We start from the raw sequence: 144179 nt of genomic DNA, 5'->3' as shown, positions 1-144179 counted from the left end.
ATCCTAAGCCTATTACCGCAAAAGCTTCCATTGTTTCCTTCCAGATGGATGAAGAGTTTGATAATTTTTTGAGAGGATTTTGAATCCACTCATCAAGGGTGAGAGGGAAAATAGACTTCTTATTCACCATGATCGTCCACAGATTGTCCGCTGTAATGAGCCTCCAACTGGATTTTGCCACTGGAGACAAAGAAAAAGTAGAGAGGTCTTTAAGGCCGCATCCACAATTTTTCGTAAGGTTATCTTGTCCCATGCCACCCATGGAAGGGTGTTTTCTTCCTTGCTGTCTGACCACATAAACTTCCTACAAATTTTCTTGATTTCCTGAAGGATGCCCTTTGGAACCCAAGTGACAGCCACCCAATAAACCAGAATGGCTTCAACTACTAATTTTATCAACACAAGACACCTAGTTCATGATAACCATTTAAGGCTCCAATGTTTGACACCTTTTTCCACCTTTGAAATTAGCCATCGCTAGTCCTCCTTCTTATAGTTATTTTCTTTGAGGTGGATGCGCAAATATTTGAAATTGTCCTTGAAGGATCTTTCTTGAAAAGGCAAAACTTGGTGGGTGGCTCAGATTTCTCTTTCAGTGCAACTTTCACATGACAGGGAAGAATTCCTTTCATTAATCGACATCCCTATTGTTTTTTGTTAAAGAAATAGTGCATTCTTAAAGCATGCTAAATCTTGCCTAGAGTCGTTACTGAAAACAAGAATATCATCCACAAAGAGTAGGTGTGTCATGAACAAGTTAGGGGAAAATTCTATGCCTTGAAGATCCCCTCTCCTCTTTGTTGCTAATAGAAATATGCTCAGACTTTCAACTGCAAGTAAGAATAGGAGAGGAGACAAAGGACAACCTTGTCTCAGCCCTGTTTGAGAATGGAAAAAATGGGAGGTTGATCCATTTATGAGGACTACAAAGGAAACATTAGAAATACATCCCATAACCTAGTTGATGAAAGAGATATCAAAACCCAAGTGACTAAGCAATGCGCGCGAAAAAATCCAGCTAATTCTATCATATGCGTTAGATAAAACAATTTTAGCAATGATTACTTTTAGCTTCCTAGTCTTGATGTTGTGCATGCCATCTTGGGCCACTCATATGGCTTCGTGGATTTGGCGACCCTCTATAAAACCAAATAGTTCTTTAGAAATGTTTTTGGAAAGAATAGGATAGAGTCTGACAACAATGAGTTTGGAAATAATCTTGTATATACAATTACAAAGAGAGATTGGCCTGTACTCTTCAAAAAATTGGGGGTTATCTACCTTAGAGATAAGAGCCAAAAATGTAGAATTGAAAGGTTCGTAGATAGTGCCCCTTTGACGAGACTCCTTTTCCACTCTTAATAGACCGTCCCCAAGAAAATCAAAGAAGCCTTGGTATAATTCAACCGTCTAGGCATCAATACCTAGACTCTTATCCTTCTGCGTAGCTTTAAGAATAGCCTCCAGTTCCCCCTTGGAAATCGAGGCCATCAACAACCTGTTATCCTCCTCCTCTGCAAATTGGGGAAAGAATTGTGCAATTTTGATTACTTATGTAATTGAAGTTTCCTCTGGGGCCTTAAAAAGGTTCCTGAAGAAATCATTCCCTATGGCAACTATCTCTTCGAACTATTTTGCTATGCTTCCATCACCTTTATGCATCTCCCAAATAATATTTATATTTTTCCTTCCTTTTGCCAAACTATGGAAGAATTTGGAATTTTCACTTTTCAACCATACTACAATGCTTTTTTTCCTCCATTGTTCTTCCCGCTCTAACAAATTTTTGCGTTTCCTTCTTTCTAGGTCTATCATTTTTGTTTAATCTTCCTCCAATACATATCCTTCAAGTCCTGGGTTCTGCAGGTTTTACAGTTCGGCTTCAATATATTTTAGATCCTCTTCATCTTTAAGCTTCTTTTTTTGGCCCACTAGATGGAATTTTGTTTGGCTATTTTAAGATTCTCCATAAATTGATGAGAGTCGAGCGAGTGTCATCCATAATGTAGGGAACCCATATGTTTTTTTTATTAAATCCACATATCTCTTATCCTTGAGCCATGAAGGATTAAACTTGAAAGGGGTACCTAGTTTTATATTCCCACTTCTAAGATATAAAAAAACAGGGTTGTGATCGGAGTCCCCGCCTGTCCCAATCCACTGTCGGAAGGATTGAATTTTGTCTTCTAGCTCCTCCTTCAATAGGAACTTATCCAATCTATTTGCCACAAATGCATTTCCATCTCTTCTGTTCCACCGAGTAGGTTTGTTTCTCATGGGATTTATATCTATGAACTTGTTATCCATTATTTTTTTTACTAAAGAAATTGAACATGGGATCAATATGTGTCTAAGGTATCTCTAATGCCATGATCGAGAAGTTCCACTCGCCCCCAATCACAATATTTCCCACCTTCAAAATACAATTCTAAAAAAAGGAATTCCAGTATGCATCCCTGTCCAAACAGGGCCCATACACAATTATGATTGTAAGTTCCATGACGAAGTCAATGGAGTAAACTTCGCTCCGAAGGTCATAACAAAACTCCACAGATTGGAGATCCTAAATTTTGACAAATTAAAACTAGTGGCCAAGCCGCTTAATTGTCCTCGTGCGTCCAACGAAAAAAAGTACTAGCCTAGAAACATTCTCACGAGCATCTTAGAAATTTTGTCCCTTGGTCCCAATGTTTCTTGAAGTAGGAGAATATTAGGAGAAGAATCAGACTTGAGGCACTTCAACGCTATTTTTTTATGGGTACTTTCTAACCCTCTGCAATTGAGAGAGAGAGCTATCATTGGGAACCATCTATAGGGGTATGTGATGCTTTAAGTGCCCCTACTAAGGTTTTTTGTTTACCATCAAATATGTCCATACAAGCCTTCAATTGGGCCTTCGAAAAAAATGATTTCCTACCTCTGGTTTTGTGAGATACAAAGGTTCCAAGAATTTCCCCAAGCCTTGCCGACTCGGGGTCCGATGAGTCCTTGGTAAGCCGAGGGCAGAGGTTGTAGGGATTTATGGCTTGCTTTAGGGCTGAATGGGTAGGAGTCAAGTTCAGGGCATGTCCTAGAGTCGAGACAAGAGGGAGTACAGATGTAAAAATGTTGTCTAGAGGTTCATAAGGGTTCTCAAAGGCAACAACGATAGAAGGAAGTGTTGTGGAAGGACCAAGCCTCAAAGCAGAAGAAACAAAATCATCAAAATGGGAAAGAGCACATGAATTGAAAAGGGAAATATCAGTGTGCCAAGGAGGTGGAGCTAAATCCTCTTGGATCTCGTCCTGAATCTCTGGCTCAAATCGAGGTCACTGGGCCTCCGCCACATCAATATCCTTTCCTTCTTCTCCAATAACCTGCTCTATACGGGCCTCTACCTCTTCTATAAAAGGAGAACCTCGCCCATCTTCTATGATCTGATCACCACCTATTTTCGGTACATCCCCTTGCCCTCCAATATCCCCTAATTCCAACCTTATAGTTTTGTTTTCTATGGCTCTCATTGGACAGTCTCTTATCAAGTGTCCTAACTTATGGCACCATTTGCACCAAAATGATAACTACTTGTATTCTAATTGTTGAAGATGTGAATTGTTATCAAAATAGAATTTTGTATTTTCTAGTAGCTCCTCCCTTGGGTCGAGCTTAACCAAAATCCGAGCGATTCTTTTGGTTCTGGTGGTTAGAAAGGACATATATGCTTCTAGGAATTCGTTGAGCTTATTGCCAACCATTTTGAAAAACATCTTTTGTCTACATTTTTTGGGGGGGGGGGGGGTGTGCACGAGAAGTCTTACCCACACCGGCACAACTTCTAAATGCTCTTTGTGCGCGTCAAAGAGAGCAAACCACCTTTTGAATAAAACTGGAGAATTTGCGATGCTCCAATTTTTCCCAAGAACCCAAGAAAGATCTGCAATTGACTTAAAACAGGGTGTAAACCACCCCCTGATGAGAATTATTACCTCTACATCTCCCGTTGGAGAACCCGACCATTTCTGCTTAACCCAATTCGCTATATCCTCAGTTGAGAAGAATTTCCCCTGTAGCCTTCCTACCAAAATGTGTTCAGTTGCCTCCATTGCCTTATCAAAGCAAATTTCCTTCCCCAAAACTAAATTATTGTCTTCAACTTTCCTTCTTATACCATTAGTCTTCTTATGTTTTGTGCCTTCTCTACGAGGTGCCTCTCCTTCCAATATCGGAGCATTTATTATCCCATAATCTATCCTTACAAAAGAGGAGGGCACACTTACTCTATCTTGGAGAGGGCTTCCAAATTCTACTCAAAGAGTATCTCTCATCTCTCCCTCTGGGTTTGCCTCCTTACTGTGTTGGCCGTTAGATCCAATCCCCAACAATCCACCCTTAGGGTTTTCAACCCCATCATCTCCTAAAATGATTTCTCCATTTAATAGATGGAAATGTGGAGATTTTTGTCTCTCACCCACATCCTCGTGACAACATAATCTCGTTGATTATTTCTCACTGATGCTTGCAATATTTTCTTTCAACCCTCTTGATCCATCCTCCACTCTGCATCAACACTTAGATCCACCACTTTACCCAAAGAGACAAATGGTCCCTTCTCAAAATCAGCCGAGTTTTGTAGCTTTAAGTCTATGATAAGGCATGCTCCCTCCCTACTGCATTACCCTCATTGTTTACATCCTTCCCACTACTAGTCCACAATCCACAACTCTTGACCACATCCTTCAGGCCACCAGTGAAAACCACAACAAGATTGTAATAAAGAGAAGGGGACAATGGGAGGGATGTACTTACTAGGTCCTCCCTGCAGATATTTCGTTAATTGCACTGCAAATATGGAGATGAAATGCCTTTCCTTGAAGACTTTCCTTCTTGGGAAAATATTGGATGTTTGCCTGGACCTTTTCTGACTTTGGAAACAACGATTCCCCTCCCCATATTTAGGGATCCATTGACTTCCTCCATGTGAGCATAAATGGGCTTAGTTGGAGGGGCAACCTTTGCAATATTCTTTTGATTGGGCTTCAGACCCTAGATTGCTAAGATGTCCAGCGGATCTGGGTCTAACTCAACATTCCCAAACTCTTTTGCGATATTCTACCACAGTAAAAAACTAGATTTACCTTGAACCAAAAATCGCTAATGGACCACCATGTTTACCTCTTCATTGCTTGAAAGTCCCTGGACTCCGTTCTGAATGAGCTTTGGATAGGGTTTCCTTGTCAAAGTTAAGGATCTAGCTCAAAGTTTGATACATTACATGCTCGTCAACACGTCGAGCTGCCATTCTCACAGGATCTAACTCTCTCATGTCATATGTTGTCCAGCTAGATCAAACCCTAACTGCAGAGGATATTAGGCACGTTATATTACTGTGAAAGAGAGTTACATAATCCAAAAAATAATTGTTTTTGGTTTTCCCGATATACTAGAAACATGAGTTCAAATTTTGAGGTTGTTGAGGCCCCGTTTAACCAAGATATCATATTTAAAAAATACACAAAAATGGGTTGGATATTCTGAGCCTCAACATACATAAACATGATAACAATTAAAAAACTGCAGAAAACTAAAAAAAGAGAGGATAAAACATGCAGACTATTGGACCGAGTCTTTAGGATGTGGAGTTAGTTGAACTGTCTTCTGATCCATGGAGGAGTGGTTAGTTGAGCCTATGATGAGAGATGTAAGTTTATCATTGGTCCTATCAATTTTCTCTTCCATCTTAGCGAACCTGGTTGATTTTTTATTTTGGTGATTGACATTGTCCATATGAATGTGACCCAACAAGTACAACCCTGAGCTAATGGAACCTTAACGTTGATAGCTCTATTGCGTAACTAATATCGATAGTGCTGATGGAGATCAAAGGTAATCCATCATCTATTAGGGAAGCAATCCCAATGAATCTCTACATGCTCAGGTTTAAGGGTTGGGCATGCGTTGGGATGTGAATAATTTGCAAGGCTGAGGTGCAGGGTTGTTGCCGACCAACACATACACCACACAAACTAAGTAGTGTGTGATTTCCACTCTAACAAGGAATGACAAAATTGCAAGTTGCCTAGTAACTATAGAGTCTGCGACCCCATTACTTGCACTGGATGTGAGAAATGCACATAAAAATCAGGAGCCACAAACATAAACATCATAACATGTGTAGGGTGAAAGGTTGTTGTACTCTTTGAGTTTGCTTGCCTCCATTTAGTGACATGTCCTTTCACGTGAGGTAGTAGGCATAATACTCGATTTGACTGGGGTGCATGTAGGGCAACGAGTGCCCTGCATGATAAATCTTACATATCATGATGTCACAGTGGGGGGAGGTCCATTCTAGGGTACCCTCCATGGGGAAATCAAAGGCTAAAATTTATTTCCAACGTAGTTATGCTTTTTTCTTCCTTTTAATTAAATTGATTAATTAAAAAAATGTCATATTAACAATCGTCATATTAAATCAGTTATCGTTGGGCATGTGGTATTGATAAGCCATGGTAATGTAACAAAATTATTTACATCTTAAGAATCTCCTTGATAAAGTGGTGTGAATCTTCGTGATTAATATTCTTGTTACCTCTTTTTTTATTTTAATGATTAATATTCTTGTTACCTGTTTCTTTTAATGATTGATATTCTTGTTACCTATTTTTTTTAATATGTGTGTGTGTGTTAAATGGAAATCATCCTCTCTCTTAGCCTGAGGGTGAGCGTGAGGTCAATACAACAATATGCATAGGCTTGTACCCATTACAACAATATTTCTCGTCATCATGTTACTTGTAGGAAATTGAAATTGGGTGGGCAAGATAACAACCATTCTACCCAATCACTCGAGATAACCCTAATTGACATTAATAATACTAGCACAACCATATAGATTAAATGGTTGATAAATGTAAATAGGAACCAATCCACAATAAACATCAAAACAATTCATCATACATCTCAAGTTGCTAAAATTATAAAAATCATAAGAATTAACTAAATTATAACTTTGTTTAAAATTATTATTATTATTCCTCAATAGGGGTGTCAGATCCTGAAGAAACATGGGTACAAGCATTGATGTGTGGGCTATGACAGTGGCCATGCAATAGAGGGATGGGAAGGTAGAGGATATTCCCTCCTGCGTTGTGCATTTGGCTATGTTAATTGTGTTCGCGCGTGCATGCGATATGGCACCATGGGGAAGACAATGGAAAATTGGAAACTTAATGTGGAAGGTTGCGAGAGGCCCAGTTATATGAGAGCGTGGGAGTGACGATAGAATGTTCAGTGTCGAGTGTTATTTTCCCATGGGTGGGAACCATGCTTCCACAAGAGTCGAAGAGGTGGCATAGGCTGAAGCACTAGAAATTTTGAGGGGCGTGGTGTCTTTGGGCAAATAGTTCTCCGTTTGGGGAAGGTAAGTTGACCTGTGATTTGTATCCTTTTTCATTGGATTTGGGTTATTTTCCACACGGGTAGGATTTTCCCCCATCCTTATCGCTCTAGGGACAGTGGTTTGCAGTCTCTTCAGACCGAGCGAACATTTACGTAGTGTCTGCTATGTGTACCGTCGCATTGGTGTTCTGGGTTTTCCTCTGCCTGGGTTGACTTTTGTTTTTTTGGGGTGCATTCTGGTTTGGATACTGGTTCTTATTGTTTGGGGTTTAAACAGTGAATCCTGTTGCTCCAAGCTTATCTTAGCTCAGACTGTCTATGGATAGGTTTTGATATTAATGAAATGAAGTTTTATTTATGTTGCATCTCTATGTATATGTTTACTTCTATAGTTTGTTGCGTTCCTACATAAGTCCAGATCAATGGTATCAGAATAATCCTCTCTTTTTCTGTTTTTCTTTGCATGTCCCCAACGACGTCAGGGTACAATGAGTTAGGGCAAGAAATGGTTGAACCTTTACAAGACTAGCCTCACAAACTCCGAAGACCTCCCATGATGGGAGAAAAGAAAGATGAGGGGGCAGGAGATCCTTCCAAAATATTGCTCGAGGAAGCCCTCGAGTGACAAAAGAACGCGATGATGGATAACTTTGCCCAGATCCTTCGACGACTACCCACAGGTGACACATCTTCATCCAAAAACCACTCTGGAGATGCCACTCCTTTTAAGGTACAAGTTAAGTTTGATATTCCCATATTTGAGGGCCAGATAGATGGAGAAACTGTAGATAGATGGTTAAATATGTTGGAAGGATATTTTTCAGTTCATGACTTTTCCAATGGGGAAAAGATTAGTTTTTCACTTCTTAAAGTCACCCCACACGTCAAGGACTAATGAGAAACCTACTGTGAACAAAAGGACAAGAGTGAATCCTCACTATTTTCAACTACACCCACTTGGAATGATTTCTGAGATGCAATCAAGGAACAATATTACCCTGTCGGGAGCTATGAAGATAAATACATAAAATGGACCGTGTTGTAGCAGGGAAGGGAACAAGATGTGCCCGAGTTCACAATTTTTTTCCATACCCTTCGCACGAAGCTAGGTATCAAGGATTCTGAGCGGAATTCGATACTCAAGTACCGCCACTATCTACACAAGTACATCTAGGACGAGATGGAGTTCTAAGACATCTCCTCGCTTGGTGTCGCCTATCGATACACTGTCAATATTGAGCATAAATTTAAACAGAAGAAGCGACACTTTGCATCTGTGAATCCAAAGTAAGGGACATGTGCCCCCAAGTCACATAACAAAGGACAAAGCCATGACGGGGCGACCCAAGACATCCCATTGAAGCCGCAAGTGAAGAACAACACCACGAAGATAAAGAAGACATAGGGAAATGGTGTGATTTCCATAAGAGCCCCACTCACAACACACGTGAGTGACGAGTCAAGCAGTCACTCATGGTCGAGCTGAAGGCTTCCAAATCGAATGCATGTTCTGACTCTGAGTCAGAAACCGACAAGGGGAATGAAAAAGGGAAGCAAATTATCGATGCAGAGCCTAGTGCCACCATTGCCACAACCAAGATCCAGAAGGATGAGCCGAAGATCTAGAGGAAAGGGAGGGAATCTTCCACTCACAAATGTGGGTGAAGGATTCTCTATTGCACTTCATTGTCGACAACAGGAGCCAAAAGAACCTCATTTCAACAAAGGTCATGAAGCAATTGGGCCTACCGATCACACCACACTTGTAATCGTACACCATCAAATGGCTTCACCAGGGGCGAGATCTCTGCGTCAACCAACAGTGTCACCTCCCCTAGAACATCAAGCCCTTCACGGATGAGGCATTGTGTGAAGTTGCTCCTATTGAAGTTTGTGATGTATTATTAGGCTAACCATACTTGTGGAAGCGACATGTTGTGTATCAGTCTAGGCCTCACACTATTATTATTACTTTGGGTGATAAGTTGTACAGGATATTGGAGGTAGCTCTGCCTACTGCCATTTCTTTGATCATTGTGAAGCAATGTAGTAAGATCATTTCCCGGGCCGAGAAATTTGTTTTCCTTATGATTCACCCTCAATGCAAGAAGAATATTATGGTCACGACCTCTAGACATGACTCCTCTGCATGACAACAATAGATGGACAAGGTTATGGTCAGCTGAGGAAGTCAATATAGAGTCTCTAGGTCTTGTCCTTCTTCTGTACCAGCACGATTGGGCTCCCATAGGGTGATGAACTTGGCAAGATGTGCCCTTTCTGCAATAACTCATGAATCTGCCTAATATTCCTCAGCTGACCAACAATGTAGTAGACTTCCTCAGCTGACCACCGATCATGGCGTTGACCACTGTGCTTGACTCTTGTGGGCATGAGACTGCAGGGTGGCCGCATATTTACAAGAGTGATCCAGAATTTGGCAACACATACCAACTCTCCTGGAAGTTAAGCAGTTCCAAATTTTCACTTCCAGGATGCACTGTTATGCCACCTGGGACACCTCTGTGTTCCTTCAAGCGAGCGTGCCAAGATTATTTTGGGGGCACACTACAGTTAGGTCGTTGGACATTTCGAGGTAGACAAAATAGTGGTAGTGTTGCATAAGTATTTTTATTGGACGAACCTTCAACAGGATGTTGGGAAGTACATCAAATCCTACACTGCCTGTGCCATTTCCAAACTGAACTTCAAGAAGAAAGGTCTATATACTCCTTTGCCTACTCCTAGTCGACCTTGGGAATCTATTTCCATGGATTACATGTCGGGCCTTCCTTCTACTAAGCATGGAAATGACTGTGTTTTCATGGTCGTTGACAGATTCTCTAAGATGGCCATTCTAGCGGCTTGCAAGAAGAGTATTAGAGAAAAAGCCACTGCTAAGCTCTTCTTTGAATGGGTGTGGGTACACTTTTGGATCCCACAATATTTTATCTCAGATAGGGACAAGAAGTTCCTAAGTACATTTTGGTCATGTTTATGGTCGATGTTGGATACCAAGATAACTAAGTCCACGACTTTCCAACCCCAAAATGATGGCCAAACAAAGGTTGTCAACAGGAGTATTATACACATTCTACCCATGTACAACTTGAAGCATCCATGCACATGGGATGAAAGCCTCCCCTATGTTCAACACTGCTACAACGGTGGCCCCTCTCAAATAAGTAACTAAAAAAGAGTTCGGCAGGCTCACGTTGGCGGCCTAGCTCTCCATAGCTCAACTGGCCACAACCCTTTTTAGGTGGGATTGGGATTCGAACCACTATTTCCCATTGATGTGGCCACATCATTTGCACGACTTCGACAGATTTAGCTCATGTCCAGTATGAAGCTGACATGGCTAATAACTTCGTTGAACACATTAAGCACATCCACCAGCAGGTCCATGACATATTGGACATAACCAATGCTAAGTACAAGTAGTGTCATGATCAACATTGGGTGCCACACAAGTTCCAGGTGGGCGACAAAGTTTGGTTACATTTGCAGAAGGAGCGCCTCGCTGGGCCCCACCACAAGCTTCGCCCACTCTGATATGGGCCTTACACCATCACTAAGGATGTAGGGGACAATGATTTCAAGCTCAACATTCCACCATTCCTTGGCCTGCATCCAATGTTCAATGTGGACCGCCTTTGACCATACTTTCCACCATTCTTGGACATAAGACATTGCAGAACAACTCACACCAACAGAGTGAAACCCAGACTGCATGGAACATGCCACAATTGATTGGATCATGGAAATGCATATCAAGAATTATCGCCAACAAAATATCCAACTTTATCGGGTTGTCAAAGTCGGCCAACTCCCGCACCAAGGCAAGTGACTCACGAGGGACCAAGTTCAACAGAAGTTTCCCCATCTCATGGAGGCACTCAACGCAATGGGGACCATTGCTTCCTAAGAGGGGAGGGTTGATCTAGGTGGATATTGGTGGCCACCCGCCTATTCCACTTGGACCCCCTCCACTATTTCTTTCAGTTTTTCAGTTTCCTTATTATAGCATAATTTACTATTTTTGGCAGTTTTTCAGGTCCTGAACTTTTGGAGCCGTTTTGAGGCCCTAAAAGACGTTTTTTTGGAAAACAAACAAACATAAATTCTAAATTGGTGTTTGTAGTCGAAAGTTGTAGTCCTCAGATAAATCTTTTTAACAAGGTATTGTGTGTGTCAAACGAAGATCGTATGCCAAAGTTACGACCCCGGAAAGTTGATGTACCAATTTAACCAAATGGGGCCCTAAGTTTTGACGCTTCATTTCCTAGGGTTAGGTTTTTGGATGTTTAGGGTTTGCGATTGTTTTCTTCCAAGCTAGTTTATTTCCATTTCTGTATGTAAGAATATTTCAGTTCTTTGATATTAATCAAAATGAAGTTTTATTTTTGTTGCATCTCTATGTATATGTGTAATTCTATATTTTGTTCTGTTCCTGCATAAGTCTAGATCATGATTAATCACCCAAATAAGAATCTCTATGATTCAAAGGTCCTAGACATAACACATGTTAGTAATGTAAAGCAGATTAATTTAGAATGAATGAACGTACCTTTATCTTGAAGATAACACAACTTATGATCTAAAACACACCTTTGAGTTGTTTTTCTAGGCAAACCTTATAGGACATCAATTCCAATGCTTTGTCTTGTGGGATCTTCTCCATAGCCCTTGAGCATATCAACAAGCTTTTCCTAAATAAGGAAAATATAAAAATAAATGTTATTAGCATCTAGTATAAACACATCTAGATAAGAAAAAGAAAAACCAAATATAAAAGATAATACAAGGAGTAGGATACTTATCTTCGGAAAAATGGCGAGGGATCCCTCCTAATCCAATCTGTAGGGATACCTATAACTTTAACAAAACAATTCAATTTGTTTTTTCCAAAGTATGTTAAACCTACTAGTGTTAGAAATCAAAGCATAGAGGAAAATAATTCAAAAATTTTAGAGTAGAAGGACTTAATAGTATAAGTCCTTTATTTCCAATTCTTCGTTCTTGTTCTTCTTTGGAGATCCTTCTTCGGTAACATTTGCATGATCCCTATTTCTTTTTCTATTCCTTGGATTCTTAGGACAATCGCTTGTGTAGTGACCCATCTTGTGACAGTTGTAGCATTCGATTTTGGATAGGTCTATCTTCCTTCTAGGCCCTTTAGACTTCTTGAAGGTTCCTTTGTTCTTGTGATGAACGGAATAAGCATTTGAAACTTTCTCCTCTTCATTCTCTTTGTTGCTTACAAAAGAAATTATGACTTCTTCTTGACTGCATGCATTCCATAATTGTTTGAATTTAGGAGTTTCCTTCCATCTGTTGAGACCTCATGAAAAGACACTCCAAGATGTTAGTAATCCTAGAAGTTTAGTGATTACAAGTTCCTTTTCAGGTACTATCTCATCGATTGCCTGGAGTTCACCTCTGATTCTAGCTATTCTCACAAAGAAGGAAGCCACAATATCTTCCTTTGTCATATTTATAGATCTTATTTCATTCTTAAGACTTGTTATTTGACCAAGATTCTTGATTGTGAATGATTTAAATATGCCTCATACATCTCTTGAGCAGAATCTATGTTGGATATATATGGGTTGAGGTTATCTTTTATTCCATCCACCATTAGTGTCATGTCCAATATCTTTGTTTCTCTAAACTTTTCCTTTTCTGCATCACTTAACTAATTTGTAGGCTTCTTTACTTTCCCTTTGACTAGATCTAAGACTTTATTCTTCTCGAGGATGAGTTCTATCCTGTTTTTCCATGCCCTGTAGTTGGATGCTCCTTCTGATTTGTTTTCTTTTTGCATTGAGTTAGACATTGTCCTTGAAGATGGTAGGATTGACTTCTTACATGACCCTTTTAATGACCCTTATTCAAACTTCTTAAAACTCCTTATTCTCCTTTCAATAGATCTTCAAGCTGCCTTTTTCCTCCTTCTTCACCTTAGCTCTGATACCATGTTAGAAAATCAGAACAACAAAAATATTTTCTTTATGTTGATAATTAACATTCTAGAGTTATTCTTTTATCTTAGTTCATCAATCAATTACCAATAACAATAACACGAAGATCAAAGACACCAGATGTAGGAGGACAACTAGGTAAAAACCCCTATCAAGGGAAAACCCAATCAATAACTCTTCCTTAACAATTTCACGAGATGATCCAAGACTCCTTGACCTAGACACAAAGTTCCTCCAACTACCAAGTCAACCCTTCCCTTCTTCTGTAGATGATAACCTTCCAACAACAACTTTGACCTAAATACAACAACATGACCTCAACCCAAAAAAAACTTTGACCCAATAGTAGCCTAACAAAACTTTGACCCAGTAGTTAGCCCAACAAAACTTCGACCCAACGAAAACTTCTATCTAGCAAAATCTTTGACCTAGTAGAAACTTCTATCTAGCAGAATCTTCGACCTAGTAAAACTTCGACCCAATAGAAACTTCGATCCAACGGAATCTTCGACCCTGTAGAAACTTCGACCAAGTAGAAACTTCAAATTTTCTTCTCCAACGAATCTCCTCATTCTCTTGGAATTTCACACTTTTTATGGCTCCTTCTCTTGAAGATCAAACTTCTATGATATATGTCCTGCAAATGAATTGAATTGCTTGTATATATACATTTTTCTGGAGGTTGAATTACCCTCATGTAGGCCGACTTGATCAGGTAAGGGCTGACTTGGTGTAGGTGACAAATGCTTATTTTACTCAATTTTAATTTTGTTTACATGATTCAAAAGCCCATGAAGGGTCTCTTTAAATGGATAATGACTAAATACAAAACCTAGAAGTCGTCAATGAGAACTTTGACTTAAAACATAATGACACAAGCATGAAACCCATGCTTTAATAAGTCATATATATATATATATATATATATATATATATATTTCATTATGTCTCAAATACAATTATGAAGACCAAACCTAGTTACATTCTTCAACACAATGCATGCATGATCTAAATTGGAACGCTGACAGAAGAATGGAAGCACAAAAGACATTAATTAAAAAATATGTTTATGACATTATAGTGCAACGTGAAATCACAACCATCGATCTTTTTCTCAGATAAAGCATATTCCTTTGAAATCTAATCTTACCCATCGATTTAACAAAAAAATAAAAGAGAAGAAAAAGAAAAAGAAAAAGCCTAAATCTACCTTGAGTTGAAATATATATTCCTATCAACGTAATAAACATACATCAACCACATTTATTAATGTGGTTGTGTTAACATTAATTTTTTTTGTTTATCAACAATTTATTACTAAACCATTATACCATTATTCTATTATACTTATGTTAGAAGTTTTCTTTTATCAATAATTTATTACTTAATATATTAGATTTGTGTTTAAAGTTTTTGTTTTCAACATTTTATTATTAAATTAAATGTGAAATGATTTATTATTAAATTAAATATTTAATTTTACTTTTATTAAATTTAAATTTATTTTTATTATTCACTAATTTATAATATTTAAAATTTAATGTAACATTGTTTCCGAATGGTGAAATAGATTAGAAATTTAAAATAATGGATAAATTTATTAATTAATTTATATTAATTAAGATTTAACATCACAACGAAGTAGATTCAAAATTTAAAACAATAATAAAAATGCTTCTAAATAATTAAAGCATAAATTTAATTAAATATATTAAAATGGAACTATTTAATATGAAAGTTAATAATATTTTTTATTTAAGACGAAATTTGCACTGGTTTATTTGTTATATATTTTAGATGGTTTTTAAAATATTTTTCAATTGAGATTGTTTAAAATTGGGTAGAGATTTGTTGAAATGATAAGTTTGAGTTGTGGACTCTTCACAATCAGAGTGCCCCAAGGGTTTTTCAAAGTATTGAATTTAGACATATGATCAAAAATACTTTTTAAATAACAAAACAAAAGATCGTCCCTAGTTGGGGTGATAAGATGGAAACAAATTTCTTGTAGGATAATTAATGATGGCGATGTCAAATATGTTGACGAATCTCTGTCATAACTCCATTTTTTCGATTAGCGTTATAATTTTCATGTGTGTTTTTTGTATGGGCAAAGGATCAACAATCCTCAGTGTTAGAGCTAGGCTCTACACTTGGCCTCACATGGAATTCGCATGCCGTCTCCACGCTCCATGTACTTTTGGTCACCTTCCCAATTCCTCTCAAAGTAATTGTTTGTAATTGGGATTTGGTGGTTTTATTCACTACGAGATCATGAGTAAGGTCATTCCTTCCGTGTGCTTTGATATGGCGTGCTCCTTCCATGGCAAATTGGTTGCAGGAAGGGAACTATTTGACAGGCGGGTAAAGCTCATTCATGAGCTCATCATACGGCATTGCCTTGGGATGGTTGAGCTCTGGTTCAACCTATACACTCGACCATTTCCATGTAGGTTGTATGTTTCTCACCTCATTCATCGTACTTGTCTCATCACGTCTGCAATGTATTGTGTAGGCTTTACGTTGCTCTCAGGGTGGCAGAAAGGTGGTTGTTTTGTTGTGGCAGTGGTCGTTTGTCGCTTGGAGGCTCATGTGTCTCTATACAAATGGTGGCTACAAGATATGTGGATAATAGTGTTTGAAGGTCAGTTTCCACTTATACACCCTCAATTGGTCACACTAGAGTCATGTCGTTGTCATTCTCATCATTGGGTTTCACAATGTTTTGCAGTCATTTGCAGTCAGAACTTCAAGACTATTTAGGATCATTTTCTTTCTCTTCTAAAGAGTCAATGTTCTTTGTCCTTTTTTTACACAACTTGGGGACTGGTCTGTCTTTCGAATTGGTCACAGTCTTACCCTCAATGTCTATCCAGAAGATCTGTTGTTGAATGTTAGTTTTGTTGTGCTAATTTCAACTTTAGATTTATAAACAAATATTTTTCAATTGCTTCATGTGCATAGGTTTCCTTATGGTGTTTGTGAATGTAAACAGGTAAATTTTGTCAAGTGTTATGTTAGAATCATGAGCAAAACAAGTGTTGAACAACAACAAGTAAATGTATAGTAAACCATCAAGAAGAACACTTAACATGGTGTTTTGATAAAGGAGTTCACCCCTCTTGGGCTATATCTCCTTGGTCCAGCTTCCATGGCTTGGGCCTCTGTATTTGCTCAAAATGGAAAAAAATATAGTTTACAATGCTCTATTGCTCCTGAAACCTGCTTCAATGGAATCATAGCAACAAATCAGCTAGGAACACCTTTTTCTGAGCTCAATTTGGTTGAGTTTTGCCAAAATTATGACAGAAACAATTTTCTCCTAGAAAACCTCCACCAAAACTGGAGGAACTCCAGTTAACTTCACTAAACTTGGAGTTGACACCGAATTTGGAGGTCCACCAGAATTTCTGCCAAGTTAAACTGGAGTTTAATTAGTGTTAATCGTGCTTAATTAACTACTAAACGTGATTAGCGCAAACCATTAACTCCGTCGATGTTGGTGGAAGCAAACACATGCAATGGATAACGCTAACGGTTGTGGTCTTTAATCGCGCAATTTCCAAACGGTTGGATCGACGGTTACAGAGAGGCGAGCTCACATGCAACATCATTGGAGTTCGCGATTATGTTGCCACCGGTTATGGTGTGCGTTGTCTGTCATTTGGATAACGGTTTGATGTTACCACCGGGGTGTTCACATGGGAGGGTTGGCCCTCCTAACCCCCAACTCTAACCACATTAAAATTCAAATATATGCGGAGAGTATAACGGTTAAGTTGTAATGCAGTGGTGTAATGGAAATGTGTTGTGGTTGTTCGGTGCAGGTCCCGGGTTCGACCTCCCGGCTTGCCACAAAATTTTGTCACACTGAGCGCCAATCAACCTTTGGGGAGGGACATGTGGCGGCCTCTGAGCTTGCCACTTGTCCCCTCCTCATTGGTCCACCATTAACCAATCAAATAACTCCACATCACCAACCTGAAAACTAACCAAAACTTGACACTTGTCGAACCATGATTGAGCATTGACCACCATTGACCTTGCCCAGTCACCTACCATGTCAGCAGTATGGATCACTGACTATGTAGTGACTATACATTTTTATTTTATTTTAAATTTCTTCTGTTTGGCAAAGCGGTCAGCGGGCTCTATCTTCCTCATACAAACTCCGTTTTGAACGAAACAAGTTGCGTTGGGATCATTTTGCCAAGACAGACGCGGTCGTTTAGGTTTCGAACAATTCCGAGCACTTTGATTTTTGAGCTAATTTTTTCCCCTAATCAAGATTCCAATCCCGAGACCTCTAACTCCATCAAGATTTCGTTTAGTTGTCCATTGCTCATCTTTGGGGTTTGGTACCTCGACACCTTCTCCATTTGGTTTTGAAACTTGTTGTGGTCTTTCTCAATCTTTGATTTTGTAAATTGTGTTAATTTTGGTCGCTTTAGGTTCACAAATATTTAGGGGCTTTAGGCAACTTAGACAATTGTCAACTTAGGTTTGTGACGGGTATTAAATACTCCTCTTTGACTTCACTGCGTATTCCTCTTGTTTTAAAATTAAGTTTTCCTTTCGAATCCTTGTGGGATTTCACTCTTGGCGATTCAGTTGTTAGGTTGTTGTTTGCTTCTTTATGTTCGTTGCCGAGTAGTTTGTTTGCGAGTACTATATGCCTCCACGCCAAAGATTATCCACCCGATGGGGTAGTGCTCCTGGGGCGTCTTCATAAAGACACATGCATCTTTTCAGGTGGAAATCAGTTGCCTTTTATTTTGATGCTGCCCCTCTTGAGGCCAGAAAGGAAATTTTAAATCTTGAAGCTAAGGAATTTGGAGATCGCAAATATTTCTCTGATTTAGAGATAGGTGGAATCAGTTTCAAATGGGTGTCGAATCCAGGAAATTTTCGGAGAATTTTTTTTTTGTTTTCTTCACCCCATCACCCAATATTGTCAAATCAAGACGTTGCTCGGCATGGTCATACGTGACAAGCAAGTTGATAACTACAAACTCTTTGTTGGCCGGGAGGAGATTAAGAGAATATTGTGGGATATCAGATATAATCTTTGATGATATAGTGGTAAGACTAAGTCGTGTGGAATGTTTTGTGGTTTCAGAATCAGACACTGACTCAAATGATCATCACGAAGAGGCAACAGTCATTAACACCTCACCTCTCAACAATATTATCGTAAATGTTAATATGACTATGAACACCACCCATGCAAACTCTTCTTTGCATTTGCTAATCATTATTTTGGACTAAAAAGTCCACCAAGCAAGCGGTTTTAGTTTTTGATGTTGGAAGGAATTTAATCTAGTTTATCTTTGTAGTATACCTAGGGGGGATATTATGGAGTACAGAGGGAGGTACCCAAGGGAATAATGTAATAATGTGATGGGCCATAGTTAATAAATAAAGTGGTTAACCCGCATCATGTAAGGGACCACAAGTAGTTAGGAATAATGTGATAAGCCTGTGGTAATGTATGTATGGTGTTGAGAGACCCATGGTATTGTATGTATGAAGCCTATATAGAGGCTAGAGACTCCCCATTGAGGATGTCAAGGATTACTGTATTAGAAAGCATATTGCTTGTGGACTGTTCTCCCTCCTTAAGGAGTAGTTGTATGGTGTTATGCTACCTCAAGGGGTTTTGATTAATAAAGAGAAGCATTTCTATATTTCGATCTTGTTATTTCTGGGCATATTTTCTATTTTCATATATTTGCAAGTCAAATACATTACAATCTTGCTATTTTTGTAAGAGATTCCAGTTTGTCTCCTATGTTATCTTTACTATGGTTTTTTGTATGTCTACAAACCATAATCATCTAGTTTTTTGTATATCTACATACCACAATCATCTTGATACATTGTCAGATAGTTATCTTTTGTAAAAATTGTTAAATGAAATGATATTTTAACGTCCATGAGACTAAAAATAGTTTATGGGACCACCAATTCCTTGTTTTCCGCCTTTTGCAATTCAATCATTTTCTTATTCAAATTGAAGATACGTTGGACCAACCTTCTAACAGTCCCCTTGCTGAAAATACAATGCCAAGGAACCGATGCTAACATATTCCCATAACTTTCTCTGATGTTTATGAGTGTATCACATTCCAAATGAAATGTTTTTCCGATTCCACTACCCTATACATGCAAAATGTACACACTCGTTCTTCTCAAGCTTCTTTTGACCTTTTCCACCATACTGTTTCACATTGAAGTTGATGCGAGTTGGTTCTTAATTGAACAATAAGAACCTTTTCCCTCCACGGAATGCCAAATCCAATGTACTCTTTTTGTTGGAGATCACATGTAGGGTTGAATTCCTCAATATAGTAATTCTTCTTTCTACCCAACTCTTTTCCCCATACACGTTGACAAAACTTCTCCATAACAAAATTCTTTAGCTCCTTGCTATTTGTGGGACAAGCATTGAGGTAGATATTCCATTTTTGCATCCATGTGTAGTTTGTCTCATCCATGTTTTCTTTGTTTCACTCATGCCTTCATTGAAGATAACATTAGGCCATCTATCTACTCCCATTTGCTCAATTCTTTTTAGATATCTTATGAGCCGCACCATAACAATTGCTTCGATGGGAGTTGCTCCTGTTTCACTCAACATTATGTCATAAGGAACCAAACTTTTTATTTTGAACTTGCTCATGATCAAGCGTTTTTAGATTTTATCAATTTGTTTCCATTTTGAGACGGGGGTGCTACTAACCCACAATTCACACCCATATCGCATCACTGGACAAACTAGGAGTCCAAAAATCACTTTAATCGTTTTCCAATCCCATAACTCTGCCTCTCTACATCTATTTTGAAGAGCATATAATGATTTCCACCCTCCTAAAGTTCGCTTCTTTTTGCAGTCCTCCCAAATAAGCTTCTTGTTAAAATCAATCCCGAGGTATTTGTAATCATTTACTTCTTCAAGAATGTTGCCTTCAAAGAAGAACGTATACTGCCTCTACTTCCTTTTGTTAGAGAATATCATTATTTTGGTCTTGCTAGTATTAACTTGCATCCCCAAAGTTCTACAAAAATGCTCAAGGGCATATAGGTGCATTTGCAATCCATGGGTTGATTTAGCAATCAATACAAGATCATCGACGTATAAAATAAGCTTGATCACAAACTCCCCCAACCGAACACCATCTCCACTTTGTAGATTTAGCCACTCTTCTAGTTTATCAATATATAAACCAAAAAGCGCAGGAGATAAAGGGAAACCTTGCTTGACTCCAAAGTCACTTCTAAAGCTTTCTGAAATGTCCGTTGAAGCTCTAATTTTGACTTTCACCTCTCCATAAAGCCTATGGACAACAACTCTATAATGCAAAGGAATTTCAAGTTCTTCCATTCTATGCCACAACTTATCTTTAGGGACTGTGTCAAATGCCTTTTTGAAGTCAACAAAGCAAAAAAATACTTCTTCTTTGTCCCCCAAAACCTTTTCAATAATGTGTCTCAACGTGATAACATGATCCACTGTAGAATGCTTTGGCCTAAAACTTGCTTGTCCTTTTGCCCTATTTTCTTTTACTTCTACCCACTTACTTATTTTGTTTTCTACCATGTTGCAATCTTTGCAAACAAAGGATTGATTATAATGGTTTTATAATTGGAAGGATTATTAATGTCTCCACTTTTAAAGAGGGGCATTGCTAGGCTAGTTGCCCAATCCCTTGGGAATCTTTGTCGAATGATGTTATTGAATATTTCCCTGATGTGCGGTGCAAGAGTGTTCATTCCCTATTTTAGATACTCTGCTTTAAGTTCAACCAATTCCTTTGCCTTTCTTGTTTTTAGGTTCTTAATTCCAATCTCCACATCCTGTAACATGAAAATATTTATAGTTGTGTTGATCATGTGTGGAGGCTCAACCTCTGATTCTTTCTCATAATGTTATCTTGCATAGTCAAACCATTGATTGGCTGTAATATTGTTTTCGATTTGCTTCTTCCTTGGTTGAAGTTCCTACTAGAAAAGCTTTGGGTTATTCTTGCCTAGATATATTAACTCTTCTCGCCTTATTTGCATGAACTCATATTTTTTCCTTTTTAAGATCTGATTATATAACTTTACATCCATCTTCTCCTTGCCTGCCTTTTTCAAGGTTCTCCTTGATATTTTGCATTCCTCATCAAACCAAGCATTTACAGGAAAACAATTCGATTCCGATTTCCTATTTTTGCTCTTTTGCACTTCCCAAGTGCACTTTGAATTATATTTGTTAACTCATGACAATTGAAGCTTTGGAAACCAATTTTCTCCTTCTGGATTAATCTCTCTAGCATTGTCTTGAAGATAGTACAATTTTCTTGTGTCAAAATAATTTTGCCTCTTGATAGTGATTGTCGAGAACATTGGGCTTTCCTCTTATGCCGCCTTTCTTCTAACCATGATAACTTTATATAAATTGGGTTATGGCCTGATTTTAAGTCCCAAACACGCTCTCCAATCTTAACTTCTTCTATCTTTTCTATCAAGTTTTGTGAACACATCACATAGTCAATGACACTTTCCCCATTGTATGTGTTGCAAATGAAATTCCCAGCTCTTTTCCATCTATCTATACCATTGCAAATAATTAAGTTGAAAGCACCACACAACGTAAGCAACTCCTCTCCAAAATGATTACTAACTTTTCCCTCTTCTAAACATCTCAACCATTGAGGATTCTCCTCTTTAGTGAGACAAATAGGATCGTGATCCTCTTTCCAACAAAGAATACTAGCTTGTTGATTTGATGTTCTAGCATTGAAATCCCCTACTAAAATAACTTCTTCCTGCTGAGAATACGTGGCAATATCTTACTTTGAAGCTGCATACGAATCATTGCTGTCGAACCCGTTATTTTTGTAAGTTTTTGAGACTTGAGGGGCAAAATAGCATGCTGCAATTCTTATGTGATTCCCATTCTCTGATATTTTGATCCATAAATATTGTTTATTTGCATCTTCTTTCATTAATTGAATGTGACGACTTTCAATTTCTTCCACTAAAACTAGTATTCCCCCATACCCTTTGCCATTTTCTATTGCCTTGTTCCAAACTGCTAACTTCAAATAACCATTGAACACAAGAGTTTTGCAACCATCATGTTCATGAGTTTTCGTGAACAAATTATGTCTCTACCTTCTGTAATAGGCCTTAACCTAGGTCCCCTCCTCCCAGGGTGGTAACCTCTACAATTCCAACAAACTAGACTTAGGTAGACCTGGGTAGGATTTGAATGTGACGCGGTTTGGCACATAAGACTCAAATGTGAGTCTTCAACCCTTTTCATCCATGTTGATCTTATTATTTTCCTCCCTATTATCGAATTCTTTGTTTTTTCTTTATTGCCAGCTTGCTGCCTGTTTTGCCATGAGGCCCAAACACTAAAATAACTGATTTACCATTGTATAACCATGCCTTTTTCCCTTCATTTATTGCTGCTCTATTTTTCTCCACTTCTTCCCTTCTCTCCTCTTGTTGTTTTTTGGTTAAATCTCCATCTAGGAAGAAGTGTGAGCCTTTCAAGAGTTTCTTTTTGCTTAAGAGATGGTGTTTGTCTCGCACGCTTGCCATGATGACTTTTATGGGTCAAGGCCTCTCCCTTCACATATCTTTCCCACCCTATTTGTTTGGAAAATTTTCCCTTTCCAATGTAGTTTCTCTTTCAGAAACTCCCTTGCCAAATTGAGAGTGCTTTCATTCTTCCCATAATCTCTTATTCCCCTGATAATAAAGTTTGATTCCCTATCCTTTCTTTCTTTGTGTTCTCTTTCCCGTGCTTTACGAGCACTTACATATTCTTCTTCTTCTGTCCTTATGTAACCATTAACGTCCTCAGCTCTAGCTTTGATTTCTTTTGGACCCTCTTTCCTATTGTTCTTTTTTGCCTTCTCTTTTGAAAGGTCTGCTTGCTGAGATACTTGTATATCTACCTGAGTTGATTTAGACATTATCACATCCTTTTTCACTGCTATTGATTCTTTCATGGTTTGCCATGCTGTCTTCATGCTTTGCGATTCTTGTTTTCCTGTCTCTAGAGCCTCTTGTAACATTGTTACCCATTCTTTTAAAATTCTATTGCCTTCTATGAAACATCGATTTGAAAATGTGATCTCTGAAATTTTGTGGTCCCTTTCCTGTTCTTTGGCTTCCAAAATTCCTAGCCTTATCTTGGCCTTCATCAGTTATTGGACATAGAAATTCGATGACCAAGTAAGAGGTGTAGACGTGGGTCTGTAAATGGTTGACCCTTCTTTATTTTTGCTGCTCTTATTTATTTTCTTTCTTTGGAACTATTTTCTTCTCCTTTGTTCCCATTTAAAGCAAGCAAGCCTACGCCTTAAAATGCCCCAATATTGCTTTACATTTACCCAAATCTACTTCCCTATTTTGTCCGCTAAAGCAATTTTGACTTGACCCAAATGATTTGTTTCCTTGCCATTTTTAACATTTACTATTGATTTGCTTTCCATTTTAAAATGAGGCTACAGGTTAAATATCCTTAAGTTGAAGAAAACCCTTTTGGTCACTTTATTGGTTTTGAACCATAGATGTGTAACAAAAGCTGAAAGCCTAAATGTTCATAATATTAAGCTTGATTAACTTTTGATAAATGTAGAAGAATATGAAGCCGATTAACCCAAGATAGGGTTTCTCTTCCTGGATAGACAATGAGCACTCTCGATACTGTTTCTCTGCTGAAACAAACCAAAAACTAAAACCTGAGAAATTTCACCTCTCGGTCTCCTTGCGTATTTCTCTTCTCGACGGCTTTGCGTGGAGAACGTCTTTGTATTTAATGGTAGTTCACTCTATGGGTATAGTATTACTAATAAATTCATAATCCTTAAGACGAGATGATGAAATGAAAAGATCTTACTATAACATCTTATATAATACTTTTTGCTATCAATAAATATACATGGATGAAATTTACCAAAAAAAAAATAAAAATAAAAATAATAATAAAATATCATATTTTTAAACCAGAAAGGATTGTTTGTATTTCCACAAAATTCCAAAACATAAAATAACAACGCCCAAAAAAATGCAAATGAATTTCCCCGTATCAATTTCATCGAACACCTCAAAGTTACAAATTTTCAAATTTGTGTGAAAAACCCAGCAAACTCGTATTTCCTATAAAGATAAGACAATAGAAGACTAACTGTGATTTCGGCGACAGACCTTTCGACAGCCGAACACTGCAAAAGAACAAACCGGGGAACTGTGAACTTCATTTGATGGAAAACAGAGTAACAATCCTCATCACGCATAATGGTTAGCAAGCTCATCAGATAGACCAAATTCAACTCAATTTTACCGTTTGTTTACAAGAAAGAGCAGAAAGATTATTTTTCCTGTGTTTCAAGTTAAGATTTCTTACCATTCCAAACCATGAGATCCCTTAGATCAGACAAATTACTGGCATTCGAAATTCGATCTTATTAAAAAAATAAAAACACTGGTGTGCTCAAATGATCGATAATTCTCTACCCTGAGGTTGCAAGGCACGCCGAATGCTTCCTATCACTGCCATGCATTGTTTTTCCTGTAGCTACCCTGAGAGCATTCCACATTTGGGGTGTGGGCAAATTTCCCCCATTCTCTCTGCATCCAAAAGACCCACCATCTCCATTTCAAGGCAATCGTTACTGAAATGGGTTAGTCCCACCTACACCCACACACAGCCATTGACCATCACAGGTTCGTCTCGTGTTCAAATCTCATGGATCCCTTGTCTTCCTTCAAGAAAGGGCGGGATGGCAGTTGCTTTGGAGGCTATCAATGGTCTCCAGAGACAGGGAGAGCCAGAAGAATCTCTTGAGAAGGAGGAACTGCATTTCGTTGAAGGCAAACTGCTTAGTGAATTGAGCACGTGGGGCATTGGAGGGCCTGCTAAATACTTTGTAGAGCTGCACACCGAACCCCAACTGCTCGCTGCACTCAGGTATTTTCTAATTCGCTTTAAAACTTTAAATAATGTACTCTTGCTTACTGCACCCAGGTATTATCTAATCTTCTTTCAAACTTTAGATCATGAATTCTTATGTAATAGAAAAACTGTATTCCTTTCATTGCGTTTGCAACTTGCATGATTACAAGTATCAAGAAGGTCTTGCTGAGAGAGGACTGCATGCTTGCATTTATTGCATCGAGAGAAGCCAGATGCTCTACAGCCCAGGTCCCGGATGTTGGCGGAGATGTCTGTGTGTATGTATGTGGTTTATTTTTTGAATTACCGTGAGCTCATATTTAAATAACTATTAGTAATTGCATTGAGAGAAGCCATGCGCTTTACAACTAGGGTGAGAAGGCAGGGGAAATGCCTGTGAATATGTATTTAAGTGATTTTTGTCTTAAAATCAGTATAATTTTGTATTAAAATAACTATAAATAATTTCATCTAGAGAAGCCAGGTGCTCTACAGCTTGGGTTGGGAGGTTGGGGGAGATGTCCATGTATGTGTATGCGAGTGAACTTTTTTTATAATTTTTTATTTTTCAGGTAACATATCGTTGGTGAAACCTCCCAGGTGCTTTTCCTCATCCTCACTATAGTACCTAGGGTATTGATGGTTAGCATACAAGACTAGGTCAATAACTCATGAATCATTAAGAATTAGGTCACCAAGAGCGACATGTCACAAAGTGTGATTTGGATCTAATGGAAAAGTAACATTTTCCCTCACAACCACTCAAGCTACACCCAATTGATTTTTTTTTCATATTAATAATTATCATAGCGTCATAGTTAAATAACTAAAACAAAAATACCTTAGATCTGTCTAAAACTTGGGTCTATGACCATGTTTAGTATGACCGTGTTTAGAAAAATAAGGCAAGACGTAAATCTCAATGTTTAGTAAATAGTATGTGAGGGTGAAAAAGAGTGAGTTTTGCAACTTGTGCCTTTTGATGTCTGTAATTAAAATGGATATATGCTAGTTTAGCATGACCAAACCATAGTCACGACTTTCTAAGGATATGTTCAATACAGTGGAGCTCAAGTACAGGAAAGAAATAAAGTACCAATAAATCCAGCTGATTGTTGGATCTCTATGTGTCAAGAAGGATCGCTTGACAAGTAAGGTGCAATTCTCAATATTTATTAAATAGTATTTGAGGGTGAAAAAAGATTGAGGTTTGCAGATTGAGCTATTTTAGACATAAGTTAAATCTGTGTTCGTTTAACATCGACCAAAACACAGCCAAAATTTTCCAAAGATATGTTTAGTATAATGAACCTCGAGTATAAGACAAAAATGTTCAACCCAAGTATAAGTAATTTATATAATTTAAACTAGCATAGATTCATTTTAAATACGGATCTAATATGATCGAGAGGGATCCAATTTCATCGCTTGCAATTTTTTTATGAACCGATATGATTTAAATGTTATGTATAGTTATTTAATTCTTTTATTTTTTTTTGTCCGACATGAGTAAAATTTCAACTTTGATGACGGATGGACATCCTTACACATCACTCTGGGCTGTAGAATGAGCTTCTCGGCTCAATAATATAAAAATTTATAATATTTTCAACTGTAAAATTAAAAACTCTTCATAAGAAAGACATGCTTACAACAAAATTTGAATTCTCAAATTCCCAAAACCATATGGCATAAGGTTAAGAAGAAAATCAACGGTTTTTAACTGTAGTTTGTATTCCAGTCTAGTCAATGGAACCATTCACTGATTTGACCTTTTTCCTGTCATTTTGATTACCTCAACAAAAAGGGGAAAAATGTGAAACAATTTTCTTTTATTTATTAAGAAGCAAACCTTGATCTCTCCTCCAATACTCTACAAAATAAACTATTTTATTGCAGTATTAGACACAGATGTATTCCTTATATTTGGAAATATATCTGCATGAACGGAAGCTTGTGGTCTAATGGAAATATGGAGAATTCGTTGAATACGGGTTTCAAGTTCCATCCTCATTATTGACAATGGCACTCTAGTGATAGCCAATAAGGGAGGCAACTATAGTTTGTATCTCTTTCTACCTAAAGGGTATTTGTGACTATCCACCTACTATCATATACTTGGTTCCTATTCGTTGGATCTTGTGCTTGAAGGCTCTTAGTAAGAGGACTACGTGTTGCACGGAGAGAATCCTTGAAGGCTCTTAGTAAAAGGACTATCATATAGGTTCCTATTCGTTGGATCTTGTGCTTGAAGGCTGTTAGTAAGAGGACTACGTGTTGCATGGAGAGAATCCTTGAAGGCTCTTAGTAAGAGGACTACGTGTTGCACCGAGAGAATCAGGGTGCTCTACATTGTGGGTGGTGTAATATCCCTATTCACTATCCACCTACTATCATGTACTTAGTTCCTATTCGTTGGATCTGGTGCTTGAAGGCCCTTAGTAAGAGGACTACGTGTTGCGCGGAGAGAATCCTTAAAGGAGGACTACGTGTTGCACGGAGAGAATCCTTAAAGGCTCTTAGTAAGAGGACTATGTGTTGCATCGAGAGAAGCAGGGTGCTCTACATTGTGGGTGGTGTAATATCCCTCTCAGGGTGCTCTACATTGTGGGTGTTGTAATATCCCTCTGAGGGTGCTCTACATTGTGGGTGGTGTAATATCCCTCTTGGGGAGATTACCTTTGGGATGCAATTCTGAGCTAGGGTTTCCAATAAACACATGAAAGAATTGTATTTTATAACAGTATTATAGTACTCATCAAATTATGAAAAATGGTGCTCTTTATTGGATACACAAGTACTATAGCAAGAACCCAGGCAATCAGTTGATTCTACAAGCATCCATTTATAAAATAGGGCTGATTCAACAAGCAATTAACAGACTTACAAAATCCACAGTTTCCCAATAGCACAAATGTAGTTTCTAAGCTTACAAACTGTAGCTATCTCCTTTCTGCCACAAAATCACACTAGCAGTCCCTGCTGCTACCCTATTCTATTATTCTGCCCCTGCTGCTACCCTATTCTATTATTCTGCCCCTGCTGCATCAATCCTAGTCAACCGGCACCCTGATTTCACCCTTACTCATTGTCAGCCAGCCGCAACATCAGATCTCTGAGCGGGTCCCTCTAGGCCACTTGCTGCCTTGAATGACACGAAGCCAGCTTGCTATGGGTTAGAATTTAACTTCAGGCAGCCTGCTACCCTTTGTTGTCACAGACAACCAACCGTTGCTTTTTTTTTTTTTCCAGCCCTTGCTGCCACAGAAACTAAGATTCCAGCCCTCACTTGCATCAGAAAGATGGTTAGCTGCCTCAAAAGGATTAATTTCAGCCTCCCTGCCTCAGACACTAAGATTCCACCCCTCGCTTTGTTGGAAAAGTAACTAGGTTCAGTCTTCATAATTATCTTTGTACTTGTATCAAAAGCAAAAAGAAGAAAAATAATATTATTTTTTCAAGCATGGGTTTCATGCTCAAATTGTTTTGTCATCTAGGTCAAGCATGTTCTTCAGTCTCCTAGGGTTCAATGAGTCAAAAGAGTCTTTGTCATATGTAAAAAACCCATTTGGGCATTTTGTAACAAGATAGAAATTATTTTTTATACTAGAAAGACAATTTTGTCTCCCAACACCAAGTCAGCCTTGCCAGAGAAAGTCAGCCTAGGAGAGGCCTATTCGACCCTTTGAGAAGGGTATATATTGGAAGACACTTTGACCTATTTGGTACATCAATAAAGCATTCGATCTCTGCACCAAGAAAGGAAGAAAGAAGAGCGAAGGAGAAGGAAAAGGAAAAAACCCAAGGAAGAAGAAGAGGATCCGAATTTTTTGACTGTCTTGCTCACACATGCGAGTATGCTAGGGTTTCTGCGTGAGTTGCAGCGCTGAGGGTTGCAGGTATGAATTGCAGACCTGAAATAGAGGGCCGAGACTTTGAGTTGAAGCAGAATTTGTGGAGTTTGACCATCTTTGACTTGGTAAACTTTGATCTGTTAAGGAAGACTTTTGGAGGGCTGACTTGGTGCTTGGAGGAGGTCTTGTTCTTTGGGTCTTTGAGATTTCATTTTGATCTGATTCTATAAGAAGAAGATTGTTCGGGTTTTCCCTAGTTGTGGGGTTTTGCCTTGGCTTGGAGCCTATATCTTGTTTTCTTCGTGTCTTTGTGATCTTCATGTTTTGGTAATTGCTTGATGAAGAAGTAAAACTAAGTAATGAAAGGCCAACAAATATCACAAGTGTTAGTTTTTGTAGCATCGGATGTGTTCTAGCCTTGAAAATTTGTGGAGACGCTAGAATACATGAAATCTTCAAAACCCAGAAATTGTTTATGGAAATTCCGCATAGAAATGACCTAATTAGATCATTAGCCAGTTTTTAAATATTTCCATATGGTTAGTTAATCAACATTAGTTAAGTCAAGGCGTGAATGATCTAGAAACTCATGCGGATCGACTTCAAGTTAATCCTAGCCATCGATTAAGATTTAATCTTGGTTGTTGGAGTCCCAATAGAGGATTATAAGAAGTCGATGGGCACTTGGAGAAGACACTTGAGAGGTTCGATTTCACTGGCAGAATGATTTCCAGGGTAGCAACAGTCAGTTGCTGGAGAGAGAGTCAGGGAGATCGAAGCAGTGAGTGAGGGGCAAAGATAGTGATCCGGAGGAAAGATTTTACAGATCCGGAGAGGTAGCAGCAAGAGGGTTGAGTTGTCCCATAGAGGCAGCGTTGAGGGACAATGCAGTTGCTTCAGCCAGGCAGTTCGATTTAGAGGAAGGAAAAATCGTTCTCAGTTCCAGAGGCCGGGAAGAAGTCCTAGAGGACCGGAGAGATGATTTTCTCAGCATCCAAAGGCAGAATGACTTCATCAGAGCCCAGTCCGAGACAAGCTGTCCAACTCGCTACGTAGAGCAGCGCAGAGGCTGACGCAAAGCTCCAAGAGGCCGAGTTTTGATAAGTAGAGCTGTGCCAGAGATTGCTTGTGGGAGAAGGGTAATTCCCTTCAGTATTTTGCCCATATTTTCTTGTTGTTTGGATCGCCAATTAGGCATCCATAGATGTACTCAGATTTCACTGCTGCATAATAAAATTAAACCACCATTGCTGCACCGGTTTTCCCAAGTTGGTTTTTTCCGGGGACATTAGTCCAAAAATAACTGTGTTATTTTATGTGTGTGTGCTAGCATTTCTTCCAGCATTTATTCTTCCTCAATTTTATTTGTGTAGGTTGTAGTGTGAGTTATTCAGTATTTGTTGTAGGAAACAGTAAATAAATTGTTAAAATTTGATTAACAATAAGGAGAATAATTTTCAGTTGCTGCAATAGGATTCTGGTTTTTGAAATTATCACAAGAAGTAATTATCAAGTAAGGAGAATAAATTTTAATCTACAGTTACCCTGATTATCCAACATGGAATCAGAGCTAAGGTCAAGGGAGGCCAAAAGATCACAGGTTGTTGGCATCATGAAAAGAAAGAAAGCCTACTATAAAGGATCGAAAGTTTGATACAAGTTTGACTGTGGGTCGATTCAAGTTTCCTTTGAAGTCATATAAAAGTCTATGTTCTTAAGTTCAGGGCATAACAAGTAATCCGAGTTCCCTCTGAAATGAAGATGAGTTTATTTGAGATACAATCTGAATTATCCTTTATCTAGAGATCCAAGAATCCAAGTCTGATGGATGAGTTGCTTTGGATGACTACTATACATATTCTCTTCTAATGTGAAGTTCTGATTCAATGCAAGTTATGATTGATATCCCAAGATATGACTGAGATACAAAGTTTTGATTCAAGACAGTGATAGATATTTATATCCGAGCTATGACAAGATGTACCTTTACTCTTGAAACAATCCATACAAATTAAATACTAGTGATGCGAATTTCTCATTAACTATGAGTAGGCTGACAATAAAAATGATACAAGTTATGAAGTTGTTCTATGATTCAAGTTCTTCGTTCAATAATGTGAGTAATCCTTCAAGTATGATGCAAAGTTATAACATTGACATGTGTTGTCTCTTCTAAAGGCATATCATGATAGTAGTACGAGCTACACCAATGATGTGTGACATCTCCTTCAAAGCTTGGCAGTGATACAAATTCTTTCGAAGACTCTCAAGAAGATTGAGAAGATGTAAGAAGAAATTGAAACGTAGTCCATGTGAATGCTGAACTTGAAGGCCGAGATGAGCTGCTAAGGAGGCCATGATTTGATCCATTCTAATGCAACATTTCTAGAAGACTTTAACCAAGAAAGATGGAAGTTCCCAAGGAGTAAGCTGGGTTTTGTATTTTGAAATCTAGTCATGCTCATGGAAGACTTGTTCTTGCAATGAAACAACCAACTTTGAAAGAAGATCATCTCTGTGATTGAGCTACAAATACAGGAAGCCTAGCGAAGTTAAGGAGAGGGTTTATTTGACTTGTTTTCTTCTTGTGACTGTTAGGTCGAGTAGGTAAGAGCTGGCAGCGAAGGAAGGAGGTGCATTTTGGGCATGTTTTGTGCAAACTTTATGGTGCAAATTTCTTTGAAACTAGGTTGAAGTTTTCTGTGTTGATAAAGGAGGGACCGAGCCCTAGTGTAGGGCTAGTCTGAGGTCTGATCAAGCTAGAACAACAATGCAAAATACGACCTCGAGACAATGCAGAAGAGGAGGATCTGTTGAGGAGAATTTGCGAAGTTTTGAGGGCAAAATTAGGTCAAACGTAAGCCCTAACCAGTGCCATGTCTGTCTTCAGAATCTAACACAAGTCGAGACTTTAAGAGGCAGTACAAGGCATTGAATTAAGTTATGTTGAATGAGTCTTATGTTGATGTTTTCTAGTGGATAGAAGGTCCAAGATTGGATAGATTGTTGGAGCATCTTGTGGCTGTTGGAGAGCAACAAGTAGGTGTTCCTTGTGTACCCTAAGTGCAGATTTGAGAAGGACATTTGGCCAAAGTCTAGAGGGCTGGTTTTGAGCAAAAGAAGGAGGATTCTCACAGTCAAGAAGGAATGAGACTTTTGTGTAATTGCAAGTTGAAAGAAGGGCCTATTTTGGAGGCTGAGTTGTCTAGTAGGCCTTCCAAAACAAGGTCACATCTCTCTGTGGCAATTGCACAGGAAGAGGGTCCTTTGGTGAGGGTTTTTTGTTGTGTTTTGCAGGTACAAGGAAGCCCTAGACAAGGCTGAATGGTGTAGGCTCAGATCTGAGGATTGTTTAGAGGGCAGACTTGAAGAAGCTCTATGTACAGTGAGTGCAAGAGTTGGCTCACTATTGTGTGGGAAGATTTGTGAAAACCCTAAGGACAATGAAGCAGTGGACATTCACTATCAAGTGGGTTGTGCTTGGAAGACCTTATGATAGTAATCTTGGAGCAGCCAAGTCACTATTGAAAGGCAGTTTGATTGGTGCCCTAAGAACTGTCAATTTGAAGCAACAATAGGACAATTAAAGGGTTGTGTATAAAAGTTTGTGTTTAGAAACCATAAGGACAGTCATCTAAGAGGCAACTAGAGGACTGACAAAAAGGTTTATTTGAAGACCCTGAGAGTTGGCTATTTTGGAAAGATGAGAATAACAGCTAGAGGGCAGAATTATTTGAGTCTATGGAGTTGCGTTGACTGATAGAGACTGATTGGAAAGGTCAGCCAAGTTGTGTTCAAGGTTGAATGAACAATAGATTGGCTAACCTTGTATTGTAATCAATCAGTTGAAGGAACTGTGTGATGGACTATCTTCAAGGCAGGAAGTAGTGCTGGACACAATACAGGATGCAGTAAGTGAAGACCTCAAGTACAGGATCATGGACTGTTAGGAGGTAGATTTGGAGCCCTAGTTCAAGAAGTTGCAAGATGAGCAAACTCAGTGATAAGAGGGTTGGTTGAGGAAGCTACAACAATTGTAGGTAGTTGATGTAAGGGAAGTATGAGTACTTCCGACACAAGCTGAGGCTTGTTGATGCACTCTCCCTGTTTGAGAGGGAGTGAGCATGGATTTCTCCTCTCAAGTTGAGAGGGAGTAAGGTTGGACACTGGTTCTCCTTGTGTTAAGTACTATGATGGATTAGGATTGATATCCTAAGTCAAGTACATGGACATGGATAAGGAGAATGGTGGATTGGATAAGCATCTTGGACAAACATTCTTGAGTCATGTACTGTGATGGATTAGGATGGAAATCCTAAGTCAAGTACATGGACTTGGATAGAGAATGGTCCGGTGGACAGACGTTTCCTTGAGGGTAATGGTCCGTTGGAGGACATACTTCGAGTATCCTAGGTGGAGTATGTACCTCGATGAGGTGGCGTGGTGTCCCATGGAATGCCTCCCAGTATTTGTTGATTTCTGTAGCATCGGATGTGCTCTTGCCTCGAGATTTTGTAGAGAGGCTAAGACACATGCATTCTCCAATACCCAGAAATCGTTTGGGAAAATTCCACCTAGAGATGGTTTAATTAAAATAATTAACTTTTTTAAATGGTTCCCTAAGTCTAAACTTAGGAAATCTGGTTAATTAAAGGGTATTAATTAAATCAGGTGTGAATCTTCTAGAAGAAGACGAGGATCAACTCCCAGTTAATCTTAGCCGTTGGAGCTCCAACGAGAGATTATAAGGAGTTCGATGGGCACTTGGAGAACACATTGAATGAGAGATCAGAGATCGAATTTCTCAAGAGTAGCAACATTGAGTTGCTGGAGTGAGATCGAGTGATCTTCTTGCAGTGAGGGGCAGGGATAGTAGTTCAGAGGAGAGTTTTCCAGATCCGGAGAGTGCAAAGCAAAGAGGGCATAGAGCAGTTCAGTGAGGCAGCGCAGTGCCACGCAAAGGCAGCGCAGAGCTTCAGAGGGAGTTCGAAATCCAGCTGGGAGAGTCGAGATCTAGTGCCAGAAATCGGGGTGTGAGACGGAGGGCCAGAAGGTCGAATTTCTAGACAACAGGAGATCAATAGAGAAGGTGACACAAAGCCCAACCAGTGTGATGTAGATCTGCGTAGGATTGACGCAAAAGCTACGCAGAGGTAGCATGGGGCCAGCCAACCAACCCCTGATCAGTGTCGGATCTCTCGAATTAGTGTGAGATTTTCTCTCAGTTACTCTTTGCCAACATTTCTCTATATAGGATAGCCAGTTTGGGCATCCAACGATTTGTACTCAGAAACTACTGCATAATAATAAAACCCTCAGCTGCTGCATTGGTTTTCCTGAGTTGGGTTTTTCCAGGGACATTGTCCAAAAACAACTGTGTAGAGGTGTGTGTGTGTGTGTTTATTCTCTCCTGTGCCATATTTAGTTTCCGCAATATTTATTTTGTGTAGACTGTAGTGTATGTATTTTGATATTTGCTGTAGAAAACTGCAAGTAATTTGTTCACGTAATTAACAAATAGGATAAATATCATTAGTTTGTTGCAGTAGGAATCGGGTAACCGATTTTTCATAGTATTTTGCTTTGATATTGTGGAGAGATAGAGTGTACCTATCAAGGCCTTAGTAATATGATAATTTTGGCATGATGATGCTATCATCATTGATGCTTACCGATCCAAATCCCTTCTTATGTGAATATCTCAACTTGAGATATACTTGTTGAGTCATTATGAATACCTCCCTAGTTAAGAGGGAGTGTTGGAAAAGTAACTAGGTTCGGTCTTCATAATTATCTTTGTACTTATATCAAAAGCAAAAAGAAGAAAAATAATATTATTTTTTCAGGCATGGTTTCATGCTCAAATTGTTTTGTCATCTAGGTCAAACATGATCTTCATGCTCCTAGGGTTCAATGAGTCAAAAGAGTCTTTGTCATATGTAAAAGACCCATTTGGGCATTTTGTAACAAGAAAGAAAAAATATTTTTTATACTAGAAAGTCAATTTTGTCTCCCAAGACCAAGTTGGCCCTGCCAGAGAAAGTCGGCCTAGGAGAGGCCTATTCGACCCCTTGAGAAGGGTATATATTGGAGACACTTCGACCTATTTGGTACATCAATAAAGCATTCGATCTCTGCACCAAGAAAGGAAGAAAGAATAGCAAAGGAAAAGGAAAAGGAGAAAACCCAATGAAGAAGAAGATCCAAATTTTTGGACTGTCTTGCTCACACATGCGAGTATGCTGGGGCCAAGATTACAAGTGCTTCATAAATTCACATTAATTTTTAGGGCACAAGTAAAATCATGACATAACATTCCATATTGCGAGTCTGAAATCTTTAGAATGATATATCCCAAATCCAAGTGATGATGAATGAGAGAGAACACCTCTCTTATATTTATACAATCCTCTAAGGGGTTTGAATAGCCTAATTTAGCCTAATGATGCCCCTATAATAAAATAATGTGCCGAAATGATAGAAATATAGGTAGAAGGGTTGTTGGAAGGCCAAATGAAGTCCCTCATGTGCCAAATGTGTAGGAGGGCTCCAATAATAGTGATGAAGGGGGTGGCCCCTTGATCTCCAAGCAAATGACCTGTGGTGCTCTCAAGTGGCTGTGGAGGCACAAAGAACATCCTCATGGGTCTCCAACTGAATTGATCAAGCATGTGCTCCATCTGTAAGGGCTGGAATAATGATGCAAGCCCTCACTTGTCTCTTTATGAGAGATAAAATCCCATCTGGGCCCTGGATCAACGTCCAAGTGTGTGGTGCAAGTGTGTATCCGACTAGGTTAGGTGATCCAAGTGCATCATCATCATCGAACAAGTGATACGCAAGCAATCAATAAGTAGTGCTGAGGGATCCCATGGTGTGGCTATTTGCTTTTTGCTATAGCGAAGGCCCATGGTTGTTGACGCTCACCCTATAAATGCCATTAAGACCCTCTAGAGGGCTTGGATCTCGTATAGGGAGACCAAACCCCAAGATGAAGACCCATCTGCAATCCTATATAATATCCAATGCGTCTCCTCACCTTCCAGTACAACAATTCATTAGTGCAATTGAGCAAATGAGCTTACAAATCATGGAACCAAGTGGGCCTTTCATAGTGGCATGTCCTTCCATAATGGGCTTTAGAATGTACAGGTGTCCCTAGGTTCAAGAGGGAGGTTAATCAAGGACCCTATTAGGTGGTTTTAAGCTCTAAGGGAATGACAAGTCCATGGTACATCCGTTAGATGGCAAGTGTCACATGAAATAATGATGGAATGGAGTGAGGCAATAGGGAATGCTCCAAGCCACATGCCATGGTACAAGGGTAGCTTATTTCAAGGGAAGCCCACACATGGGTGTATAGATGTAGGAGGGAGCAATCGTGGTACATGAGTTATCCCAAATTTTTTTTTCCACCCTTCTTCATACGCCTTTTGCCTTTTATTAATTTTTCTTTTATCACTGCTTGGGACTCCATGGGATGAGAGCATGATGTGAATGATATAACAGTGAATACCCCCTTAAGGTTGGGTTGTTTATCGCCCACCAGGGGTTGGGACAATCATGGGTTCCTTAATGATGCAGGGGGCTCACATGGGGGCCTTAGGAACTAGGTTGATGGCCATATAAGGGTAGAGCTCATGTTCGGCCTTTTGCCCACGTGCTAAATTTTTATGTCCAGAACATATTTTGCATTTTATTGTACATTTCCTATTGTAAGTGGCCAAATTATGCTTTTCACTTTCTTTTTCACTGCATGAACCTTTGGGGCATCATTCCAAGCCTGTCCCAAAGTGTGGACAAGGGGAGGGGGAGGCTAATTAATTTACATGCGGAAACAAGAGACTGAGCAAGAAAGAAAATACAACACAATTGACATCGTTATTTTTGGACAAATGTCCCCGGAAAAATCCAATGCGGGAAAACTGGTGCAACAGCTCTGAGGGTTTATTATTATTTTTTTTTTCTCTGTAAAAACTATCTAAGTAATATATTATATGTACAAAAAGATTACAAACTGCATGACATGCCTTCCAGAGCCTGAAGAGTAGCCCTGGGACTCCTGACTGTAAACCTTATAGCTCCCTCGCAGGGGCAGCTTCTCCAAAACCAAACTGAATTATCCATGAAAACAAAAAACCCATACAGGGGCAGCAACGAACCAAACTCTTAAGACAATAAACTAGACACATGATTGCCCACACAGGGGCTAGCAGCAGAGATAGTCTGACCTTTATATCTGACAAATGTAAGCGTGACTGTGTTACTGATGTCAGCTATCCAATTCGACTTCCCAATGATGAGGCAAGACCATAGACATGACCAAAGACTCAGAATTAACCAGGACCAAGAAGTAAGAAGCGAATGCCAAAAGACTGAGACAGAGGAAGCAAAAGCCAGAGGACCAAAAGACAAAATCAAGACGTTACCCGCCACAGCTTCAATCTTGGGGACGAACTGAAGATGGCTGGATGGACGCGAAGTATGCATCTGCCGCCTCAGCCAGGCTCGGATCTTCCACGACATAAGCCCACCCGTCACCTTCCGCGCGCCCTTCCCACATTTTCCGCCATGTATCTTCTTCCACACTTGGAGGAGGTGGCCCCATCGGAGGGAAGTGGTCTTGCAGACTTGATTCCCCCTTGCTTCCAACAACAGACGCTGGAAGCACCTCAGCAGCGTTCTTTTCCACAGACGAGTGTTCTTTTCCAAGACTGATCTCTCTGCCCGAGTCTTCCAGTTGTTTTTCCTGCGGGTCCTGGAGATGTTCTTCATCTGGAATTTTTGTAAACATGATGGAGATGTGGGCGTTAACGCCTGCATTATCCTCGGTGCTTGGCAAGGTGAAAACCACGGAACCGAAAGCCGGGAGCTCCGTTTTCCTTTCACAGGAACCCCCAACCTCCACATATTGTCGAATGGGAAGCGGGGTTGCTCTAGCTCTCCTGTGACAGTAGCAGCAGCAGCAGTGGTGGTGCTCATCTGCTGCAGGTGATCTTGAGGAGGACCCTCTAGATGGGCCTCTTCTGCATGGCTGTCGTTCGCGAAGTTTAGCCATTGTAAGTCTAAAGCTACCTCTGTATACTCGATGGTGAACCTGGAATTGGTAGCAGCAGCAGTTTCCTTCCAATTCACTCTCAGATGCCCAGCTTTCCCCTTGGCTACCTTCGCTTGAGAGCCAACAATTTCTTTTCCAGACTTGATGCTGCAAAGCATCAAATTGCCATCTCCTCCCAACCCAGCAACCAGAATGGCCACCAAGACAATTCTCCAGGCTGCAGGGGAATGAAACGGTGCTTAGCCGGAGCTTGCTATGCTTCCACGACCGCCAACTTTCCTCAGGCCAATATGCCTTGAACGAGCCATCAAACCTGTGATATTTTCCCCCAAATTCTCGTTGCAGGTGCACATTAATGCCGCCCTGCTCCTCCATCTACCCCGCCTCTTCTTCATTGAATGCATTATCAACTTGGGTGGCTTAATTGCCATACGACGGCCTCCATCAGGGAGCTAAAGGATTTACACGAGGCAGCCCATGCGCTGCATGTGGCGTGCCTGTACTTCTCGACTCGACACCCGCATCCGGGGGAGGGTTTATTATTATTAAGTAGTAGCAAATTCTGAATACATCTCTGAATACCTCAAGGGTTATTCAGTTACAAAGAGAGAAATACTGGCAGAAATATTTGCGAGATTACCTCACACATTCACTGAGAAAAATCCCGGTTGATCCGGACATTGGATGAGGTGCCTCTGACAAGCCCTACACTGCCTCTACGCAGTCCCTGTGTCAACCTCTTACACTGCCTCTACGCAGTCCCTGTGTCAACCTCTTACACTGCCTTTACGCAGTCCCTGTGTCAACCTCTCTAGACATTGAGTCACCTAGCCCACTGATCGATTTGCTGCCCAGAGTCACTGCTTTCAGCCTCCTGGTCTCACACCCCGACTCCCAGCTTTTGAAACTGACTCTGCCTAGCAAAATTTCGGACTCTCTCTCACCCTTTGCGCTGCCTCTGCATGGCCCTTCGTGGCCTTGCATCAGCCTTTGTGTGAGAGCTACTGGATCACTCTCTGCCTCTCTCTGTTGATGATTCTCTGGATGAGAAAATCTCTCTCTCTCTCTCTCTCTCTCTCTCTCTCTCTCCAGATGCTATCCCTGCCCCTCAACTGCAAGAAATCTCCTCGATCAGAACTTCCTCCTGAGAACTTCTCACTTCAGAAATTCGATCGCTTGATCTCTCGGTGTGTTCTCCAAGTGCCCATCAAGCCTTCTCTTATAATCCTCTCGCTAATCAATCAACGACCCAGATTAGATTCTAATCAATGGCTACGATCATATTGACTTGATCTCCGCCTTCTTCTAGAAGTTTCACCCACAATTTATATTAATACCCTTTAATTATTTTAATTTCCTAAGTTTAGACTTAGGGTCTCATTAAAAATAATTAATTATTTTAATAAAACTATCTCTAGGTGGAATTTCCCAAAACGATTTCTGGGTATTGGAGAATGCATGTGTCTAGGCCTCCCTGCAAATTTTGAGGCCTAGAGCACATCCGATACTACCCCAAATCAACACTTCATTTTAGTGAGGAATGTGCTTTAGCAATATACGCTATTGCATACTGCTCTGACTCTGCAGCATTGTCCTCTGCGCTGCTGATGTCTGACATGCTGTCCACCAACTACTGCGCCACTGCTGACACTGCCACTATCAACACTACATCCGTACTACAACTCCCTCTCAGGTGCTAGCATTGCCACTGCCAACTGCCACTGCACTGCATACTATTGATGCTACTCTATCAACAACAGAAAAACATCCAAAATTACTGAACTAACTGTGTTCAGTATGATACCACGTGAATGTTGAAGCCTGACTGCTGCTAGTCTCTGCGCTGACCCTCTGAATATACTGCGCTACTGCTGACCTCTGCTCTGTGCCATCTGCACTGCTGTCAACTTTGCTCTGCGCTGCTCAGACTCTGGCGCTCCTAGCCACTGCAACTGTCTCTCCGACACTCCTTGGCACCATTCGACACTAGTCCATCCTACTACTGTTGATTTGGGCTCCCGTAGCAAGGTATTGATCCAAGAGGTGGACTCCTCAAGGATCTTGCCCATCTGTAGCTCTTTCGAACTACAGTTCTAAATCAGCCCACCTCCCTCCTGGAGGTATCTCGACTGTCATGGTGAACTCCTCTTCGATCTTCGCGGGCGCAGCCTTCAGATCGTGCTTCTCATCCTCGCATTCTTCTTGAGAGGACATTGAGTAGCGTAGTGACCTATCTCACCACACCTAAAACACTTGATCTTCGAGATGTCCTTCTTACGTCTCCGCTGCTCCTGCTGTCCCTTCGATGCAAGGGCTGCATTATCCTCCTCCTCCTTGGGCTTCGACCCACTGCTGCTGCTTCCGTCAAGTTTAACCTTGACTAAGTCTCTCCTCAGCTCCTCTTGTTTTAGAGCTGCCCACATCTCATCCCAATTCGGCAAGGCTGCTCTGCCCAAGATACTCTGGACAAAGACTTGCAACTCATATGAGATAGAATTGAGGGCTAGTCTAACCAACTTTGAATCTTGAGGTGTATGCCCTGCAGCAGAGAATTCATCACGGGTCTCCTTAAGCTTCGTGAGGAATGGATCCACACGCTCCCCCTTCTGCATTTGAGTAGATCTCAGCTTCTGCTCCAAGTACATCTTCCGCTGCTCGGAAGATCCTTGATATAGTGTTGCCAAGGCATCCCACATCTCCTTAGCAGTCCCTCTGCTAGCGACATGACACACCACATGATCCTTTACTCCATCAAGGATCATCCTCTTGGCCTTCGCCATTTCTGATGGTACTTCTTCAACAGATTTGCATCTGCAAGCACAGCCACCACGCTGTCAACATATGTCTTGAGGGCATGCTCATCTAGAAGGAATGACATTCTAGCCTTCTAGATGACATAGTTGGATGCTCCGTCCAACCTGTCTTGATCCCTCAAGCCACTGGTTGCCATTTTTGCCACAAATAGAAAGTCGAATGACCTCCTCTCTCCTCTGTGCTGCTGCTGGGCTAGCCTACACACTCCCTGCTGGAGCTAGTAAAACTGCTGCCCCTTGCTGCTGCTCAACTCTAGAGAATTCAAATTCCTTGGCTAGGAATTCTCTGAGGAAGAAATTCCCTCAGTCGTGCTTCTCCTCTTTCTTCTGACGATTTTCTGCCTAGCAAACTGCCTGCAGAAAAATCTGCGTCCCACCAACTCTCCTCACGCTGAGGCTTCTGCGCTGCTCCCTCTGCCCCAACAAAAACTCGATATGGAAGCCTTTCTCTCTGTCGACTCACTCAGAGAGACTCTGCCTCGAAATTTCAGCCCTTTGGCTAAGAACTACGCAAACCCTCTGTGGTTTCGAACTGCTGCTTCTTGTAGCTTTTCGATTTCCCTTTTTTGCTCAACGCTGGGTTCTCTGGCACTGCTCTTCTTGTTCCACATGGAGCTCGTGAAAATTCCTAAACCGGAATCCCTACTACAACAACTGATGATATTTCTCCTACTTGTTAGATTTACATGAACAAGTTATATTTGCAGTTTCCTACGACAAATATCGAAATACATACACTACAACCTTCACTTAATTAATTTATATGCGAAAACAAGAGACTAAGCAAGAAAGAAAATACAACACAATTGATACCGTTATTTTTGGACAAATGTCCCTGGAAAAACCCAATGCGGGAAAACCAATGCAACAACTCTGAGGGTTTATTATTATTAAGCAGTAGCAAATTCTGAATACATTTATGAATACCTCAAGGGTTATTTAGTTATAGAGAGAGAAATACTGGCAGAAAGATTTGTGAGATTACCGCACACAATCACTGAGAAAGATCTCAGCTAATCCGACACTGGATGAGGTGCCTCTGGTAGGCCCTACGCTGCCTCTGTGCAGTCCCTGCATCAACCTCTCTAGACACTGCATCACCCAGCCAGCTAATCGATTTGCTGCCTGGAGTCACTACTTTCAGCCTCTCGGTCTCACACCCCGGCTCCCAGCTTCTGAAACTGATTCTGCCTAGCAAACTTTCGGACTCTCTCTCACCCTTTACGCTGCCTCTGTGTGGCCCTTCGTGGCCTTGCTTCAGCCTCTGCATGAGAGCTGCTGGTTCACCCTCTGCCTCTCTCTGCTGATGATTCTCCGCCTAAGAAATTCTCTCTCTCTCTTCGGATGCTATCCCTGCCCCTCAACTGCAAGAAATCTCCTCGATCAAAACTTCCTGAGAACTTCTCACTTCAGAATTTCGATCTCTTGATCTCTCGGTGTGTTCTCCAAGTGCCCATCAAGCCTTCTCTTATAATTCTTTCGCTAATCAATCAATGACCCAGATTAGATTCTAATCAATGGCTACGATCATATTGACTTGATCTCCGTCTTTTTCTAGAAGTTTCACCCATAGTTTATATTAATACCCTTTATTTATTTTAATTTCCTAAGTTTAGACTTAGGGTCTCATTAAAAATAATTAATTATTTTAATAAAACTATCTCTGGGTGGAATTTCCCAAAACGGTTTTTGGGTATTGGAGAATGCACGTGTCTAAGCCTCCTTGCAACTTTTGAGGCCCAGAGCACATCCGATGCTACCCCAAATCAACAATAATGAGCGAAGGGGAGTGACGTATGTGACGTTGGGAAGCGGGACCACGCAACCAAAATCGGGGTTTCCCATGTAATGCCACTCCTAAAGCAAGTAGCCAATAGGGGAGATCTCACGGGAGTAGGATACAAGGTTAACCACCTAGTTGGACGACGAAACAAGAGTATAGACCAAGCCCATTCTTTTTGCCGAATCCCCCCACTACTCCATGCCCAAAAGTGTCCATGATAAGTAAGCAAAAATACCCAATTACATAATGAAAGCCATACCTTCGGGGTTGGAAGGCCCACCTTCCAACATATCATCATGACAGATGGGCAAGCAGGCATAATGGCTGGCTCAGGTGGAAGAGATGACGACACATCGAGCTATCTAGTGGTTGCAAGGGGCTGCTAGCTGAAGACAATATAGGAGAAAAATTTCTCCTATGGGTGTCACCCACAGGTGGTGGGTAACATCTGGCTCCAATTGGGAGATGATCTCTCAGTAGAGTGCACGAATGTACTCAAACGGGCAGGTCATGAGAACACCAACAATATCTTGGGATCACAGACCTGTTACCTGCACATCAAAGACTAAGCACACAAGGCAACATGTTTTTGCGGCGTCTTGTGATCGCCCATGCTTTTGTTAGGCCATAAAAATCAACAAGAAATAAAATTTAATTTTATATGCAATTATAATCTAAATGTACTTAATCTAGCATGAGAACATAATATGATGATGTTAGCTATGCAAAAATCAATATGTAATGCATCCTACTATAACATGCATGGCTACATTGTGCAAATGCTAAGTATAGTCATACAACCAATGCAACCAACATATGATTAAGTCGATGTAAAAGCACTTTCCCTTATGAACCATTATGAGGCAGGGGACCCAAACATTACATTTCCCATTGCAAAATTTGCTTGATGAATGGTGAGGGTGGGGGGCGTGAACATTTGAGGACCATGCATCAAGGGTCATGGATGACGAGGGAAAAGAGGAATCCAACTTGTGCAACCTTTCCTGCAACGAGAATATGGAGTATTCAACGACCAAACTCATAAATTTTCTATGAATAGCAAGCTCGAACATATCCTCCTCATGGCATAAAGAGATATATTGCTTAGGCACATCCATAATCACATTATCCTTATTATCGAGGAAGGAACAAGGTGGACTACGATCATCGTAACCTGGGAAGAACCATAACCCCCTTTCAGGGCATTGGGAAGGCTCCTCAATCTTATGGTTCCCAAGAGATCCATAAAGAGGGGTATCAAACTCCCCTTGGCTATCATGATCATTAGATTGAGGGTTATCATCTTGAAACATATAAAATAAGCCTCTCCAATGATCCATTAAACCTTCAAGCATTGTCTTTGAAGTTCAGTGAAGAACTAGGGCTTCGTTCTTCCAATGGGTTCTTCAAGAATGATATGTCAATATAGTCGTATGGGGAAAAAGACATACATCTCGTGTCCCTGACAACTATGCCAAAAATGTTACCTCTTAATCTAGCAGGGGTTCCAAAGGGACTACTACTAGACCAAGTGACAACAATGGGACAAGGACCCACTGTTACCCCAGTCGATGCCCCTTGCTCTTTACAATTTTCACCGATGGGAGGAGTCTCAGTATGGAGGAAATTACTTGAACGATAGGATCAATGACAAGGTATAACATGATTTCCTATTCCCATTCAAAGGAGAGGCTCAATTAATGGTTCAAATACTTAAAGAAAAGCTGAAAGGCTCCCTAATAAAGGCTTATGAAGGATGACCTCGGGCTTAGGAATATTCAAAAATGATGAATGCCTAAGATTAAAACTTCCAGAATCCCTCATTTGTGATTGATGTGTTTATACTAGGGTTCAAAGTGAGGCAAGGATGACTCATTCAATGGAAAGATTCAATTAAAGTGTGAGCTTTGGGAGAAGCTAGGGTGACTTTCCATGAAAAACCCCTTGAGAGAAATACTATAAGAGACCAAGGGTTGAGAGATATACCGTGGTAAAGGCTCATCCAATGATCACCTATAGTTAAGAGAAAAGGTTTTGAATGATGAACTACAAAGTGCAAACCTTCAAGAAATCCCCAAGTCAAAGCAGCTTCAAGGGTTCCCTCTTGGTGTGATAGCTAGGGCATCAATTTATTTGAAATTCCACCATCGAAATTCGTTCAAAACTGGAGGATGCCTAGAGGAGACATAAATGAAGAAACTTGTCTGGATGGAATCCTAAAATTCCTCCTCCCTAAAATTTTGCACCAAGCCCTAGAAAATCTTGTTACTGTTAGGGGACACAGAAAAAGAGGAATAAAAGAGGTGAAAGAATGATATTTCGTTACGTTAATGTTATCACCAATGATCTAGGACCAATTCCTGGCTATTGGGAAGATTGGAGTCAAAATGATCAAGATTTAGGAACTTTGCTCTTCAAGGATGCCTAAAGAAGCAACTACGCTCTATGTGTATTCAACTTCACAACAACTTTAGACTTTTATACCTCGATATGCAATATTTGATGGAGTTTCAAGATAAAAGGTGCACACCTTACCCCTAGGAAAATTCTTTCTTCTTGCCAAGATGAATAACATATGCAATGAGCCAAGATTACAAGTATTTCATAAATTCACATTAATTTTTAGGGCACAAGTAAAACCATGACATAGAATTCCATATATTAGACATGAAACATTATGAAATTCGCATGAATAGAGCACTTTTGTGAAAATTTGAAATACTGAAATGCTATTGCAGCAACTGGAAATTATTCTTCAAATTGTTAATTATTTAACAATTTATTTGCTACAACAAATACCGAATAAATCACACTGCAACCTTCACAATTAAAACTGTGGAAGAAAATAGCCCTGGAAACTGAGAAAATTGTTAATTATTTAACAATGTATTTGCTACAACAAATACCGAATAAATCACACTGCAACCTTCACAATGAAAACTGCGGAAGAAAATAGTGCTGGAAACTGAGAAAATCTAGCACACATATAAAAATATGACAATTATTTTTGGACAAATGTCCCTGTTGCACAGTTTTTGTCGAAGTTCCAAGGAAGTGGAAGTACAATTTTTTTCAACAGGATCAGATCATCTATCAGCTGTTCATATATCATTGTAAACCCATTTTGCAATTTATGTAATGTAAATGATGCTAGTAGGACCATGAATGTATGTAACAACCTAGGTAAACCTATTATTTTGGCGAGAGTTTCATCCTAGGAGGTTTTTCGTCTCACTGATTCATTTGTGTTTCTAAACATGGATGGTCGACAAAGTTTTTCCTCCAGCCTCACCCTAAAGCTAGGGTGGAATTCTTCGTCAAAGTCTTAGGTGAGTCCTAGTGTTTTAGTCGAGTCTTATGTAAAAATGATTTGGGAATAATTTAAGCTATTTGGCTAAATTATTTTATTACAAATCACTTGGTCTACTAGCTCATATTGTGTTGTAGATTGGGTATGTTTTTGAGGGTCTAAGCCGAATAGGGATTCCCCCTTTGAGGGTTGAAATTGTAAATGCTATGTAAAAATATTTTAATGCATGGTTCCTCATACTTAGACACCATGGTTAAAATATTAAAGGGTGGAAAAAATAATTAATCCCCTCATGTATCAATTAATTAAATTTTCTGGCAAAATTGAATTAAAATCATAAGCCAAAAATTTAATTAATTAGAGTCAAATTAAAATGTCTTAGGGAAATTAAATTCTCCAAGTAAAAAATTCGTGGGTCTTAAAAGAATTAAATTCTCCAAGTAAAAAATTCGTGGGTCTTAAAAGAATTAATTTTTGGAGGTCCTCCACTAAGGGAATATTGGATATTTAAAGAGAAATTGGACCCTTGGGCCTTGGTGGTTAAGTCAAAGTCAATTTTTTGAGGAAATTCGCTCAAAATAATTATTTTTGAGCTAATTAAAATAGAATTAAATGATAAATTCGAAAATTCTTCAAAAATAAAAATTCAACGGCTAAGATTAAAAAATGATCAAGGATTTATCAATGACCGAAATTATTTTGACAAGGATCAATGAAACTAGCTGTTATTTTTCACTTGGAGGATTTATCTGTAAATTAGAGAGTCATTTGAGTCTTTATCCATCTGATTTCTGGCTAAGAAATTGTTGTTGAAGCATTTATGTAACACTATTGTCCCACTGGGAACTTTTATTTCTATCATAATAAAGACTTTGGGGTGCAATTCAAGGTGTTCCATGTTCGTTGATTTGTGGTATGTTTTGACTACGAACTTCCTATGTTGTGTTGGTAAATGATAAGATCTGTTTTTCGTTAGATGGAGATAAAGTCATTCTATTGATAGTTTTGGGCTAATCTTAGATGATTTGATTCGTCGTATGATTAACGAATTTTCTTGAGATAAATACATAATGTTTACAGGTACTTCAGTCCTTGGTCTCCAAGTTCACAAACTGTGGGCATGGACCAACTTTGCTTGGATCCTGAATATTTATGTGGTGGATTTAATCTTTGCTAAGGCTATAGTGTGCATTAGGTTTCTAAAGTATATTTTAGCTATTTATCAAAGAAAATATCCACAAAAAATTTATTTCCCATTTTTTTTTTCAAAACCTTCGTATATTTGTATATTTTTAAATAGATTTGTAATTTAAACTTGTAAATTATTTTTGCTAATTGGGGTTTTGGGGTTTTGAGGTTTTGTATATATTGGGGATTTTGAGTATTTTGTTTTCATTTTTTGCAGGTGAAATCAAGAGAAGCTGGTATAGCGCTAGATCTAGGTTCTTGAGGGTAAGATCTAGTCTCTAAATTTATTTTTGCAGGGTCAGCCATTGAAAAATTTGCAGCAAAGTTCAAATCTGGAAGATAATATTTATATATATTTTTATTTTTATTTTTGGTGTTCTGAAGCAAGGGTTGCATTTTTTAGGCCTCCTGGGCTCGGATCCAACCCTCCTAGGGAGCATCTCCCTTCTCTTGGTTTACGTCAACTCTTTTTCCCTTTGCATCTGCTTTTTAGGGCTTTTTAGGGCAGGGCATACCCTCTAGGGGCCTCGGCCTCCCTTTCTAGGCCCTCTGCGTTAGGCTCTTTAGGTCTTAGAAGGCCTAGCCATGGCCTTAGGAGGCCTCGACTGCCCTCCTTTGCCCCAAATGGCTACCTCAAAGGCTAGCCATAACCTTTAGGGCTCTTTTTGGCCCTCTAACCCTAGCCATCCCAGGGTTGCAGGAATCGCGCCCCCCCCGGATCCTAACCCGGAACCGCGACCCGTGCGGAATCGTTTCGGAATCCCTTGGCGAAGCGCGATTCCAGATTGAAGGTGGCGCGGTTCCGTTTTTTAAAGCCGATTCCTGGTTTTTAGGTGGCGGTAGCCCGGATCCGCGCTTCGGAGGGCGGTTCTGGCATCCGGTTGCGCCACGCAACCCGCCCGGAAGCGCACGCAACCCGCACGCAACCCCGACGCAACCTTTGAGTTGAAGGGAAAATTGCTGAGTAAAAGATTATTATAAATGCAGGAACAATTGTTGGAAAAGAGGCTGAATTACTGGGGATGTTTCGGGGTCTAACCATTCCATCAGCTGATCCGAATTGATGATTCCAGGGCTGAGTTACTCTATTCCTGAAGGGGCCGAGTTATCTTTTTGTGGGCTGATTTCCTCTAATTCACCTAAGGTCAAGTTCTGAAGTGGAGGCCGAATTGTATGCTTTCCAGGGGGTCAATTTGTGGGGAGGACGACTTTCCGCAAGAGGCCAAATTCATTTCAGTGGTGGGCTGAGCACAATTTTCAGAATTAAATGAAGAGGTTGAATTACTGATTTACAGAAGGCCGAATTTCCCTTTCTTAGTGGCTGAACCTGTGTGTCTATTGCTAAGTGTACCAAGGCATTTGAAGGTGAAATTGTAAATGGTTTCTCTGCTAGAAGAATCACGAGTTATCTCAGCATTGTACATGAGTGGACTGGTGGTATTTTGGCACTTTGAGGGAAGAATACATGTTTTAACCTCTGCTGAAGCTTAATTTGTCTTTCTGTTGATTTTCTGGCCCTGTACATACATCTACAGCTGTCACATCTTCTATTATTCACTGGTATTTTGAATCTCAGTCCTCCTTTTATTGCTGAAGTGTATGTATTAGAGATGGGCATGCATTTAAATTTAATATGAAGTGGATATCAGCATTTCTCAAACACTCCTCTCTTGTATGTTTATCACTGTTCATGACCTTATGCTAAGTTGTAAAAGAGATACCTACAGTACACTGCCTACAAACTGTTTGTGAAACTCCTCGGTGAACTAAATCTTACAAACTCAGAGAGATGGACTGATATTTAATTTTGTATGCTGTCATGTGATGTTCATCTCTCCTAAGTTGCTTGTTACCACTCACTGCGGTTGGAACCATCATTAGAGTTGCACTAATTTATGGTGTCCCACTATTTGAAAATGAAATTATTCAAATCACACTTGCAGCAGAAGGTTCATGACATGTTTGACAAAAAACTCTCACTGAAAGGACTCATTGAAAACTCAGAAAATTCGTGGTCGTTTTGGGAAATTCTCGAGCGGGAATATTACAAATATTTTCTTCTCATTTTTAGAATAGCTATTGGAATTGCTTTTGCACTTCTTAATCTAGACAACCAATAAAAGAATACAAGCAACCTCTGAACTTGTGTGAACAAATAGTTTCCTTATTTAAAGTGGACAAAAGCATTGAACCAAGGACTTGAACAAGGACCACTTAGTAAAGTACATTAAATCATAATAAGCATACATTCATCAACCACGTGTTTAAATCATCAGACAAATAATGTACAAGACAAAAATAAAGAAGTGGCCCATTTGGGACTACATGCGTTCATGGCTTGACATTCTAACAAAGAAGAAGACACCACATAATTCGTTAAAATAGTCAACAAAATTTACTGAAATTTTAGTATTGAATTACTCAACAACTACAAGAGGTGACAGTTATGACAAGGATAATGACCTATTCTCCCCCGTTGCACAGATGCAAGTATAGGAGCAACGCCTACAACCGCCAAACATATACACATAGTGCAAGAACGTGCTTTCCAATTGATACTCCTTCATCCCAACTTTTGTTCTTCGCATGACCTAGCCATGCAAGTTTGAATAAGCAACAAATAAAATCTCTAAAGAAATACAAACTTTCTGCACCATAGTTATTAATTACTCCTTGGCATGATGCTAAATTTAGTACTAGTATGATACTAGTAACTACAATGGAATCATGGATGCCATATCTATCTTGATTTATGCAAAAATATGCATGTTTTCATGTCTTCTACAATTAATTTGGTATTTGGGATGTTTGTTTTGAGTATAAATGCAAAAAAATATAAAAAAATATATATATATAGCAGACGCTTCCGCGGATGCTTCGCTTCCTAGATTTTTGGAAAATGACGCTTCCGCGCTCCGCGCTTCCGCTTCGCTCCCGCTTCGTGCAACATTGAGCCATCCAACACTCTAGGGCTTTCTTTCTCCTGCATAAGCCTTTCTTGGCCTCCTTCGCCTTCCTTTGCCCTCTCTTTGGCCTCCTAGCTCCCTTAGCCCTCAATGCTAGCCCTACTGGGCTTAGCATTGGTCCTCTTCAGCCTTAGTTTGCTCTAAATCCATTTCTGAAATTTTCTGCATTGAATACTTGGTGGTTTTGCAGGTTTTTGGCCTCAAAAATTTTGATTTTCAGGTGGCAAACTCATCCTAAAGTTTCAACAAATTTGGACCAAGGATCTTCAAGGCCTTGGGCCTAGGGTTTGCTCTCTAAACCCTATTTTTTCACTGTTTTGCTACTGCTGTAAATTTTATCTTATAACAATGATATAAGAGCCCTAAAATCATACTAAGTTGGTCAAAATAACTCAAAAATTGCAAAATTTAATTTTCTCAAAATTTGGCCACTTGGGCATCAAGGATCTAGCCTAGATCTAAAGTTTTGCTTGCTGGAATTTTCTGCGTAAATCACTGAATCAGATTTGAAATTTTCTGAATAACATACTTAAGAAGGCTAAAAAAACTTAAGTTTTCATTTTTGGCATTTTTTCCTAGTTTTGGGCATATTAGGCACTTGTTGCAGTGTCTCTGGCTCATTGATTTTCTGATCCAATCATTGCCGTAATAAGTTAGTTCAGATCTGAAAATTTTATGAACACTACATCCTAAAGTGGACTAAATTCATAAATTTACATTGGCTAATCATTGGAAAATTTTATGTTTCATATGCTGGGTAAATTTCATGATCTAAAGTGATTTTCTTATTACTATCATAAGACTAATAAGTGTTGGAATTTCTGAAGTGTTACTGTTGATTGGGATATTTGAGATCTAACATTTGCTTGTTCTGTTTTAAGTTACAAGAATTTTTGAATTTTACACTTAAAGCACTCATACACCTAAGCTCTAAAATTCTGATCCTATTGATGGTATAAGTTGATTTGGTATTTGAAATCTAATTGGCATGGTGATAAGAACATTTTGAATAAATTTTATTGGCATCGTGTAATCATTGGCTAATTGACAATTGGATGATTTATTCTAATTATCATGTTGGTTGATTCATTGGCACTTGTCTCTTTAAGCACTTGTCTTCTAATTGTTGTTAAGTACTATTGTCATAAAGAGTAATCATAATTTAAATACTTAACACTTAAACAATCTTAACTCAAGTAACTTCACTCATAATCATTGCATAAACATTCTAGTCTTAGTTTTGCACTTAATAACTTACCTCCAAGCATAAGCTTGGTTGATAGACTCCTAGGACAACCCTCTCTCATCTAGCTTGAGGGATTCAACCCTTCTTAGTGGTTAACACAGTGACCTTGCAGTCGTCAGAGCCACAGTCTCTGCAGCGTCGGAGGCACTGGGTGGTTGGAACACAGGGGGAGGTATCATTAATCAGGCCACTGTCTGCTTCCCGTTGGCTTCCATCTCACAACCTACTCTAAACACTGTTTCTCAAAACAGTTAAGGGAAAGATTCAACTTAGATTAGGCATTTAATCTAAAAGTAACCCAGATCCTTGCATCACAACTAGCTCTTAGGAGTTGCATCTTCATAATACCAACTTCTACTTAACTTCCAACCATCGTCCTTGTTAAGATTAATAGCGCGCTTTTGAATTTCAATGACTTCTCGAATCTTCCTATGATGGAAGTGATCAACCCTGGCGATGACTCGAGAATCCTCGATGCAGACATGTTGATTGGATTTCACTGCATGTTCAGCTAACGTTGTGGAACGAGAGCAGTTGTGCTTAATATCTGCTGCATATTCTTGGATTCTCTGGTTAATGGTGTGACCCGTTTCTCCCATGTAGGGAATCCCACAAGAACTTGGGATGGAGTAGACCCCATTCACGTCTTTAGGGTTTACAGGGTCTTTGACGGATCTAAGAGAATTTCTAATGGTATTAAGGGGTTTGAAGGTAGCATAAACTTTGTTCTTTTTGAGAATATGAGAAATCTTATCGGTGGTCCCCTGTATAAAGGGAAGTTGAACACTGGAGATTGTATCGTCACGAGAAGGTTTAATCCTTGATTCTTTACTAGCCCTTAGAAAAGCTTTGAGGCCCTGTTGCCTGCTATAGCCATTATTTTCAAAAACTTTTAGAAGATGAGATTTTTCCTCTTCTAAGTGATTATCATCATAAATTCTTAGAGCATGGGTCGCAAGGGTGTTGAGAACCCCGAGTTGACATAGCCAAATTGGTTGTTCTATGTCTTATCTCTACCTTTTTCATGTTCATTTGGGGTAGCATTGGATGTGCTTTAGCCATGGAAATTGGTGGAGAGGCTAAAGCACATGAGATCTCCAAGACCCAGAAATGGTTTGGGGAAATTCCACCTGGTTAGAGAGATATTAAAATAATTAATAATTTCAATGGAGTTCCTAAGTTTAAACTTAGGAAAATTAAAATATTAATGGGTATTAATATAAAACTGGGTGAGAATGTTCTGAATGACATGGATCAAGCCAAATCTAATCTTAGCCGTTGATTAGAGATTTAAATCTCGGCTGTTGAAGACTCAACAGAAAAAGTATAAGAAGAGGCTTGAGGTTCAGTTGGAGAGACACCAAGATTGATCAGTCAGTTTGATTTTCTAGACCAGGGTTTGCTGAGAGAAATCGAACAAGTGATCTGATTTGTAGCGAGGGGCAGTGAGTGCATAACAGAGAGGCAGAGATAGTGTCGAAGGACCAACGCAGAGGCAGATGAGGCTACGTAGAGCCAGCGGGAGCCACGCAGAGGGCCAGAGTGACTACGTAGAGGCTAGTAGGTCTTGCGTGGGTGATGCAGAAGGTCAGAGAGCCAGCGCAGAGCAGCAAAAGGCTGACATAGGGGGCTTCTGAGTGATGTAGAGGCCAGGAGGGCTGACACAAAGCTTCAGAGAAGCGTCAAAGAGATTTTCGTGGAGCAGACTTGCCGAATATCTGCTTCCGAAGAGAGGTATTACTGCCAGATAGATATCTCTGTTGGGTGAGCCAGTTTGGCACCCTAGTTGTACTCAAGAAAGTTGCTTAATAATAAAACCCTCAAAACTGCTGCACCGGTTTTCCCAAGTTGGGTTTTTTCCGGGGACTATTGTCCAAAAATAGCAGTGTCCCTTGTGTGTTTGTCTGTTATTTTCAGTTGATGATTTGTAGATGGTTGAGACTACATTTGTGTTTATTTTCAGTTTTTATATGGTTAAATAACTTGTTAAAGGAATAACAAGTAGGTGAAATAAACCAGATAGTGCAGGAAGAATTTCTAACGAGTTAAACATAGATATTTCAACATGGTATTAGAGCATTGCAGATCACAGCAGAGCTGAAGGCACCAGTTAAATCAGAAAATTTGCAGTAGAAACAGTTGTCCCGAGAGACAGAAGCTGTTCTTAAGTGGAAAGCAGCAGAGGAGTAACGCAGAGGGCCTGCGTCATCAGTTCGAGCCAGAGAGAGGGCCAACACAAAAGCAGTAAGAGGCAGAAGAGGCTCATGAAGAGCCACGTCATCCTACTCAGCCAGGTAGGAGTGACACAGTTGGCTAGAGGAGCGATTCAGCCTTGTCGGGATTGCGCAGAGCTAATAGGGTCAGTGTCTTCAGCTGTTGGAGCCTAGGGAACTGTGGGCAGATTGTGGATTGTGAAGCTGGTGGGATGTTGTTGCTGTCGAAGCAGAACAGTACCTAACGAGACAGAACCAAGGTAGAGGGAGTTGCTACCTAGGCGGATTTCTAGCCAAGAAATCCATATCAGTGTTGCAGGAGCAAAGGGGATCAGAGAGGAGCGGTTCGACAGTTGGCAAAAGGATTTCTAGGAGGGAAATCGAGACTCAGAGGGAGTTGAGAAGAAGAGCGAAGATGGCAATGAACGGACTGAGGGATCAGGACAGGTTGGACGGGGCCTCCAACTTTGTCATCTGGAAGGCTAGGATCCTGTCTGTTTTGGATAGACATCGCATCAAGGGCTTCACCTTGAGAACCATGGCTATCCTAGTCGACTCAACTGATAATGAAAGGTATGAGGATGCAATGGCCAAGGCAAATTGCATAATCCTTGAAGGGGTCAAGGATCTTGTAGTTCAGCATATTGCCAATAAGAACATGACAAAGGAGATGTTGGATACCTTGACGACATTGTATCAAGGCACTTTCATGCAGAGGAAGATGCTATTGGATAATCAGGTGCGGTCGTATCAGATGCAGAAAGGGGAGCAGATAGATCTATACCTCAGCAGGTTGCAGGAGATTCGAGACAAACTGACTTCCATAGGGGCAACACCGGATCAGGAGTTCATGGTGAGGATTGCCCTGAATGTTGTCTCCGAGGAGTGGGAGACATTCGTCCAAAGCATTTTGGCAGAGCGACTCTTCCAGGATGGGAAGAGATGTGGGCAGCTCTTCGCCAAGAAGAGATTAGATGGCTGACCAAGGCGGGAAGTAGCAGCAAAGGAGGTCGAATCAAGAAAGAGGAGGAAGAGGATGAAACTTTGGCATCGGCGGGACAGGAAGGGAAGAGAAAGAAGAAGGACATCTCCAAGATAAAGTGCTTCCATTGTGGGGAGCAGGGTCATTATGCAACCCAGTGTCCTAGGAAGAAGAATAAGGGAGAGGCTTCTGACTCCAAGGCAGCTCCGGCTAAGGCAGAGAAAGAAGTCGAGACAGATGACGACTGTGCCATGAGTGCTCATGCACCTCTAGAGAAGAGGTGGGGTGACATTGAGTTGTAGTCAGGAGGACTACAGAAGATGAGGGGCAGGATCCTTGAGGTACCCAAACTCTTGGATCATATCCGGCTACGGGAGCCCCGAGAGACAGTAGCAAGATGACGGATGTCGGTAGAAGCAAGATGCGGATGGAGCGACAAGGCAGTGCTAGAGTGCAGTGGTCTCTGGCAGTGCAGTGAGGGTTGCAGCAGTGCGAGAGGCACAGAGGTGGTTGCAACAGTGCAAAAAGGCACAAAGGTGGTTGCAGCAGTGCGAGAGGCACAAAGGTGTTGCAGCAACGCAGAGGCAACAGAGGGAGCACATGATAGTAGCAGAGGTACCTTCATCATTGGGTGGGGCTTCTAGCTTGACAAGGATGTCAGTGGTTGGGTAGATCAGTTACTTCTTAATAACTGAGTTGTAGTGCAACAATTAGCAGTGGTAGTGCTATGGACAACACGATGCAACATGATGAGAGAGAACTGCAGTGCAGATGCAGTGTTGGGAGGAAGGACCAGCAACAACACAGATGCAGAGGGAGCTGCAGTACATATGTAGCAATGGCAGTGGCAGAGCTATGGGCAACAGTACAGGAGGCAACAGTGCAGAGGATGTTGGGCAGCAAGCCAAGCATGAGCACAGGTACCGGTGCCAGATGATCACGGTGATGTTTAGTTGTGGAGCATTACTAGAGCACATTCCTCGCTAAGAGGGACTGTTGATTTGGGGTAGCATCGGATGTGCTCTAGCCATGAAAATTGGTGGAGAGGCTAAAGCACATGAGATCTCCAAGACCTAGAAATGGTTTGGGGAAATTCCACCCGGTTAGAGAGATATTAAAATAATTAATAATGTTAATGGAGTTCCTAAGTCTAAACTTAGGAAAATTAAAATATTAATGGGTATTAATATAAAATTGGGCGAGAATGTTCTAAGTGACATGGATCAAGCCAAATCTAATCTTAGCCGTTGATTAGAGATTTAATCTCGGCCGTTGAATACTGAACAGAAAAAGTATAAGAGGAGGCTTGAGGGTCGGTTGGAGAGACACCAAGATTGATTAGTCAGTTCGATTTTCTGGAGCGGGGTTTGTTGAGAGAAATCGAACAAGTGATCTGAGTTGTAGCGAGGGGTAGTGAGTGCATAACAAAGAGGCAGAGATAGTGTCGAAGGATCAATGCAGAGGCAGAGGAGGCTACACAGAGCCAACAGGAGCCACGCAGAGGGCCAGAGTGACTGTGCAGAGGCTAGCAGGGCCTACTTGGGTGACGTAGAAGGCCAGAGAGCCATCACAGAGCAGTAGAAGGTTGACATAGGGGGCTTTGAGTGACGCAGAGGCCAGTAGGGATGACGCAGAGCTTCAGAGAAGCATAGGAGATATTTTCGTAGAGCAGACTTGCCGAATATCTGCTTCCGAAGAGAGGCATTACTGCCAGATAGATATCTTTGTTGGGTGAGCTAGTTTGGCACCCTACTGTTGATTTGGGGTAGCATCGGATGTGCTCTAGCCATGAAAATTGGCGGCGAGACTAAAGAGAATGAGATCTCCAAGTCCTAGAAATTGTTTTGGAAAATTCGATCCGGATGAAAAGTTATTAAAATAATTAATATTTTTAATGAGGACCTAAGTCTAAACTTAGGAAAATAAAAATCTTAATGGGTATTAATAAAGATAAGGATGAGAAGGTTCTAAGAGACGAAGATCAAGTCTATTTTGATCTTAGTCGTTGATTAGGGACTTAATCTCAGCCGTTGATTCATCAATAGGAAAAGTATAAGAGAAGGCTTGAGGGCCAGTTGGAAATATATTGAGGGAGACTAGTCAGTTTCAATTTTTGGAGCGGTGTTTGCTGAGAAATTTGAACTAGATGTTTGGATTGCAGCAAGAGGTAGCGAGTACAGAGCTGAGAGGCAGGGATAGTACCAGAGGATCAATGCAGAGGTCAAAAAAGCAGAAGCAAAGCCACTCAGGGAAATGCAGAGGCAGCAGGACTGTGCAGTAACTGAAGGGCCTGCGTGGGTGATGCAGAGAGGCCTAGTGCTGACGCAAAAAGGCAAAATGCTGACACAGAGGGTCTGGGAGTTGCCAAGAGGCTAGCTGGTCTGACGCTGAGCCTAGGAGAGGTGCCGGAGAATTTATCTTAGTCGGGTGAGCCAATTTGGCACCCAGTGTACTCAGAAAAGTTGTTTAATAATAAAATCCTCCTCTGCTGCACCAGTTTTCCCGCATTGGGTTTTTTCGGGGCTAATTGTCCAAAAATATCTGTGTTAATGTGTTTAATTCTTGTGCATGTATATGTTTTTGTATTATGGTGTGATATCTGCAACATAATTTATTTTAATTTTTATTGAAGGGTTTTCGTAAATAACTTATTGGAAAATAAGTAGGTAAAATAAATCAGTTGTTGTAGTGATGGAATTTTCACACCTAGTTGTACTCAAGAAAACCGCTTAATAATAAAACCCTCAGAACTTCTGCACCGGTTTTCCCAAGTTGGGTTTTTCCAGGGATGATTGTCCAAAGATAATGGGGTCCCTTGTGTGTTTGTCTGTTATTTTCAGTTGATGATCTGTAGATGGTTGAGACTGCATTTGTGTTTATTTTCAGTATTTATATGGTTAAATAACTTGTTAAAGGAATAAACAAGTAGGTGAAATAAACCAGATAATGTAGGGAGAATTTCTAACAAGTTAAACTTAGAAATTTCGACATTTCAGCTTCCAGGGTGAGTTCTATGAATAGACTTATGGGGTTGCGATGGGTTCTCCTCTTTCCCCTAAAGCTGCCAACTTATTAATGGAAGATTTTGAGACCAAAGCTTTGGCCTCTGCTCAACTCCACCCCAAGCAATGGAAGAGGTTTGTTGACGATACTTGTGTCGTTTGGCCCCATGGTTGTGAAAATTTAAATTTATTTCTCAACCATCTTAATTCCCAATCTGAATCCATCAAATTCATGATGGAAATCGAGGTAGATGGATGCCTCCCTTTTCTTGATATTCTCCTCTCTAGAATGGATGATGGTTCTGTCTCTCACCAAGCTTTTCGCAAAAAAAACGCATACGGAACAATATCTTCATGTTAGTTCTCATCATTTTCAGGCACAAAAGCTCGGGGTTCTCAACACCCTTGCGACCCGTGCTCTAAGAATTTCTAATGAGAATCAATTAGAAGAGGAAAAATCTCATCTTCTAAAAGTTTTTGAAAATAACGGCTATAACAGGCAACAATGCCTCAAAGCTTTTCTAAGGGCTAGTTAATAATCAAGGATTAAACCTTCTCGTGACGATACAATCTCAAGTGTTCAACTTCCCTTTATACAGGGGACTACCGATAAGATTTCTCATATTCTAAAAAAGAACAAAGTTTCTGATACCTTCAAACCCCTTAATACCATTAGACTCTTAGATTCGTCAAAGACCTTGTAAACCCTAAAGACGTGAAAGGTGTCTACTCCATCCCATGTTCTTGTAGATTCCCTACATTGGGGAAACTGGTCGCCCCATTAACTAGAGAATCCTAGAACATGCAGCGGATATTAAGTACAACCGCTCTCGTTCCTCAACTTTAGCTGAACTTGCAGTGAAATCCAATAACCATGTTTGCATCGAGGATTCTCGGGTCATCGCCAGGGTTGATCACTTCCATTATAGGAAGCTTCGAGAAGCCATTGAAATTGAAAAGCGCGCTATTAATCTTAACAAGGATGATGGTTGGAAGCTAAGTAGAAGTTGGATCCCCGCCCTCTCTTCTTAAATTGTTTTTTTTAATTACTATATATATATTATAACTAATTAATTTATTATTTTTACTTTTATATTGCAATATATATCCTCTTTGACCTCCCTATTAAAATATAATCAAATATTTTAATGTAATAATATTTAAATCTAATTGTTGAATATTATTTATTTTTTAATAATAACCATTTGATAAATATACTAATCTTATTTTTAATTATATATTTACAAATATTGAATTCTTATTATATTATTATTAAATTAATCTAATTAATTTGAATTCAATATTATTTGAATTAAAAATATTAATAAACTAAAATAAAACATAACAAAATAATAATAAATTTATTCAACCAATTTTTAACGGCTAATTCGTAACAGTTATTTCCTAACGACTAACTTTGGAACCGAATGCATCCTTGCTATTTAAACATTCTGACTGACTGATTTTTTCACCTTTGTCCTGAGGATGAACCACATTACATGGTTCAAAACGTCAACCAACAACTCATGATGTGATTAATCTGAAAGAATTTATCAAAATCAGTATGGATCACAAAAGTCTAAAATCAAGGAACATCCAAAATACTGAATCAACTATGTTCAATATGATGCATTTGTCTCCCGAGTCTCTAACTGCTACTAGCATCTGCACTGTCACTGAAGAATCTGCGCTGCTACTGACTCAGCTACTGAGGCACTTGCTCTGTTGTCAACGCTGTACTGCACTCCTAAGCATCTGACTGCTACTAGTTTGCAACTGTCACTCTTATATTGACTGCATCAATTGCCACTGATCCATCATGCTACTGAACACTGTGGGCCCTCATGGCAAGGTAAGGATCCATGAGGTTGACTCCTCAAGGACGCTGCCCATCTCTGTAGCTCTCTGGGGCTACAACTCCATGTCACCCCACCTCACTCCTGGAGGTATGGTTGCCATCATCACGCAGTCTTCTTCCAACTTGGAGGACAACCTATCTATCTCAGCATGTGCTGTTGTTTGGTCTTGCTTCTCCTGCTTGTCCTTCTTTTTGAGAGGACGCTGTGTATTGTAGTGGCCAAACTCACCATACCTGAAGCACTTGACCTTAGATAGGTCCTTTTTCTTCTTCTTCTGCTACCCTTGCCCCTGACTGGGATGTTGATTTTTGTGTAGCTTGGGAGGTACTCCAAGCCCTCGTGTTTGAGGGATGGAGGTCAAAGCGCCACAAATGAGCTTGTAGGCTTGAGGTCCAAGCTTGGGGGTTTTGCATCCATCTTGATTTGGGCCAAAACCATGATGAAGATATGACATGTGATGGATGCGGATTATATTGCTTGGCGATACGAGTCCAACACATCGAGAATCGTCCGAATCCGAGTTGTCGTTAGAGAGAAATGAATTTTTGAAGTTGGCTAATTAATTATTGTTTACCAAGTCCTGTAGGCTTGGTGTAAACAGAGTCCGATAGGAGGGTCTCTTCATCAATTCGTTGAGCCCTTGTATGTGTATAAATACAAGGTGTAATGGAGTATTTTAGAGCATCCATTGTGTGGGCAATACATCTACAAAAGAACTCTGGACTTTCATGAGGCCTAGACACAACTACAAGGCTTGGAACAACGTGAGGAGTCTACCCTAGACAACGTGGAAGGGGCCGTAGGAGACAACGTATTGTTGAGGAATGTTTGTGGGCTAGACAAATCCGTTTGGGCTTGTTTCAAGTGCGATTTAGTGTAGGGAAGGCAAGCAGTCAAGGCCGCAACAAGAAAGCCAAAAGGACAACGTGAGGAGGCCGAGGTACAACTGTGGGGAGACCGAGTTTGCTGTAGGTGACAACGAGGTGGTTTTGGGGCTGTCTAAGGACATGTTTAAGGGCTGTCTTGGGTGCATTTGCAGGGCAGAGAAGGCCACAATTGAAAGGGGCAAGGGACTGATGTTTTGAGGGTTGTTGGTAAACGTTTGGAGGGAGACCGAAGGTTACAACAACTGCTGTGCTAGGCCGCAAGTCATAGCTAGCAGCGAGGTCATCCTTTGGTGTTGCTTTTGGGTGAAAGAAAGCGCAAAGGGGTAGCGTAGGAGTGGAGGACCTCTTTCTTGGATAACCGCAGTGTTTAGAGGGCTATTTTGTTGACTGCGTGGAGGAGAAGGGCTGTAGGATGATGCCCTAACCAGTGATGTAGTGACAGCAGTGCAACAAGAGGACACCAACATTTGAGGAGGTGTATTGGGTCAAGTCTTTGACCAAAATTTGGATCAGTTAAAGGCAACCTGTGGAAGTCAAGGAGAAGGGGCAGATTTAGTGATTAAATACCCTACTCTAGTGACAAATTCCACTGTGATTGAGCATTAGACTTGCAGCAGAAGATTGTTGTGCATTGGGTTAAAGTGTTGACCATTGCTTGGGTCAGTTTGTGGGCTACTTGTAGGAGGCCTTAGGATTTGGTTGGAGGAGCCCACATGGATTATTGGGAGGCCTACTAAGCAGCCAAGGTGACAACAAAGACATTATATCGAGAGGCAAGAGGACAACAACATGTATGTTGTAGATAGACAAATGTATGATGAATTGATGATGTCATAGGTGAGGACATATTGATGTGCCCAAATTTGTGCAATAGCTCCTCTATTGCAGAGCAAAGGGCAGTTGATGAAAAGTTTGTGGGCAGCTGTGTGTAAGGGTCTCCTAGATGTGGGGATGCCCTAGCTAGGTGCAGATGCTACAATGTCGACTTGGTCTCGTGGACTGTTGGAGGGCAACGTGAGAGAAGACCAAGTGTGGACAAGATTGGGCACTTATGGTTTGCTGGAGGACAACGTGATAGTGTCCAAGTTGGAGCTCAGCGAGCAACACCTTGATGGACAAAAGTGGTTGTGAGAGCGGCAGTTGATGAGCTCAGGGGTCTGATCAACTAGGAGCAATTTGTGGAGCCCGAGACTTGTGTGTGGAGAAGGACTTCTACAACAGATGGTGGGCAATCCTCCTAGTCTATGTTCATTGTGGGAGATGGACATCTTGCAGTGATGGGTGGCAGCTCTCCGTGCCCTATGTTGGTCTTCATCGGTGTAGTGCAGGACCACCATAGTGGGCTGAAGTCCTTGAGTAGCTGAGGAGCAACAATGGGTAGTTGAGAGTTGTTCACAAGTGGAGCTGTGAACAACTCGAAAGGAGTCTCGACATGTTGTGGCCTTGATGGACTAAGGCACAACTAGTGAGCAGATTGACAGCCGAGGTTCAATGGCTAGATGGACTTGGAGCATTGATAGAGGCAGGAGCTGCAGATCAGGAGCCGAAGGACCGGGCAGGTATAGGGTACGACCGAGAGGAGTTGAGAGAGCATGCGACAACTAGATGGTCAGAGTATCTTATTGAGGGCAGATTGGTTGTCGATGGATTGACACCAAGCCCCAATTTTGTATCTTGTACTAAGGGCCATTATCCCTGGTACGAGAGCCCTAGATTGTTGTATTATATGTTGTTATTGTAACGAAGTTTGGTTGAAAAATTAAAAAGTTGTCTATGTTCTATGCATGTGTGATTTACTGCTTTATATTTTCGCAGTGCAAAGTAGTTTATGGTTGAGATTCTTTGTTTGGTAGCGTCAGTGATTTTAAGACTCTAACCTAGACCCAAGGTCGTGGAAATTCAACATGGGACCCTTTGATGCAAGGGCCACATTCTCCTCCTCTTTCACACCCTTCGATCTGTTGCCACTGATGGAGCTCTTTAGCAGAGCTCGCCTCAACTCCTCCTGCTGCAAGTCAACCCACATTCTGCCCCACCATGGTAGCGTGTCTTTGCCCAATATACTTTGGACAAAGACTTGCCAATCCTTTGAGACACTGTTTAGTGCCAACCATACTAGCTCTGAAGGTTGAGGTGTTGCCCCAACAACTGTAAGCTGGTCTCAGACCTCTTGAATCCTGGTGAGAAAGGGATCTATGCCTTCCCCCTTCTACATCTTGATGCATCTCAACTTTTCTTCTAGGAACATCTTTCGTTGCGTAGAAGTACCTCGGTATAGTGTGGAGAGAGCATCCCACATTTCTTTGGCCCAGTGTTACTTGGGAGCGGGAGCAAAAAGGGATGCGGGAGCGACATTTTCAAAAGCTACCGGTTTGGGAGTGAATCATGGAGCGATTTTTATATTATATATATATATATATTATTTTGATACATATATGTCAACAAAAACATGTAGAATGATGAATTAGATATAAAAAACATAAAAAACATGGATTGATCATTGAACCATATAACAACAATCATCTAGAAGTTATAATCATCATCAACCACGTCCACAAGTTAGTAACATAAAACATATTGAGTCTCGTGAATCATGATTCATCAATCTTAAAGTTTCAACTTCAAGCTTTCAAAGTTGAAAATTCAATATATAACATTTATCATCATTGATCACCAAAGTTGTACTTGTAAGCTAAGTTTAACCATTACAAGAAATAATATCTAACATGAAATAAAATGTTATAAAATGAAATAACTTTCACGAAGCATCATATTCATAATTTAGAATCATTACCAATGAGTTATAATTGCCAACTTCAAACTTCAAACTTAAATTGTCATATATTGTTTACAAAAAATATCATAATAAATATGAAAGAGTCAAGACTCAACAGTTATGAAAACTAATAGAAACTAGAAAAGACAAGTAAATTGTAAATCTATTATCTACGACTTAATGTGGCCCTTGCCACGAGAAGTGTCTGATGTATGAGTAAGTCGTGGTGGTCTTCTAGGAGTCTCCTCCCACATAGACGAATGACCAGAACCAGAAGGCACATGCCCTCCACGTGAGGGTGTAGATTGAGGCGGCCATAGCAAAGGAACAAGACTCGGAACTCGAGCACTGCTACTGGATGGTGGAGGTGGTATGGTTATTGCTTCATCTTCCTCTCTCATAAGTTCCGCTTCCAGTTCTTCAAGATGTATAGTGCCATCCTCCAAATTATCATCCTTTGGGTTGTTGTCCCAAATTTTATATGTTGGATCATCATAAGCCTGATCACAGTAATGACTAAACAACCTCAAGTTGTAGTGCACATAAACCAAGCTTTTTGCCCGGTTTTCATTGAGTCTGTTTCTTTTCACATTATGTATGAAGCTGTAGGTGCTCCAACACCTCTCTGCAGAAGAAGTATTTACAACCTGTGAGAGAACTGTTTTTGCCAATTTTGGCGCAAGTCCCTAGCCGCCACATGCTTTCCACCATGTGAGAGCATCAAATCCGTCTCTATCTTCCATTGCATGAAAGGTACCAAACAAACCAGTGCAACTGAAGTATCTGCCTAATTCAAGACACACACTAGCACATTCCTCCATGTCAGGTATCAACTTGTCTAATGCTTGCAAATATCCTGTAGATACCTCTTCATCTATATGGGGTTTGACCCTAACCCCACCCCCTAGTGCAGGTTGGCCCAACCAAGATGCAGAGTAGTATTTTGGCGTAAGGATATACGCCAAGCAATGTAGTGGAAAATTAAGTTTATCCCACCGTATACACACACAATCATGAATCAATTTATACAAGTTGGGATCATTTTAATGAACAATATCTTTTATTTGCCCCATCATGGTATCCATCTGGTCATACACCTCGCCAATCACTGGTTTATCTGTATCTGCAAATTGAATCATGTGATAAACGGGCTTGGTGAAATCCAATACTTGCCTCACACGTGCCCAAAACATACCATCAAGAGCGGTCTCCTCCACCTATTCAAAACCTTCCCTGTCAGTTGCATTTGTAGCCCTTTCCTTTAATACCTGCTAGTGTGGACTTGATACCATGCTAGCCAATGACTCTCTTACCTTCAAAAGGCGCCTGAAGGTGAGGTAATAGCTATCAAATCTAGTCTTCGCAATCTTCAACAACTCCAATCTTGAGTGACTGCGGAAAAGGCCATGGGTATTGCTATGATTTGTAATAAATTTTATCATTTCTTTGCCTCTCTTGTACAAATCACCAATCCATTTGTATTGTTTGTTTTTGTTCTTAACAATATCATGCTTCAAAAGGTTCATTGTGTGAACCAAACACCCAGACCAAAATATGTTGGGGTATTTATCATCAATAATTGCTCCGCTGCCTTACAATTAGGAGGATTATCAGTGATGACTTGGATGACATTGTATGGCCCAATACGGTCAATTGTTTCAAGTAATGGTTCTGCAATGTTGATGCCGGTCTTGAACTTGTCTGAGTAATCATATGTTGAAAGAAAGATGGCACCACTAACAGACACAGCAAGAACACTTATCAATGGCTCGCCTTTTACATTTGTCCATCCATCAGATACAATGGACACCCCATGGTCAGTCCAAGAACTTGTCATTCTATTCAAAGAATGTGATATTTTTGCTTTTTCATGATCAAGTCCAATAGTTCTAGCCTTGTCATACCCAAGTCTCTTGTATCCTTTAGGAGCATCATTTATGGCAAAAACCATTTCGTGCCAATAAGGTGAGGGAAGAACATTGAATGGTATCCCACATGCATAGAGAAACCTGTAAACTTTTGAATCCACATCATTCCTACACCCTTTATCAAGGAAATCTGATATGCTTCTACACCTTAAACTTGGTGAACCTGTGCCTCCATATCCACTGCCTTGGGAGGATGCTGAAGGAGTTCTTTGTGCATGTGATTGTGAGCTTGGTTCAAAGAAACCCTTTGATTTTTTAGATTTGTATTGGGCTTCCTCCTCTTCCCTTATGTATTTGGCTCTATCTGCTGCTGACACACCTGTACAAGTTTTGATTCCTATTTGTTTATCTCCATCCCATGGCCTTTTCTCGCAGAGGTGCTTTCTCGCACGGCTATATGAACCTGTGTAATTATTGTTGCAATGGGGGCAATGAAATTTAGTGGTTCCACCCCCTTTCCCTGCTTCAGGCCTATTAACATATTTCCACAATGGAGTTTGGTCTTGTTTATTTTTTTGAGACTCATGTTCACTCTCCTCCAGCTCCTCCTCTTCGGGGTTTTCATCAAATCCACTATGACCCACTTCTTCATTTTCAATCTTCCTTTTTCTACTCGCCAACACCATAATAACCAAAAAAGGAACTAAGAAAAAGAAAATGCCAAGAAATATAACCATGATGTTTGAAATTTGAAGTTTTGAATCTGCAAAAAAATGGAATGGGAATGGGTCCATGGGAGAAAAAAATTTATTTATTTATTTAGTAATGAACATTAAAAAAAATTTCCTAGAATAGAGCCTACCTCTTTGGCCTCCAATCTCTGCTTGCTCCTTGAGTCCTTACTCCTTGGAACTTACTCTCTCCTTGCTCTCACTCTCACTCTCACTCACAAATTCTAAAATAATGAATTGATTGGAGGGAGGGTTTATTTATATTTCCTCCCTCCCTCCCTTTCCTCCCTTCCCTCCCTTTTTTTTCCTAACCGCGCTTTTTTTTGTTTGCTTGTTTATGGCAGAACCCTTTTTTTCCGCGTGAAATTTCCGCTCGTTTTTTCTGCCGCCGGGGCGTTTTTTATAGCTTGGGAGCGATCGCTCCCCGACTGCTCCCGGGCTATAAAAATCGCTCTGGGAGCGACACTCCCGAGTTCGATCTGGCGAAATTTTTATTATATATATATATATATATATTTTTTTTCTTCTTTGGGAGCGCGCTCTTGACCCGCTCCCGAGTCGCTCTTGTTAGGAGCATGGATTAGGAGTGGGATCGAGGGGGGGCACTCCCCCGCAACACTGCTTTGGCCGTTCCCTTGGCCGCTATAAGTGAGACTATATAATCTCGGAATCCATCTAAGATCAATCACTTCGCCTTCACCATTTCGTTCTTGTATTCCTTGAGCTGATCTACATCTTGGGGAACTGCCACCACATTATCTATGTAGGCTTTTAGAACATATTCATCTGGAAGGAAGGACATTCTAGCCTTTCAAATGACTTAGTTGGAAGCTCCATCCAACCTATCCAAATCTCTAAGCCCTGCTGTGGCCATCTTTGATTTGTCGAAAACTCACTCTTTCCCTCTACTTGGTTGCTGCCCTGCTATACGCACTCCCTCCTGGAGTGAGAAAATCTGCACTCAGCCACTGCCAATCTGCCTGGAAAAAATTTGAACTTCTAAGACTTGAAGCTCCACGAGAGAAATTTTTCCTCTGCTATGTGTGCTTTTCTCTTCCACTCGACATGGATTCTGCTACTGCAAACTGCAGCAAAATCCTCTGCGTCCAATCATATATTTTCTCAGCGAAAATCGAAGCTGCAGTTGCTCCCTTTGCTTGCTGGAATCACAATCCCGGGAAATTCAACTTTTCTGCAACCCTGCAACTGGAAATCGAATTTTCTTCCCTAACAATTCGGCATGCATGTCTGAGCACTGCGCTGCCTCTAAGAATTTCTGCCTGCTGCTCCCTCTAAGCAACAAAATTCTTCCTTTTGCTTCTGAGCTTCCCGACTGATCACTCACGCTCTGATACCATGTGAAAATTTCAAAACCGAAATCCTCTTGCAGCAACTAGAAATTATTCTTCTAATTGTTAATTAATTCTAACAATTTATTTGTTACGGCAAACACTGAATAAATCACACTGCAACCTTCACAAATAAAAATACTACGGAAATAATAGCGCTAGAAACTGAGAAAATATTAGCAGAGACACAATAAAAATGACACCATTATTTTTGGACAATTGTCCCCGGAAAAACCCAACTTGGTAAAATCAGTGCAACATATGAGGGTTTTATTATTAAGTAGCAGTGAATTTTGAGTACAATCTATGGATGCACAACTAGCAATCCAAACAGCAAGAAAATCTGGCCAAAATTATTTAAGGGAATTTCCCTTCTTCCACAAGCAACCTCGACAGAACTTCCCTTCAAAAAGTCCGTCCCCCTGGACCCTCTGCGTCAAGCCTCTGCGCAGATCCTTGTATGTCAACTCGAAACTGCCTTTGATGAATTCGTTCTGCCTGTCTTTGACTCTCTGTTGAGGAAATTGATTCTCTGGCCCTCTAGAAGACTTTCCCAACCTCTGGAAGCTGAATCAATTTTTCCTCTAGGTAAATCGAATTGCTTTTCTGAAGCAATTGCGTAGTCCTCTGCATTACCTCATTGGGAATAACTCGACCTTTTTGTTGCTGCCTGTTCAAATTTGGAAAACTTCCTCCGGATCATTGTCTCTGACCCTCACTATCTCTGCTTCCTCACTGAAGCTCGAACTCTTCGACAACTCACTGCTGCTACTCTGGAAAATTGATTTCTCCAAGTGACTCTGGTGTCTTTTCCATCACCACATCGATCCCTTCTTATATCTTCCTGTTGAGACTCCAACGACCAAGATTAAATCTTAATCGATGGCTAAGATCATTTCTGGATCGATCCGTGTGAGTTTTTAGATAATTCTCACTTTGAATTTATTAATTGTAATTAATTAACCAATTTTCCTAAGTTTAGACTTAGAAAACATTAAAAAATTAATTAATAATCTAATTAAGTCATCTCTAGTTGGAATTTCTAGAAATGACTTCTGGGTTTTGGAGATCTCGTGTATTTTAGCCTCTCCACCAAATTTCATGGCTAAAACACATCCGATGCTACAAACATTGACACTTAGATGCTAGGGCCACATTCTTCTCCTCTCTCTTCAGGCCCTTGCTGCTGTTGCCGCTGATAGTACTCTTTAACATAGGCCGCCTCAACTCCTCCTATTGTAGATTGGACCACATCCTGTCCCACTTTGCAAGGTATCTTTGCCCAAGATACTCTGGAAAAATAATTGCCAATCCTTTGAGACACTATTCAGTGCTAATCTTACAAGCTCTGTGGGTTGGGGCACCTCCCCAACGATTGCTAGCTGATCTCAGACTCCCTGAATCCGAGTGAGAAAGGCATTTATGCTCTCGCTCTTCTGCATCTTGGTACTCGTCAGCTTCTCCTGGAGAAACATCTTCTGTTACTCGGAAGAAATCTGAAATAGCTCAGACAGAGCATCCCACATCTCCTTGGCTGTCCCTTTGTCTGCCACATGTGAGACTAGATGATCTCAGACTCCATCCAAAATCATCTCTTTGCCTTCGCCATTTCCTTTTTGTACTCCTTTAATTGATCAAGGTCCTGGGGCATTTTTAAGAATGTAACTAGGTTCGGCCTTCATAAATGTATTTGAGTCATTATGTAATGTACTTGTGAAAAAAGAATGAAAATAAAATTTTATTATTATTATGACTTATTAAAACATAGGTTTCATGCTTGGGTCATCATGTTTTAGGTCAAAGTCCCCATTGAGGACTTCTAGGATTATGCTGAGTCATAAGAGTCATTGTACATTTAATAAGACCCTTCTTGGGCTTTTGAATCATGTAAAAATAATTATTTTTGAGTCAAAAATGAATTTTGTCACCTCCACACCAAGTCGACTTCAAGAAGATCAAGTCGGCCTCAAGAAGGGTAATTCGACCTCACTAGAAGCCTATATATTGAATCAATTCGATTAATTTGGAGCATAATCACTCACACAAGTTCGATCTCCTGGAAGAAGCCGTGAAAAGGTGCAAAGTTGCAGTTGAAGAAGGAGAATTGCAGGATCAAAGGTTTTGGATTATCTCTCTCTCTCAAACATGCGATTTTTTGGGTTACGATATCAAGGTCGAAGTTTTGTTACAACATCAAGAAGTTCTGTTACGGTATCGAGAAGTTCTATTACGACATCAAGAAGTTCTGTTATGACATCAAGGTTGAAGTACGACATCAAGGTCAAAGTGTTGCTTCAAGGTAGAAGTGCTGCTTCAAGTTCGAAGAGCTAAGTGTTTCTAGGTCGAAGCTGTTGCATTAAGATCAAAGTAGCTAGGTTGAAAATACTACTGCACCGAGTGTTGCTACTGTTGCTGCTGCATCTAGGTCGAAAACAATACTGGAATGTGATCATTTGCTGAAAAAGGAAAGGGCTGACTTGGTGTGGAGGAATTATGTGTTTAAGTCAAGGGTCTTGGATTATCTCAGGAAAACTATTGAAGGAAGAGTTGTTGACTGGGTTTTCCCCAAGATTGGGGTTCTTCTCTGGTTGTCCGCCTACATCTGTTTTGCTTGTGTTATTGTTTTGGTAATTGCTTGATGAACTAAAAGATAAAAGAATCACAAGTAATTATCTATATAAGAAAATCTTTTTGCCTTTCTGATTTTCTCACATGGTATCAGAGCTAAGTGAAGAAGAAAGAAAAAAGCAGGTTGAAGATCTATTGAAAGAAGACTAAGGAATCCCAAGAAGTTGAGCAAGGGATCATATAAGGAAACCTTACAAGGAAATAAGTTTACTACCTTCAAGGAAAATGTCTAACTCCATAAAGGGAGAAAACAAATTAGAAGGAGCATCAAATTAAGGGTCATGGAAACAAAGGATAGATCTAATCCTCGAAAAGAACAAAGTTTTGGATCTAGTCAAAGGAAAATTAAAGAAGCCTACAAATGAATCAAGTGAAGCAAAGAAAGCAAAGTTCAGAGAAACAAAGATTTTGGCCATGAGCCTAATAGTGGATGGAAATGCAGTCAAGGAGTTAGAATTTCTTTAGCAATCAACAAGGAGAGTGGAGAAGAGAAAATCTCGAGTCACTGTTCCGCTCATCACAAGAAGAAAGGAGTCAAGAAGTCCAAAGGGCCAATGCTACAGTTGTCACAAGATGGGTCACTATAAAAGGGATTGTCCTGAGAATCCAGGGAATAAAAGGAGGAATAGGGATCAAGCAAACTTTGCCGAAGAAGTTTTACCAAAGAAGAACTAGATGGAAGGATCCGAAGTCAAAGACCTATTTGTTAGGGACTCTATCCCTTATGTATCCCTCAAGTTTGGATTAAGAGGGAGCCCTCACCACTTTGCAAAGATAAGTATCTTACTCCTTGTATTATCTTTTATATTTGGTTTCCCTTACTTATTTAAGTTTGTTTATATTTAATAATAATCACATTTCTATTCATATTTTCCTTGTTTAGGAAAGACTTATTGTATACTCAAGAATTATGAAAGAAGGCCTCACAAGACAAAGCATTGGGATTACATGGTCTGTTAAGAAAAAGGTATGCCTTAGACCATAAGCTTTGTTCATTCTTTTTGGTAATCTATCCTACATTACTACCATTATTGTGTCTAGCACTCTTGAATCATAAAGATTCTTTATTGGGTGATTCATCATTAGATAAATCTACCCTCCTGACATCTTTGTTTATTCTTGTGGAACCCTAAGAAGGTTATGTGTAAAACCCTAACTTAAGGATGTGTCGATGATAATGTATGAAACCCTAGCCTACTTAGGGTTATTGATAAAGTCTAAAGAAAATGTTTGATGCTTTGATAATGTCATGTTTGGGATTTTGGTATGACTATGAAAACCCTAACTTTTTAGGGTTGAATGGTGATGTTTGAAATCCCAAACCTTTGAAGTTTTGGTAAATTAGGGTGTGTTGTGTTGTGTTGAAACCCTAGGGCTTGGTAGGGTTTATGAGCAAGACCCTTATTTTAGATAATGTCCTAGGAATGAAACCCTAGGTATATGTTTGTCCATCTAATCAAATATGTTAGATGTCTGATTGTGTTTGTGTCATTGGGTTTGACTAACTTATGTTATTGTGATATGCTTGTGCATGATGATGGAATCCTAGATATATGTGTTGACCTAATTGTTGATGGTCATAAGTCCTAGGGTTTGGAACTAAGCCCTAGTCGAAGTTTGATACTCTAGGATGTTAGTATCTGTGAATTCTAGGGTTTTGTAACTAAACCTTAGTAGAAGCTCAATTATCTAATATATGATGACACTGTTTCAAATGTGACAATCTGAGATTTATGAAAGATTGTTGAAATCTGAAATTGAGCCGTGATTGGTTTTGATTGTTGAAACTTAATGGCTCATGTTTGAAATCTAGGGTTTGCACAAAATCCTAGTAGGAAGTCTAACATATGAATTCTGAAAGTTGTAAGATGCTTTGTTGAAATTATACTTGTTTGAATTGATTCAAGGGTTTGCTATATAAGAGTTTGTCATATCTCTTAAAGAAATATTGAAGCCCTTGATATAATGGGATTGATAACTTGATTGAGCTGTTGATGTGATTTAAGGGTTTGTAACAAAACCTAGGCAAGAAGATGAAGTATAGAAGTAAAGTCTCTTGCTGCTTATGTTTATAAAGTCCAATGCTTCCATTATTGTATGATTTTGATATGGTTAACTTCATGCTTCTATAGATTTGGTTGTACTTGTTATTTAAGTCGTACAGGTACATAATCTTCAAGAGGGATGATGATAAGCATGATGAAGGAAATGATTTGAATGATGATGATCAATATGACTTTGATAAGAAGGATGGAAGCCATGAAAGATTCTCCAATATCATGAGAAGAAGTTGATCTCCCTAAGTTAAGAGGGAGTCTGGATAGAAGAAATCTCCCTAGTTAAGTGGGAGGGCATATCATAATCTTGATGGATACCTTGAAAGAAGAAATTGGAGAATGCATTTTGAGATGCTGCTGAAAGAAGGAAAGCAGGATCCGGTTGTCGAATATGTTGTTGCATGTGAAGTAAGGAAGAAAGTCATATGGTTGAGGAATTTTGCGTCAAGATTTGTTTGATAGTCCTATTGTGAGAAGCAACATCAAGTTGTTTGAAAAACCTCAGAGTTTTGTGTTTACTTATGTACATGTGAAAGTTTGTTACTGATTGGGGTTGTGTTTGTACAGGTAAATCTCTCGGAGGTTTAATAGCATGATGGTTACCGATCAGTTTGATCAAGAGAGATTTGTCACTGATTTGTTTAATCAGGGAGGATTTGCTACCAATTGAAATAATTGGGAGTGCGGAGGCTTTGTGGGTAAGACACATTGCTTGGGAGGACATCTGGCCGACACTTTATGTTGATGTCTAGATCCCGAAGTAGGGAGGTTGGTGTTGGTCATAGAGCTCTGACCTCAGATACGCACCTGGATCCCTGGGTTCATGGTTAGCAAGTAAGCCTGATGGTACCTATAGAGGCTGAAAGCTTTAGTCCATCTTAGTCCCACTCGGATAGATTGCCCTGGTCAGGAATCTAGTCTATGGCAATGCGAGTGCCTAAACTGTTGGAGGACCTTAGATAGATTGCCTTGGTCAAGAATCTAGTCCATGACATTGTGGTGCTTAAACTCTTCATAGTTCATATAGTTTGAGATCTTCCTTGTACTTGTTATGAATACCTCCCTAGTTAAGAGGGAGTGTTGAAAAATGTAACTAGGTTCGGTCTTCATAAATGTATTTGAGTCATTATGTAATGTACTTATGAAAAAGAATGAAAATAAAATTTTATTATTATTATTATGACTTATTAAAGCATGGGTTTCATGCTTGGGTCATCATGTTTTAGGTCAAAGTCCCCATTGAGGACTTCTAGGATTTATGTTGAGTCATTAGAGTCATTGTACATTTAATAAGACCCTTCTTGGGCTTTTGAATCATGTAAAAAGAATTATTTTTGAGTCAAAAATGAATTTTGTCACCTCCACACCAAGTCGACCTCAAGAAGGGTAATTTGACCTCACCAGAAGCCTATATATTGAAGCAGTTTGATTCATTTGGAGCATAATCACTCACACAAGTTCGATCTCCTAGAAGAAGCCGTGAAAAGGTGCAAAGTTGCAGTGGAAGAAAGAGAATTGTAGGATCAAAGGTTTTGGGTTATTTCTCTCTCTCAAACACGTGATTTTCTGGGTCACAACATCAAGGTCGAAGTTCTGTTATGGCATCAACAAGTTCTGTTACGACATCGAGAAGTCCTGTTACGACATCAAGAAGTTTTGTTGCGACATCAAGGTTGAAGTACGATATCAAGGTCGAAGTGCTGCTTCAAGGTAGAAGTGCGGCTTCAAGGTCGAAGAGCTAAGTGCTTCTAGGTCAAAGCTGTTGCATTAAGATCGAAGTTGCTAGGTCAAAGATACTACTGCATCGAAGTGTTGTTGCTGCTACTATTGCATCTAGGTTGAAGACAGTGCTGGAAAGTGATCATCTGCTGAAAAAGGAAAGGGATGACTTGGTGTAGAGGAAGTCTGTGTCTAAGTCAAGAGCCTTGGATCATCTTAGGAAAACTATTGAAGGAAGAGTTGTTTACTGGGTTTTTCCAAAGATTGGGGTTTTGCCCTTGCTGTCCGCCTACATTTGTTGTCCTTGTGTTATTGTTTTTGTAATTGCTTGATGAACTAAAAGATAAAAGAAGAACATAAAGATAAAAGACTCACAAGTAATTATTTATATAAGAAAACCTTTCCGCCTTTCTGATTTTCTAACAGTGAACTGCTACCACATTCTTTGCATAGGTCTTCTTGCCATATTCATCTAGAAGGAAGGACATCCTAGCCTTTCAGATGACATAGTTGGAGGCTCCCTCCAACTTGTCCTGATCTTTGAGCCCAATTGTGTGTTGATTTCTGGTAGCATCGGATGTGCTCTAAGCCTCAAAATTTGCAGGGAGGCTAGGACACATGTATTCTAGAATATACAGAAATCGTTTTGGGAAATTCCACCCGGAGAAGGTTTTACTAAAATAATTAATTATTTTTAATGGATGCCCAAGTCTAAAGTTAGGAAATTAAAATAATTAAAGGGTATTAATTAAACTAGGGGTGAAATTCTAGAAGAAGACAAGGATCAAACCAAAATGATCTGAGCCATTGATTAGAATCTAATATGGGCTGTTGGTTTTCAACGAGAAGATTATAAGAAGAGGCTTGATGGGAATTTGGAAGACACATCGAGTAAGAGATCAAGAGATCGATTTTTGAATAGAGTAGCCAAGCAGTTGTCGGAGGAGTGATCGAGGTGATTTCTTGCAGTGAGGGGTAGAGATAGTTTCTGATTGGGGAGTTCCCTGATCCGGGGATACATCGCAGAGAAGGTAGAGAGAGATCTAGAAGAGGAAATGTAGATCCATGCTGGGCAGCGTAGGGCCACGCAGAGGTAGTGCAGAGCCTAAGAGGAGAATCGAGTTCTAGAGCCAGCAGTCGGGGTGTGAGACCAGGAGGGCATAAAGTCAAAGTTCCAGAGGCAAATCGACCGGCCAAAGGAGTGACGCAGAGCAGCGCAGTGATTCACAGAAACTGCGCAAAGGCAGTGAGGGGCTAGCCATTAAGTGGCTGGATCAACGCTGGATCACCAGTGATAGTGTGAGGTATATCTCACTCATCTCTCTGTCAGTCAGATTCTCTGTATTGGATAGCCAACAAGGCATCCAAAAATTGTATTAAGAATTACTACTTAATAATACAAACCCTTAGTTGCTGCATCGGTTTTCCCACATTGGGTTTTTCCGGGGACATTGGTCCAAAAATAACAGTGTCACTGGTGTGTTATTTCTTTCTTGTTCAAATTCTTGTTTCTGCATATTATTTAAAATTGTGAAGGTTACAGTTTTATTTACTTCAATATTTACTGTAGAACACAATAAACAACTTGCATGGATTAACAAGTAGGAGATGTAATATCAGTTTGTTGCAGTAGTGATTCGGGGATTCTTGAATTTTCACATGGTATCATAGCGCAGGTGAAGCAAGGGAGTAGACTGGAAGATCCAGCGCTGAAGAGAAGAAGGGATATCAAAGTGCTGCGTAGGCAACAGATCGAATCCCTAGAGGGAATGCGCAATCCAAGTCAGGAGGGCAAGATTTTTGTGGAAGATCTCTCTGTGAGTGAGTCGACAGAGAGGTAAGATTTCTAGATCGAGATTTGTTAGCGACAGAGGGAGCAGCGCAGCAAAAGCTTCAACACACAGAGAAGTTTTTGGTGAGACGCAGTTTTTTGCAGCGGTTGTTGGGGCAGAAAAAACATCAGAAGAGAGAAGGACGCACTATTTTGAGGGAATTCTTCCTTAGAAGACTTCCAGCCAAGAAGTCCGAATTCTCATTTACTGAGCAACAGTAGAGAGGCGCAGATCTACTAACTCCAACAGGGAGTGCGTAGGCCAACCTAGCAGCAGCGCAGAGGAGAGAGGAGGCAGTTCGACATTTTGTTGGCAAAGATGGCAGCTAACGGGCTGAGAGATCAAGATCGGTTGGATGGAGCATCCAACTATGTGATCTGGAAGGCTAGGATCTCATGCCTTCTGGATGAGCATGATCTCAAAATGTATGTTGATAGTGTGGTAGCTATACCCGGTGATGCAGATCCACTCAAGAAGTACAAGGCTGAGATGGCGAAGGCCAAGCGGTTGATCCTCGATGGAGTGAGGGATCACATTGTATGTCACATTGCTGGCAAAGGGACAACCAAAGAGATGTGGGATGCCTTGGCTACGCTATATCAAGGATCTTCCGAGCAGTGGAAGATGTAGTTGGAGGAAACGCTAAGATCAACTAGGATGGAGAAAGGGGAACACATTGATCTGTTCCTATCAAAGCTTTAGGAAGTCCAAGATTAGTTCGCAGCTGTAGGATCAACACCTTAGCCTACGGAGATGGTGAGGTTGGCCATGAATTTAGTTTTAGAAGAATGGCAAGTGCTTGTCCAGAGTATCCTGGGCAGAGAGAAATTGTCAGATTGGGAAGGAATGTGGGCCGCTCTTCAACAGGAAGAGATGAGGCGAGATTTAGTCAAGTGCAAATTCGATGGCAGCAGCAATAGTGGGATGAAGCCCAAGGAGGAGGAAGAGAATGCAACCCTTGCATCAAAGGGGCAGTAGGAGCAGTGGAGGCAGAAGAAGGACGTTTCAAAGGTCAAATGTTTCCGGTGTGGTGAATTTGGTCACTACGCTACGCAGTATCCTCTTAAGAAGGACAAGGACGAGAAACATGATCCACAAGCTGTAGCTGCAAAGATCGAGGAAGAGGAGTTTGCCATGATTGCCCAGATACCTCCAGGGGAGAGGTGGGGTGATCTAGTACTGTAGTTTGAAAGAACTGCAGATGGGCAGGATCCATTGAGGAGTCCACCTCATGGATCAATACCTTGCTACGGGAGCCCATATCAGAAGTAGTAGGATGGACCGGGTCAGTTGATGCAGAGGAATGTCAGAGTGACAGTTGCAGTGGCTAGGAGCGCCAGAGTCTGAACAACGCAGAGCTAGTGTTGGCAGCAGTGCAGTTGGCATAGAGTAGAGTCAACAACAACGCAGTAGCTTTAGTGACAGCGTAGAGACTAGCAACATTCAGAACTCCAACGACATATGTATCACGTTGAACACCTTTGGTTTAGTATTTTGGATGCTTTTTCGTTGTTGCAACAACAACAAGTTACAACAGTTGGAGAGGGTTGCAGTGCAGATGCAGAGTTGGCAGTGGTAGGGTCAGCAACAACACAGATGCATCATTTGAACAGTAGTTGGTGGGCAGTGATGTCAGACATCGGTAGCGCAGAGGAAGATATTCCAAAATCTGGGTGATGCTTCAACATGTTGCATTACTAGAGCACATTCCTCGCTAAGAGGGAGTGTTGATTTCTGGTAGCATTAGATGTGCTCTAAGCCTCAAAATTTGCAGGGAGGCCAAGACACATGTATTCCAGAATACCCATAAATCGTTTTGGGAAATTCCACCCAGAAAAGGTTTTATTAGAATAATTAATTATTTTTAATGGATGCCTAAGTCTAAACTTAGGAAATTAAAATAATTAAAGGGTATTAATTAAATTGGGGGTGAAACTTTTAGAAGAAGATGAGGATCAAGCCAAAATGATCTGAGCCATCGATTAGAATCTAGTATGGGCCGTTGGTTCTCAACAAGAAGATTATAAGAAGAGGCATGATGGGCATTTGGAAGACACATCGAGTAAGAGATCAAGAGATCGATTTATGAAGAGAGCAGCGTAGCAGTTGCCAAAGAAGTGATCGAGGTGATTTTTTGCAATGAGGGGCAGAGATAGTTTTCGGTTGGAGACTTTCCTGATCCGGGGATACATTGCAGAGAAGGCAGAGAGAGATCCAGAAGAGGTAGCGCAGAGCCACGCTGGGCAACATAGGGCCACGCAGAGGCAGCACAGAGCCTGAGAGGAGATCCAAAATTTGTTGGAGAATCGAGTTCTAGAGCTAGAAGCCAGGGCGTGAGACTGGGAGGGCAGAAAGTCGAAGTTCCAGAGGCAAATCGAACAGCCAAAGGAGTGACGCAGAGCAGCGCAATGATTGCGCAAAAATTGTGCAGAGGCAACTAGGGGCTAACCATTCAGTGGCTGGATCACCAGTGATAGTGTGAGGTATATCTCATTCATCTCTCTGTTAGTCAGTTTCTTTGTATTGGATAGCCAGCAAGGCATCCAAAGATTGTATTTAGAAGTTACTGTGTAATAATACAAACCTTTAGCTTCTACACCTTTTTTCCCACATTGGGTTTTTCGGGGACATTGGTCCAAAAATAACGGTGTCACTTGTGTGTTATTTCTTTCTTGCTCATATTCTTATTTCCGCATATTATTTAAAATTGTGAAGGTTGCAGTGGTATTTACTTCGATTTTTACCGTAGAACATAGTAAATAACTTGCATGGATTAAAAAGTAGCAAAAGTAATATTAGTTTGCTGCTAAGTCACCTGACACGAGGATTCGGGATTTGTAGTGTCAGATTCAGACATGTTGATCCCCTAGAACAGGACACATAGGATTCGTTATATATTATTTTATTAAAAAAATATATACATATTTAATATATATATATATATATATATATATATATATATATATATATAAAAGTTAGATATTTCTTACACAAATTTTAATTAATGATACAAATTTATTGATTTCAAACATAGATCTTCATCTATAGCATGCATAGTACATACAAAATTCAAATACATGTCAGTGGTCACATAAATCATGATTCATAATTCATAAATGAAAGACAACTTACAACTACAAGATAGTAAGATAAACACACTGACAACTGTAGTTTTCTCATTAAGTCATCAAATCAAAATGTGTTACATAGGTAGTGCTGGTGCAATGCCAATGGAAAATAGAAATAGAAAATATAAAACAACTACAGGTATACAAGCCTCAAGGCATCAATCCTCATCATCAGCATCAATGTCCTCATCATCATGGTCCCCACTGCTCTCCTCTGCATCCTCCTCCTCCCCTGTATCCATAGTCGCCTCTGCATCTGCTGGTGTGGAGGATGACCCTTCTAAGTCATCAAATCTAACAGGCTCTAGCACTGGATCATTGAGATCCATGTTGGCCAATGCCAACTCAACACTGGTGTCTAGACCCATATCATTAGGAAAGACATCCCACATCTTTGTCTTTCCCCTCAACCACTCTTCCCTTTGCTTGTAAATAAGACGAAGGTTGGTGCGCACATACACCATTGTTTCTGCCCTGGATTGCTCAAGCCTGTTCTTCTTCACACTATACAATTTCCATATGTGCCCCAATTCCTCTCGCAATAAGAGGATGAAGTCGCCTGAGAGAGGAGCCTCATGACTAACTGCTGAAGAGGAGGGCTTGTTGCCCCATGATTTGCCCACCAAGAAGAGGGCTTCTTAGCCCCCCTGTCTCTAATCACATCATAACCTCCAAATCGACCACTGCCAGTGGAAAACTCTGCAAAGGCATCCTCCACCTCATCAAGCAATGCACTATCCTGAAAAAGCCGCCTGAATGCCTCTTTCCTCCCCTGTGAGATTTCACCATCCATGTGAGGAGGGAATATGCGGGAAGGTCCACCATTCAACCACTCATGGCTGTAGTATTTGGGGTTCAATGAGTGAGCCAAACAATGTAAAGGTGTACAATTCTTGTCCCATCTGCTGACAAGAATATTCTGTATAGTATCACAAAAGGCCTCTGGTGATGTCTCATACTCGGGGCACTCACTCTGTAGAATAATGCTCCTCACAGACTCAATCATGGAATCCCATCCCTCATAAACCTCTCCTAGGATGGGTTTGTCTGTATCTGCAAATCGAAGCAAAGAAATGATAGGGTCCATGATCCGAATAATTAGATCTACCCTCTCCCACCAAGCATCATCTAGCACTGTGTCCTTCACTCTTTTAGTGGCTCCCTGATCTGTCTTTCTCCAAAAAGACCAAAACTCAGAAATAACCATGGACCCAAGAGCGGTCTTGACCTCCTTCAACCTCTTCAACATCATGAATGAAGAGGAAAACCGTGTATCAGCAATCTTCAACAATGATAGATTGGTGTACTCCTTGTAGATAGTGAGGGCATTTGTATGACTTTGCACAAAGTTACGGATATGTCGTGCATCCTCAATAATGTTACCAATCCAAAGCACATCAGAAGCAATGGATTTCACTGTTAAGTTCAATGAATGGACAATGCAAGGTGTCTGAAACACTTGTGGATATTTAGATTCCACAATCATGCTAGCAGCCTTGCAAACAGGTGCATTATCTGTAATGATTTGCACACAAGAATCAACACCTACATCTTCAATAACTTTACTCACCAATAAATTGTGCATCCTTGTATTCTCCAAGTGTATCCACTGCTTTCATGAAAATTGGACCAGTCAAGGAAGACACCATGAAGTTGATGATTAGGTGTCGTGCTGGATCTGTCCATCCATCAGAAACAATGCTAAACCCAGATGTTGGCCATGATGCTACAATAGGCTCAAGCATTTTTTGCACCTCTTTTTTTGCCTACATCAACAATGTGGTTCTCAGCTTCTCTGACCCAGGAGGCACATACCTTGATGGAGCCCCTTGAGTTAGAGCTCGGCACATTTCAATAAATAGAGGTGAGTGTGCAACATTAAATGATATGAAGTTTTGATAGAAGAAGAAGGCAATGGTGAGATCAAGCTCTTCCCGTCTCTCTTTTTGGAAAATCTTGTCCATTGGACCAAGTGCAATTGCTCTTCTTTTTGCTGCTTGTCCCCCAATAGAACTCTCAAATGGAAATTTGGTGGTGGCTTTCCTAAAAAATGGAAGGGGGTCTTCATTCTTGGGTTTTCTTGATTTTGAAGCCACATTTTCCATACCAACAGTGGACTCCTTTTCCAATTCTTTTCTCTTTTGTAAAGGAACAGCTTTACAAGCTCCAATCCCACAACCCGGTAAAGCCAACAAATGTGCTTTCACACGGAAATATGTGCTTTTGAAAGCAATGTGACAAAAGTTGCATCTCCATTGCACATTGCCTCCTCCCTTCCCCTTGGTGCTTGTCCCATCCTCTCTTGTGACATATTTCCACAATGGATATTTATCAATGTTGTCTCTAGGTCCTCCTCTTCCCTCAACATTACTTGCAGCAGACTCTGATGATATTGGGGGAGGAGGGGCATCTCCAATGGAGACATTCTTGCCCTTCCTTTGCCCCCTAACTGCTGCCTTTGATTGAGCCATGAATACTGTAAAAGAAATGAACAAAACATGCACAAATTTGTAAACAAAAAATCATATACAAACTGCTGTAATAGAATAAGAAATGCAAAAAATGGAGCTGAAATGCACTTATCTGGTGCTTGAATCTCCTTGCCGAACGCTCTACTCCCTTAGCTCCTTGCTCCAAACCCTTATCTCCTTGCAAACAGCTCAAACAATGCAGATACAAATGACAAACAGCGTGAAAGAATAGAAGAAATGCGTGCTTTTTAACCCGCGGCAGGCACTTTTCTGGGATATGAATCCTAAAATCGGGATTCGCTGGTCATGCACGGGATTCATACAGGCTTCGTACGAATCCTAATAGGACACGTCGAATCCGATTTTAGGATACGATTTTCAAGAGAATCGTATCAGACATGCGGGATTCGGGTTCGCCAGGCTATATGAACGAATCTGGTTACTTAGCTCGTGACTATGCTTCAGAATCTAGTGATTACCTAGTGAGTTATCTTTTAACAAAAAATGGGATTGTAACATTTGATTAACAAAGGCAAGTTTTTCCGCAACTTGATTCACATTTGAAAATGCTAAAGGCTTATAGTTTGTTTTGGCTTAATTTCTATGGTCCCTTTTAAGATCATGCATGAATTTTAAACTTCAACAATGCTGGCAGGTTCAAAACACTCAGTTTACTTATTAGTGAGGCATTCAATATAGAAACCATGCAAGTGCCCTTTTCTGCTTGAATCTTACCTCACTCCATTGCTTTTGATGAGAACTGTTTTTCAACAAAATATGCTTGGACTCTAATGATACTAATTTATTCATGCACTATCATGACAGATGTTGTCACAAACACAATTTACACTTTTTAATCCTTGGGAGAGGTTCCAATTGTCTTTTCGATGATCGTGGCTTTGATGGTTGTGTTATGCTTAACCGGATTAATTTTATTGAAAAAATTAATCCAGCTACATACCGAGTTGGGAGTGGCTATGCATTCAACCTGTTGGGTTTGCAATGTTCAAAGGATGGTTTTACAGGGCTCGAGTTTGCCTCTGGAATACCTGGGACTGTTGGAGGAGCTGTATTTATGAATGCTGGAGCAGATGGGCAGGTGCTTGTTAGGAAAAACTTGTCCTGTAATTTTTTTTTTCTCTGCTTAATCATTGGAATCATTTCCTTTTGTTTTACTTTCATGGTTTGCTGTACATACTGTTCAATGCATATCTAAAAATATCAAGACATAAGCAATAGAAGGTTACAGTTGCTGATGCTTTATGTCTTGTAATGCTTCCAAACAGGAAACTGCAGATGTTCTCAAATCTGTGGAGGTCATTATGGTTGATGGAAGCCGAAGGGTATTTCAGAGACCTGAACTCACATTTAGCTACCGCAAATCACCCTTTCAGGGTATGCAGCACTTTGCAGTTATTGTAGCTGCAACGTTTGAGTTAAAGCCTCTTCCATCATCAAGAGAACACCAGAAAGATTACTTGCAGAGGTGTCATAACTACCTTAACGTTTTTATGTTTCTGTTCATTTTCTTTTTCAAAGTTCTCTGGAACTCCTGCCATGTTAGAAATTAGAACATAAAACGTGAAATGGGAATTTCTCTCTAATAAAAATTATATCACCCACATCATCCATTGTGGGCACACATGAGATTTCAAAATATTTTAAAGAGGTTTGAACACAAGATTATATGCTTATCCTCTGGAATGAAACTACTTATGTAATCCATATTCTCATTAAGATGTTGTCTTGGTGCTCTTACAAGCAGAAGATATAAAACTCAACCAATCAGCGATCGCAGTGCTGGGTGTGTCTTTCGCAACCCTACAACTACTACTCACTCTGCTGGAGCTATCATCGAGCAAGCAGGACTGAAAGGTGTGATGCTGGGTGGTGCAAAAGTTTCAGAAGTGCATGCAAACTTTTTAATCAATGTGGAGAAATCGACTTCTACAGATATGCGTTCATTGATAAAGTTTGTCAAGGATCAAGTGAGAGAGAAAGTTGGTGTTGAGCTTCACGAGGAAATATTATATGTACCATACAATTAGAAAAAGATTAGGTTAATTTTCTGGGAGCATACCCATCTCGTACTTACCCTTAAATGTTTGCTGTTTCTGCAACAAGGTTAGTATGCTGTTTTTGTCCTCACCTATTTCTGTAATAAGGTTTGTATGCTTGTTTTGTTTTCAACTGGAAAAGACGTGATATGCAAGAATCCATAGCTATGGACAAGTGTATATTGTCTACATGAGGGTAAGTTTACATAATACAAAGCATTGTTCTGTCTTTATCAAGGTTTCTAAGAATGCATGGCAATAATAATACGATGTGCTAACTATTCTGTTATGCTAACTATTCTGTTAGTACTCTGATAGGATGGGTGTGGCATGATTATTTATGTACTTATGAAGAAGCTTCTAGGGGAGTTTTAACTAGATCTATACAGAAGCTTCTAGAAAAGTATTGATAGGTAATTGAGTTATATACATTCAGCCTTCCCCTCGTTTGCATTGTATATTTAAATGGCTTGTGTCATTCGGGCTTTTGAGGCTGGAAGTCTGTTCTACATTAATTGCCAAAATGATAATTTAGAGTTAGCCCATCATCAGAGCGAAAAATTATGTAAGCAAAATTTTAGAATTATTCTTGTCCTTTTTACATATTTCACTAAAAATTGGTGTCAGTTCTAGTATTCATGTGGTATACTTATGCGGTTGCTTAACCTTTGTGCCTTAGGTAGGATTCTTGCCCTCACAATCTGGAAAGTGCACATCCTTAAAGTATGGGGGCCACGGCAAACCCACCAATAAACCCTTTCACACTATGTGATCGAGCACACCTTCTCCATAGAGCATGCCTTCATGTGCATCACACAAGTCTGACAGCGGGAACATAATTTAAAACGACAGCTCTATGTTGAATGTCGTGATGTCAATAATGGTAAAGGATCCGTTGATCCACTAAAATGACACGCTATTACATCAATTCATCCCAATGATTGGTTGAGAGGCCAAAAAAATGCATGGCCTAAGCAAGAGCAAGTAAGAACTACAAGCCGCAATGATGTGGAAAGCGACACAACCAGGAAATCTTCATCGACTTCCTCCATTTCTCTCAAAGTAATTATGGCAAGATAGACTGTTGTTACATGGCTCTTCCCATATAAACTTGTATTCTTATAGCCACATCATTCTTCTGCATTATGTAGCTACGAAGTCCAGGACTTATGAGTGCATGCATCAGGACATGTACCGTGAACTGCAATGAAACAGGAACTGCCCGGTGTGCATAAAATAGAAAATGTAAACCTTAGGAAGGTTTAAGAAAAAATATATGGAAGAACTTGCTTTCACGGATATGCACGTGAGATGCTAGGCCCATATATGAAGTTATTGCATGCTTGGTGGGCACCTATCTGGAACTTGGATAATTTTGTTCCGAGCATATTTTGTAAATATGGTAACTAACCATTGTCTCAAAAGGTATAAAGAAGGTCGATAAGATTATTAAATTGGAATTGTTGAATTTCTCTAGAAGAGATGTTGGTTCAAGCATAACGGATGATCAATTTGAGCTGGTTAAGGTCTATCTAATTGTTTTTTATTTTGTATAAGTATATTGATAATTCATTGGTTTTACTTTCAAAAGCTTGAAGGAATTTGAAGAACATGTATAGAATTACTTTGTGGGATTTGATCCCAAAATCACTGATTTATAAATACATACTCAATGAAATGTTAATTGGTTGAAAGTTTGCACAAATGTTTGATATAAGCAAACAAGCCAAAAAGGTTGAAAGGCTTAATTGGTTTGTGGAAAACCTTGTTTTCTTGGACTAGATCATTGTGCAATTACTTTTCTTTAGATGTTTTGTTTATATCTATATTACACGGAACACATTGAATGTCTTATTTTATTGTAGAGTAAGTTAATTACCCAAAATCAAGAAACCTCTATAGATGGCCAAGCATTTACGAAGCTTGCTAGTGACCAAGGCAATAACCACCATGACTATCCCCTACCATTTGACAATGCTTCTCTACCCAACCCCATTCAATACTTAGGAAGGGAGAAGCAAGCCAATTGCACGAACAAATTGCCTTTGGAAAGAATTATGCACATAAATAAAACAAAATCCAAATACTCTACTTAGAAGAAAGAAAGTTGTTCACACAAATTTGTTAAATGGATCCACTTTGTACATTGGTTCAAAGTGAAAATAATGAAGAGTAGTTTATATGTAAAGACAAAGAATCTGAAATGTATTTCAATAATGAAGAAATAAATCTCACACGTTTCTTGTCTCATGCAATGAAAGATGGCTTTATTTAAAGAAATAAACATTAAAAATTAAGAAATCTTGATGAAAAATTAATAAAAATATAAATACTAAGAAATCCCAAATTTATTTTTCATTAGAAAACTCAAACCCTATATCTTTTAGAGGTAAACATGGCTTTAATACTTAGTAAATGTACAATAAATGTAACATAAGCAAATAGTTATACACAGTTACATCTGAATGGTTGTAGCGTACACACATAGGGCCATTATCATAGACTAAACAAAGGAACCTTAAGCATTATACAAAATAGTTATACAAAGTTATATCTGAATGGTTGTAGCGTATACACTTAAGTCCATTAGAAATCTGAAGCTCCCAGTTACTTTACAAAGAAAAGAATGGTGCAGCTCAGGTGTCTCATACAACTACTTCAAATCAAACTTTAAATAATTAACCTGTTTTTTGTTATACAACTACTTCAAATCAAGAAGTGCTATGTGTAAGACGTTGAGTTGTCCAAAAAATGGAAGCCTGTCATAACCATAACTTTTCACTTGTTGGGACAACAGGTGCAAGGGGGTTTCCTTTACCAAAAGGAAAACAAGAAACATCATATGCCTCGTTAATTGGAGATACTTCAAATAATCATGCCCATATTTGGTTCTCTGGATGAGTCTAGATTTTGATTAACCAAGGCATAAAAAATATGACAATGGTTGTTTCTTCATGCCCTGAGAGGACTCAAATTTCAATCAACCAATAGATGTGATAGCCAATAAGGTCTGCTCCTTTCCTTTTGGTCAAATTTGGAAAGGTGGGTGGGACAATGCCCAAAGATTTTAACCCACTCTTCTTGTTGAATATTCACAATAACAACGCTGACAAGTGGAAATTCAAGTACAAGAAGGATTTGATTTGCATAGGACATAAGGGTGGTCGAGACACTCTTTATTATCCCTGGTAAAATGTCCAGATGGGATGGCGCAAAGCGTGTAGGATTTTTCTTCACCTTTTGATGGACATCTAGAAGTTTCAATTTTGGTTTAGTAGGAGAGATTAAAAACTTACAATTCTGCTCTTTTCTTTTCCAGTTGCAAGGCCTGGTTCTAGTTGGAAGGTTGGATTTGGAACATTTTTAGTGGGGATTTGCTGTGAGAACATGAAAGCTTGACTTTAGGAGTAGGGAATACAGGACTTGGTTGCAATTTGGATGCCGACCTCAAGCCTTCTTGTTCACAAGATTCAAGAAATTCCTAGGGAACTTTAGGCATATTCCCTTGTGGAGTTTTTAATAGGGATGTTTTCTTAGACAATACAATCTAGCCTAGGACTACTCTCCCTTGGGCTGGTCCTTCAGGTGTTTACAAAGTCTGAATAGCTGCTTCCATGAGATCTTTTATGGGTATACTTGTTTTTCACATTCTGATACAATAGAAGAATTCTGGGGCTAATACTCAAATTATTTACTTTGGATCAAGCGAAAAGGAAAATCACCAAGGCCACATTTTTTATTCAATTAGATGTTGTGAGTTCCTTTGTGACAACAATCAACAAATTCTAGCACAAGCGATGGGGAGAATGGAGACATTTTGAAGGGATTGAAAAGAACTAAAACCAACAAGAAAACAAATCTTAGGATGATAACCAGCTGGATGAGCATAAAAAGAAAATAATCATTGTGGAAGTAGGGGAAGAGTGCACTAGGTAGAAATTGCAAGATCAAGAAGACTTAATACAAGAATTCCAGGAGAGAGTTTGACATTTGGAGCTGGAGCAACATCCTGGGTTTGCAGATCTGAGGTCCCTTGTGCCTCACCATCAATCTTCTTTGGTTCCTTTGGACAAGAGGAAGCAGTAGCAAAGGACGAAGACTCTGTGGAACAACATTCTGTGCATTTCAGGAGAACAAACCCATCCATGGTGTTGTCAGTTGTAGGAAGAAAAAGCACTGCCCACTTTGGGCATGATAACAAAAATGGCTAATATTATGATGTATTTCAAGTTTGTGATTTTGCTAGACCAGTTTGTAAGGCTTATACTAGCCAGACAGTAAATAATAGCAAATTAGCAATAGAGTAGTGATAATAGGACAACTAGGGAACAATTACCAACATCAAGAGATGTTGTTTCATGGAATACAATGATAGCAGGATATGGTATGCATGGGAAAAGTGAAGATGCTCTTGGTCTTTTTCCCAAAATGCAACAAACACGTATCAAGGTCAAGATATAGTTGCTCACCAAATTTCAACAAATTACGAATACTTTCATTTTGGCAAAAAAACCCAATGCAACAATTTCGAGCCGTACAACACTAGAATCTCAGAGTACTCTAGAAGGGAAAATGTTTAGGATGATAAGGTCTATCAGCGCAACAAATCTATGCAAATTCTGGGCAATTTAGCTTTTTCACTTGTTTAAGGATTCCTTGTAGCTCGGTGCTTCTCATGTCAATCCAAAAGGATTGGAAATGCCTCTGGGTATTTAGAAATGATACTTTTGGTTGTAGCTGATCATTTCTGTGTGATGCACTCATTCATATCTATTTTATTGATATGCAAACACAAAGAGCTCCGAAAAGCATTGTGTCATACGGATGGGGTCAGCGACAATTCTCTTGCTTGAAATTTGTTAGCATTATTTGCTTGAGTCTAGGATTTTGAATCCGGTCGTATTATCTGTTATATTTCTGATATGGTTTATCGAGTCCAGGATTTTGATTCTAGTCGTATTATCTGTTATATTTCTGATATGGTTTATCTCATGGATAAACATATCTCTTTTAATCGAATGACAAAGCTTGTTTTAAACGATAATGAGGGGCATATGAAACCTTGATTGGATTCTCATTGCATAATACAAATAAGAGGGCATCTCATTACTCCTATTTGGCATAGAATTTGTATTTCCGTCCATTTAAAGGGAACAAAAGAATTTATAGAAAAGTTAAAACTATAGCGCATTTATTTGCTTTCTCTTATTTGAGGATGAGATTTGCTTCCTTGTTTCATATGGTAGCCAAAGTACTGTCTTTTACCCTCCTATTGTTAGATTGCTTGTCATTGTTCAAGAATGTTATTATTGTTTTTTAATAAAGAGTTGTTTGCATGTGAAAATATCAAAGAATGAAATAGGAATGAGGGAATGAGAATGATAAAAAGAGTTGTGCATATGCAAAGATATCAAAAGGAGTTGAATGAAATGGGAATGAAGTAATGATAATGATGAAAATATAAGAGATTGAGAACCCATCCTTCATCAAAGAAAGAATGAGCCATCATCAAACCATTACATGATTTGATTCCAATGGAGAATGGAATGAGGTGCGACTATAAATTCTAGCCAAGTCAAAGTGCAAGTAAGAATGAGCCATCATCAAACCATTACATGATTTGATTCCAATGGAGAATGGAATGAGGTGTGACTGTAACTTCCAGCAATGTCAAAATGCAAGTGCAAGGATTGCCCAACAAAGTGCAAAGGGAACGAAAAACTCGCATTTCATTTGTCAAACAAGCGCTCAAATATGAAAGCAAGAGTCAAGAATGAAGACGAAGTTGTAATTGAATTTTCAATTGGATAAGTTTCACTCGCATGAGTGAGTTATTATAAAAATTAATTAAACACTTATTATTCACAAGTCTCAAGTTTGCTTGAAACGTCAAACTCTTTTGTGAGTCCATAGCTTTGAAAAGATGAAGAGGCTTATTGGGTAGAGGAAAGGATAGGAAATAAGAAGGCCAAGAGAAATGAATTCTTGTTACAATTAAAACCTTTCTCTTCAAGCAAAAGGGTGTTCTTTTGGTCATTGTAAGCTATCCTGGTGATTAATGCAAACTACTGTTAGCTAGTTGTTGTTATACTCTTGCAAAATGTAACTGTGTGAACTATCCTCTCTTTCTTAGCTTTATTGGTGCCTGTGGATATGAGCATAGATTTATTGGTGCCTGTGGATTCTTAGCTTTATTGGTGCATGTGGATATGAGCATAGATTTATTGGTGCCTGTGGATATAAGCATAGAAACTGTGGACTATTTTCTTATTCTTATGCTTATTCTCACTCATATTTTGGCCTGCAAACTCAGGTTCCAGAATAGGGAGTTTCATTATAGTGGTGAACTTTCCTAATGCCTTCTAACTATGTGTAGAATGTAGTTGTAATCTATTTTCTCTATTGTTTTATGTTTAACACGTTTCATTCCAGCCTGGTTGTGTGACAATGCAGTGTGCTTCGACATTGAACTACAACAAGGTCTCCTCCCAACTTTAAGTATGACAACAACTATGTACTATGAATCATTAGTATCTATCTCAAAACACTGTTGCAAATAAGGAAGGGCAAGCACAAAGGCTGAACAAAGGGCATCCTTAAGCTTCTGAAAAGATTAGTCAACATCCAAGCTCCATGAGAGCCTTTTTTATTTGTCAGACAAATTTAGCGAGCAAGCTATATGTGAGTAGTGGGATATGAGTTTCCAATAAATAGAAATTTGTGCCACTCATAACACTTTTGAGATATGAAATTTTGTTTGGGACAAGCCAATCCTTCAGAACTTTGACCTCATTTGGATTTGCATGCACAACAAATTCATCAATAAGGAAGGCCAAATATAGAACTACTTGGGTCATGCAATCTCTATGGAAAATAGCTCATTGTCAATATGAAAACTCTGGTAAAACTGATGATGGGGGCAAACAACCTTTTAAAGAAAGGTGGTGGCAAAGAAATCACTGTGACAACCTTAATTGAGGTTTCGTCTTGGAGACCTTGGTGGTTGGATTTTGTTCTCCTCATCCTGCAACAAACCCAAATAAAAAAACCCAAATAAGGTGAGTATCCAAATAAGCAAAACAAGAAAGAAGCTCAAAATCCCATCTACAATAGGTAAATTTACTTGCAAACCCGAATGAGAACTTGAAATAGTTCCTGTACTAGATGTCAAAACCTTAGAGAGATGGAAGAGGTACTCCTCACACATGGAAGACCTGGAAGTAATAAACACACAACGAAACCCTAGCTTAATGGAAAATTGCAGACCAGGGTTTAAGTCACGGGAAATCCAAGCTCCACCAGAGGTACGGAGGGTGCGAATGCGGAGAGGGTGGGGGTGGTTACACCCCATAACTAATGCTAACCCTTCTGAACCATTAGATCATGAGCTCTGAAGATATATGGTCAATAACAATGCCACTTTACATGGAAAAGTACAAGCCATATACCTTGTTAAATAGTCTAGAATGAGTGTTGAACAATCTAGAATGAGTGTATGTGAAAGGTAAGAACTCCTACCATTGTCGATTTGTCTTATTGCACCGCGACAGAGAGAGACAAGTGTCAAATAACAATTGAAAAGGTAGATTAAATTGGAGAAATCGTTAGGAACTGGAGATAGCATAATTCTGCAACATAAATATGGTAGCTAGCCAGATGTCAAACCACAGAAGCCAGATGTCAAACAATAGAAGATATGTAGCCAGATGTCAAAGAGAAAACCATATGCCAGATGTCAATCAGAAAATGAAAGTGTAGACTACTAAACTGATTCAAAAGAAGGGCTATTGGCCTAAATATTGAGTATTTAATTTTGATTTAATCTTGTAAAGGTATTTTGATTGCACCAAGAGGTGCTCTATAACTTAGTATAGGGTAATGTGTAGATGTAATGTAAAAAAGTTTGTAAACATATCTAGTATAGGATAATGTGTAAATATAATGTAAGAAAGTTTGTAAATATTTTTATATGTTGAATTTATGATACATAAATTGGTAAACATTTACATGTTGGTTAAAATTAATATAGAGCTCAAGGGAGATATTGTAGTGTCCTTAAAATGTGAAAAGTAATCAAAATAATAAAATTCAAATTTATTACATTGTAATTTTGTTTTTATTAATAAAATTGGGACTAACTTTTAGATTAAAAAAACCATAATATATATATATATTACATTGAAATATATAAGTAAGAACAATAAGTTAAGATCCATTTTACTTTATAAAATATAATAATGATTATGTAATTATATTTAAATTTAATTAATAAGCACATAAGCTTACAATATGGTTCATCAATACATTATGCCAAAAAGCCTTCTCTCATTTCACACTCAAAATGTTTTATTTGAATTTAATTTTATAACTTTTTTTTATTAAATTTAAAAGAAAAAATATTATAATTTTTTTGAGATATATCTACACCTCTATCACATGAAAATATATAAGATATAAATAGTAGCTATAAATTAATATCCATTTCATCATATAAATTAAAACGATAATGTTGTAACCATATTTAAATTTAATTAATAAGCACAAATTTTTTTAATATTTACAATATAACAATATTTTTAACCATGGATATTCACCACCACTTTACAATGGATATTATTAACTATACCATACCATGGGCCAATACGATGGCTCATCAATACCACATGCCCAAAAACCATTCCTCATTTCACAATCAAAATAATACTTATAATTAACAAGACTTTTAACCATGGATACTCAGCCCACTTTACCATGGATATTATTAATTATACTATTCCATGGGCCAATACCATGACTCACCCAAAATTAATTCTCATTTCACAATCAAAATAATTTATAAATAAATTTTTTAATTAAATTTTATTACATTTGTTGGGCCAAAGACACACTCTCCATCTGAGTATGGAATAATAGTTGTAACGTCTAATTATATTATGTTATCTAAACATTTTGACGAGATCAAATTACATAAAAAATAAAATAAAATTATTAATTAAAACATTTGACTCAGTAAAATTATATAAAAATAAAAATTAAACTTCAAAAAAATTAATAATGAAATCATTTTAGATCCATCTAAACTTCCAACCTCTCAAACTCCAATTTTTTTTTTATTTTTTTAAACTCCCCACCTCTCAAACTCAAAAAAAAAAAAAAAAAAAACACAAATATAAATACCACTTCCAACTAAAATAATCATTATTTTAATATTTTCAAACACAAACATAAATACGACTACTTCTAACTAAAATAGTATAAAAAATATTTCATTATTTTAAATACTTTTCTTACCAAATTTGTTTTAAATTTAAATATAAAAAGACTAAATCTAACGAACTGTAACCGAGTAACTGACTTCTAAAAATAGGAGTTAAGAATTCCGGTATTGAGCTATAAATAGCTGTTAAAGAAGTGCAACACATCGCACTTCATTTTAGCTGTTACCCTTTAGAGCTCGTGAGTTGCAATGGCCGTAGCTGCACTCGTCTCCTCTGCAGGCTGCATGGCCAATGTAGGCATCCTTTTCTTTCTGTTGGCCCTTCCGATGATGATCAGCGGAGATCCAGAGGCGTTGCAGGATTTCTGCGTCGCAGACACCAAGTCTTCCATTTCTGTGAACGGAGTGGCATGCCTTAATCCCACTCAAGCTTCCCCACAACACTTCATGACATCGGCCCTGCGCACGCCACCCAACACCTCGTTCGATCCTTCGGGAGTGAACTTCATTGTGACAAACATAAAGAGAATGCCGGGCCTCAACACGCTGGGAATAGTGATGGCCCGCGTAGACATGGCTGTGGGAGGGGTGGCAGCTCCACATATCCATCCCAGAGCCACTGAAATTGTGTACGTCTTGCAAGGAAAAGTGGTTGCCGGCTTCGTGGAGTCAAGTTCGAACAGACTGCTCTCTCAAACGCTGGAAGCTGGCGATGTGTTCGTGGTTCCAAAGGGAACGTTGCACTTCGCTCAGAACATCGGAGACAAGGTGGCAACTACCATCAACGCACTCAACAGCCAAAATCCGGGTTTCTTGCTCCTTCCCTCCGCCACTTTCGGTTCCCGGCCGGGCATTCCCGGGGAAGTTCTGGCGAAGTCATTTGCCATGACTCCACAGGAAGTAGAGCGAATCAGGAAGGTCCTCGAAGGTTCCTGAACCAGTGATATACTCCTACTATTATAATAATAATAATCGCACCGCACTGAGTGTATGTGTGGAGGAGTGAGTTGTTTGCATGATGCACCTCCACATTTTTGAGTGTGTGGATGGATGGCTGGCTCACAAGTATTTCGTTAAGTATTTCGAGAAAGGTTAGCTTTTAAGATTTCTTCTCGGCCATAACTGTCATTGTTTTGTCTTTTATTTACCATAATATTAATAATAATAATTTGGCTTTTAAGATTTCTGATGGGCCATAATTGTAATTGTTTTGTATTTTATTTATAATAATATTAATAATAATAATAGGGCTTTTAAGATTTTTAATTGGCCATAACCATAATTGTTTTGGTTGGTTTTTATTTACAATAATATTAGTAATAACAATTTTCTTAAAATTGGCCATAACCATAATTGTTTTGGTTTTTATTTACAATAATATTAGTAATAACAATTTGTGCTTGGCCATAATTATAATTGTTTTGTATTTTATTTATAATAATATTAATAATAACAATAATTTGGATTTTATGATTTCTGCTGGGCCATAACTATAATTGTTTTGTTTTTATTTACAATAATATTAGTAATAACAATTTCAAATGTATGTGTGGAATATAATATTAATAATAACAACAATTTCAAATGTATGTGTAGAATAGCAAGGTTTTTGAAGGGAGGTATTTCAACATTTTTGGAGAAATGTGTATACAATGTACAAGTTTATGCAAAGTGTAATGAATTTTATGGAGTATTTGGTTGAACATTGGCTTTTTAAAATCTCTAATTTAGTCATAAGTTTAATAGTTCTTTCTTATTTCATTTTAGAGTGGTTAATAATTTAGTCATAAGAAATGATGGTTGTATTGGTGTAATTGTTTGTAAAGGTTAAAACTACTATAAAGTTAAGGAAAATATCGTAAAATTAAAAACAATAAAATTCAATTTTTTTATATTGTAATTTATTTATTTATTAATAAATTAAAAATAATTTTTTAGATAAAAAAAATCATAATATATATATCACATTAAAATATATAATATACAAATATACCATAAAAATAGTGGTTCAAAATTAATGTTATATAGTATTTTGTGGCACTCTTAGTATCTTGAAGTGTCAATGTAGCAAGTTTTATAAAGTGAGAAAACTATTGCAAACAATGTATTCACCATGAAACATGTTAATATGTTACATGGTATTTTGTCGCACTCTTAGGCTCGTATCTTGAAGTGTTGCACTTTGTGTCGTCAATGTAGCAAGTTTTGTAAAATGATGAAAACTATCGCAAACAATGTATTCACCATGAAACATGTTAATATGTTACATAGTATTTTGTCGCACTCTTAGTCTTGTATCTTGAAGTGTCGCACTTTGTGTCGTCAATGTAGCAAGTTTTGTAAAGTGTTGAAAGTTGTCGCAAACAATGTATTCACCATGAAATCTGTAGCAAGTTTTGTAAAATGATGAAAACTATCGCAAACAATGTATTCACCATGAAACATGTTCATATGTTACATAGTATTTTGTCGCACTCTTAGTCTCGTATCTTGAAGTGTCGCACTTTGTGTCGTCAATGTAGCAAGTTTTGTAAAGTGGTGAAAGTTGTTGCAAACAATGTATTCACCATGAAACCTGTTTAGAACTTCCTTGAAGAAAATGAAGAAAACTTGCCTTAAAGGCATTCTGAAGAGCTTGTAAAAAATATTGATTTGAAAGCCCAACGCTACTTTCATTAGGAAAATCCGTGCTTGTGCTGGTAACCTCTGGCATTACACATGTCTAGCGCTGTGAGCACTATTTTTATCAGGAAAATCTGCACTGGTCCTCTTTAGGCAATTTTTCTCAAAATGGAGAAGAATCTTTTCCTACTAGAAAACTTCAGAATGACGATGTGGTTTCAGGTGCGTGAAGACCCCCCAGTCCTGGCCCTAGATCCTACTTCCATGGACCTCTCCCTTGAGATGTGGAAATCCCTCTTTTCAATGATCCTCAACTCCCTCTCCTTCCTTATAAATGAATTGCCCACCATCTACTTAATGGTTGGTTGTTGGCTATTGGCTGGTTGGTTGCCATCCTAATGCTGAATTGTGCCTGATTCCCATTTGCAAAAAAGAAAAGATGTTTGAAGGAATTTCCCACCATCTACTCTGATTCCCATTTGCAAAGGAGAAAAGATGTTTGAAGGAATTTCCCACCATCTACTAATGGTTGGTTGTTGGCTATTGGTTGATTGGTTGCCATCCTAATGCTGAATTGTGCCCTAATGATTCCCATTTGCAAAGGAGAAAAGATGTTTGAAGGCTAAGGCTTGGACTTAGACTCTCACTTGAAGGAGGCTTCCAACAGGCTTCATTGATTTTAATGCTTCATTTTTCATCTATTAATAATATAGTATATGTTTTATTTCCATACATATGTCAATTATTGTCCATTTATTATAATGCTCCTTGATCTGTTACATAATTTATATTAGAAAATGTTATGCTTTGCATAGGTTTTGTTGTCTCCACTTGATCTTTCTTGCAAGCACTCATCCACACCAGTGAAGAGGAGATCGTGAGCTTGGAAGCCAAAGAGTCAAGGCCCACAACAAGGGTATTAACATCATAGAGAGGTAGGAGATCTATCCTCCTTTGTATTTTCTAGTATGAATCAGGAAAGATTGCATGTAGTTGTCTTCTGTAGTTGCTAGATCCTCCCATAGGACTAGAGGGACCATTTCTATTTGTAGAAAGGATTTCCTACACAACAAAATGGTGACTCTGTTGGGGAGTACATAACTCTTCAAACTTGTTTTTGTTTTTGGTCTCGTTTGATAAGTTTGGCCAACCTATTAGTGACCCATAACTTTGATTGATTGTGGATCCACATTCTGAGTGGTGTGTGGTTTAGAGTGTCAAATCTAGGTCTCTGTTCAACTTTGTTTGTTTTTTCCTAAGTTTTATCTTCCAACGCCAATCTCTTAGGGTTTTTGAAAAAAGATATGAAATGTCTTAACCTCTAAAGTTTTTATCCTGCTTTGTTTCATAGAATTTTGACTTATTGTTGTTAGATTCTTTGTGGTTTGCAAAAGTTTGTTCCATGTTTAAGTAGTGAAAACAAACTTTGGTTGAATCTTTAGTTCTTTGGGTAATCGAGTTTACTATTTTGCTGCTTGTGTGTGTTACTGATTTGTTGCTTGATAAGCATTTTTAGTTCTTTTGAAAACCAGAAAGAAATTGCATTTACAATTGTCAAGCCTTCATCTCAAAATTGATCAGTACTTCTGGAAATTGCACTTGATTACATTGCACTGGAGATTTGTTTTTGAGATTGTCATTGAGAATACATTACATTGCTTGGTGTTGAAAGTTGATAAGTGCATCTTCATTCATTTAGAAAAGAAAAAATTCATGTAGGTGAACTTTAGTGAATTATAATTCATTTACTTTTTGATTGTTGCATTGGAATTATGGAATTGAATGATCTACTTAGGAAGCTATTGTTGGTTGCATATTTGATTGTTGGATCAGTGTTTTCACTTCTTCCCTACACTAGATACCTTTCATAAATGAAAAGAATCATTTTTTCATATCAGTTGCATCATAGGTGTGCTCAGGTGACATCGATTTTTGAGCCTTGAGACCGAAACATAATTCAAGATCAACTTTAAAATTTATCTCAATTAACTTAAGGAGCATTTGGAACCTTAATGAAAACATCTAGAGGTCTAGGCTAGAGACGTGTTCCCGTGTCATTAAACGTAGGAGCTGTCATTGTTTTCCAGCTTTTCATCCCGGGGTGAAATCCCATTCCATGTACGGAAGTGTATAGGATCGTTCTCCACGTACCTTCGGGTATATCAAGCGACACTCCACGCAAGAAAAGTATATGGGAACTCTCTCATCGAATGGTTACGCATTAGACAACACTACTACGGACTGCACTCCCACGCACCGTCGAGTATATTTTGGGAGTCCCTTATAGGTTGCTATCCATCCATAGGTAATCAAGTCTGCTGCCTTGTATACATTGATAGACCGAACACAACACTAAGGGATATTGGCTGCCGTAAGTTAAGTCCATGGTTTTCCAAGGTGTATATTACAGTTTGCGGTTTCTTGGTAAACCCTTTTGCCTAGTGACCCCTTTCTTTTGTTTGTGTCTTTATTTTCTAAAATCGATTAATTGTTTGAGGAAAAGCATCCTTCCTGTGGAAATAGTCCTTAGTAGATATTAGGTTGAGACTAATGGCAACAGTTCCTGAGTCCACCAATCAAGGAAACCCCTTTGATGGGAATCCTGGTCCTTTAACTTCTTTTGGAAATATTGGTGCTCCTTAGATAGAAACGTTGTCCCTTCCTGGATTTACCATTGATTTTCCAATTTGGTTATTTTCGACCTCTATGGTTCCAAATGTCCAAACTTCTTCTCAACTGAGTTCTCTTTCACTTGAACAATAACAACCTCCAGTTGATCCTAAAGTTGACTCTTTTCCTTCTTCACTTGTTCAACCTTCTTCCTCTTCTTCCTCTTCGTTTGGTGAAAGCCTGTAAGTTAGTAACCAGGTGGATAAGAAGAAGAAGAAAAATAAGTAGGGGACAACCAAACAACCATTGCTACAAATGCAACTAATGCAGAGAAAACTTCCAATCAGCCCCGCAACATTAAATTCCCTTGCAAGTTATGTAAGGGTGATCCACTTCTTAGAGATTGTCCTGGTATTCCCAAGGTATTAGAAGTTTGGTTCACATGCTTACATCAGCCTTTGACATCAGCCTATGGAGATCATGTTGGTGATAAACCCTCAAATAGTGATAATAAGGTCCACGGGAAAAATGGTAAAATCAAATTTCCCTGTAGTTTATGTGAAGGGAATCATCCTATTCACCTTTTTCCTTATATGGATGAAGCCTCAAAAGTGTTGGACAACTTTACAACTTCTCAACCTCGTCTTCCGACTGGTTATTGAAAGCTTTCCCTTGATCCTCCACTAGTTAATGAAGTGATTGATCATAATTCATCTCTAGTCAATCCCACTCTCTCTGAATGTGAATTCCATGAACTCGCTCCTCACCAACCAATTGTTGAGAAAATGGTTGACTTAATTCCACATTGAGTTGATCGTACCTTTCCCATAGAGAGTGAATTTCATACCACTCAAGTTCTTCTTGTTTCTTTAGATTCCAATGAATTGGGGGGAAATCCTCTTGTTCCAACGGTAGAGGGGGGCAATCCTCCTGTTCCCATAATGCAAGGGGGTAGTTTTCCCATTCCCATGGAACCCCTCCAAGTAGTATGGTCACTTCCTTTGATTAGAGTTGACTGACAGGATATCGTCTTCCTTATTATGTGCCCTTCTAGATCATAGTACATGCTTATAATATATTCGTACCCAACACAATTATAGATGAAGGCGCATCAGATAGTATTATGTCCTCAACTACTTGGAAATCTTTATGTTCTTCGTAGCATGTGCTCGTTACCCAGAATATGTTAGCTTTTAACAGAGGAACTAGTCAATCATTAGGGATCCTTCCTAATTTCCTATTACTTTGGGAGGAAAAATCGTCTATATCAATGTGATGGTTTTCAAAGGCCCTTTGGATTTTAATTTACTCCTTGGCTGTGACTATGTTTATGTCATGGGAGCTCTTGCCTCTTCTCTCTTTCGTGTGATATGTTTCCCGCATGAAGGAATAATTGTGACTATTGATCAACTTTCATTCATTGGTCCTAATTTGACTCCCAATCAACCATCTTCCCTAAATGGTCCTTGTATGCAAATGGTATCAACCCCGCCATAGGTTAATTATGTGGCCACCTGTTCCATGTCCGCATCTACTGATGATCTACTCAATGATATAGTGCATCATGTATTGGGGGCATTGGAGCTTGATCTTTCCATTAGATGCCTTGACATGTATCCCTTCCTGAGCGTTTTTCTCCCATTTGGTCAGAACTTGTTGGAAGCCATGGCCTCTTATCGTCCATAATCAAGGTGATTGTCCATAATCAAGGTGTCGAAGCAAAGTTCCTTGTATTTTGTCAAGCTCCTTAAAAAATGAAACAAGGTGTCGGAGCAGAATTTATTTACTTGTGTCAAGCTCCTTAAAAAATGAATTAAGGTTCTCGAAGCAAAGTTCTTTGTCTTGTGTCAAGCTCCTTAAAAAAATGAATCAAGGTTCTCGGAGCAGAGTTCCTTTAATTGTTTCAAGCTCGTTAAAAAATGAAGCAAGGTGTCATGAGCATGGTTCTTTTCATGTCTCGAGCTCGTTAAAAAATGAAACATATTCCCTTCCAATTCGAGTCTTTGATTATACCTCGTAAATCCTGAGTCGAGTCTTTCACTTGATATCATAAATGAACCTTCATTCCATTCATCTGTTAGTGACCAATAGTATACTTAGGTGAATGAAATGAAGCTTGGGGGGCATGTACCTCAGGTTGGGTCATTATGCTGGGGGCATGCAAACTTATCTCAAGCATAGTTTTTCTTTGTTTCAAGCTTGTGTAAATATGAAACCAATCTCAAGCATATTTTTTGTTTGTTTTGAACTTGGGTAAAAATGAAACTAATCTCAAGCATAGTTTGTCTCCATTTCATGCTTGTGTAAAAATGAAATCAAATTTAAGCTTAGTTTTTTCTCATGTTTCAAGCTTGTGAAAAAATGAAACCATCTTCAAGTATCCTCAAGCATATTTTCCCATGTTTCAAGTTTGTGTAAAAATGAAACATTCCCACTTTACCTCTTGTGATTGCCATTTTTATCAACCTATTTTTGCGAGAAGAGCCTTGGTTTTTTCATTCCAGTGTCACCATCTCTTTGGCCGACCATATACTTTCACTTGGTTGTTTTACCCTTTCCCGAGGAGCCGTTACGATGAGTGGTATTATTAGCCAACCTTTTGACCTTACATGTTTTGAGTAGTTTTATCATTACGAGAACCAGTTGCTATCCTTTTGACTTGAATTATTTTCCTATTAAAATAGCCTCAAATAATTTTTGATGAATTAACCACTTGGAGGGTAATTAATTTTCCCTTTATTTTATTTCTTGGATAATTTCTCGCTAATATTAATTTATTTTTGCCAGAAATTAAAATTAAAAGGACTTAAGGGGGGATTAATTATTTTTCCACCCTCTAAGTGTATCTAAAAAATATTTTGGTAATGGTGTTTTAATTATGAGGAAATATTCACCAAAAATATTTATAAACACATTTTTACATCAAAATATTACAATTAATTCAACCATTGGAAGGGAAAATACACAGACACAAACCACTTGAGAGTCAACCAAATTGTGCGACAAGACACATGATCTAGCATGAGAAAAATACATAGAGTCAATAAACACTAGGACTCACCTAAGACCTCGTAAATGAGATTCACCCTAGCTTGGTGGTATATACGGGAGAAACACTCTACCAATTATCTGTGTTTACAAACACAAATAATTTGGCGAGGTTAAAAAAAATACCTAGAGTGAAACCCTTTGAGAAGAATCATAGGCTTAACTAGGTGTTATTACATGGTTTAATACTCATACTAGAATCATTTTTACAATATAAAAGCAGGATTTAAGATTACAATGACGACATTGACTATCTTTTTTTATATCCTGCGTTATACCCCCCTTCTTGGATTGTTGACATGTACATGGTCAACAAGAGAAAAAATAAAGCATGAAGAACATGGTTGGTAATAAAATAATAATAATAATTCATTCTTTGTTTTTACATGAAATACATAAGTACAATAATAATGAAGACGGAACCTAGTTACAATTTCAACAGATACCACTCCCAAACATCTTGAAACAATTAATGGTAATGTTAAAAATTGAAGTAAAAGGAAAAAAGGGGAAGATAAGGAAATAAAGGAAATGCCAACTTTTAAGGAAAGATCAAGTAAATTTCAACTCTTAATTTAAGAATCTAAAATTACCATTAATTGTCAGCTTTTCGGTCAAACCTACTAAAAAAACGTTAATCGTGGTTCAATGTCTCTAAGGACTCTTGGAGATCGTTGAGGGGTTATCTAGGGAGTGCCTAAGGAGCACCCAAGGGGCGTCTAGGGAGTGTCCAATGAGTGCGCTCTTTGCTTCGAGAGCGCCTCGATGAGTGCCACGCCCATTGTGGCAAGGGATGTCCTAGGGGGCCTCACATTATGCTCCCAACAATACTCCCTAGATGCTCCCAATTAGAGCATGGTTCTCAGGGGAAGTAGCCGCTGGGAAGGGTGCTCACGGTAATATTATCATTGTCCAATTTGGCTTTGTCCACAACATAAAACTATGCTGACTGTTATTTCATGGTATGAGCCTTTATTTCTGCAATGGAACTGTTACCCACCAAAAAATGGGTAACCCATAGGATAATGTTTTCTCCTCCTTGGACAACCAAGTACCCTTTTCTGCTTGAATATTACCTCACTCCATTGCTTTTGATGATGGATGAGAAACATAGAAGAATGAGAACTGTTTTTCAACAAAATATGCTTGGACTCTAAAGATACTAATTTATTCATGCACTATCATGACAGATGTTGTCACAAACATAATTTACACTTTTTAATCCTTGGGAGAGGTTCCAATTGTATTTCCGATGATCGTGGCTTTGATGGTTGTGTTATGCTTAACCAGATTAATTTTATTGAAAAAATTAAACCAGCTACATATCGAGTTGGGAGTGGCTATGCATTCAACCTGTTGGGTTTGCAATGTTCAAAGGATGGTTTTACAGGGCACGAGTTTGCCTCTGGTATACTTGGAACTGTTGGAGGAGTTGTATCTATGAATGCAAGAGCAGATGGGCAGGTGCTTGTTAAAAACTTGACTTATATATATATTTTTTTCATTTGAAGCATTTCCTTTTGTTTTACTTTCATAGTTTGTTGTACATACTGTTCAATGCATAGCTAAAAATATCAAGACATAAGCAATAAAAGGTTGCACTGGTTGATGCTTTATGTCTTGTAATGCTTCCAAACAGGAAACTGCAGATGTTCTCAAATCTGTGGAGGTCGTTATGGTTGATGGAAGCCAAAGGGCATTTCAGAGACCTAAACTCACATTCAACTACCACGAATCACTCTTTCAGGGTATGCAACACTTTGCAGCTATTGTAGCTGCAACGTTTGAGTTAAAGCCTCTTCCATCATCAAGACAATACCAGAAAGCTTACTTGGAGAGGTGTCATAGCTACCTTAATGTTTTTATGTTTATGTTCATTTTCTTTTTCAAAGTTCTCTGGAACTCCTGCCATGTTAGAAATTGGAACTCCTGCCATGTTAGAAATTAGAACATAAAACGTGAAATGGGAATTTCTTTCTAATAAAAATTATATCATCCACATTATCCATTGTGGGCACACACGAAATTTCAAAATATTTAAAGAGGTTTGAACACAGGATTATATGCTTATCCTTTAGATTGAAACTACTTATGTAATCCATATTCACATTAAGAAGTTGTCTTGGTGATCTTAACAAGCAGAAGATATAAAACTCAACCAATCAGCGAACGCAGTGCTGGGTGTCTTTCGTAACGGTGCAACTACTACTCACTCTACCGGAGCTATCATCGAGCAAGCAGGACTGAAAGGTGTGATGCTGGGTGGCGCAAAAGTTTCAAAAGTGCGTGCAAAATTTTTAATCAATGTGGAGAAATCGACTTCTACAAATATGCATTCATTGATAAAGTTGGTCAAGTATCAAGTGAGAGAGAAAGTTGGTGTTGAGCTTCACGAGGAAATATTATATTCATTGATAAAGTTTGTCTAGTATCAAGTGAGAGAGAAAGTTGGTGTTGAGCTTCACGGGGAAATATTATATGTACCATACAATTAGAAAAAGATTAGGTTAATTTGCTGAGAGCATGCCCATCTCGTACTTACCCTGCAACAAGGTTAGTATGCTTGTTTTGTCCTCACCTATTTTGTAATAAGGTTAGTATGCTTGTTTTGTCCTCAACTGGAAAAGACGTGATGTGTAAGAATCCATAACTATGGACAAGTGTATATTGTCTACATGAGGGTAAGTTTACATAATACAAAGCATCGCTCTCTTTATTAAGGTTTCTAAGAATGCATGACAATAATAATACAATGTGCTAACTATTATGTTAGTACTGTGATAAGATGGGTGTGGCATGATTATTTATGGATTTATGAAGAAGCTTCTAGGGGAGTTTTAACTAGATCTATACAAAAGTCTCGAAAAATATTGACAGGTAATTGAGTTATATACATTCAACTTTCCCTCTGTTGCATTCTATATATTTAATTGGCTTGTGTCATTTAGTGTTTTGAGGCTGGAAGTCTGTTCTACATCAATTGCCGAAATGATAATTTAGAGTTAGCCCGCCATCAGAGCGAAAAACATGTAAACAAAATTTTAAAATTATTCTGGTCCTTTTTACATATTTCACTAAAAATTGCTGTAAGTTCTACTATTCATGTGGTATGCTGATGCGATTACTTCACCTTTGTTCTTGAGGTAAGATTCTTGCACTCACAATCTGGAAAGTGCACATCCTTAAAATATGGGGCCACGGCAAACCCACCAATAAAATTTTTCACACTATGTGATCAAGCACACCTTCTCCATAAAGCATGCCTTCATGTGCATCACACAAGTGTGACACCGAGAACATAATTTAAAACAAAAGCTCTATGTTGAATGTCGTCCATTGATCCACTAAAATGACATGCTATTACATCAATTCATCCCTATGATTGGTTGAGAGGCCAAAAAATGCATGGCCTAAGCAAGGGCAAGACATCCAAGAGCACTTAAGAATTACAAGCCGCAATGATGTGAAAAGTGATACAATTAGGAAATTTTTATCGATTTATAAGGTTATTTGTAGATGTAATGTAACAAAGTTTATAAACATAATTAGTATAGAGTAATGTGTAGATGTAATGTAAGAAAGTTTGTAAATATTTTTACATGTGAGTTTAATATGTTGAATTTATGATACCTAAATTGATAAACATCTACATGTTGGTTAATATTAATGTAGAGCTCAAGGGGGATGTTGCAGTGTTCTTAAAATGTTAAAAATAATCAAAATAATAAAATTCAAATTTATTACATTGTAATTTTGTTTTTATTAATAAAATTGTGAATAACTTTTAGATTAAAAAAAATCATAAGATACATATTACATTAAAATATATAAGTAAGAACAATAAGTTAAAATCCATTTTACCTTATAAAATAGAATAATGATTAGTAACTATATTTAAATTTAATTAATAAACACATAAACTTACAATATAGTTCATCAATAGAACATGCCAAAAAACCATCTCTCATTTCAAACTCAAAATATTTGATTTGAATTTAATTTTATAACATTTTTAAATAAATTTAAAAGAAAAAATATTATAATTATTTTTTAGATATATCTACATCTCTACACCACTATCACATGAAAATATATAAGATATAAATAATAGCTATAAATTAAATCCATTTCACCAAATAAATTAAAATGAGAATTTTGTAACAATATTTAAATTTCATTAATCAGTACAAAAAAGTTTAATACTTACAATATAACAATATTGTTAAACATGGATATTCACCACCACTTTACAATGGATATTATTAACTATACCATACCATTGGCCAATACAATGGTTCATCAATACCACATGCCCAAAAACCATCCCTCATTTTACAAACAAAATAATACTTATAATTAACAAGACTTTTAACCATGGATACTCACCCCACTTTACAATGGATATTATTAACCATACCATACCATGGGCCAATACCATGACTCATCAATACCACATGCCAAAATCCATTCTCATTTCACAATCAAAATATTTTATATATAAAATTTTTAATTTAACTTTATTACTTTTTTTGGGCAAAGACATCCTCTCCATCTAAATATAGAATAGTTGTTGTAATGTCCAATTATATTATGTTATCTAAACATTTTGACCGGATCAAATTACATAAAAATAGAAAATAAAATTATTAATTAAAATATTTGATTCACTAAAATTATATAAAAATAAAAATTAAACTTAAAAAATTAATAATTAAACCCATTTAGATAAAATATAAATACCGCTTCCGGCCCAAATAACTATTATTTTAATATTTTCAAACACGAACATAAATACGACTGCTTCTAACTGAAATAGTATAAAGAATATTTCATTATTTTTAAATTTTTTCTTACCAAATTTGTTTTAAATTTAAATATAAAAAGACCAAATCTAACGAACTGTAACCGAGTAACTGACTTCTAAAAATAGGAGTTAAGAATTCGGGCATTGAGCTATAAATAGATGTTAAAGAAGTGCAACACATCGAGCTCGTGAGTTGCAATGGCCGTAGCTGGATGGCCAATGTAGGCATCCTTTTCTTTCTGTTGGCTCTTGCGATGATGATCAGCGGAGATCCAGAGGCGTTGCAGGATTTCTGCGTCGCAGACACCAAGTCTTCCATTTCTGTGAACGGAGTGGCATGCCTTAATCCCACTCAAGCTTCCCCACAACACTTCATGACATCGGCCCTGTGCACGCCACCCAACACCTCGTTCGATCCTTCGGGAGTGAACTTCATTGTGACAAACATAAAGAGCATGCCGGGCCTCAACACGCTGGGAATAGTGATGGCCCGCGTAGACATGGCTGTGGGAGGGGTGGCAGCTCCACATATCCATCCCAGAGCCAAGAAATTGTGTACGTCTTGCAAGGAAAAGTAGTTGCCGGCTTCGTGGAGTCAAGTTCGAAGCTGGCGATGTGTTCGTGGTTCCAAAGGGAACGTTGCACTTCGCTCAAAACATCGGAGACAAGGTGGCAACTACCATCAACGCACTCAACAGCCAAAATCCGGGTTTCTTGCTCCTTCCCTCCGCCACTTTCGGTTCCCGGCCGGGCATTCCCGGGGAAGTTCTGGCGAAGTCATTTGCCATGACTCCACAGGAAGTAGAGCGAATCAGGAAGGTCCTCGGAGGTTCCTGAACCAGTGATATACTCCTACTATTATAATAATAATAATCGCACCGCACTGAGTGTATGTGTGGAGGAGTAAGTTGTTTGCATGATGCACCTCCACATTTTTGAGTGTGTGGATGGATGGCTGGCTCACAAGTATTTCGTGAAGTATTTCGGGAAAGGTTAGCTTTTAAGATTTCTTCTCGGCCATAACTGTCATTGTTTTGTCTTTTATTTACCATAATATTAATAATAATAATTTGGCTTTTAAGATTTCTGCTGGGCCATAATTGTAATTGTTTTATTATTTTATTTATAATAATATTAATAATAACAATAATTTGGCTTTTAAGATTTCTACTTGGCCATAACTATAATTGTTTTGGTTTTTATTTACAATAATATTAGTAATAACAATTTCTGCTTGGCCATAATTATAATTGTTTTGTATTTTATTTATAATAATATTAATAATAACAATAATTTGGATTTTATGATTTTTGTTGCACCATAACTATAATTGTTTTGTTTTTTATTTACAATAATATTAGTAATAACAACTTCAAATGTATGTGTGGAATATAATATTAATAATAACAACAACTTCAAATGTATGTGTAGAATAGCAAGGTTTGTGAAGGGAGGTATTTCAACATTTTTAGAGAAATGTGTATATAATTTACAAGTTTATTCAAAGTGTAATGAATTTTATGGAGTATTTGGTTGAACATTGGCTTTTTAAAATTTCTAATTTAGTCATAAGTTTAATAGTTCTTTCTTATTTCATTTTAAAGTGGTTAATAATTTAGTCATAAGAAATGATGGTTGTATTGGTGTAATTGTTTGTAAAGGTTAAAACTACTATAAAGTTAAGGAAAATATCCTAAAATTAAAAACAATAAAATTCAATTTTTTTATATTGTAATTTTTTTATTTATTAATAAATTACAAAGAATTTTTTAGATAAAAAAAATCATAATATATATATCACATTAAAATATTAATATACAAATATACCATAAAAATAGTGGTTCAAAATTAATGTTATATAGTATTTTGTGGCACTCTAAATTCAATATAATTTTTTATATTGTAATTTATTTATTTATTAATAAATTACAAAGAATTTTTTAGATAAAAAAAATCATAATATATATATCACATTAAAATATATAATATACAAATAAACCATAAAAATAGTGGTTCAAAATTAATGTTATATAGTATTTTGTGGCACTCTTAGTCTCGTATCTTGAAGTGTCGCACTTTGTGTCGTCAATGTAGCAAGTTTTGTAAAGTGAGAAAACTATTGCAAACAATGTATTCACCATGAAACATGTTAATATGTTACATGGTATTTTGTCGCACTTTTAGTCTCGTATATTGAAGTGTCGCACTTTGTGTCGTCAATGTAGCAAGTTTTGTAAAATGATGAAAACTATCGCAAACAATATATTCACCATGAAACATGTTAATATGTTACATAGTATTTTGTCGCACTCTTAGTCTCATATCTTGAAGTGTCGCACTTTGTGTCGTCAATGTAGCAAGTTTTGTAAAGTGGCGAAAGTTGTCACAAACAATGTATTCACCATGAAACCTGTTTAGAACTTCCTTGAAGAAAATGAAGAAAACTTGCCTTGAAGGAATTCTGAAGAGCTTGTAAAAAATATTGATTTGAAAGCCCAACCCTACTTTTATTAGGAAAATCCGTGCTGGCAACCTTTGGAATTACACATGTCTAGCATTGTCAGCACTATTTTTATCAGGAAAATCTACACTGGTCCTCTTTAGGCAATCTTTCTCAAAATGGAGAAGAATCTTTTCCTACTAGAAAACTTCAGAATGACGATGTGGTTTTAGGTGCGTGAAGACCTCCCAGTCCTAGCCCTAGATCCTACTTCCATGGACCTCTCCCTTGAGATGTGGAAATCCGTCTTTTCAAAGATCGTCAACTTCCTCTCCTTCCTTATAAATGAATTGCCCACCATTTACTTAATGGTTGGTTGTTGGCTATTGGCTGGTTGGTTGCCATCCTAATGCTGAATTGTGCCCTACTGATTCCCACTTGCAAAGGAGAAAAGATGTTTGAAGGAATTTCCCACCATCTACTAGTGGTTGGTTGTTGGCTATTGGTTGATTGGTTGCCATCCTAATGCTGAATTGTGCCCTAATGATTCCCATTTGCAAAGGAGAAAAGATGTTTGAAGGCTAAGGCTTGGACTTAGACTCTCACTTGAAGGAGGCTTCCAACAGGCTTCATTGGTTTTAATGCTTCATTTTTCATCTATTAATAATATAATATATGTTTTATTTCCATAAATATGTCAATTATTGTCCATTTATTGTAATGCTGCTTCATCTGTTACATAATTTATATTAGAAAATGTTATGCTATTTATATTAGAAAATGTTATGCTTTGCACAGGTTTTGTTGTCTCCACTTGATCTTTCTTGCAAGCACTCATCTACACCAGTGAAGAGGAGATCGTGAGCTTGGAAGCCAAAGAGTCAAGGCCGACAACAAGGGTATTAGCATCATAGAGAGGTAGGAGATCTATCCTCCTTTGTATTTTCTAATATGAATCAGGAAAGATTGCATGTAGTTGTCTTCTGTAGTTGCTAGATCCTCCCATAGGACTAGAGGGACCGTTTCTATTCGCAAAAAGGATTTCCTACACAACAAAATGGTGATTCCGTTGGGGAGTACATAACTCTTCAAACTTCTTTTTGTTTTTGGTCGTGATTGATAAGTTTGGCCAACCTATTAGTGACCCATAACTTTGATTGATTGTGGATCCACATTCTGAGTGGTGTGTGGTTTAGAGTGTCAAATCTAGGTCTCTGTTCAACTTTGTTTGTTTTTTCCTAAGTTTTATCTTCCAACGCCGATCTCTTAGGGTTTTTGACAGAAGATATGAAATGTCTTAACCTCTAAAGTTTTTCTCCTGCTCTGTTTCATAGAATTTTGACTTATTGTTGTTAGAATCTTTGTGGTTTGCAAAAGTCTGTTCCATGTTTAAGTAGTGAAAACAAACTTTGGTTGAATCTTTAGTTCTTTGGGTAATCGAGTTTACTGTTTTGCTGCTTGTGTGTGTTACTGATTTGTTGCTTGATAAACATTTTTAGTTCTTTTGAAAACCAGAAAGAAATTGCATTTACAATTGTCAAGCCTTCATCTCAAAATTGATCAGTACTTCTGGAAATTGCATTTGATTACATTGCACTGGAAAATTGTTTTTGAGATTGTCATTGAGCATAGATTACATTGCTTGGTGTTGAAGGTTGATAAGTGCATCTTCATTCATTTAGAAAAGAAAAAATTCATGTAGGTGAACTTTAGTGAATTATAATTCATTTACTTTTTGATTGTTGCATTGGAATTATGGAATTGAATTATCTAGTTAGGAAGCTATTGTTGGTTGCATATTTGATTGTTGGATCAATGTTTTCACTTCTTCCCTACACTAGATACCTTTCATAAATGAAAAGAATAATTTTTTCATATCAGTTGCATCATAGGTGTGCTCAGGTGACATCGATTTTTGAGCCTTGAGACCGAAACATAATTCAAGATCAACTTTAAAATTTATCTCAATTAACTTAAGTAGCATTTGGAACCTTAATGAAAACATCTAGAGGTCTAGGCTAGAGACGTGTTCCCGTGTCGTTAAATGTAGGAGCTGTCATTGTTTTCCAGCTTTTCATCCCGTGGTGAAATCCCGTTCCATGTACGGAAGTGTATAGGATCGTTCTCCACGTACCTTCGGATATATCAAGCGACACTCCACGCAAAAAAAGTATATGGGAACTCTCTCATCGAATGGTTACGCATTAGACAACACTATTACGGACTACACTCCCACGTACCGTCGAGTATATTTTGAGAGTCCCTTATAGGTTGCTATCCATCCATAGGTAATCAAGTCTGTTGCCTTGTATATATTGATAGACCGAACACAAAATTAAGGGATATTGGCTGCCGTAAGTTAAGTCCATGGTTTTCCAAGGTGTATATTGCAGTTCACGGTTTCTTGGTAAACCCTTTTGCCTAGTCACCCCTTTCTTTTGTTTGTGTCTTTAATTTCTAAAATCGATTAATTGTCTGAGGAAAAACATCCTTCCTGTGGAAATAGTCCTTAGTAGATATTAGGTTGAGACTAATGGCAACAGTTCCTGAGTCCACCAATCAAGGAAACCCCTTTGATGGGAATCCTGGTCCTTTAACTTCTTTTGGAAATATTGGTGCTCCTTAGATGGAAACGTTGTCCCTTCCCGGATTTACCATTGATTTTCCAATTTGGTTATTTTCGACCCCTATGGTTCCGAATGTCCAAACTTCTTCTCAATTGAGTTCTCTTTCACTTGAACAATAACAACCTCCAGTTGATCCTAAAGTTGACTCTTTTCCTTCTTCACTTGTTCAACCTTCTTCCTCTTCTTCCTCTTCGTCTGGTGAAAGCCTGCAAGTTAGTAACCAGGTGGATAAGAAGAAGAAGAAAAATAAGTAGGGGACAACCAAACAACCATTGCTACAAATGCAACTAATGCAGAGAAAACTTCCAATCAGCCTCACAACATTAAATTCCCTTGCAAGTTATGTAAGGGTGATCCACTTCTTAGAGATTGTCCTGGTATTCCCAAGGTATTAGAAGTGTGGTTCACATGCTTACATCAACCTATGGAGATCATGTTGGTGATAAACCCTCAACTAGTGATAATAAGGTCCATGGGAAAAATGGTAAAATCAAATTTCCCTGTAGTTTATGTGAAGGGAATCATCCTATTCACCTTTTGCCTTATATGGATGAAGCCTCAAAAGTGTTGGACAACTTTACAACTTCTCAACCTTGTCTTCCGACTGGTTATTGAAAGCTTTCCCCTGATCCTCCACTAGTTGATGAAGTGATTGATCATAATTCATCTCTAGTCAATCCCACTCTCTCTGAATGTGAATTCCATGAACTCGTTCCTCACCAACCAATTGTTGAGAAAATGGTTGACTTAATTCTACTTTGAGTTGATCGTACCTTTCCCATAGAGAGTGAACTTCATACCACTCAAGTTCTTCTTGTTTCTTTAGATTCCAATGAATTGGGTGGAAATCCTCTTGTTCCAACGGTAGAGGGGGGAAATCCTCCTGTTCCCATAATGCAAGGGGGTAGTTTTCCCATTCCCATGGAACCCCTCCAAGTAGTATGGTAACTTCCTTTGATTAGAGTTGACTGACATGATATCGTCTTCCTTCTTATGTGCCCTTCTAGATCATAGTACATGCTTATAATATATTCGTACCTAGCACAATTATAGATGAAGGCACATCAGCTAGTATTATGTCCTCAACTACTTGGAAAGCTTTATGGTCTTCGTAGCATGTGCCCGTTACCCAGAATATGTTAGCTTTTAACAGAGGAACCAGTCAATCATTAGGGATCCTTCCTAATTTCCTATTACTTTGGGAGGAAAAATTGTCTATATAAATGTGATGGTTTTCCAAGGCCCTTTGGATTTTAATTTACTCCTTCGCTGTGACTATGTTTATGTCATGGGAGCTCTTGTCTCTTCTCTCTTTCGTGTGATATGTTTCCTGCATGAAGGAATACTTGTGACTATTGATCAACTTTCATTCATTGGTCCTAATTTGACTCCCAATCAACCATCTTACCTAAATGGTCCTTGTATGCAAATGGTATCAACCCCGCCATAGGTTAATTATGTGGCCACCTATTCCATGTCCGCATCTACTGATGATCTACTCAATGATATAGTGCATCATGTATTGGGGGCATTGGAGCTTGATCTTTCCATTAGATGCCTTGACATGTATCCCTTCCTGAGCGTTTTTCTCCCGTTTGGTCAGAACTTGTTGGAAGCCATGGCCTCTTATCATCCATAATCAAGGTGTCGAAGCAAAGTTCCTTGTATTTTGTCAAGCTCCTTAAAAAATGAAACAAGGTGTCGGAGCAGAGTTTCTTTACTTGTGTCAAGCTCCTTAAAAAATGAATCAAGGTTCTCGAAGCAAAGTTATTTGTCTTGTGTCAAGCTCCTTAAAAAAATGAATCAAGGTTCTCAGAGCAGAGTTCCTTTAATTGTTTCAAGCTCGTTAAAAAATGAAGCAAGGTGTCATGAGCATGGTTCTTTTCATGTCTCGAGCTTGTTAAAAAATGAAACATATTCCCTTCCAATTCGAGTCTTTGATTATATCTCGTAAATCCCCAGTCGAGTCTTTCACTTGATATCGTAAATGAACCTTCATTCCATTCATCTGTTAGTAACCAGTAGTATACTTAGGTGAATGAAATGAAGCTTGGGGGGCATGTACCTCAGGTTGGGTCATTATGCTGGGGGCATGCAAACTTATCTCAAGCATAGTTTTTCTTTGTTTTAAGCTTGTGTAAATATGAAACCAATCTCAAGCATATTTTTTGTTTGTTTCGAACTTGGGTAAAAATGAAACTAATCTCAAGCATAGTTTGTCTCCATTTCATGCTTGTGTAAAATTGAAATAAAATTTAAGCTTAGTTTTTTCTCATGTTTCAAGCTTGTGAAAAAATGAAACCATCTTCAAGTATCCTCAAGCATATTTTCCCATGTTTCAAGCTTGTGTAAAAAATGAAACATTCCCACTTTACCTCTTGTGATTGCCATTTTTATCAACCTATTTTTGCGAGAAGAGCCTTGGTTTTTTCATTCCAATGTCACCATCTCTTTGGCCGACCATATACTTTCACTTGGTTGTTTTACCCTTCCCGAGGAACCGTTGCGATGAGTGGTATTATTAGCCAACCTTTTGACCTTTACATGTTTTGAGTAGTTCCATCATTACTAGAACCAGTTGCTATCCTTTTGACTTGAATTACTTTCCTATTAAAATAGCCTTAAATAATTTTTGATGAATTAACCACTTGGAGGGTAATTAATTTTCCCTTTATTTTATTTCTTGGATAATTTCTCGCTAATATTAATTTTATTTTTGCCCGAAATTAAAATTAAAAGGACTCAAGAGGGGATTAATTATTTTTCCACCCTCTAAGTGTATCTAAAAAATATTTTGGTAATGGTGTTTTAATTATGAGGAAATATTCACCAAAAATATTTCTAAACACATTTTTACATCAAAATATTACAATTAATTCAACCCTTGGAAGGGAAAATACATAGACACAGACCACTTGAGACTCAACCAAATTCTGGGACAAGACACATGATCTAGTATGAGAAAAATACATAGACTCAATAAACACTAGGAATCACCTAAGACCTTGTCAATGAGATTCACCCTAGCTTGGTGGTATATACGGGAGAAACACTCTACCAATTATCTGTGTTTACAAACACAAATAATTTGGCGAGGTTAAAAAAACTCCCTAGAGTGAAACCCTTTGAGAAGAATCATAGGCTTACCTAGGTGTTATTACATGGTTTAATATTCACACTAGAATCATTTTTACAATATAAAAGCAGGATTTAAGATTACAATGACGACATTGACTATTTTTTTTTTATATGCTGTGTTATACCCTGCTTCTTGGATTGTTGACATGTACATGGTCAACATGACAAAAAATAAAGCATGAAGAACATGGTTGGTAATAAAATAATAATAATAATTCATTCTTTGTTTTTACATGAAATACATAAGTACAATAATAATGAAGACCGAACCTAGTTACAATTTCAACAGAAACCACTACCAAACATCTTGAAACAATTAATGGTAATGTTAAAAATTTAAGTAAAAGGAAAAAAGGGGAAAGATAAGGAAATAAAGGAAATGCCAACTTTTAAGGAAAGATAAAGTAAATTTCAACTCTTAATTTAAGAATCTAAAATTACCATTAATTGTTAGCTTTTTGGTCAAACCTACTAAAAAATGATAATCGTGGTTCAATGTCTCTAGGGACTCTTGGAGATCGTTGAGGGGTTATGTTATGAAACCAACTCAAGGAAAGATAGAAAAGATAGATCAACGCCTTAGAATTCAGCCTCTTCGAGGGGGCAACCTCCTTTACATTACATCAATGAACAATTCTTGGATGATTCAAATGACAAAACCTCCTTTCTGTATATAGGAGTCTAAGGAGTCACAATATAATCCAGCCGTCCTAACAATAATAATATAAAGCCACAAAAATAACAATAGAGGGATTCTATGGGGCACATAAATAACAATATGGGGGTAATAGGGGCACAACAATATAAATAAGGGGTATAACTACAATAGTAATGGGGTAATCACTAGTATTATAGGGACCCAACATGCCCCTCTCCTTCAAAAAAGTGTTGTCCTCAACGCTTGAGTAGTTCTGGATACTTCTGCATAAAATTCTCATCCTCCCATGTGGAATCTTCAGCGGATAAGTTCTTCCACTTGATAAGATACTCTGAAATTGATCGATTTCGTAGCTGTCGAGTTCTTGTTTCTGTGACTACTTCCGGTTCCAATATAATTTTTCCTTCCTCGTCAAGTTCTGGCAATATTGTTTGAACTGGGAGCTTGTCGCCTATAACCTTCTTTAAACATGAAACATGGAAAACTGGGTGCAATCGAGAAGCTGCAGGAAGCTCCAATTTGTATGCCATAGTACTAATCTTTTGCAACACCTTGTACGGACCATAATACTTTGGTGATAATTTATTATCCTTCTTAGCTTCCTTTAGGGACATTTGCTTATATGGTTGTAGCCGTAGGAATACCCAATCACCTACAACAAAACTTCTTTCACTGCGATGTTGATCTGCCCGTTGTTTCATTCTATTTTGTGCCAACACGAGGTTATCCTTTAAGAGTTGGAGGACTTGTTGTTGATGTTCGATGTGATGTTCCACTGCCTGAACCTTAGAATTTTCTCTTAAATATGATGTGATGGATGGTGGTTGATACCCATAAAGTGCCATAAATGGGGTCATTTTTGTTGCTGTATGGAAGGAAGTGTTATACCACCATTCAGCCAGAGGCAACCATTTGACCCATTGTGTCTGTTTATCAGATACAAAGCAATGAAGATATCCTTCCAAACATTTGTTTACTATCTCAGTTTGCCCATCAGATTGAGGATGATAAGACGAACTATGAGCTAACTGAGTACCAAGACAAGAAAATAATTCTGTCCAAAAATTTCCAGTGAAAATGGGATCTCTGTCACTTACAATAATCTTTGGGTTTCCATGTAGCTTTTGAATTGTTTCCATAAATGTAGTAGAAACTGTACTGGCTTTAAATGGATGTGATAATGCACAAAAGTGTGCATACTTGGTAAGTCTATCAACTACCACCATGATGACACTTTTTCCCTCAGACTTGGGTAAACCTGTGATAAAATCCATTGAAACCTCCTCCCAACGTTGGCTTGGAATGGATAAAGGTTGTAGTAGACCCGGTGTCTTATTGTTTCAACTTTATTTTGTTGGCAAACCAAACATTCCGCCACAAACTTTTGAATATCTGATTTAAGGCCATCCCAAAAAAATTCCTTCTTAACCCTGTGGTAAGTTTTTAAAAATCCTGAGTGCCCTCCTAAGGGAGAAGTGTGCAATTCCATAAGAATCTTTTGTTTTAGCTGGGAATTCTTACAGAGGTATAAGCGATCTTTGTACCATAACGAATCATTTTGCCAGCTAAATGTATCAGACGTACTGGAATCTTGTTGTAGCTTTTGAATAAGTGCCCAAACTTCTTCGTCATTCTTCCATTCCTCCCTTGCTTCATTTATCCAATCTGGTTGGATAATAGAAATGGCGCACAACAATGCTTCCACATCCTCATCCTTTCTTGAGAGTGCATCTGCCACCACATTTTGCTTCCCTTTTTTGTAGATGATTTCAAAGTCATAACCCAACATCTTTGTGACCCACTTTTGTTGCTCTTCAGAGGATAATCTTTGTTCTAAAAAGTATTTAAGGCTATCATGATCCGTTTTTACCTTGAAGTGTCTTCCCATTAGGTAGGGTCGCCATTTCTTAAGTGCATGGAGTATTGCCAACATTTCCTTCTCATAAATAGCTTTGCTTAAAAACTTTCCCTTGATTGGACGACTTTCAAAAGCAATGGGTCTTTCATCTTGCATTAGAAAAGCACCAATTCCATTTCCTGAAGCATCACATTCCACAATAAAGGTTTTTGTGAAGTCCGGTGTAGCTAAGACCGGTGCTTGGCACATTGCCTCTTTAAGATGTTCAAAGGCCTTTGTTGCTTCCGGAGTCCATGAAAATTCATCTTTCTTCAATAATGTTGTTAGAGGTGCTGCTATTCTCCCATAATTCTTAACAAACTTGCGATAATACCCTGTCAACCCAAGAAATCCTCGCAGATGCTTTATGGATGTGGGGATTTTCCATTCCTTAATGGCTTTAATTTTGCTAGGGTCTACCTTAACTCCTTCATGAGATACAATATGACCCAAATATTCCACCTCCTGGACTCCAAAGAAACATTTGGATCTTTTTGCATATAATTGTTTCTCCTCCAATAGTTGTAGCACCCTGTCAACATGTTCAACATGATCCTTCCAAGACTTGCTGTAGATTAGTATATCATCAAAAAATACTAACACAAATTTTCTAAGGAATGGTTTGAAAATTGAATTCATCAAACCTTGAAATGTTGAAGGTGCATTGGTAAGGCCAAAAGGCATGACCAAAAATTCATAATGACCCTCATGAGTTCTAAATGCTGTTTTCAGAATGTCTTCAATCTTCATTCTGATTTGATGATATCCCAAACGAAGATCCAACTTGGTGAAGTAAATTGATCCATGCAATTCATCCAGTAATTCATCAATGACAGAAATGGGGAACTTATCTTTAATAGTGAGCTTGTTGAGCTCCCTATAATCCGGACACATGCGCCATGATCCATCCTTCTTGTGCACCAATACTACTGGAGCAGAGAAAGAACTTTGACTCGGTTGAATTATACCAGCCTCTAGCATTTCTGCAACCATACGTTCAATTTCACTTTTTTGGACATAGGGATATCTGTACGGCCTGATGTTTGGAGGAACACTTCCTGGAATCAGATGAATAGCATGATCATGATCACGCATAGGTGGGAGACCTTTGGGAGTCTCAAATACCTTGGAATGATTGTCCAGGACTTTTTGGAGATCTGGAGAAATAGATGATTCCGATGTGGAAACATCTAGCGAACATAATTGTGCAATTACACCTCTTTGCTCCTTTTTTAGAAGCTTTGTCATACCATTAGAGCTGATTATCTTTCCTGGTTTCCCTGCAATACCCCTTAATTCAACTTCCTTTGGACTCCTAGTACAACATCAACACCTCCCATTGGAATGGAAAGCATTGGGCTAGTCAATACATATTCTCCCATGGATAGCTTGATATTATGGCACCTTCCAGAGCAATTTATTGTTCCTCCATTTGCAATCATCACTTGACACTCTGGTGCTGGATATAGGAAGCAATTCAATTCTTTTGCTACCCTACAATGAATAAAATTGTGGGTGCTTCCTGAATCAATCAACACTATTACCTTTTTCTTCTTGATTTGTCCTTCTATCTTGATGGTTTGAGGAGTGGTAATTCCCGCCAATGCATTACAAGATATGGTCGGATTTATTTGTTCTTCATCTAGGCTTTGTTCCTGGAGTATATCCTCTTCTTTTGACCTTTCTTGCTCCTTTTCTTCTTCCTCTTCACAATCTATGTAGAATAATTTCTTCTCAGCACACTTATGACCTTTAGTGTATTTGCTATCACAACTGTAACAAAGCCCTTTTGCTCTTTTTTCTTCCAATTGTTGTGGTGTCAACCTTATAGGTTGTGGAAGACTAGGGGCAACAACACTTCCGTCTTTATAGTTGTGAGTGGTATGCTTCCTGGTTGCCATAATTTTGCTTTCCATTTTTCTTGCTAACCTGAATGCCTTCTCTAATGAATCAGGTTCCCAAAGGCGAACATCATGTTGGATATTATCCTTTAAAGACCCTATGAACACATCAATCCTATGCTCCTCTGGAATATCTTTTACCCTTATGTTCAATTTTTGGAACTCCTCAATGTGCTCCATTACTGAACCCTTTTGTTTGAGACTTATCAATTGGCTAAAAAAAGTGTTGCTTTTTGTATCCTCATAATGTGCTATCAATTCTTCCGTAAAAATTGCCCAAGTGATAAATTGTTTACGAGAGCAAAGCCATTGATACCATACAAACTGATTTGGTTCCAAATATACAGTTGCCATACGTACCTTTTGTGTGTTTTGCACATTATTGAGATCGAAGAATTGCTCCATCTGTAATATCCATGTGGCGGGATCCTTGCCATCAAACTTCCTCATATCGATTTTTGGAATATGGTGAGTCTTCGATCCAACATTAGATCTATGGAATCATGATTAACATTTCTTTTGTTCTCATCATGAGTTTCCTTTAGTACCCTTTCACCATAGTGCCATTTCTTGTAGCAACTTATTCATATTTATCTTCAATTCGTCCATGTCTGTCTTCAAATCTGTCTTCAAATCTGCCATGTATCTCTTCAAATCTGTGTTCGAATCATCCATCTTAGCTTCCATGCCCTTTATCTTAGATTCCACGCCATTTATCTTAGCTTTTGTTAGCTTTTGTGAGCGTGACATTTGTTGCACTTGTTCTTGTAATTTTGATATATCATGTAGCATTTCTTCCTCTTCTTCATGAGTCATGCTAGAGCTTTCAGGTTCCTTACTAGGTGTTTGCATTTTCTTTCCTCGGGGCATCAGTTACCGATAATAATGCTTTACTATGCCCTTTGAATTCCTTCAAACCAAGCTTATGCAAAAATAAAAATAAAAACTACACACCTTTTTTCACTTTGTAGAAGCCTGATATTGAATCTGATGTATCTCTGTAATTTCAGATCATTCAGTTCTGAAATTTTGACCTGTAGTAGCCTTCTGAGTCCTCTTTCCAATGCCACAAGTCTGACCCAAATTGGTTTCTCCAAGGAAGAGTTATGCGAAATCTCCCACAGTGACTTGCTTATAGACTAGTTCAGTAGAGCAAACTTGTACGACGTGCCACGAGTCATTGTTTCGACCTATGGATCTAAAAAATGCATACAAGAAACTACAGTCCATCCTCTTTCTGTACCTTCTTACGAAATTTTAATCCGATCCTCAGAGAGAAAGTTATGACGATTTTCCCCAGGTCACCTGTTTTGAATGTAATTCAGGAGTCTGCAAAAAGACCAACTTCCTCAGATCATATCTCCGAAAATATCGCGCAAAAAGCTCTGAAATTGGACCCAAGGTTCAGCGCGATTTCTTCTCAAATGGGTTTTTTTTGCGACTTCTGAAACGTCACAGAAAAAAAATTATAGCGAAAATGCCACGATGACCTGTTTGGAGCAGTGAAACCCTAGAATCCAAAGCTCTGATACCAAATGTTATGCAACTAGCTCAAGGAAAGATAGAAAAGATAGATCAACACTTTAGAATTCAGCCTCTTCGAGGGGGAAACCTCCTTTACATTACATAAATGAACAATTCTTGGATGATTCAAATGACAAAACCTCCTTTCTATATATAGGAGTCTAAGGAGTCACAATATAATCCAGCCGACCTAACAATAATAATATAAAGCCACAAAAATAACAATAGAGGGATTCTATGGGGCACAAAAATAACAATATGGGGGTAATAGGGGCACAACAATATAAATAAGGGGTATAACTACAATAGTAATGGGGTAATCACTAGTATTATAGGGACCCAACAGGTTATCTAGGGAGTGCCCAAGGAGCACCCAGGGGGTGTCTAGGGAGTGTCCAATGAGTGTGCTCTTTGCTTCGAGAGCGCCTCGATGAGTGCCACGCCCATTGTGGCAAGGGATGTCCTAGAGGGCCTCACATTATGGTCCCAATAATACTCCCTAGATGCTCCCAATTAGAGCATGGTTCTCAGGGGAAGTAGCCCCTAGGAGGGTGCTCACGGTAATATTATCATTGTCCAATTTGGCTTTGTCCACAACATAAAACTATGCTGACTGTTCTTTCATATTATGAGCCTTTATTTCTGCAATGGAACTGTTACCAACTAAAAAATGGGTAACCCATAGGATAATGTTTTCTCCTCCTTGGACAACCAAGTACCCTTTTCTGCTTGAATATTACCTCACTCCATTGCTTTTGATGATGGATGAGAAACATAGAAGAATGAGAACTGTTTTTCAACAAAATATGCTTGGACTCTAAAGATACTAATTTATTCATGCACTATCATGACAGATGTTGTCACAAACATAATTTACACTTTTTAATCCTTGGGAGAGGTTCCAATTGTATTTTCGATGATCGTGGCTTTGATGGTCGTGTTATGCTTAACCAGATTAATTTTATTGAAAAAATTAAACCAGCTACATATCGAGTTGGGAGTGGCTTTGCATTCAACCTGTTGGGTTTGCAATGTTCAAAGGATGGTTTTACAGGGCACGAGTTTGCCTCTGGTATACTTGGAACTGTTGGAGGAGTTGTATCTATGAATGCAAGAGCAGATGGGCAGGTGCTTGTTAAAAATTTGACTTATATATATATTTTTTCATTGGAAGCATTTCCTTTTGTTTTACTATCATAGTTTGTTGTACATATTATTCAATGCATAGCTAAAAATATCACGACATAAGCAATAAAAGGTTGCACTTGTTGATGCTTTATGTCTTGTAATGCTTCCAAACAGGAAACTGCAGATGTTCTCAAATCTATGGAGGTCATTATGGTTGATGGAAGCCAAAGGGTATTTCAGAGACCTAAACTCACATTCAACTACCGCAAATCACTCTTTCAGGGTATGCAACACTTTGCAACTATTGTAGCTGCAACGTTTGAGTTAAAGCCTCTCCCATCATCAAGACAATACCAGAAAGCTTACTTGGAGAGGTGTCATAGCTACCTTAATGTTTTTATGTTTATGTTCATTTTCTTTTTCAAAGTTCTCTAGAACTCCTGCCATGTTAGAAATTAGAACATAAAACGTGAAATGGGAATTTCTTTCTAATAAAAATTATATCATCCACATTATCCATTGTGGGCACACATGAAATTTCAAAATATTTTAAAGAGGTTTGAACACAGGATTATATGCTTATCCTTTGGATTGAAACTACTTATGTAATCCATATTCACATTAAGATGTTGTCTTGGTGATCTTAACAAGCAGAAGATATAAAACTCAACCAATCAGTGAACACAGTGCTGGGTGTCTTTCGTAACGGTGTAACTACTACTCACTCTATCGGAGCTATCATCGAGCAAGCAGGATTGAAAGGTGTGATGCTGGGTGGCGCAAAAGTTTCAGAAGTGCGTGCAAAATTTTTAATCAATGTGGAGAAATCGACTTCGACAAATATGCATTCATTGATAAAGTTGGTCAAGTATCAAGTGAGAGAGGAAGTTGGTGTTGAGCTTCACGAGGAAATATTATATGTACCATACAATTAGAAAAAGATTAGGTTAATTTGCTTAGAGCATGCCCATCTTGTACTTTCCTTGCAACAAGGTTAGTATGATTGTTTTGTCCTCACCTATTTTTGTAATAAGGTTAGTATGCTTGTTTTGTCCTCAACTGGAAAAGACGTGATGTGTAAGAATCCATAACTATTGACAAGTGTATATTGTCTACATGAGGGTAAGTTTACATAATACAAAGCATTGCTCTGTCTTTATTAAGGTTTCTAAGAATGCATGACAATAATAATACAATGTGCTAACTATTATGTTAGTACTCTGATAAGATGGGTGTGGCATGATTATTTATGGACTTATGAAGAAGCTTCTAGGGGAGTTTTAACTAGATCTATACAAAAGCCTCTAGAAAAATATTGACAGGTAATTGAGTTATATACATTCAACCTTCCCTCCGTTGCATTCTATATTTAAATGGCTTGTGTCATTTAGGGTTTTGAGGCTGGAATTCTGTTCTACATCAATTGCCAAAATGATAATTTAGACTTAGCCCGCCATCAGAGCGAAAAACATGTAAACAAAATTTTAAAATTATTCTGGTCCTTTTTACATATTTCACTAAAAATTGTTGTAAGTTCTACTATTCATGTGGTATGCTGATGCAGTTGCTTCACCTTTGTTCTTGAGGTAAGATTCTTGCACTCACAATCTGGAAAGTGCACATCCTTAAAATATGGGGCCACGGCAAACCCACTAATAAAATTTTTCATAGTATGTGATCGAGCACACCTTCTCCATAAAGCATGCCTTCATGTGCATCACACAAGTGTGACACCGAGAACATAATTTAAAACAAAAGCTCTATGTTGAATGTCGTCCATTGATCCACTAAAATGACATGCTATTACATCAATTCATCCCTATGATTGGTTGAGAGGCCAAAAAATGCATGGCCTAAGCAAGAGCAAGACATCCGAGAGCAAGTAAGAATTACAAGCCGCAATGATGTGAAAAGTGATACAATTAGGAAATTTTTATAGACTTATAGGGTTATGTGTAGATGTAATGTAACAAAGTTTATATACATGATTAGTATAGAGCAATGTGTAGATGTAATGTAAGAAAGTTTGTAAATATTTTTACATGTCGGCTTAATACGTTGAATTTATGATACCTAAATTGATAAACATTTACATGTTGGTTAATATTAATGTAGAGGTCAAGGGGGATGTTGCAGTGTTCTTAAAATGTTAAAAGTAATCAAAATAATAAAATTCAAATTTATTACATTGTAATTGTGTTTTTATTAATAAAATTGTGAATAACTTTTAGATTTAAAAAAATCATAAGATACTTATTACATTAAAATATATAAGTAGGAACAATAAGTTAAGATCCATTTTACCTTATAAATAGAATAATGATTAGTAACTATATTTAAATTTAATTAATAAACACATAAACTTACAATATGGTTCATCAATAGAACATGCCAAAAAATCATCTCTCATTTCAAACTCAAAATATTTGATTTGAATTTAATTTTATAACATTTTTTTATTAAATTTAAAAGAAAAAATATTATAATTATTTTTTAGATATATCTACATCTCTACACCTCTGTCACATGAAAATATATAAGATATAAATAATAGCTATAAATTCAATCCATTTCACCAAATAAATTAAAATGAGAATTTTGTAACAATATTTAAATTTCATTAATAAGTACAAAAAACGTTTAATACTTATAATATAACAATATTGTTAAACATGGATATTCACCACCACTTTACAATGGATATTATTAACTATACCATACCATTGGCCAATAAGATAGCTCATCAATACCACATGCCCAAAAACCAACCCTCATTTTACAATCAAAATAATACTTATAATTAACAAAACTTTTAACCATGGATACTCACCCCACTTTACAATGGATATTATTAACCATACCATACCATGGGCCAATACCATGACTCATCAATACCACATGTCAAAATCCATTCTCATTTCACAATCAAAATATTTTATATATAAAATTTTTAATTTAACTTTATTATTTTTTTGGGCAAAGACACCCTCCATCTCAGTATGGAATAGTTGTTGTAATGTCCAATTATATTATGTTATCTAAACATTTTGACCGGATCAAATTACATAAAAATAGAAAATAAAATTATTAATTAAAATATTTGATTCAGTAAAATTATATAAAAATAAAAATTAAAAAAATTAATAATTAAACCAATTTAGATCCAATAAATACCACTTCCAGCTAAAATAACTACTATTTTAATATTTTCACACACGAACATAAATACGACTACTTCTAACTGAAATAGTATAAAGAATATTATCATTATTTGAAACGTTGGCATAAAATACTCATACTGTTCTCCGGTTATTAATTCAAAAGATACAAAACAGATCTCTTAAATAGTATAAAGAATATTTCATTATTTTTAAAATTTTTCTTACCAAATTTGTTTTAAATTTAAATATAAAAAGGCTAAACGAAGTGTAACCGAGTAACTGACTTCTAAAAATAGGAGTTAAGAATTCGGGCATTGAGATAAATAGATGTTAAAGAAGTGCAACACATCGCACTTCATTTTAGCTGTTACCCTTTAGAGCTCGTGAGTTGCAATGGCCGTAGCTGCACTCGTCGTCTCCTCCGCAGGCTGTATGGCCAATGTAGGCATCCTTTTCTTTCTGTTGGCTCTTCCGATGATGATCAGCGGAGATCCAGAGGCGTTGCAGGATTTCTGCGTCGCAGACACCAAGTCTTCCATTTCTGTGAACGGAGTGGCATGCCTTAATCCCACTCAAGCTTCCCCACAACACTTCATGACATCGGCCTTGCGCACGCCACCCAACACCTCGTTCGATCCTTCGGGGGTGAACTTCATTGTGACAAACATAAAGAGCATGCCGGGCCTCAACACGCTGGGAATAGTGATGGCCCGCGTAGACATGGCTGTGGGAGGGTTGGCAGCTCCACATATCCATCCCAGAGCCACTGAAATTGTGTACGTCTTGCGAGGAAAAGTGGTTGCCGGCTTCGTGGAGTCAAGTTCGAACAGACTCTTCTCTCAAACGCTGGAAGCTGGCGATGTGTTGGTGGTTCCAAAGGGAACGTTGCACTTCGCTCAAAACATCGGAGACAAGGTGGCAACTACCATCAACGCACTCAACAGCCAAAATCCGGGTTTCTTGCTCCTTCCCTCCGCCACTTTCGGTTCCCGGCCGGGCATTCCTGGGGAAATTCTGGCGAAGTCATTTGCCATGACTCCACAGGAAGTAGAGCGAATCAGGAAGGTCCTCGGAGGTTCCTGAACCAGTGATATACTCCTACTATTATATTAATAATAATAGCACCGCACTTAGTGTGTGTATGTGTGGAGTAGTAAGGTGTTTGCATGATGCACCTCGACATTTTTGGATGGATGGATCACAAGTTTATCTAGAGTGGAATGAAACGAATTTCGTTAAGTATTTCGGGAAATGTTAGCTTTTAAGATTTCTTCTTGGCCATAACTGTAATTGTTTTGTTTTTTATTTACAATAATATTAATAATAACCATTTGGCTTTTAGGATTTCTGTTGGGCCATAACGGTAATTGTTTTGTTTTTATTTACAATAATATTAATAATAACAACAATTTAACTATAACCGTAATTGTTTTGTTTTTTATTTACAATAACATTAATAATAACAACAACTTGGTTTTTAAGATTTCTGCTGGGCCATAACTGTAAACTTCGTATGTGTGGAATCGCAAAGCTTTTGAATGGATGTATTTCAACATTTTTAGAGAAATGTGTATATGGTTTACAGCTTTATTCAAAGTGTAATGAATTTTATGGAATATTTTGCTGAACATTGGTTTTTTAAAATTTTTAATAGTTCTTTTTTATTTCATTTTAGAGTTGTTAATAATTGAGTATGGGCCATGTTGTAATGGTATAAGTGTTTGTAAAGGTTAAATCTACTCAAAGTTGTAAAATTAAAAACAATTAAATTCAATTTTTTATATTGTAATTTTTTAGATTAAAAAAAGTCATAATATACCTATCACATTAAATATATATTATACAAATATACCATATAAATAGTGGTTCAAAATTAAAATATATAGCTTTAAATGAAAATCCATTTTACCACATAAGTTTAAGTTAACCATATTTAAGTTTAATTAATAAACACATGAAAATAAAATACTCTCAATATATCTACAATATAACAAGATTTTAATCACATATATTCGCCTCCACTTTACCTAGTAAATATGATTTTTTACAATATCATGAGCCAACAACATGATTTATCAATACCACAAGCCAAAATCATAACTCATTTCACAATCAAAATATTTTATAAATATTTGATTTTATAGTTTTTCAATTAAATCTAAAAGAAAAAATGTTTATGAGAGATTTTTAGGATTAACCACTCAAATCTAGCCTAACCACTCAAATCTAGCCGTTGTCAATATAGTCGTTACCTGGTCAAGGAATACTCCAACATGCAAAGAAGCCTCAATTCAACAAGAAAAAATGTTATAATTACTTTTAACATGTATCTAAACTCTCTATCATCACTACCACTAAAAATATTCCATAGCTTAAATCAAGGTTTTAATAAAATTAAAAATGGTAATATTATATATATATATATGAGAAATTTGTATATATATATATATATATATATATATATATATATATATATATATATATATATATATATATATATATATATTTATAGATGTCAAATTTCGCTCTACAACCCCATATGGGGGCACACTTAAAAATGTAAATGTAAAAGTAAAGTAAATGTAAAAGTAAAAGTAGATGCCAGATGCATCAGGTGGTTGGATTAGGTGAGCCTTTGCTTGCTTTTTGTTGGCTTTCCAAAATAGTTAAGAGGAAGGAATCATCTAGAACAAACATATAATTAAAAGTAACCTAGATTCTTGCATCACATCCAAGTCTTAGGATTTTCTTTTCTTTGCATATAGGTTAGTTAAGCATTTAAGCAACGACTTTTCATCCAATTACTTGGTCTTTAATTGATCTAAATTCAAGTTGGTCGACTCCATAAGGCACTGGTCTCATTGATAATTAAATCTAATCCTTTGAAACTTACTAAAATCAATCAAGTGGCTAGGCCATTCAACTGACTTTTCATCCAGTTACTTGGTCTTTAATTGATCTAAATTCAAGTTGGTCGACTCCATAAGACACTGGTCTCATTGATAATTAAATCTAATCCTTTGAAACTTACTAAAATCAATTAAGTGGCTAGGCCATTCAATAGTCTCTCGGATGTGAAAATTCCGAAACCAGAATCCTATTGCAACAACTAATAATATTTCTTATGTTTTTAAAATTAATTAAACAAACTATTTGCAGTTTCCTATGGCAAATATTGAAACCTTGGATGTGAAAATTCCGAAACCAGAATCCTATTGCAACAACTAATAATATTTCTTATGTTTTTAAAATTAATTAAACAAACTATTTGCAGTTTCCTATGGCAAATATTGAAACATATAAGCTGCACTCTTCACAAAACAAATATTGCAACATATACGCTACCTTCACAAAACAAATATTGTGGAAAAATAAATTCTATAAAATTAGAGAAATTCTAGCACATACTTAAAAATATTGATACAGTTATTTTTGGACAATTATCCCCAGAAAAACCCAATGTGGGAAAACCAGTGCAGCATATGAGGGTTTCTTTATTAATTCTTCAACAAAAATTCAAGTATAAGAATTTAGACAACAAAATAGAGGAAAAATGCTTAGAGAAATTTAGTCACTTTCCAATACTGAGAGAAAATTAGTGATAAATTTCTCACTTTCCACGGCGACTCCTTGACCTCGAGATGGACCCTCTCTCCGTACGTTGGTGTCTCTGCGTCACCCTCTGCATAGTGCTCTAGTGGATTGTGTCTCTCACACTGTCTCTTCCGGAATTCGTCCTGCACTTCTTATGATTAACTAGAACTCGATCCATGTCTTTTTCTAGAATATTCTCACCATACCTTTTAATTAATCATATTCCTTAATTTTAGACTTAGGAAACATTAAAAAACTGATTAATTATTTTAATTAAGTCGTCCCTAGGTGGAATATCTAGAAATGATTTTTGGGTTTTGGAAAATACATGTATTCTAGCCTCTCCACTAAAATTTCATCGCTAGAACACATCCGATGCTACAAAATCTAACACTCCCTCTTAGCGAGGAATGTGTTCTAGCGCTGCAACCCACTAAAGCAATACCCTATCTTCGCACCACCTTAGGTCACGTTGTTGATGTCTGGCTACTGCTGCCCACCAACTATTGCTCAACTCTAATATGCACTGCATTTGTGCTGCTGCTGACCCTACTATACTATTGTCAACTACTGCATCTGCACTGCAACTCCCTCTCATCTGTTGTTGCTGCAACTGAGAATCCATCTGTTTTTGCTACTGGAATGGGTTCTCCACCATACCCATCTATTTTCTGAACTAGATGAATTTAGCTTTCTGTAGAGCTTTCATGAGTTTGTCTGCTACCTGATCTCCTGTGGGAACATACTGCAGCTGGATTGCCTCATGCTAAATGCAGCCTTTGATGAAATGACAATTGATATCAATGTGATTTGACCTATCATGAAATATTGGATTCTCAGAGAGTTTTATACAACTCTGATTATCACAGTAAACATTGGTCACTCCCATCTTCTTCCTGAAAAAACCCATGAGCAATTTCCTAAGCCAAATAATTTCGCCCATATCTGTGCTGGCTGCCATATGTTCAGCTTCTACTGAGCTTAGTGCTACTGACTTCTGCTTCCTGCTGCACCATGGGACCATCCCTGATCCAACACTGAAGCAGTACCTAAAGGTACTTTTCCTGTCCACTGAACTACCTGCCCAATCTGCATCTGTGAATCCACATAATCTGACGTCGTCTCCTTGAGTGTATTTCAACCCATATTCGACTATTCTATGCACATATCTAACAATGTGCCTAACTATTGCCCAATGTACCGTTTTTGATTCTACTGTGAACTCACTAAGGGTATTGACAACGAAGCAAATGTCTGGTCTAGTGTTAACCAGATACATAAGCGACCCAATGAGCTGTCTATACAAGGTGGGGCTGACTTCCTTGTCCCCTAGTGCATCTATCTTCTTCCAATTGGTGATCATGGGTGTCGTCATGGGCTGACAATACTGCATTCTGAATATCTTCAGAATATCTTAGCATATCTTCCTTGCAAGGAAGATCTCCCCATTCTTTTGCCATACTTCCAATCCTAGAAAATAGTACATCAATCCCATATCCTTCACGTCAAATTCTGCTTCAAGGTTCCTTTTGCAGTCCTTTATGAGCCTTGATGATCCTATCAAAAACAGGACATCTACATACAAAACTAGAATGAGAAGCTCATTCCCACCATCAAATAGTAGAGATTGGGATCTGCATCGCTCTTGATGAATCCCAACTATTGTAAATAACTCTCAATCTGACCATACCACGCCCTGGGTGCTTGTTTGAGCCCATATAGGGATTTCTTCAACTTGCATACATGAGTGTGCTTCTCATGAGTTTTGAAGCCTTGAGGCTGCTCTATATACACCTCTTCTTCTATCACCTCGTTCAATAATGTTGTCTTGACGTCCATTTGGTGAATCTCCCATCCTAACTACGCTGATAGAAATATAATGGATCTAATAGAGGTATATCTGGAAACTGGGGCAAAGGTATCCTCATAGTCTATCCCTTCCTTCTATGCATACCCCTTCGCCATGAATCTAGCCTTGTACTTATCTACAGTGCCACCTGTGTGAAAATTACTACACCAGATTCCCTACTGCAACAAACTGATGTTACTTCTCCTACTTGTTAATCCATACAATTTATTTACTATGTTCTACGGAAAATATCAAAGTAAATACTACTGCAGCCTTCACTTAATTAATTATTATACGAAAACAAGATACCGGGCAAGAAAGAAAATACAACACATGACACCGTTATTTTTGGACAAAAGTCCCTGGAAAAAACCGATGTGGGAAAATCGGTGCAGAAGCTCTGAGGATTTATTATTATTAAGCAATAACAAATTCTGAATACATCTCTAAATACCTCACAAGGTTATTCAGTTACAGAGAGAAATATTGGCAGAAATAATTGTGAGGTTACCTCACACTATCATTGGAAATCCTGACTGATTGTCCCTGAATTTTTTGGTTACCTCTCCATAGTATTTGAGTTAGCCCAGCGTCAAGATCTTTTGGGACTACGTCAATCCTCTAGCTGGTCGATTTGCTAGCCAGGAGATTTGATTTCCGCCTCACAGTCTCACACCCCTGCTCCAGGCTTCTGAAACTCGAATTTCCTCTGTAAATTCCAGACTCACTGGCTTTTGCGCTGCCTCTGCGTGGCTCTGCGTCAGCCCCTCTGGCTCAATGATGCCACTACTAAATTACTCTCTTCCTCTCTCTACTGATGATTCTCCAACTGAGAAAACCTCTTTCTCAGAAAGCTATCCCTGCCCGTCTACTGCAAGAAATCTTTTCAATCAAATTTTCCTCCTAACTTCTCACTTCAAAAATTCGTTTTCTTGATCTCTCTTGGTGTGTTTTCCAAATGACCCTCAAACCCCTTCTTATATCTTCTTGTTGGGCAACCAACGACCTAGATTAACTCCTAATCAAAGGCTCAGATTGTTTTGACTTGACCTCCGTCTTTTTCTAGAAGTTACACCCACAATTAGATTAATACCCATTAATATTTTAATTTTCCTAAGTTTAGACGTAGAAACTCCATTAAAAATATTAATTATTTTAATAAAATCATCTCTGGGTGGAATTTCCCAAAATAGTTTCTGGGTTCTTTGGAATGCATGTGCCCAAGCCTCCCTGCAAAATTAGAGGCCTAGAGCACATACGATGCTAACCCAAATCAACACTCCCTTTTAGCGAGGAATGTGCTCTAGCAATATACTACCGTTGCATCCTGCTTTGACTTTGAAGCATCTTCCTCTGTGCTGCTGATGTGTGACATGCTGTCCACCAAGTACTGTGCTGCTGCTGCAACTGCATTGTTGCCTTTGACATTGTGAATGCTACATTTGTACTACAACTCCCTCTCAAATGTTGCATCTGCTATGCTGCTAACATTGCCATTGCTAATACTGCATCCCTACTGCAACTCAGTTGCTGAGAGAAGTAACTAAAAAACATTCAAAATTTACTAAACTAACTGTGTTCAGTATGATACCATGTGAATGCTAGAATTGACTGTTGCTAGTCTCTATGATGACTCTCTAAATCTACTATGCTGCTGCTAACCTCTGCTCTGTGACATTTGCATTGCTATCAACTCTGCTCTGTGTTGTTCAGTCTCTGGTGATCCTAACCACTACAGCTGTCTCCCCGAAACTCCTTGGCATCAAACGACACTAGTCCATCTTGTTACTCTTGACCTGGGCTCATCCCGTAGCAAGGTATTGATCCAAGAGGTAGACTCCTCAAAGATCTTGCCCATCTATAGCTCTTTCGAACTACAACTCCAAATCATCCCACTTCCCTCCTAGAGGTATTTCGGCTATCATGGCGAACTTTTCCTATTCGATCTTTGTGGCTGCAACCTTAGGATTGTGCTTCTCATCCTTATCCTTTCTCTTCAAAGGACACTGGGATGCATAGTTTCCCATCTCGCCACATCTGAAACACTTCACCTTGGAGATGTCCTTTTTTCATCTCTGTTACCCCTGCTGCCCCTTCGATGCAAGGATCGCATTATCCTCCTCCTCCATGGGCTTTGAACCACTGTTGCTGCTACTTCCATCAAGTTTGACCTTGACCGGGCTTCTCCTCAACTCCTCTTGTTTTAGAGCTGCCCACATCTCATCCCAATTAGGCAATGCTGCTCTGCCCAGGATACTTTGGATAAAGTCTTGCCACTCATCTGAGACAGAATTGAGGGCTAGTCTAACTAACTTTGAATCCTGAGGTGTATACCCTACAGCAGAAAAATCATCATGGGTTTCCTTCAGCTTCGTGAGGAATGGATCCACACGCTCTCCCTTCTACATCTGAGCAAATCTCAACTTTTTCTCTAAGTACATCTTCCTCTACTTGGAAGATCCCTGATATAACATGGCCAAGGCATCCCACATCTCCTTAGTAGTCGCTCTTCTAGTAACATGGCATACCACGTGATCCTTGACTCCATTAAGGACCATCCTCTTGGCCTTTGCCATCTCAACCTTGTAATTCTTCAGCGGATCTGCATCCGCAGGTTTAGATACCACGCTATCGACATATGTCTTGAGGGCATGCTAATTTAGAAGGAAAGACATTCTAGCCTTCTAGATGACGTAGTTGGATGCTTTGTCCAACCTGTCCTGATCCTCAAGCCATTGGTTGCCATATCTACCAAAAATGTCGAAAATCCCCTCTCTGCTTCTCACTAATGTTGCTCAGCCAATGAGAAAACAAACTTCTCGGTAGGAAGTCTGCTGAGGAAAAGTTCCCTCTGGGTGCTTCTCTTCCTTCTTTTGACATTTTTCAGCCCAACAAAATGGCCCGTTGAAAAATCTGCATCCTAGTAGCTCTCTCACGCTGAGGATTTAGTGCTGCTCCCTCCGCCCCAGAAAAATTCGAACTAGAAGTCCTTCTCTTCCTCGGCTCACTAGGAGAGAGACTGCCTTGAAAATATGCACTCCCAGCTTCAAACTGCGTCAACTATCTGGGGGTTTTGAATTGTTGCCTCCTTCAGCTTTTTGAACTCCCTTCTTCTGCTTCAGCGCTAGATCTACTGACTCTCCTCTTCTTATTTCACCTGCACTTCTCTGATACCATGTGAAGATTCCTACACCAGAATCCCTACTGCAACAAACTGATGTTACTTCTCCTACTTGTTAATCCATGCAAGTTATTTATTGTGTTCTATGGAAAATATTGAAGTAAATACTACTGTGACATTCACTTAATTAATTATTATACGAAAACAAGACACTGAGAAAGAAGAAAATACAACACATGACACCGTTTTTTTTGGACAAAAGTCCTTAGAAAAACCCAATGCGGGAAAACCAATGCAAAAAATATGAGGGTTAATTATTATTAAGCAATAGAAAATTCTAAATACATCTCTAAATACCTCACAGGGTTATTCAGTTACAGAGAGAAATACTGGCACAAAGAATTGTGAGGTTACCTCACACTATCACTAAAAATATTGACTAATCTAGCCCTTGACTGAGTGTCCCCGAATTTTCTGGCTGCCTCTACATTAGCCCAACGTCAAACTCTCTGGGGACTACCTCAATCCTCTAACTATTCGATTTTCTGGCCAAGATATTCGATTTTTGCCTCCCGGTCTCACACCTTGGCTCCCGAATTCTAAAAATTGAATTCACTCTGCAAATTTTGGACTCCTCACTAGCTTCTACGCTGCCTCTGCGTGGCTCTGCGTCAGCCCCTCTGGCTCAGCTCTACCATTGTTGGATTAATTATTTTAATAGAATCATCTATGGGTGGAATTTCCCAAAATGGTTTCTGGGCTCTTTGGAATGTATGTGACCAAGCCTCCATATAAAATCTGAGGCCTAGAGCACTTCCGATGCTACCCCAAATCAACAATCTGCAGCGTACTTGATCTTGTATATCCATCTGGAACTTACAAATGATCTGTCTTCTGGCCTAGGAAATACCTCCCAAACATCATTTCTCATGATAGAACTGTGTTTTAACACCATGGAATCCACCCACACCTGATGCTGTGTGGCTTCTTGAAGGCTTGAGGGTTCTGTAACCTGAGCTACCAAAGCTTGATATCTATCAGGCTGCCTGCATTGTCTCTTGTCTATCCTAGGAGCTCCAACAAACTCCTCTACATCCCTCAAGGTCTGACGCACTTCCCTATTGTATCTACCACTAGTGGTGGGAGGTTCAATCAGTTCCTCCTCTTATTCCTACTGCTCTGTCTACTAAGAACTCCCTGGTTCTCCTACCCCTGAGGAGATACTGGTACTGGTCACCATAATTGATCCCTGTGACTGTCCTCTTGCTTGTCCCACTTGTTGTCCCTACTGCTAGACTAACGAAACTTCTATTGGATTATCACCTGTAGGCATTTCTTGAGATCTTCTAAAAGCTTTGTCTTCCATGAACTTTACATCTCGCCTCACTCCAATCTTCCTGCTGCTAGGAATGTAGATCCTGTATGCCTTTGAGGTCTTGGTATACCCTACGAGGAACCCCTTCTCTGCAGTGTGATCCAATTTACCGTGCTTTTCATCTAGCATGTGGTAGTAAGCCGCACTCCTAAATATTCTCAAATGACTTACTTCAGGCTTCTTTCCTGTGAAGACCCCCTCTGGCATTTTTTCCCCAATGCTCCATGAGGTGTTCTATTTTGAATGTATATCACTGTGTTGCATGCCTCTGCCCATAAAAATCTAAGCAAATCTTGGTCATACATCATAGCCTTTGTAGCCGCAACTATTGTTCTGTTCTTTCGCTTCGCTACTCCATTCTGCTGAGGATTATATGGAGCTTGTCCATTCTCTTTTGATGCCTTCCTTTGAGCAGAAGTTTGTGAAGTATTTATCTGTGTATTCTCCACCATTATCTGAACGTAGAACCTTGATTTGGCACATACTCTTGTGATTAATATTGTCTCTTATTTTTCATTGATAAGTACTTATTGATATAACTTAAAATAAATCATAACCAAAGTACTTAACATAAGCAATCTTAGCTCAAGACTCACTCATTCACCTTGCACATCATTCTAAGCTAGTCTTGCACTTAATAACCTACCTCCAAGCATAAGCTTGGTTGATAGAAATAATAAGACCACATTTCTCAATTTAGCTTGAGAAACTTAGCACCTCTTTAGTGGTTAACACGTTGACATAGCAGTTGTCAGAGTCACAGTCTTTGTAGTGCTAGAGGCATCAAGTTGTTAGAACACAGGGGGAGGTATCATTATTCAAGCGTATGCTTGCTTCTTGTTGGCTTCTATCCCACAACCTACTCTAGAGACTAGTTCCAAAATAGTTAAGAGGAAGAAATCATCTAGAACAAGCATATAATTAAAAGTAACCAAGATTCTTGCATCACACCCAAGTCTTAGGATTTGCATAGCATATAGGTTAGTTAAGCATTTAAGCAGCCGTTGTTCATCCTGTTACTTGGTCTTTAATTGATCTAAATTCAAGTTGGTTGACTCCATAAGGCATTCGTCTCATTGATAATTAAATCTAATCCTTTAAAACTTGCAAAAATCAACCAAGTGGCTAGGCCATTCAACTGTCTCCCAGATGTGAAAATTTTGAAACCCAGAATCCTACTGCAACAATTGATAATATTTCTTCTATTTGTTAAATTAATTAAACAAACTATTTGCAGTTTCCTATGGAAAATATTGAAACATATACGCTGCAGCCTTCACAAAACAAATATTACGAAAAAATAAATGCTGGAAAAATAGAGAAATTATAGCACACACACAAAATATTGACACTGATATTTTTGGACAATTTTCCTTGGAAAAACCCAATGTGGGAAAACCAGTGCAGCAAATGAGGGTTTCTTTATTAATTCTTCAACATAAATTCAAGTATAAGAATTTAGACAATAATATAGAGGAAAAATAGAAGAGAAATTTAGTGATAAATTTCTCACTTTCCATAGCGACTCCCTGACCCTGAGATGGACCCTCTATCCATACACTGGTGTCTTTGCATCACCGTCTGCGTAGTGCTCTAGTGGACTGTGTCTCTCCTCACACTGTCTCTTCCAGAACTCATCCTGCACTTCCCAGACCTCTCTCTCTCTCCTTGCAACTTACCCTCTGGCTCTATCTCCTTTTCTGAACTTCAGCCACCAAGAAAATCGATTTGCCTGGGCAACTGAGTAACTGCTGGTGTGTGTTCTCCAAGCCCCATCAAATTTCTTCTTATAATCTCTCGTTGAAACATCAACGACCAAGATTAAAACATAATTGATGGCTAAGATTAGCTAGAACTCGATCCATGTCTTTTTCTAGAAGATTCTCATCATCACTTTATTAATACCCTTTAATTAATCATATTCCTTAAGTTTAGACTTAGGAAACATTAAAAAACTGATTAATTATTTTAATTAAGTCATCTCTAGGTGGAATGTCTAGAAATGATTTCTTGGTTTTGGAGAATACACGTATTCTAGCCTCTCCACCAAAATTTCATGGCTAGAACACATCCAATGCTACAAAAGATAACACTTCCTCTTAACGAGGAATGTGTTCTAGCGCTGCAACACACTGAAGCAACACCCTGTCTCCGCACCACCTTATGTCACGCTGCTGATGTTTGGCTACTGCTGCCCACCAATTATTGCTCAAGTATAATATGTGCTGCATCTGTGCTGCTGCTGACCCTGTTGTACTGTTGTCAACTACTGCATTTGTGCTGCAACTCCCTCTCATCTACTATTGCTGCAACTGAGAATCCATCTGTTTCCGCTACTGAAATGGGTTAATCCACCATACCCATCTGTTCTCTGAACTGGATGAACTTAGCTCTCCGTAGAGCTTTCATGAGTTTGTCTGCTACCTGATCTCTTGTGGGAACATAATACAACTGGATTGCCTCATGATGAACATAGCCTTTGATGAAATGACAATTGATATCAATGTGCTTCGACCTATCATGAAATACTGGATTCTCAGAGAGTTTTATGCAACTCTGATTATCACAGTAAACATTGGTCGCTCCCATCTTCTTCCTGAACAAACCCATGAGAAATTTCCTAAGCCAAATAGCTTCGCCCGTAGCTGTGCTAGCTGCCATATGTTCAGCTTCTACTGAGCTTAGTGCTACTGACTTCTGCTTCCTACTGCACCATGAGACCATCCCTGATCCAACACTGAAGCAGTACCCAAAGGTATTTTTCCTGTCCACTGAACTACCTACCCAATCTGCATCTGTGAATCCACATAATTTGATGTCATCTCCTCGAGTGTATTTTAATCCATATCCAGCTGTTCCATGCACATATCTAAGAATGTGCCTAATTTCTACCCAATGTACCCTTTTCGATTCTACCATGAACTGACTAAGGGTATCGAAAGCGGAAAAAATGTTTGGTCTAGTGTTAACCAGATACATGAGCAACCCAATGAGCTATCTATACAAGGTGGGGTTGACTTCCTTGTCCCTTGGTGCATCTATCTTCTTCCAATTATTTATCATGGGCATTGTCATGGGTTGACAATCCTACATTCTAAATCTCTTTAGAATATTTGTAGCATATCTCCCTTGTCCAAGGAAGATCTCCCCATTCTTCTGCCATACTTCCAATCCTAGAAAATAGTTTATCAATCCCATATCCTTCACGTCGGATTCTGCTTCAAGGTTCCTTTTGCAGTCCTTTATGAGCCTTGATGATCCTGTCAAAAACAGGTCATCTACATACAAAACTAGAATTAGAGGCTCATTCCCACCATCACATAGTAGAAATTAGGATCTGCATCACTCTTGATGAATCCCAACTGCTGTAAATAGCTCTCAATCCGACCATACCGCGCCCTGGGTGCCTGTTTGAGCCCATATAGGGCTTTATTCAACCTGCATGCATGAGTGTGCTTCTCATGAGTTTTGAAGCCTTGAGGATGCTCTATATACACCTCTTCTTCTATCGCCCCATTCAAGAATGTTGTCTTGACGTTCATCTGGTGAATCTACCATCCTAACTGCGTTTCTAGGGATATAATGGATGTGACAGAGGTATATATGGAAACTGGAGCTAAGGTCTCCTTATAGCCTATCCCTTCCTTCTGTGCATACCCCTTCATCACGAATCTAGCCTTTTACTTCTATACATTTCCATTTGTGTGAAAATTCCTACCCCAGAATCCCTACTACAACAAACTGATGTTACTTCTCCTACTTTTTAATCCATACAAGTTATTTACTGTGTTCTACAAAAAATATCGAAGTAAAATACTACTGCAGCCTTCACTTAATTAATTATTATATGAAAATAAGATACCGAGCAAGAAATAAAATACAACACATGACACCGTTATTTTTTGGACAAAAGTCCCCAAAAAAACCGATGCGGGAAATTCGGTGCGACAACTCTGAGTATTTATTATTATTAAGCAGTAGCAAATTATGAATACATCTCTAAATACCTCGCATGGTTATTTAGTTACAGAGAGAAATACTGGTAGAAATAATTATGAGGTTACCTCACACTATCATTGGAAATCCTGACTAATCCATCTCCTGACTGATTGTCCTCGACTTTTCTCGCTACCTCTGCATAGTATCTGTGTCAGTCCAGTGTCAAGTTCTTTGGGGACTATGTCAATCCTCTAGCTGGTTGATTGGCTGGCCAAGAGATTCGATTTCTTCCTCCCGGTCTCACACACTTGCTGCGGGCTTCTGAAACTCGAATTTCCTCTGCAAATATCAGACTCCTTTTTGCGCCAAATTTTGCATCTTTTTTTATGCCAAATTTTGCATCATATTTTGCACCAAGATTTGCATTTGGCTTTACAATAGGTTTTGCTTTTAGTTTTGTGCCATTTTTTGCATCATTTTCTGCTTCCTGTTTTGTACCATTCTTTTCTTCTATTTTTGTGTCAATATTTGCATCGAGTTTTACACCATCTTTTGCATCTGATTTAGTGCCTTTTTTGCATCGAGTTTGTGCCAGTTTTTGCATCTAGTCTTATGCCATTTTTTGCTTCTAATTTTGTACTTATTTTTACATCTATTTTTGCACCAATTTTCTGCCTTTTTTTACACCATTTTTGCATCTAATTTTGCACCATATGTTGAATCTGATTTAGTGCCAAATTTTTCATCCATTTTTGAACCATTTTTTTCATCCACTTTTTCGTTTCATTTGTCTCCCTTTTTTGCATCCTATTTTGCACCTAATTTTGCATCATTTGTTGCATCCAATTTAGCATCATTTTTAACAACATTTCTTGCATCCAATTTTGCATCCTTTTGAGCATCTAAATTTTCACCCTATGTTGGACCATGCGTTGCATCCACCTTTGAATCCTATTTTGTGTCTAAAGTTATGTTCAATTTTGAGCCATTTTTTTCGTCTACTTTTGCATTTGTTTTTGCACCAAGTTTTGAATCATTTGTTGCACCTCATTTTGCATCCAAATTTGAGCCATTTTTATGCCCATTTTCACACCATTTTTTCTACTTTTGTGTCCAAATTTTCACCATTTTTTATGTCCAATTTTGCAACATTTTTGGTGTCTAATTTTGCATCCTTTTTGGCATCCAAATTTGCACCCTTTTTTTTGCCACATTCTGTGTCCACATTTGCATCTCATTTTGCACCTAGATTTTAGTTTGAATTTTCATCTAGTTATGCATAATTTTTGGCATCTTTAGTTTCACCCTTTTTTAGTCACATTTTGCTTCTTGTTTTATGTATTTTCTTACATCCTTTTTGCACCCAATTTTGCATCCTAATTTTACACCATTCTTTTCATCCTCATTTTGGTGTCCATTTTTGCATCCTTGTTTGCGCCCAATTTGGTATCTTTTTTTATGCCCTATTTTGTTCCCTTCTTTGTGTCTATTTTTGCGCCCCTTTTTAATTCTACTTTAAAACCCTTTTTGTTTCATTGTTTGCATCTTGTTTTGATGGCTAGTTTAACATCCAATTTTACTCCCAATTTTTCATCGATGGTTACATCCACTTTTGGCTTCTTGTTTAGAGTTTTACTTTTACTTCCATTTTACTAAATTTATTACATAGTGAAATATATTACAGTTTCTAAATATCATTTTGTTGTAGGATTTAATGCACAGTTAGATGAATATAAAACCCTCTCAGTTTATCCCAGAAACCTAAGATAGACTGATTAAGATAAGGGTTGTTCTAAGGCTCAGGATTCTTAGTAGATCAAGATATAGAGTATAGATTAAGAAAAGAAGAATGAATTCATGTAAGTCCTCGCATGCAGGTATTGTTGGAGTTTTTAGTGTAGCTTGGAAGCGCTCCTAGATAGCTCCAAATCTTGGTCCTACACACAAGAGAGAAAACAAAGAAAACTTCACAACATAATATCTTGATAATTGAAACTATAATAAACATATAAATATTACTGAATAAATAAATATAAACCAAAATCCCATACATTCATTAGTTAAATAGGATAAGTAAAGAATGAATAGTAGCATATGGAAGGAAGAACAAATAATCTATATTAATAAAGGAGTTGGAGGAAAGTTACAACCATCAGATGCAGTTGCAACAACACCTCCCCCAACTCCTAGCTCCAAAACTCTCCCTCTCAAGATAGATCTTAGCAGCATGAAAATACACGAATTCCCATCATTTCCTCAATGGCCAAGCCTCCAATATATAGGAAAGTGAAGGCTATGAAGATTTCCCAAATTCCTCATTAGTTCAATTTTGGCAAAAGCTTTTGGGTGAATAATGTTTCCTCATATAAAGATGGCATTTTCCACTTTTTAGATGCTTTTGTGCTTAGGAAAAAGCTTCCCCATGCTTTATGGCTCTTTCCCACTTTTGTATGCTTTTATTTTTTAGGAAAAATCTAAAGATGAGGATAAAGAGATCACATTCCACCATATGAGTTTCCAAAAGTGAACAAGAATGTCAAATTCTAGTTAACTCGAGCTTTTTTCCTCGCATTAGAGGAATTTTCATTTTAAAATGTTAACATTGAATTTCCATGTCATAATGTGTAAGCCAATCAAAATCCTTTAAAATTTAAAAGACATACATGTGTGACTAGGCAGTGGATTTTTTTTAATAATATAACTTACCTAATTTAACCGTGAATGGTGCCCAAGTGACCCAAAACTATATTAGTGACGCTTTTCTGGGTAATTTAAATTTCCTTTAAATTTTGAATTTGTTTTTTTTTATTTAAATTTTTCTTTTTAATTAAAATTTTATTAAATCTTGTGCTAATATATTAATTTAAATATAAAATACATATACAATTATTTTGATAAATGTGACATTTATTTGGGTAATTTTGGTAAAAGAATAATAAAAATGATATATTAAAAAATTATCTACATGGCATTATTTTATTAGTTTCTTATTTTTTTCTTACGTGGTTATTTTTTGAGTTGAAAATTCCTCTAATGTGAGAATTTTGGTAACAAAAGTTAGATGAAAGGGACAACTTGTTATAGACTAGGATACCGTGGTTCTCATGGTACATAACTTGTATTATAGGCTTATATAGTTTAGGAGAAAGGGGTATTTCAACCAACATCATAGTATTCTCCTCCAAGATGATTAGGAGGTATTTTCATGTATAACACATTTAAGAATATATCACAATTCAAATTCATAACTTAGTATTTGTAAACAAATTTAAGAGTAATTGACAACGTTCATAAAAAATATAGCAGTATCCTCATATAAAACAATTCTCCATCAAAAAATCATTGACAATTTTCAATATACATATATTACTACTAAACCAACATTTATCGCAGATATCATTATTCCAAGGTAAATTCACAACATTACATCCAAAAATAGTCTTATCATCATACATAATCATTCCCCATAAAAAAGCATTGACAGGTTTCAACACATATATAAAGTAACAAGATAATACTAATAATATCCTCATCATCTTTAATCAAATCAACTAAGATTCAAATGTGTGATTATCATATCAAAATATTTCATGAACACCATTATTCTAAGGTAAATTCACAACACCCATCAAAAGATAGTAATATCATCATACATAATAATTCTCCATCAAAATAATGTTGATAATTTTCAATATATACATAAAATAACAAGATAAAAATGATAATATCATCATCATATTTAATCAAATCAACTAAAATTCAATGTAAGATTACCAAATGAAAATGTTTCATAGATATCATTATGCTAATGTAAATTCACAACATCCATAAAAAAAATAGGAATCTCATCATACACAATAATTCTTCATAAAAAAAATTGTAAACAATTTTCAACATATTCATAAGGTAAAAATATAGTATTGATAGTATCATCATCATTATTCAAATAAACTAAAACTCAAATGTATGATTACCATATTAAGACATCCGACTAAATATAAAAAATAACGCATGACTAGCTAGCACCACAAAAATCATAGTCAAGGTCATCCTCATGATCATTTCCATGATCATCATCCTGACCATCCTGATAATATCATCCACATAATCATCACCAATGCCATCGCCATCCTCATCATCATCATCTCTAATATATGATGTAATTTAAACATAGTCTATAACATCATCTTCGTGGTCATTACCTATAACTTTCTGGAAAAAAATCAATATTACATGTTAGTACTAATTCTATAGCAAAATGCATATTTTTATTACAATGCTAATAATAAAATGAGTTAGGACATAATAACATTTAATAGTAATAAAAATAAAATGAAAATATGGCTTAAGATATATTGGAGATCCAACTAAGATTACACTTGTAATTCACATTAAGTAGTAGAAGCATTTTTTAATCCATATGAAGTAGGTACCCATTTGTTCTTCATATTATATTGTGAATGTTTCTTATGATTTCCATGCAGAATTGGTAAATTAATATTTACTGGAATCTTTATTTGAAATTACAATTGTAATTCAGATTAGAAATAGAAGAAATTTTAACAAAAAAAAAATGTCACATGAAAAAGTAAATTGTTTTTAATGAAAAATAAGTCACATAAAATATGAATGTCACGTGAAATATTGAGTTGTTTTTAATGCATGTACTTTTCTCTATAATAATATGGATCCTAATGTTTGTTCAAGAACAAATGCTCACAAATATTTACTTCATTTTATCCATTATCACACTTAATCCATTATACCTAGTGATGACAATGATTCCATTCAAATTGCTTTGAACTCCCTAAATATAATGTAAAAGAGAAAACTCCACGACCACGACCATGACCGCAGCCCCCTCCCTTGCCTCGTCCACCATCAGAGACAATGAACTTGGAGTTATGACCACGATAGCAACCCCTCCCTTGCCTTTTGTCCACCATTAGAGGCATTGAACTTGGAATTAAGAGTACTCATGTTTTCTTTGCTCTAACTAATCTCCAAGGAATCAAAACTTGATCAATATATCAAGGACTCCATCAAGGAATAGATATATCATAAGAGAAGCTCAATAGGCTTTGTGAAAAGAGTGTGAAATAACACTTATCTCTGTTTTATGAAATAACTTGAGTGAGTGGAATGAATGGTGGGAAACACTTACCAAGGAAAGGAATATTTTTGGTCCGTCCTTATTTCTATTATTATTTTTGCTTCTTAGAATGGAGGGAAGTGTTTAAAAAAATCTAAAAAATATTTTAAATTTAATATATATATATATATATATATATATATATATATGAGGCGGAATTTTGTGGAGAAGAAGAAAAATGGGAGCGATGGCAGAAATTCGAGAGAGTAGGGTTTCAGAACACAGGTTTGATGCCGCCGCCGCCCCACTGCATCTGCTGGTTTCTGGAACGGCTTGGAGCCTAGCCGCGGAAGACACAGCGCCCGGGGCTAACCACAGGACATCGCCTGGACCCTCTGACGGGAAGAAGCATAAGGTTTTGAACAAAAACAAACAGAACTGGAGGTTTTCCCCCCACAATGGTCTTGGATTGCCTCACACAGGTCAGCCCGGGACACCCCTCTTCATTGTCCGGGGTTTTATTTTTCCAAACAACCGATCCACACAGTCATTTTCTGATCCGCCCCCCTATGCGGATGATTTACCCTGCGTTGGCGTCAATGGAAAACAGAGTCCGACTCCTCTGCCCCTTCATGCTGTACTGCGGGCCCGATCTACTGCGCTATGGCAGTATTTCAAGGGTTTGTTCGAAGACCAATCATGGGGCCCGATACTGGAACAGACTAACCGATGGCCTGAGGCTCCTCTGTCCGCGGCGGGGAAAGCTTTAAATACAAGGTATAATCAGAGTAGCCAGATTGATGAGGGCTGGAAGTTTATATATGGAATACAGGAGGAATGCTTCGAACCCAAATCGATCACTGAGGCATCCCCCAAAGCTGCATCCTCATCAGATCCACGCTTCCAAATTTTTATAAAGCCCCCTGCTGGGAAATCAACCCCAATCTGGGTTCAAGCTTCGGACAAAGTCTCAAATCTGAAGAAAATCATCGCCAATCACATTGGCCTCCCGGAAGGATATCAACATCTGCTCTCAGAAGGCAGATCGTTACAAGATCATTGGGCTATAGGTCACTACAACATTAAGCCAGGATCTAACATTATTGTCAACATGAGGCTTCGGGGAGGTGCAGCAGCCAGCGGATCACAGATTCCAGGCTCCTTTCGGGATGCAGTTAAGGGGAAAGGAAAAATGCCGACCAAACCAAATCCACCACCAGAGCAACCAGGGCCACATATAGTAGATCAAAAGCTGGCTTACTACGAGCTCAAAGTGACTATACCAGCGGTAACTGCACTACACTCTGAACTCTCAAATCATGCCATTATATGTAGATTTA

General features: G+C 38.4%; 3 protein-coding genes across 3 annotated transcripts; all 3 read left to right on the top strand.

Moving 5' to 3' along the window:
• Positions 1-24485: 24485 nt before the first annotated feature.
• On the top strand, positions 24486-83327 carry LOC149177729 (uncharacterized). Its single transcript, XM_089420193.1, has 4 exons — positions 24486-25332; positions 81863-82136; positions 82324-82523; positions 82803-83327. Exons 1-4 carry the CDS (start codon positions 24902-24904, stop codon positions 83083-83085), a joined length of 1188 nt encoding a protein of 395 aa, XP_089276319.1. The 5' UTR covers positions 24486-24901; the 3' UTR covers positions 83086-83327.
• Positions 83328-92560: 9233 nt separating this feature from the next.
• LOC149177728 (germin-like protein 8-12) lies at positions 92561-93247 on the top strand. Its single transcript, XM_089421863.1, has one exon. It carries the CDS (start codon positions 92561-92563, stop codon positions 93245-93247), a length of 687 nt encoding a protein of 228 aa, XP_089277989.1.
• A 31015-nt stretch (positions 93248-124262) lies between these two features.
• Positions 124263-124952, top strand: LOC149177727 (putative germin-like protein 2-1). Its single transcript, XM_089421862.1, has one exon. The coding sequence runs from the start codon at positions 124263-124265 to the stop codon at positions 124950-124952; it is 690 nt and encodes a 229-aa protein (XP_089277988.1).
• The last annotated feature ends 19227 nt before the right edge of the window (positions 124953-144179 follow it).

This window comes from Pinus tabuliformis, chromosome 4_1, assembly GCF_031772625.1.
Source record: "Pinus tabuliformis cultivar Carrire ecotype Pingquan chromosome 4_1, CPIR1, whole genome shotgun sequence".
NCBI lineage: Eukaryota > Viridiplantae > Streptophyta > Pinopsida > Pinales > Pinaceae > Pinus > Pinus tabuliformis.
This window is presented reverse-complemented; position numbering and strand designations above follow the sequence as displayed.

What these genes read in the sequence shown, in the direction of transcription:
- LOC149177727 (XM_089421862.1), top strand. Translation starts at nt 124,263, where the DNA reads ATGGCCGTAGCTGCACTCGTCGTCTCCTCCGCAGGCTGTATGGCCAAT.
- LOC149177729 (XM_089420193.1), top strand. Translation starts at nt 24,902, where the DNA reads ATGCTTCCTATCACTGCCATGCATTGTTTTTCCTGTAGCTACCCTGAG. An exon ending in CAACTGCTCGCTGCACTCAG is followed by an intron (nt 25,333 to 81,862) that starts GTATTTTCTAAT and finishes CTATCATGACAG; the next exon opens with ATGTTGTCACAAACACAATT. An exon ending in ATGCTGGAGCAGATGGGCAG is followed by an intron (nt 82,137 to 82,323) that starts GTGCTTGTTAGG and finishes GCTTCCAAACAG; the next exon opens with GAAACTGCAGATGTTCTCAA.
- LOC149177728 (XM_089421863.1), top strand. Translation starts at nt 92,561, where the DNA reads ATGGCCGTAGCTGCACTCGTCTCCTCTGCAGGCTGCATGGCCAATGTA.